The sequence below is a fragment of the Lytechinus variegatus genome, chromosome 6 (genome assembly GCF_018143015.1).
Source record: "Lytechinus variegatus isolate NC3 chromosome 6, Lvar_3.0, whole genome shotgun sequence".
In the NCBI taxonomy this organism is placed as follows: Eukaryota; Metazoa; Echinodermata; class Echinoidea; order Temnopleuroida; family Toxopneustidae; genus Lytechinus; species Lytechinus variegatus.
Window position 1 is genome coordinate 32,536,632 of NC_054745.1, and position 144,179 is coordinate 32,680,810.

A 144,179-nucleotide genomic window follows, 5' to 3' on the forward strand; every position below is an offset into this window, starting at 1 on the left:
GCTCTCCTGGGTGTGGAGTAAGTTCATTCAAAGATTCAATGACTAGGGTAATATGCAAACAAAAAAGTGTTTTTACAGTGTATTAAGCACTATCATTATGATTACTTTTTGTTTATTGTTAAATTCCTTATTATGAATGTTCTCAGTAATATGAAAGTTCATTATAACAATGATTAGCATAGTAAGATATGAATAACGCTTAATTGATCAATATATATAGCCACACGATCAAACATTGATACAATTAATACCATTATGAATATCATTTCTTCTTTCTAAATTCCTCATTACATACATTCTCAATAATATGAACATTCATTACAGCGATACTGTGCACAGCAGCATTCGAATTAAAGTTTACAGCCATGCGATCAAATACTGACAAAATTAATCGTAGCATTATGATATTTTTTTCTTTCTGTTAACTCCTAATGATGTACATGTACATTCTCAGTATAAATATGAATGGTCAAATCAACGATGATTTGCACGGTGAGAGTTGACTAAAATTTATTCATTGATATATATACAACCTTACAATCAAACAGCTACCTTAAAGTTACCTTGATGGCCACACGTTTCTAGGGAGACATACAGTGCGACACAGAAAAAATGAGACCGGGATTCCTATGTCTTTTTAAATCAAAGGCAAATTAATTATGATATTTCATTTGAATCATCATAAAATTGAATTATCTCTCTATATTTTGAAACCTAATGAGATGAACAATTCATGCATTAACGAGCACGACAAGTTTGAAATTTTCATGTCAAAACCAGGTTGTGCAGAAAAAATGGACAAGATTGGTTCGTGATACGATCGTGCTTATAGCATTTCTTTTGTATTCTTCGTTAAGATTCTCTCACTGATCCCTGAAATGAGAGTGGATTCAGATTAACATGCGAGTTTCTGGGCAAATCACTTCTGACATGCATCAGTATTTATTGCTTGTAATCTGACATGCGCGAAAGATTTGCTGAGGTGTTGGTCTCATATCAAAGATTACATTCCTCTCTTACCATAAATACCAAATTCACAGTAAATACATATTCAATAATTGTGAAATCTGTCCCTGAAAATGGGTCTCCTTTTGTGGGACACACTGTATACATGTACAATAGAAAGTATGGTGTTGGAAGGTTAACAAGGCTCCATAGGACTCATAACACAACTGGATCTCCTCTGACAGTCTCACCTGCATTACACAATTCAATATAGCAGGAGTGCTGACTTTGAAAACTACTACAAAATAATTATTCACAAAGAGCACCATTCATATAATGATACAATACGACGTTCATTGACCCTAAATGACATTTTACCTTGACCATTAACCTAAGACTTGTCAGTGGTACTTGATTACCCCTATGTCCACAATCCATTAACTGTATCCCTAAACTTTGAAAGTTATGACAGCAATTTGATAATTACCTCCAACATGGCCAAAGTTCACCGACCTTAAAGACCTTTGACATTGGTCATGTGACCCGAAACTCGCACAGGATGTTCAGTAATACTTGATTACCGTACTCTTATGACCAATGTTAATGAATTAGACCGATACCATTTCAGAGTTATGATGTTAATTCAACAAATACCCCCAACATGGCCAAAGTTCTTTGATCTTAAATGACCTTTTACCTTATTCATGTGACCTGAAGCTGGGACAGGAAGTTTAATGATACCTCATCATTCCTATGTCCAAGTTTTATGAATCAGATTGATAAACTTTTAAAGTTATGATGGTAATTAAATAGATACCCCCAACTTGGCCAAAGTTCATTGACCCTAAATGACCTTTGACCTTAGTTATGTGACCTGAAACTCGCACAGAATGTTTAGTGATACTTGATAACACTTATGTCTAACTTTCATGAATCAGATCTATAAAGTTTGAAAGTTATGATGGTAATTCAACAAATACCCACAACTTTTCCAAAGTTCATTGACCTTAAATGACCTGATATATTATGTATTAATCTACTTCATTTCATATTTGAACAATAATTTACTTGGGTGCCCTCTCAGCAATATGCTGTTATCACTTGGTGTCATATGCATAAAATCAAGACAAGTATACACACATGATAATGTTTATACAATAATAAATATATACATGTATGATTAAAATTCATACAGAATATACAGGTATGTACAAATATTACAAGTTCAGAGTTCTTAAAGTATACATAATGACTACGAATTTTCACAGGTAAAATTGAAAATGACATAAGCCTGATATTATTTGTTTTCAGCTCATTTTTTTCTAGGTTGAACCTTATTTACAGGTATGTGATTGTGGCAAGTTCCCCCAAGTCTGCGCAGTCCCCCTTCTCTGCGCACACGCGTATCTGCACGATTCTAATAAAAGAACATACACAACGAACAGAGACGTAACACATGCAATACATAGACGGATATTCATTAAAAAATCGGATCCAAAATGGTGAAAAAATAATGAATTTTGGGCATTTCTTGTGATGGCCTCAAATGCAGCTTTTCTCATCAAAATACCCGATTCGGGTGCAAAGTGAATGGGTGCGCAGACATGGGGTCCATTTTTTTTTCAATCTGAAAATGACTGCCCAAAGTTGTTTCAGAGAAAATCCTATATTTTTTTTTCAAATTTTCCCTCTTTCTCTTCTTCACCCCCCCCTTCTATTCTCTTTCTCCCCTTTCCCCTTTTCTCAGTCCGGGCTCCCAGTTTTCTATTTCTTTTATCAGCCTCATATTACCTTTTGCTTCCGATTTGAAAGATAGTTTTCGAAAAGTTTTTGTGATACAGTGCCGGCCGCGGGAAACGTCACAGTGCCCCGAGGATAGACGCGGGCGGTTCCCTAGGGCACTCATTTTCTAGGAGAGCGGACGCGGGCGTCTTCCCGCGTCCGCTCCCCTCAAATGCCCGCTACGGGCTACCGCGTCCGCCCTAGGGGGCACTGTGACGATTCCCGCGGCCGGCACTGTATGAGATATCTGGTACACTTACTCATGAGAATATAAGGAACATTATCATCTGAAAGATTTTGTGAAATGAAAAGAAATTAATGTTAAATCTGAACTGAAATTGTTAGGTGCGCAGACTTGGGAACCACCATCATGCACGTACATAATAACCTGATCAATACTTTTTCATGACCTTACATTATTACATATACATGTAATTTGTAGCACTTACAAACATTGCATTATGCACTTTGTTAAGGGTGCATATTATTATCAAAGGCATTCGTTGAATGTGAAGGTCTCGCAAGCACTGCAAATATCTCACGGAGATAATCATATCTGACTAATACCTTTTAGGATCATGCATTATTGATATAGAGTACCAAAAGCGACATCATCAACTTTAATTTTTTGGTATTTTACTATTTTGATATAATGTTCGGTTAAGCATAATGAAATTAATGTACCTCTACAACCCAAATTTGGTGGGAATCGGTCCATGCGGGCCTTAGATATGAATACGTAATTAGCCCCATTGAAGTCAATATATTAATATTGGCCTGAATCCTAACATTTAGAACCACGCCAATAATACATTGACTTCAATGGGACTAATTACATATATGTATTCATGAGGTCTTATTTAAAACCCCATAGACCGATTACCACCAAATTTGCATTGTACAAGTATTTCATCATGGTCTTTTGAAATATGGTATCGAAAATGCTAAAATTCCCCCCAAAAAATTGTTGATGTCATGTTGATTTCATCATTTCAGTACTCTATTGTGACAAGGGGTGGACACCTTTTACTCTATCTTGCTATCTATCTTATCCTGAAGCGACTGCATCTGATGCTTTAGTTCCTGCATGCTGTTCATGGTCTCCAGTTGTTCTATCTTCCAGTCTATTGCATTCTCGGAGAGCATTATCAGTTTGTTCCTTATATCGCTGATATTTTCGGCCATGTCTTCGATCTTCTTCTCCGGTGTTTTTGTGAACTGCACACTTCCCTGAAATGGCAAAGTATAATAACAGAAACCATTATCATTACAATCGATACAACATGATGATAATGGTACGTGTAATGGTCTAATATCAATTGTACACTTAATTGTAATGGCAAAGCATCATTTTTCAATCAGTATTATTTATGATAATGGTACTGTATGTGTAAAGTGCCACTTGGTCTACTATGATAATGGAATGTGTAATGGTAAACTCCCACTTGATCTATAACTGTTTCCCTCTGATGGCGAAGGATGATTACAGAAACCATTATTAATTACAATCGATACAACATGGCCATGGTATGTGTAATGGTAAATTGCCATTCGGTTTTCACCAATTGGTCTACTATTATAATGGTATGTGTAATGGTAAAATGCTACTTGGTTTACACCCGCTTTCGCCACTTTCTTTCATGTACAATTCCCTGTATGGCAAAGTATAAAATCATAACAATTCCTGTCATATGATGATAATAGGATGTGTAATGGTAAACCGCCACGTAGTCTACACCCATTAAGTCTACTTTCCTTTTGTATACTTCCCTGTAATGGCAAAGAATATTTACAGAAACCATCATCATTACAGTCGATACAATATGATAATGGTATGGGTAATGGTAAGTTGCAATTGGTTTCCACCAATTAGTCTACTATGATAATGGTATGTGTAATGGTAAACTACCACTTGTTCCAAACCCATGTTGTCTACTTTCCTTTTCTACACTTCCCTGTAATGGCAAAGGATAAGTACAGAAACCATTATCATTACAATTGATACAATATGACGATGGAATGCGTAATGGTAAAATTGGCATTTGGTTTCCACCAATACTTTAATAATAGCATGTTTAATGATAACTTGCCACTTGGTCTACACTCATTCTGTCCACTGTTTATTTGTTCTAACTGCACATGGTCTTATCCTTGTTTATCTACAACCAGTACGTCTACTAACCATTTAGTCTAATTGTCAGTTAGCCCATTTGCCCTTTTGTCTAATTTCAAGTAAGGATATACCCATTTTGACTAATAGCCATTGTTGGGGCATCGTGGACTAGTGGTTATAACTCTCGTCTTTCAATACAGGGGACGTGGGTTCGATTCCTAGTCATGGCATGTATTCCTTCAGCAAGAAGTTCAGCCATATTGCGCTGCACTCAACCCAGGTGAGGTGGATGGGTATCCGGTAAAAAGAAATTCCTTGAATGATTGAGCCCTTATAAGTAGCCAAGCTAGAGCCGGGTTAGTAATAATGGAGCGCAAGCTGGGAGAACAGTTTTCAGAACTGAATTGGCTCCCCTGGGTAAATAAACATACCATTATCATTATTTGGTTTAACACCATTTAGTAGTATATATGATAAGATGAACTCCATGACTCAAATTTTCAATTGAAAAAGTTACCTATAATAGTAAACTTATATGCAACGGGCCAAGGTGGTGGATGGCATGAGGGCAATTCCATAAAATATTTCCGCCCGACCCGCTATACATGGGACCTTCATGAAATTTTTGTCTTTGTTTTCTTGTTCTTTTGAAAAGCTGTAATGTTCTCAAAGCACCATGACTTGGTCAGTTTATGCGGTGAAGTAATGCTTGAGAAAAAATGGGGATCGGATGTACAAAAAAGTTGAACATTTTCTGGAATTGCCCATAAGAGAGAAAAAAATGCTTCACCGTTTTCTCCAGTTCTTCAAGGAAGGCGACGAGCTGATCGTGGATCTCTTTATAACCAATGGCTTTGTAGTACAGCTTGTGCATGGGTGAGATCTCAGTTCGGATGCTCTTCACCTCGTCTCGTAGGACACTGTGCTTCCAAAGCAAGATCACCGAGTTGTCCTGCACATCCAGGATCCCTTTGGCCTAGAGTGGGATGATAATATGATGGGCGAAGGTATCAAAAACGGTCGTATGAAATATCCACACATGGAGGTCAAACAATCCCTTACTTACATCTATAAACCTTACCTAAGTCCATCCTAATCAAAACTTGATTTGAATAAAAAGAGAAAAATTCAACAAGCATAACACTGAGAATTTCATCAAAATCGGATGTAAAATAAGAAAGTTATGGCATTTTAAAGTTTCGCTTATTTTCAGCAAAATAGTTATATGAACGAGCCAGTTACATCCGAATGAGAGAGTGGATGACATCACTCACCCACTTTTTCTTTTGTATTTTATTACATGAAATATTCGAATTTTCTCGTCATTGTCCTGTGAAACAAAGTTTTATTTTGCCCTGAACACGTGGAAATTTAACATTTTGTGTTTCAGGCAAGGAGGTCCTAATCGTCAAATTCGTAAAAATTGAAATATTGTATAATTCAAACAATAACAATCAAAAGAAATAGTGAGTGAGTGACATCATCGACTCTCTCATTTGGATGTAACTGGCTCGTTCATATAACCATTTTGTTGAAAATAATCGAAACTTTGAAATGTCATAACTTTCTTATTTTACATCCGATTTTGATGAAATTTTCAGCATTGTGCTTGCCTGATTTTTCTCTATTGATTCAAATCAACATTTTTCTGAGGTGGACTTGACCTTTAACTTATTAAAAAGGCCCTGTCACATTTTTCCTTGCAAGCCTTGCGGGTGAGTTGCAAATGATTGCCCGCTACTCACCAGCAACACAGTTTTGAGCATGTTCAAAACTTTTCCGCGTGCAAATTAGACTTGCGTGCACTTCTCTCGGCAACTGCGAGAGATGCGTGCGAGACACTGTCAATGCGGGCGACCTGCGAGTGACAGGGCCTTCATTTTAATTCCAATCATCAGGATTCAAAACCAAAATCCTTCAACTTAAATCTTCAGACAAATTAGCAGAGGAGCAAATGCTGTGTTCCAAACATATACATACAAGCATTTATGTTGAATAACATAATTTTAAAAAATGTGAAAAGAAATACTTAGTGCACCCTCTACTCTGTCGACACTACCCCTGTTAAACAGAATTAGTCTTCTTTGCCCCATATTTTGGAAGTTAAATTTCTGATTGATAGACAACTGTACCAAACAGACCTTTGACGTGCATGATCCAAAGGGGAACTGACTTTATCACCAAAAAGGGGCCTTTATAACACAAAACTAGCACAAATACAACTTGTCATTAAGCGAGATGAATATGCTGAGCATAAGTAACAATCAGAGACTTAAAACTGAATATTGAGAACACTTTTCTTGAATAAAGGTTTGCACAGAAAACTAGCCCACCCCCATTTTGAAGTTTGTCTGCAAAAGGCCAGTTAAAAATAGGATTGCTGGTTTGATATACACGGGAGAAAAACCTGAGTCAAATGAAATAAAAATAAAAATGTTTTTACCTCCAGCGTGCGTTTGTACATGTTGGCCTTCTTCTGGATAATCTCAACGTCGTACACAGCTAAAGCAGTCTGAAACATAAAGAAAACACTATGAATATATAATAATTCCACTTCAAACTTTTCAATTTAAAATAAGGAGTATACGACCACGTACCATAAATCAACATTGAATAGAAAATGGGCTCATCTGAAACAGTAACTGTAATTATTCCTCTGCAAACTTGCATAGTTGAATAAAATACAAGATACAACAGTTTCTATGACACCATTATTTGGACTTCTTGGAAGATTGCAAAGCGTACATCAAACGTTCGAGTAATAATAATAATAAATATAATAATTAATGGACATTTATATAGCGCTTTATCAATCTACGACTGTTCAAAGCGCTTCACAATTATTATTACCCGGTCGCTGGATTCATAGCATTCCAAGCAGCCTGTTAGGCGCAAACTTGCTAAACCAACCACAATGACGGTTGTTTCCTACCGGTACACAATTAGCACCTGGGTGAGAGTGGCAAAGTGTGGATTGGCGCCTTGCCAAGGGGCGCTAGGCCATGGTGGGATTCGAACACACGACCCTCTGATTACAAGGCGAGAGTCAGAACCGCTACACCACGGCGCTTCCACGCCCAGCTTCGAACTTTTTTCAGTTTTCTTTGCTATTTGAAGCTCTCACTGATATTTTTTTTTTCTTCTTTTAAAGTGATTGGTTAACATTGGTTTCACTTTTAAAAAATCTGAGCTCGAAGGTCACACTTGTCACCTGTGTCTGTGATATGTTACAAAAATGATGCCCAGAAGAAATTGAGTTCTAAAATGATTATTAAGTGCTTCAAAAATTAAAATATAAAGTGACTGGAAACACCATCTTGATTTCATACCATACACTTATGTGTACTATTTAGGTCTCTATAAGACGCCTATTTACAAAATTGGGGTTTGCCTTGTAGTTTTAGCTTTTCATGCCCAATAATGGTTGTTTCAGGGTTTATTAGTTCTAATACATGCACTTGTACACATGTTTCATCTTGGTTTGATTTTTTTTTAATCGGCTGCTAACAAAGTTAAACAATACCTTTAATCAAGTACCAACCAAATATATCGGTTATTGCTGATCAGCTTTGAAAAGTTATATACCATTTGAAAGCTAAGGATATGCTTTTCGAGTTCACTAATAATCTAGAAATTCAATTTTTGCAACTTTATAATATTTAAAAAAAAACCCATAAAACCCCATCTATTTTGCTAAGAGGACAATGTATTGCAGGGACTAAGGCTAATCATTCCGAGGTGTTAAATTTATTTATTAGTGGCCTAAACGTGGAGTAGTGTGTGTGCGCTTTGTAAGTAAAAAAGGGGCACTATTTATAAAATGATAAACACATACAGTTGAGGCTAAAAGAAAAAAAAAAAAAAACATAGGCCTGTATTCAAAAGTCGGGTTTAACTTAAACTCAGGTTTAAAGTTGTGCTTTAAGTATGGATAGCCAATTGTTGTAAAAATAACTAACAGTAGAGATGAAAACATGATTACTAACGAAATATATCATATCATCTCAAATTTAGGAAATAAATGTTATATTTCAAAATTCAAAATTGCCACCATATGCCCTTTTGTGAAAATTATCTGTCCTCATTCAAATTGCACATAATACAATAAGGGCCCATGGCGGCCATTTTACATTTCAGAATGCAGCATTTATCACCTTAAATGCACCAGATATGATATACCTCGTTAGGAACCATGATTTTAGACAATGTTTCACTCTTACATCACAATTATATGCAATACTTCTGTCAAGCAAAGCCAAATTCTGTCAAAATTATATGTCCCAAATTTACAATGTACTTAACACTTTTAGGACCTATGGCAGCCAATTTGAATTTCAAAGTGCAGCATTTATAAACTCCATGACCAATATGTGATGTATTTATTCATAAATCATGTTTACGACAATATTTTTACTCATACATCACAGTTACATGCATTTTATGAATCTCACTCTTGTAAAATACCAGGTGAGGTAAATGGGTACCGGTAGGAAGTAATTCCTTAAAAAGCTGTGTGCGCTATGAACGCCTAGCTTAGCGGGTTAATATAGGAGCGCCTTGAGCACCTAACAAGGTGGATATGTGTGCAATATAAATACCCTATATTATTATTAAAAAGTAGAATCGCTATACGCATGTAACATAATTCAGTCAGGGCTTGTATCAGCTTTTCTGAATGTCAAAATGCAATATTTATCTCTTTAATGGCAGAAGAAATGCTGTTTCATAAAAATCACGTTATTGAATAATGTTTTATCACACAACAGGATTTTATGGATTTCATACTGAAGGTCAAGTAAATCATAATTCTTAGAAAATTACATGCACCCATTTGCATTTATGGATTTCATACTGATGGTCAAGTAAATCCAAATTCTTAGAAAATTACATTCCCCTATATTATTAAAAAGTAGAATCACTACACGCATGTAACGTAATTCAGTCAGGGCTTGTATCAGCTATTTTGAATGTCAAAATACAATATCTATCTCTTAAATGGCAGAAGAAATGCTATATTTCATAAAAATCAAATAATGTTTTATCATACAATAGGATTTTATGGATTTCATACTGATGGTCAAGTAAATCCAAATTCTTAGAAAAGTACGTGTACATGTCCCCATTTACATTGTAGATGATACTGTTAGGGCCTATGGGGGCCATTTTGAATTTCACAATATAGCATTTATCTCATGCATGACAAAAGAAACGATATGTTTCGTTAGAAAATATGTTTTCATACATTATTTTACTCGGTGATCACAATTACATGCATTTTATAGTTCTTACTTTTGTGAAAATTAATTTCTTCAATCGCATTGCTGGACATTATGTATAATGGGCCTGTGGTGGCCATTTTGAATGTCAAAATACAGCATTTATCTCAAAGATTGCATTTATATTTCGCTAAAAATTATGTTTATAGCCAGTATTCCACTGCTTATCTTAATACTAGTAATATGCATTTCAGTACTCACGTTTGTGAATTTATTTTGTCCCCATTAACATACATACATCAGACTGTCAGGGCATTAGTAGGGTTTTTTAATATCAAAATGCATAACATACATGACATAAAAAATGATACATTTCGTTAGTAATCATGCTTTCATCCACTATTTCACTAAAACTCACAATTACTTGCATTTAGTGCTCACTTTTGTGAAATTTATAGAATACAGGGGTCAATGGCGGCCATTTTAAATATCTAGACAAAAGATTTTGGTCAAAAATCGTTTTTTTTTCAGAGTACATGTATTTCGCTCCTGCAACACAAATACATACATTTTATAACCAATGTGGGGCAATTTTATTGGTTAATTTTTATTTTTATGGTTAATTTGCATATTTTGGCTGCCATATTGGATTTTGCTAATTTGCGGAAAATGCTCAAGGTTACACGAGTGGCATCATTCGGATTCGTAATCAGCACCCTCGAATTGACAAGAAACCATAAAAAATATTGTATATATGAAAAAACAAGGTTTGGTCAATTTCCTATGGGGCCTATCCTGGACTATATTCACCATTGATGAATCAGGAAAGAGCACAGTAAACATAAAAAACATACAACTTAAGAAAAAAAATGGCACTTGGCTTCCCATGATTTTAGCACATGTAAGACCATGGTCTAAGTTAAACCTGACTTCAGAATACGGGCCATGGAATTCAGTGAAATTTGTTCGCTTGCCTAACATCGCAAAATTTACTATATCTTTTTTTCAGGAGTTTCTGCATTTATTGTAAAGTCAAAATAAATTTACAATACATAAACATAATAGCAGTATGACATTAAAGTACATTGTAATGTGACAAATTTATAGCAGTGGGATAACAAAATTTAGACATGAATATAATTTAAGGATAAGACAAAGTAGGTAAAACAAATGCAGTAGCAAACTATATAAGCAAAATAAATGCTTGAATAATAGCAGCCAAAAGGGAGAAGAGGCTACATGGAAACCAATTATATTCTATAGGTCTGGAAGAAAATCTTACGTCACAAATCATCAGAAAAGGAGAAAGAAGAAAAATAAAGAAACGAAGTGTGCGTGTGTGTGCAAGTGGGTGAACGTGCAGGTGTGATACTTAAGAATACTTCGATAAAGATATTTTTTAATGAAGCTTTAAAAGAAAAGAAAGATGCAGTGAGTTTAATATCATTGGGCGAATCATTCCAGATGTCTGGGCCGTGATGTCTGATCGTTTTGTGTGCTGATATTGTTATCGGGTTTGTAAGGTGGATGTTGGATGAGTGGCGTGTAGGATATGAATGAATGTTGCTGTTGTAAACAAAAATATCTTGAAAGGGTGTAGGTATATATTTAGTTGAGAACTTGTACATGAAAATTGCAGTTTGGAAAGTATGAATTCGTGAATTTTTAATGTTTTAAGGTTCCGAAAAATAGGATCAGTATGTGCTAAGAATTGCGAGTGGGAACAAATGCGCAGAGCTTTCTTTTGGAGGTGGAGAATTGAGTCTTTTTTCGTTTTGTTGCTATTACCCCACAATATGTTGCAATATGATATATGTGGCAAAATAAAAGAATTGTACAACATAAATAGTGATCTTTGGGAAAGACAATATTTCAGTTTGAATAGTATGCCAATACCTCTGGCAACAAGTGTGCTATTATAACGAATGTGGCTATTCCAAGTTAAATTGTGATAAACGTGATATCAAGAGTTAGACTTCTTACCAGCAGGTTCGTGACGAGTATGGGCATGAAGATAATAAATAAGAAAAAGATGATGTGTGTAGAGGCTGGGTAGAAGACTATGTTTGTAAAGTCGATGGAAGCCACAGGCTGGTACAGGTAGTCCAGGGAATGAAAGACCGTGTCAAAGTTGAGCTCTCCTGTAGCCATACTCAGTATTATGGCTATGGAGTTCCCCATTGTGTGGAAAGCATCCTGGCAAATGTATTATTGAAAATTAATATACAATTCAATCAAGTTAATAATAATGATAATAATAATCATAAAATCAATAATATGCAGTATTTACATAGAGCTTGAGAGTAAAGAAAATAATTGCAGCAAACAATTTTTTAATGAGAAAGCTTTTAAAATTGAGGCTTATTACCTCGATACTGTCATAGATCTAGTTCTGGTAATTGAAATTAACTATATCTTTGTGGAATCATGAAATCTCAGCTCAAAACGGATAATTATGAAGATGACTAACACAGAAAAGCACATGTGGGACGGTTTATAAATATTGCTTGGAAAAATACCCAACGTTTTATGGAATTCTGTGCTTATTTTGCTCATATCTCAGCAATTACATATTTTCTCCCAGAGCCAATTGCACATATTTTTTATTCATACATTCAAATACTTGGGTGGTAATTTTATTGTATTCTGTTCAAACTCATTTAGATATCATTACCACAACGGGTATTTAACTTTCATAATAATAATATGCAACATTTATGTAGCGCTTAATACAAGTGCTGCATACTATTATCTTGGGCTGGTTTAGCATGACTACTTTTATACGGCGATTGAGCATTCGATGGATTTCTTTCTACTATTTTACTACACCAGGGTAGGGAGTGGCAAATAAATGCCTTGCCAAGTGATGCGAGTGTTGAATTGGGATACGAATCTCAGACCTTGTGGTTCAAAGTCCGGAGACTTATCCACTGAGCCATAATAACACCAACACTAAAAGGTCAACTCTGAACTTGAAATCATCCATTGTGTGAAGCATGCCAGGATCAGATGACCGGGGTAATAATAATTGCAACGAAAAGCATATAAAACAAAGTGTAATAAGCACTATATAAATGTAACTGTTATTATTATTCACCAATTTCCATTCATGTTGGCAGAAGGAAGGACGTTTACTCCTGCCGAAATTGTTCATTTTTTCGTAGCACATGCTTGAGGTAAATCCGTCAAGCTAAAATCAACGTGCATGTGCAACCTTCTAAAAAAAGGGGTTTTCATAAATATTTACCTGGTTCAAGAGAAGAATGCAGAAAACAACAGCAAAGGCAAAGATGAAAATACCAACCACAGAGATGAACTTCAGAATGGTTGATAGAACCTCTGTTTAGTGGCAGAAGAAACAAAAAGGCATATAAGGGACATTCATCTATGCGGGGCCCTCGCTACGGAATTCCCTCCCACGAGAGACCTGTATTAGCAAGTGTGTCTAAAGATTTAAGATTAAACTAATGACTTAATACCTATTTGACTCCTTTTCTCAATGTTTTCTGTGTCCCTCTGTTATGTTGTTTGCTCCCCTTTCACTTGTGCACCTTGAGCATTTCTAACGAGAAGGATATACATTTAGTGCCTAATAAATTGCATTTATCATTATAATTAGGATTATACCCAAAAGGGCTGTACAGCAAGGTTATCATGAAAAAGAAGAGCTCAAATTGGTTTCTAAAAATATCATAATCTTTCCTCTAAATTCATAATAGTTACTGCAGGTATGTTTCATTCCACTATTCAACAGTCCAATTCAGGGACCGATTTTATAAAGTCTTGTTAGAATAACAAACGCACAATTAATATAACAAATTTACTACGAGCCAGTCAGATTAAAGGATTTCAGTAGCTTTGAACTGTTATTGCAAATTTGTTATTATCACAGGTATTATGAAACAGGCCCCAGGACAAACTCATGTATGGCCCAATTCCACAGATAGGATACCTCTGAAGGACCGAAAATTGGCAAGCTCTTACAGCAGTCTCCAAGATCACTGAAATTTGTCATCTCTGTGGAATGGCTCCGAAGAACCCATCAGAGAACTATGAAGTACTTATTGATACTTCTTGTCTTATGCCCCCATTCCACAGAGGGGAGACCTTTGAATGACATTCAAAAGACCCAAAATTGGCAAGGTCCTACAGCAGTCTTCAAGATCACTGAAATTTGTCATCTCTGTGGAATGGTTCAGAAAGACCCCTCAAAGAACTCAGAAAGATTATTTGATACTTCTTGACTATTGGACTTTTAGAGAACTTTTATCCAACAATTGATCTTTCAGAATTCTTTCCATGGATTTTGCCTGGTCTTTCAATGATCTTTCAATGATCTCCCATGAGTTTTACAGTAATCTCCGCAAAAATCTTTAGAGATTGTCGAAAGATCGTGGAAAGACTAGTAAGAACTTCGAAAGTTCATAGAAAGACTACTGAAACACCACCAAAATATAATTTTCCTGAAAGACTGTTTTGAAGCGTTTCAAAAAGTTTGGAACTCACATGGACCACGAAGACCATTGAAAGATCCATCAAGAATTGTGATAAACCTCGGAGATTCATCCATAGGGTTTACGAAACGGTTACAAAACTGATACATAACAGCAAATTGTATCCATTCTACACCACTTTGCTCACTGGGGTGTAACATGCTTTTTCCAGGGCTGTCACGCTTTCAAGCTTTGCTTTTGTAATGACCCTTGCCACCATCCTATTTCTTGTGTAACATAAAATGCCACTTAAATTGTTAATGTATGATACATTTGATGATTTATATAGAAAAATGATTTGTTCATCATCTTTACGTCAAATTCTAGATAAGTATTTTCTTGTTGAGATTTCTGTTATGAAAAATGTTGCAAAATACAATAAATTAAATACTAATTGGTAATTTGAAGAGAAAAACACCTTACCGAGGAACATGAAGATATATAAACCAACCAATGGGGTGGTCTGCAGGAAAATGATAAAATTGAACCAGGTCAGAAACACTGCGAATGCACCCAGCTGCCATTGCCAATCCTGAAAAAAAGGAAAATAAATAAAGCAATTAGGCTGATATACACGAGTTGTGAAGCAGCAAATTTCGCTAAATAACAGGATTCCCAGCTTTTTAAGAAAACAAAATTCCCTGATTTCTTTCCCTGATGAAGTTTAGAAATTCCCTGATAATTATTTAAGTTGTTGCACTGAATTACATGAACTGTCAGTATAAAAACAATCATTTAAAAGTAATTAGTACCACCATTACCAGTCATTCAACGGATGATGTTTTGATAATTATGCAACAAAGTGTAATAGGGTCTGACTGACTACCGTGCTTTTGACTTTTGGGCTAATCAATATTCACTGATTTTTCGCTCATTTAAGGCATTTTCCCCTGATATGAGGTATTCTATATCAAATTCCCTGATTTTTCCCTGACGCGAAAAAAGTAAAATAATTTTCCTTGATTTACCTGATGGGCTAGGAACCCTGTAATAAGCAAGTAGCTCATGAGAAACCTTTCTCTCGACCTTTCCCATTTTGAATAAGGATAAGCAAATCACTTTTAAACTGAAATTTTAACATTAAAAATCCTCTTGGTTCGGTGCCCGATCAGAGTAGAATATCTGCATGGTTTCTTATCTTCCTTTTAATATAAAAATTATTCAATTGTTGTCTGTGGTTTCTGATATCCAACTGCTGAATTTGTAAAATGAGAGCTCAAAGAACCCCCGTTTAAAGAAATATGAATACAAATACAGGAGAGGGCACCATATACAAAGCAATCAAAATTTTTAACTTCACCATTTGGAAAAAATATTGGCCACTTCATATTTGTAAGATTTTAATGTTAGATCCATATTCTTGCCCCTTTACCAATAGCAGGCTTTAAGAAAGAAGTTCTGATCAGTTTTATAAACTTGATCCCATCGCCATATGTCTTAAAAATGAAGTACTGACGTATTAGAACTTGACCCAATAGCCATACGTTTTAAGAATGAGATACTGACATGTATAAAAAGGACCCCATAGCCATAGGTCTTAGAAATGAAGTTCTGACCATATTACACTTCATGCCATAGCCAGCTGTCTAATAATAAACAAGTACTGACCGGTTTGAACTCGACCCCATGGCCATATGTCTTCATAAAAAGCTACATGGACGCCGTTCTGTAAACACGCTTTTTCTGACAGCTCAGGGCTGGTGCAAATTACTATTAATTTCACACTCTAATCTCTGCCTTATCTGGATTAACTTTATGGATATACACTCAATTATCTCATTTATCAACAAGACAGAAGTACTAACTGTTTTTGTGTGAAATTTTACTGTATTTCTTCAAATTAAGTTCTACCAACGAGCTTGAATTTCAGCTTCAGCATGCCGTATGATACACGAGCGAAGCAACCGCAGAATCCACATGCACCAGCTCCGCATACTGCCCCGCCCGACCAAACCACCCACAATGAACTTAAAGCAGAAGTCATGAAATTGTCTAATGTTCTCTGCAAGAAAATTGACGCCATCCATATCAAAATTTCAGATATTGAAACATCACTGAAAGATACTAGTGACCGTGCCTTGAATATCGAGCAACACGTAATCCCTATGCTACGAAACGAGCAAAAAGCTGAGGTGGCAGCGTTGGAGAAAAATTCTGATGGTGGAAATCTATCAACGTAAGGGCAACCTGCTATTCTATGGAGTGGAGCAAACAAGGGAAGAAAATGTCTACGAGAAACGAGGATTTGGGCCTATCTAGAGAAGAAGCTGCGGGTATCATGATCATCAACGCTCATCGACTTCCACGGAGAGCGCGAAACACCGATGGATCACCAGCACGCGACCGAGGACCGGAGCCCATTATCGCTAAATTCGCTATCATGAGGGATCGCCAGCGCATTCTCGACACTTACATAGCACGCAACAAAAACGCGACTGATGGCGACGATCTAACGACAAGTCAAGGTGCATCCGGCGGATCAACGCGAAGGAGGATCTCTGTGAGGACCGACCTACCACCGAGCATGAAATTCCATCGTGGGAAATTAGCTAGTATCGCATATCGCCTTCGCAAGGAAAACAACATGTCTATACGAAGATATTTGTACTAGGCACTGATGTCATTCTCAAGTTTAAGGGGAAAAAATGAGCGAGAATGGAAAATATACAACGATGAGTAAATTCAATTCGCGACTTGAGAATCAGTGAATTCGATTGGAAGTCTTCTTCGATCCACTATACTAGGCGTGATTAGGAACTACACAAAAAAGACATCAAAAGTAAGAAATCTATAATTCACATTCCTTCGTTTTAATGTACATGAGTTATCCCTCGATAGATATTGTCTGTAAGAGATGTCCAGAATTCTGTACCTAAATTAGACAAATGATTTGTAACGATTTCAGAGTCAAAATTCCTCATTTGGTACAGGGTCCATTTTTAATTGCCCTATTTTAAACATAAATTCCTGCATGATAGGGATCTCATATAATTGCGTCTCCGATACATTACACATTTCGTCAACTCTGCTTTCTATGCATTTTTCTCTTTATTTCCTCCCATTTTAAATCAAACCATTCATTGATTATTTTTCAGATGTATTGCAAAAATCTTAATTGCACTCAGACGACATTATCATTAGTTCTGTTTTTATGAATAGGTTACAATTTACAGCACGTGAATATGTCGAATTCCTATAAATCATCTATTATTTGCACTTTGAAATGTGCAGTACCACATGGATCTATTTTGGATCCCTTGTTATTTTTGATATAGATGAATGACATTGTGAATGCATTTAGAAAATTAACCTTTGTTTTATTTGCAGATGATACAAATGTATTCTATTCACACAAAGACTTAAATATACTTGTTCCAACACTTAATTTAGAATCGAAGACATTATCAATGTGGTTTAGAGCTAATAAGCTCTCTTTAAATATAAGCTAAACAAATTTTATGTAGTTTCAACACATTCAGATTAAACACAAGTTTCTTAACAAAATTTTTTATAGATGATGTCCCCATCACTGAAAAACAAGAAACCACATTTTTAGGTGTTTTGATTGATTCAAAGTTGACTTGGAACAGTCACATTCGCACACAGTCACATTCGCAATATTTGTACGTTGACATCCAGAGGGATTGAGATCTTAAATAGATTGAAATATTCCATCTCAAAAAAATCATTATTTATGCTTTACAATTCATTCATCTTATCCCACTTATCTTATTGCAACATTGTTTTGGGGTATAGAAGTAAGTCGAAATAGAAACGATCATGTATTGACTCATTATTATCTGCTCATTCATCTCTTGACAATGATCGTATGAACAACATCTCCGACGACGCTGATAAAGACAATCAAAATCAAGATCCCATCAAATCTCCTACCTATGTACCCAGTGAAGATGTCAATAACCCCTTTCATTCACTCTTAGAGGACAATGGAGATGATCTACAAGGTCCCAATCAGATCAACTATCTGACTACAGAAAAAAGCATCAGAAGGAATGTCTACGATTAAAGCACATCGAAGAAAACAAGGAGAGAATGAAAGCCAACACACTAATTATCGGTGACCCAATGCTAAAACCAATCAAACCATCAAACATGTCCAGTTCCATAAAGGTCATCTGTAAAACTATTAGTTGAGCTAAGATTAATGACCTTTTTGATCCAACAGAATCCCTTGCTAAAAATCATAATGTAAAAGAAGTAATCCTCATTATTGGTGGTAATAACATTCCTATCAACGACGCTATGTGCATTGCAACGAAGGTAGAATCTTTGGGTTCACAAATACTTGCGAAATGCCCAACGGTTACCACAATTACCATCAGCTCTATCATAAATAGAAGGCTAAATCAACGTGAAAGTATGGAAAACGTTAACCTTGCAAATAGTCTTGTACTTAAGGTAGCTGAAAATAATGGTTGGAATTACATCAACAACGAGAATATTGATGAGTCAAATCATTTAAGTATCGATGGAGTGAATCTAAATGCGAGAGGTGCTTCTGTATTTGCCGGAAATCTGTCTCAGCATGTCAATGGAATCTCATCTTCAGATATAACAGTACCACTGAAAAGCACCTATGTTAAAACTTCTACTTCTAATCCTATCTCAAATACTACTACCATTCGTCAACCTAATTACACTGATATTGCTGCGATCGGAAACCCTCTGTCCAGTAACGATCGGATGCGTTCTAGGACACCACCGTTGCCTAATGTGTCGCGCCCACCTGAGTTTGACAAGCGATCCACCGAACCATGGCAACGCACACAACGCTCTATGCAACATAATGGCGAATACTCTGGGTGCTACTTCTGCGGTGAAAGAAACCATAAGGAAGAAAATTGCCGCTTCGGTCAAGAAATGGAATGCTTTAACTGTCATAAACTTGGACATAAAGCTAAATTATGTAGATGGAATAACACACAGAACATCGGCCAAGATGACATTGTCGATCAAAGTTTAGAATCCCAAGAGACAAGTACACTTAATATTTGATCTGACTCTTACAAAAATGAGTATGATCGTTGTGCTGTTCTCTTAAATCGAACTAAAGGATTGCAAATCGCCCATGTAAATGCCTGCAGCTTGTTTGATAAAATGGATGTACTGAAATTTTTAATCAATAAACTTAATCTTGATGTATTTTGCATAACTGAAACTTGCATGGTTGATTCCGTTTATTGCGAACATTTCAATTTTGATAGATGGGTACTCCATATTCCGCAGTGACCGCTCTGACGGTCGCCGTGGAGGGGGTATGTGTATTTTCGCCCCCCCCCCAAAAAAAAAAAAATCATTGTCAATCGACGAACGAAAAGATTTAAATGATTGTACTGTTGAAAGTGTTTGGGTGAACTTAAAAGCACATCATCTGAAAAAATACTTGTAATTATGTTGTTTATACAGACCTCAAGATGCAAATAATTATTTTGAAAGAATGATCGATACATTAGAAAAGGCTTCATCTGAATCGAAAGAAATTTTAATACTTGGAGATCTAAATATTGACTATCCTATATGATATCAATGACAGTGTTAACCCTATTAATCTCATTGACGATCTTTTTGCTCTTACTCAAGTGATAGACAAACCTACTCGGGTGACGTTTTCATCATCCAAATGTATCGATCACATCTTTTCCTCCATGCCTGAAAATCTTGTCATTAGTAATGTTGCCAAAATAAGTGTAGGTGATTATCATCTTTTATCTACTTGTATTAGTTTTAAGTCTACCATTAATGAACACAAAACCAAACCTTCTCGTAATTATAAACACTTCGATGAAGAAAAATTTATTTCAACCATTCAACATTCGGATGTTCTTAGTAAAAAGGAATATCAGAGTCAATCTGTAACTGATGCATGGAACGAATGGAAGGTTGAATTTATCAATATTTGTAATGAGTATGCTCCTATCAAGACAATTCGCGTAAAGAATAAAACATGCCTTTGGATCACACCTGATATTGTGAAGATGATTTATAAAAGAGATTACTTAAAAATAAATCTAATTTACAATATTCTAATTGAATTAATAAAGAATATCGTATAATGAGAAATCGTATTACCGATCTCATTAGAAAATTTTTAATCTAATTATATCACGCATAAATATAAGTCAGACTCACAAACACTTGGAAAATAATTGCAAAAAGTTACAAATAAAAATGTTAACTCAGAAAGTTGTAATATTGACTGCAATGTTATAAATGATTATTCCACTAAAATATGGAAATAAATATATGTAAGAGTTTGATAATTCATACGTTCTAGATTGGAAACACCCCAAATATATTCGAACTTTTGAAATTGAACAAATTAAATCTAAAAAAATACTAAACTATTTGAGTCGTCTTGATACTAGCAGTCATCTCGACATACTGGATTTCGTTACTAAGTTACTGAGACTTGCTGTTCCCTATATATATGAATCTCTATGTTCTATTCTTAATACTAGTCTGTTCACAGGTGACATACCCTGTGATTTGAAGATTGCCCCTGTATACAAGGGCAAGCGGAACAAAGATGACATTACAAACTATCGCCCTATATCTGTAGTATGCCACGTATCTAAAATGATAGAAAAAGAAGTTCAATTGCCGGTATTAAACTATCTTTAAGAGAACGATATGATCAATGTCGATCAATATGCATTTCTCCCTCACCATTCTACTATCGCCTGCCGTCACAGGGTAATTGATGATTTTCACGAGGCTCTTAACAATAAAGAAATAATTTGCTCATGCTTTCTTGACATTTCTAAATGTTTCAACTGTGTTAATCATGAATTACTCTTGCTTAAACTAGAGAATGGTATTTATGTCAAAGAATTAAAATGGATTTCTAACTATATTAGTGAAAGAAAACATCTTGTTTCTTCAAAGGGTAAAAACTCCTCTATAAAAGAATTACCAATAGGGGTACCACAGGGCAGTGTACTTGCTCCTGTTCTATTTTTATTATTTATTAATGATATATCAGAAGGCCTTAATAATGTTGTATGTTCTATCTTTGCTGATGATGTAGTTATCTATGTTACTGGCGATAATACAGTGCGTATCAAAAAAAGTTTACACTTAGAACAAATCTCGTAAAATTATATATTTGTAATATCCTGACGATTTTTCCACATTTTAGCATTGGTACAGATCCATTTAAGCAAATGACGGTATAACTGTCGAAAAATATTTCCGCTTGAGTGAGCACCACTTACTTTTGAAAAGTTGGTAAAAAATGATTTGCGCAAAACTTTGAAATAGTTATGCGAATGAAAGTAGTCCTTAATCATATAAAGGAACAAGTGGGAATTAGTTAGTAAAATTTATTTTAATTTTACCTTTTTAAACTTGTTTCCTTGCCCAAACACTTCGAAGAGTGCATTGCGCCCCACCCCACTCCCCCAACCACCGAGTCAACCCTGACGATGTTTGCTTTACACTGAGCTGTGATTTACATGAAATGGCTTAGGCTTGATTTTCATTTTGTTAATCATTGCCAAGCTTGGGAAAAGTGTGGAGAAACAAGTATTAAATGAAAAATCAAATGTAAACCAACTTTAAATGATAAAAACTTAGTGAAAAATGCTGGAGATGTCTGACATAAACTTTTGTTCAGATTCAGTTATGTCCTCAGATCCAGCTGGCACAAAAAGGGTGAAGGTTGTGCTTACTAAGTGTTCAAATTTGGGTGGCAAAATTTTTACAAATGCTTGAATGTACCCGTTTTATGTCATTTGGCTAAAAGTGCTAGGGAAATTTATGAGAAGTGCTTCGCAGGGTAAGTTTGATTCCACCCTTTCCCCTTGACACAGCGTGAAAACAAGCATTTCTGCGCAAACAGATTTCTGCCAGCTTTACAAAAATGGACAGTGCTCACTCAAGTTTAACATTCTGTCAAAATTTTTACTGTCATTGGATAGATGAGACCCAAACCCATAATTATATGTGAAAAAATTACCCACATGTTGTATATTTGTTAATTCCCATGGCTTTTTCAAAGTGTAAACGTTTTTTTGATACGCACTGTATACAAAATGTTTAATCTAAATTTACAAAATACGGTAAACACACTAGACAACTGGTATAAGAGAAATCGTCTTCAGATAAATGTTAGTAAAACGAAGAAAATGTTAATTTCCACAAAGTCAACAGAATGTCTTAATATCTATATTGATAATGAACTCATAGAGCAAGTTCATTCTATCAGGTATTTGGGTATTATTATACATGAAAATTTAAAGTGGAATGACTATTTAAGACACTTATGCAAATCAACTGCTTACAAGATCTATACCTAGGCAAATTAGCAAAATTTTTAAACAAAACTTTACTTAATACCTTATATATATCGTCTATACAACCATGCATTGATTATGGTGTCTCAGTATGGGGCAACTGACCCAGCAAACTGATATTACCCTTATCGAGACTCCAAAAAAGAGCTGCTCGCCATGAAACCTCTATGATTACAATACAAATTCAGATCTTCACTTTAATAATGAACAAACATTCCTGGCAAACGAATGATGATCGCCGTGATTGTTTTCTATCAACCCTAATGTACCAATGTGTTCACGGTCTCGCCCCATCCCGATTATGTAATGAAATAGAAATGTACTTCGACTGACATGGACTGAAAACTCGTAATGTTAACTCCCTTAATGTTGTACCACCGAAACCTACTATCCAACTCTTTTGTCAATTTTTCAAATATGCCGGTGCCAAAGTATGGAATAAATTACCCTCAAATTTCCGAAATGCTCAATCCTTAGATGTATCTAAGTCTCCATACAAAAAATCTAAATCTAATATGTAATAATAGCCCCATCCCTGAACTTATATATTTTCAGTAATTTACATTACAATTTTATTCTGTCTGTCATTATTCACAACTTTCAGCCCCTGCTTTTTTGCAATTGTTTATATACTGTAGTTGATAAGGTTATACGTATACATACCCTTCTTTCATGTAGGCCTATCTATTTTTTTACCATTAATAATAAGGTGATTAATAGTGTTTCCATCTTTTTGTATTACGCTGATATTTTTATGTCTTACCCTTTTTTTCGATATATGCTATTATTATATGCCTATTATTGTCATTACCATTTATCATGTTTTTTATACACCAGGACCAAGATGCAACACAGTAATTTTATCTCTGACCTTGTGAACCTGTTTAAATATGCGTGAATAAATAAATACATTTATCGAATTCTATTTATAACCTATTACGGTTCCCGTGTAGCCCTCCCTCATGGCTGCTATTGTTTCAGACAGTTACCTGCTTATTATAGCTGGCCCCTGCATTTTTACCCACTTTACTATTTTACATGCTTCATTTATGTATTTTTCATCCTTATACATTATTTATATTTTCGATTGTCACACAAAATATACTCATTTATGTCATTGTTATTTTATCAATATCTTTTCACTTGTTATTGATTTATGAACAAAATGCAGAAATTCCTGCAAAAATAATAATAACAAGGATTGACCGGTTTAAACTTGACCAAATGGCCATATGTCGTAATAAACAAGTACTGACCGGTTTGAACATGACCCCATGGGCATATGTCCATTCACCAAGGCCAGGTATGACGAAGAGGATGATGAAAGTAAGAAGGGCCATCTCTCGAACAATGCTGGCTAATCCACGGATGGAGTCCAACTTTGATTGTCTGTGGATCCACACACGGTAAGTCTGTATGCACGAATAATTACTACATTACATGCCATTATATTAGCGTGTTTAATTAATAAAATATTAAATTTTTCCAATAATAAATAATTTCTAATATTTAATGAGTAAAAATGTTTTATAATTGAAATGTGTAATATTTTAAATGTTCATTGACTCAAAAAAGTCTTACCAAAATTATGACTGGGCTGATTCAGAGTTACTGAGTACTGTGAGACACCAAGGTCCCCCTTCTGATCTGAGCCTGTTGGCTGTTGGCTGTTGGCGTGACCGTGCCATACTTTGGCATGAACATTCATAAAGACATGAACAACATACAAATCGTATTCATGAAGACAATTCATTGTTGACGTCTTTGCAACTTTGCAATTTTATTGATAGATTTTCACAAACCCCCCAAAACAAAATTTTCTTTTTTTTTGTTTCCCGACTCGTTTATGATTTTTTTTCAATTGGATATTTTCAATTGAGGTCTCTATAGACCATTCAAAAAACAAAATTTACCGCTAAATCGATAAAGAAAAAAACATGAAAATTTATTATTTTTAACTTCCAATATCTTGAACACATTTTATTTGTCCGCTCCAAAAAATTGCACGGAACAGTAAGGGAATCCTCTAAGCCTTATTAAACTGGTCAACAAATTCGTCACTATCCCGTCGCGCGAATTTTTTTGATTGCTTAGCACGCTGACTTTTTTACTTTCAAGTCTTTGGCATCTTTTGAGACCAAATTAACAGCACCGGTTACGTGGTTATGAAATTACGCAACATCTTGCTAAAAAGCGTGATTGTGTGTACAAAGTCAATGCAAATTCTGTTTAACAACCAAGAATCATAAATTTGTAATTATTTTTACTTTTGTTTGTTAAAATGGATTTTGAGAATGCTATTTATGATCGCAAAAGGGTCCCCAACAAAGTTCACAGGAAGAAAAAACAAACAAATACATAATAAAAAAAATAATAAATCACATAAGAAATTAGTTATATTTTTTCAATTTATTTTAGATATTTGTTAGAAATGTTAACATATATACCCTCACAAAAATAGCTTTTTACTAGCTATATAAATTGAGTTAAAGGCAAAAACATAAAAATAAGAAAAAATTCATACGCTTATTAGCATAATTAATCAATTAAAAATATTAACAGTTATTTTTGGGGGGAAATTTTACTATACAGTCTTGAATTTTACATCTGGCTCTACACGTATACAAATTTTCGCGGCGATCGCGCAGTCAGCGGCAGATATCTGAGAGGGGGGGGGGGGGTCCAAAACCACCTGCACCATGTATATGCTGGTGTGAAATAGCTCAGTGAAAATAGGGTTAATAAGCCAAATATTTAAAAATTCAAATGATTAATAATTGAAACACCCTTGTGAAAAGAAAGAAAGATAATTTTCTTACTAATTCTATGAAGTAGATGAGGGTGAGCCCGATGATGATCCAGGTACCGATTTGACCAAAGAAAACAAGAGCCGACGGATTCATGTTGTCGAGCCACTTGGTGCGCCCATCAGCTAACCACGTATAGTTGGTGCCATCTTCGTTTGTTTCTATGTAGAACGACGGAGGAATGACCAAGCTATGTCCGGTAACCAGGATCACCAAGGTCAACCGGAGGAACAAACTGATCCAGTATTTGAGCCGCGTTGAGTTGTACTTGTAGCGAAACATCAGGCGCACGACTGGGTGATTCAGGAGCATTTTACTATCGTCATTCTGGATCTAAAAAGAGGATACAAATAATAATGATGACGACGACACTGATTGATGATGATGAAAATAAAAATTGTTTTGTCAATCCACGATATATTAAACATGAGGATCTGATTATCTCGTTCACTTTTCAGTGGCAAACTTTATATTACACCGGCTTTAGCTTCAGCTGCTTGAAGGCGCTTGGTGCATTCAAGAAATCAATCTTGCTGGTTACTCTTTTCTCTCACCTGGGTTCAGTGCAGCACAATGGGACCAACTTCCTGCTGAGGAAATCATATCATGGCTGGGATTTGAACCAATGACCCTCTGTTTCACAGGCGAGAGTCAGAACCACTAGACCATAACGCTACAATATATACATGGAAATCTTGCATTCGTCGTCGCAACCAAAAATAAATTTGAAAAAATATCTGTTAATAAAACAAGATTACATTACATGTGTAAATTTTTTATTTCCTTTTTGGGTGTTTTTTTATAATCCATATGAACAAATGGATAAAAACGTCACATTTCCCTTGTAGAATTATTTAGGCAGTATTAACTTATCCCCAGTATTTCCCTGTCCCACTACTGCCAATCCTGTTTATGATATCAACCAATCATTTAAAGCTTCTCTTGCGTAAGACCTGCAAAATATGAACAGCCCATAAGGGTAAATCTTGTTACATACCATGAGCCTTAATGGATGATTCTGAGATCTGTAGACGGGGTCGGTCACATATATTACGGCGTTCTCTTTCAATCTCCCATCACTGTAGAAATTGGAGTTCTTTTCTACAAACAAAAGGAAAATATCAATTTTAGCCAAAATCATATCCCCATAAATGGTAGCAAATAAAATTTCTAAATAAAGCATACAACATATTCAATATACAGTGCGTCCTCATAAAAAGAAACCGAGATTAAGCGATGATTTATCATAACTTAATCACAAATACAATAGACAAATGACCTACCAATATAAAGCTTAGAATCTCTTCTTTCATCTGGTATTACTTAAATTATTCCACACTCACGCATGAGTGAGCAAAAACAATTTGAAGAAAGGATACCAAAAACTCATTTGGCGGGGTATCTGAATTTCAAAAAGATAATTACATGCCTAAAAAGTACAATATCTGCTCTTTTATTTGATACCTTAATCACAAAAAATGGTCAGGAAGTAAACAAGTTATGTTCCCTCGAAACAATGCTTGTATTTCCATAATTTCGTTAAATAGACGTGTTTTCACCGGTTTCCCACAGAAGCTATCGCATGGTTAACAAACAGTGTAGTAAAATCACGCGAAATCGTCATTACGCAAACATGTAATAAAATGAGGTCACCACAGTGAATCGATAACAGCGAGAGCGCTGCACATTGCCAGCGGTTCACGGAGATTTGCACGCAAACCTATGAGAAACGAGCGAGAGCGAACGATTCCACGAGCTCTTCCCCCTTCTTTCCCTTCCTGGCGATTTGTCCCAAAACAAAAGGATTTCTGCAAAGTACGATACTTTGTTTTTCAACTTTATTAGCATTCGATCTATCCGCGCCGATTTTTTTTTACCGTGGCATTTTGTTATAAATTACCAAAAGAACCTGTACATCAGTTTTGCCGAGCTGAATAAAACGACTGATAGGCGTTTTTGACAGCCGTCATTCACGTAAACTTTTGTATCCGATATGTAAACTTTCATTCTACACGTAGTTTACTGATCAATATGCACACAACTTCGTACTTGAAGGTTTGTTATAGTATTAATATTCATAGGTGATAGCAACGGTGAACATAAGATTGACATGTACAATAAAAACCAGTAAAAAACTATTTAAAAATGATGAGTCCTTGATGCAGTTCACCGACACAGTGAAGGATCAGGATCGTCAATTACAAAACAGATGAACATGATGAAATTATAAAACTTACATGACTTGTCCAATATCGCATGAAACATTAATATCCCTTATTTTTCCTTTGGCTTATGACTGTTAAGTGCAGAAAAGGGGGAAACGGTGAATAATTTGGTACTGGCTGTATGGTCCCGTGGTCAGTTAGCATGCATGTTTGTAGGCCTACATTCACAATGATCACGTTGATGGTCAGAGAACAATTTCCCTCATTCATCTCAATTCTCTCTTATCATGCTTATCATTACATGTATCATGTGTATACCAGGGAGATGGGGTTTGGTGTGTGCATGAACGTGTGCATACAAGGAAAGATAGCCGAGGTATAGGCATTAGTTTGTGTGTAAGTTCATTGGGCATGTTGGGTCGTCTCTTCGGTCAAGAGCGTGGGTGCTGTGTGCATCATTGCACGGTGCAAGCTTGTGTGTCAAATACGCGCGAAACGACTAATAACAGGCTACAAAAATCACTCGACCATGCTGCCGCTATGCGAATTCGGTGTGCGAAGATTACGTAACTTTCACCGAAATTAACGCTACACCGTAATGACGATTTCTCGTTATTTTACTACACTGACAAAAGACCAACAAACGTAGAGGGCAGCAACACACAAGCGTGTTGCTCTAAGGAAGGTCAACTCAATACGCGCATGCAGCATAGATGCGCGCACATTTTATCATTCATGCCAACGAAATCAAACGCCGATCAAATACAAGTGATAATCACGAAAATAGTATGAAAGGTTATGACTACAATGATATCAAAGATAACATAAAGAATACCTAAAGACTATACTTTTATAAACATAGATTGATATTTAAAACTTTCCAAATATAAGTTTTAGAAACTAAACTCATTACCAAACCGGTGATTGTTGTTATCAGCGTTTTCAACAGACGGCTGTATTAGGTGATTTGCGCCGAGACCATTTTGTGACCACTCGCAAAGCATTTTGGGATTGAATATGACCACCTTTTTTTCTCTGAGCTCTTCGCTGAACCCTGCATCACTCTATGCTTAAGCTAGGCACATGTATGTTCCGTCTTCTGCTTAGATCTCAACCTTTAGTCTAGCACTGGTACTTGTTCTGCTAGGCGGAACAGGACGTGGCGACCAACCTGTCGATAAGCATTTATCTGCAGCCCATAGAGGCTGTGACTCATTTATTTATTTACCGTATTTATTTGTATATGGTCTATATATAAATAAAGAACCGGCAGCAATGCCAACAATGGATATTAAAAAAACTGAATAACGTATTACTCATTTTTAGCATTTTCCCAAAACTTCTACATTTAGATTTACATTCCAATCATTAATAAGTGAAGTCTACATCTAACTTAGATCTTGATCATGTTGATCGATAGACCCACGTCTAAGATCTAACCTTTTCAGTCGAATTAGACAAAAGCTTTGAACATACATCTGTTTGTCGAATCTAGATATCTAGATCTCAGGCGCGCCGGAACACTTTCAGTTTTGAGGGGGCAAAATCCCGAAGGGGTACAATATTTTTGACAGCGTGAGATACCGAAGCGATCGAGCAGGAGAGGGTTTGGACCCCCACGGTAAGGACTTTGTGTAAGAATGAAGTATAAAAGTTGCGTTTCTAAGAGCATTCAAAAATAAATTTCTTGAGAATTAAACGTAGAATTCACTATACAAAGGACTATACTCAAAATTTATAAGAACCTATGAAATACGCGCAATAAGTTTCATAAATTGTAACTGGAGGAAAAAGAAATATGACAAGCTTAATTGTATAAAAATTTAAAACTTTTCTGTAAATCATTAAAGTTTAAACATAACTCGATTGATGTGTTTCCCTTTGCATGTTTTGTATGGCTGGGAAGCACTTTTGGATGACTTCTTCAAAATCTTCTTTCTTTACATATTTTCTGGGGAAAATGTGACCATAACTAGGGAATGATAAATATCAAATTCCAAGAAATATTAATCTGTAAATAGTAATGAACTGATTAACGAACTACCGCAGTTCATAATGTAGATTATGTAACATTATTTAATAATAATAATAATATAGAACATTTTGAAAGCGCCAAATCCACATTGATTATGTGCTCAAGGCGCTGAAAAATACTTGGTATATTATTATTACCCAGGCTGTAGCTGAGCGGCCATATAGGCGCTAAAGCATGCAATGAATAAATCCTACCGGGTACCCATTCAGCTCACCTGGGTCGAGTGCAGCACAATGTGGATACATTTCTTGCTGAAGGAAATTACGCCATGGAAAACAATTACATTCTGATAGCGGATGTGGTTGAGCCCCCATTTTTTTCCAAAACCGTGTACAAAAACGTAAAAGTAACCATAATATTATGATTGTGATTTTTTTGCTTGGTCAGCTCCCCCACTTTTTGCTCAGCCCCCCCCCCCCCCACTTTGAAAACCGTTCCGCGGCCCCTGGACAGGGCAGGAAGTGGACAGTTGATAGTCGAGTATTTTTTGTTTAAATGAAAAAGACAGTAAACCAGAAAAGGTTGAAGAGTTGAAGAGGCTTGAGTAGTTGATGAATGGATTCTCCTGCTCTGCACTCCATTCGCCGACTCAAGCTAGCATCTTCTCATTTGTCCAATAATCCAACTACTGAAGCCTCTTTAACTTTTTATGTTTAACAGTCATTTTCAGTACTACACACAAAAATATTACTCTAGGACCTACTCTCAATCTTCCAATTTCTCGCCTATCAATTTTACTTATTCGGAAGAAGTAAAATGATAGGCGAGAAAATGGAAGATTGAGAGTAGGTCCTATTATGACTGCCTCGAGATGTTATGATTTCTGGGCTTGAAAAATATGACAGATTCCATTATGTTGCTCGAGTAACTAGCGTTCACGCGCGTTAGTGACTTCGGGTCCGGTCTGAGCGTTTCTGGGCGACCGCGTGTTTGTTAGCCGACACAGCAAGCATGCATTGGTGAACCACTTTCAATTTGTCATTCGGTTAAGTCTGAAATGTATTCATTAAAATGTTAAACGCTATCACACTGTAATAAGATGGAAAAGGGGCTTCTCAAAGGTGTTTCACATAGGGACATGTTCGTCAAAAGACGTGAGGCTTACTATGGTATGTAATTGCCCCGTCAGGGGCGATTTTTTTTTTCATTTTTGACAATGTAAATGACAATTTTTAGGCAGAAAATTGTCTTCATCGTTTACTTTTGTCCTGAAATAATTTATCATTTTTCTGCTTTGGGGGGGGGGGGAGCAAAATCTCGTTTTGCCCCCCCCCAAAAAAAAAAAATTACTTGGGGGTTGGGCAAATGCCCCCCCCCCCCCCCCCCCCCCGCTTCCGGCGCCCTTGCTAGATCTAGCAGTAGGATACTACGACTTGTTGGTAGGAGATATGCAAAAAGAAAACAAAAAATAGCTAAAAACAGACGGATTTCACCTGTCTATATTTAGGACGCCTAGACCTATCTCAATTCAGAATTGGTCCATGCAAGCCCCGATGCTCGGTTTGGTCCAATAAGGCCAGCCTGCATGGGCTAGGTGGTTAAGATTTTTTTAGTCCGTAGGCCTCACAGGGTAAATTCCTAGATCTAAATTATATGGTTGACAAGTTACCGTTAGACCTAACGTTAGAGATGAAATCCTTAGAATTCACTTTAGAAATGCATAAAATCACGACAAGCTCAGTCACTTTGCTCTTCCGCTTTCGAATTTCTCAAAAAAATGTTAAGTTTACGCGTTCTGTCGGCCAAGCCCGAGCCAAGCCAGGCCCAGAAATATTAACAATTTTCAATCATGTAAAAGTCTTTAAAACATTGCATGATTGCAGAGAATCAATGGTCAATTAAGATATGGATGCTGCCTGTCGAATCAAATTCTGCCCCAATCAAGAAACTAAAATGTAATCTACTCCCCAGCCCTATCCTAGGCTAGCTAGGGCTAGGCCTATCCTAACTTACTGGGTTAGGTCTAACGGTTAGTAACCCAGAACGATGATGGCACTCTCTGCCAAACGATTTAACATTGCAATAAGTTTGCCTCAATTGGCCGATTTTTCTTAGAAATTATTAAAGAAAAGCCAAAAAAATGCGGATAGGTGGCCGTTTATTTAAGCTTTAATTTGGCTTTCCGTTTAGAAGTTTGGCTGCTTGATCGACCTTCGACGCAGCCTGCCTGTGCAGCTGCAGCGCAGCTTGCAGCCAATGCATCCGATAGCATGGGGGGGGGGGTCGCCGTCCATAGTCTCCGACTCGAAGTTGAAATTTAGAACCGGATTTCGGGGATACAGCACCTTTATTTCAGATTTATAGACTTAAAAGTAAAATGACATTTAAAATTTGAAATCTAACCTTGAACAATCATTGTTGATAAACATCGGCCCTGAAGCCATTGCACTTCATCAGCCCAGGCAAATTAGACGTCATTGTCTATGTTGCTGGAAGATCTATGACGAGTCGCCTGGAGCCCCAGCGCATCATCAACGATACTAGCTAGCTACGCGACCGGCCAGACGCGGCGCACCCAGGCCAGAAAAATGACCTCGATTATTTCGGTGGTTGTCTATGCATTTATTAGTGGTGCAGCGAAATTTAGCAGAAGAAATTAACAGAGCAAAGGTGTCCTCGTCATAGACTTGATATTCCAAAATGAGGAAAGATGTCAAAATCATGATTATTTAAGCTAGATATTTTCTTCAAAAATAATAGTTATCTTAATATTATTACCCAGAATTACCAATCCAAAAGTTTTTTAATTAAAAAATATTTAAAATTAACAAATGAAAAAAATCAACTCTACAAAGTTCCCCCAAACCCACCTTATTTTTTAGAGTGGTCACAAAATTCGAGTGGAGTTGACCTTCCTTAGAGCATCACGCTTGTGTGTTGCTGCCCTCTACGTTCGTTGCAAAAGAATGTATGGCTGATCATGAACAAAACGGAGTGTCAAGTGAGTTTGAACGCTAGCTTGTCGAATCTATACATAAACAGTGCTATTTGAAAAGTATTAATATCATTTATCTTAAATATTTTCAGACGATAAAAAAGAGGGTCTGTATGTGAAAGATATGCAGATTTTGAACAAATTCTAACCGCTTTCTTTTGCAATAAAAGTATGTGATTAAGCGTTGTCTTGCAGCTATTCTCCCCAATGAGGTTACAGTAGTGAATATATGGTAAAATCAATGTATTATATATCATCACAAGATATTTCTCTGGTAAGATTTTTTGTAGTCTACATAGTATTCAAATTCCCTTAGCTACAGAGGAAGACACGTTGCTTATGTGCGGAGTCCATGTTAAATGCCTGTCTATTGTGATACAAAGGAATTTTCCTTTTTTTTTTATCTAAAGGCACATTATCAATTTTTTATCTTGTGTAAAATTTTCATTTCTATGAGATGATTGAAAATGCATATATGAGTTTTACTTATGTTAAGAGATATGTATATTAAAAATAACAAAGGTCCCAGAATAGAACCTTGCGGGACGCCGCAAATACAGGAGATTTAATATCATTGATAAAAACGTATTGTTGCCTATCGGAAAGATAACTCTTAATCCATGACCAAGCAATGCCCCTTATCCCGTAATAATACAACTTGTTAAGTAAAATACCATTGGTATCGAAAGCTTTACTTAGGTCCATAGATAAAGCAATGGTGTGATTTTTTTTGGAAGTGAGTTTACAACCTTGTCCAGCAATTTGGTTATTGCGAAATCGGTAGAGAATTTTTTTCTGAATCCAAACTGGGCTAGTGTAATAATCTTAATAAATGACAAAAAGGAATCCAATCTTTTGTAAACAATTCTTTCTAATATTTTGATATGCATGGTAAGAGGGAAATATGCAGAAAATTTGTATCTTGAGTAGAATCATTTTTTTATAAATCGGGATTACTTTGGCTATTTTCAATAGCTCAGGAAAGCATCCAGTTGACAGTGATAAGTTAAAAATATGTTCCAATGGAGAAACAATGCATGCTACAGTTTGCTTTAACAGTTTTGTACTAATACCATCATAGCCTGTTGACTTCTTTGATGTTAAAGCTTACACTATTTCAATCATTTCATGTCGGTCTGTGGGAGTAAAAAACATTGTATTTTGATTTGGCTGGGAAAGATATTGTTTAAAATTTGTATTGTCACTAACTATCTTGTAAGCTAAATTGGGACCGATGTTTGTAAAGAAGCGGTTGAATGACTTTGCGATTTCAGCCGGTTGAGATATTTCTTCATTGTCTATCTTAAGACTGTCGCTGTTGCTATATGGTTTGCTTTTGTTAATCAATTTGTGTATAACTTTCCACGTGGCATTTAAATTTCCTTCTGCATCTGTTTATTCCTTAGAATAATAATCTTTTTTAGATGAGCGGATTACACTGTTAAGAGTATTGTGATATTTTTTAAAATACTTTTTAAGGCTCTGTTCAGACGGTTTAGAAATATACGATTTATAAAGTTTATTGCGTTTTTTAATTCAACGTATAATTCCTCGAGTGATCCATGGGTTTATTTTATCATTTTTGCGTTGTTTTCTTTGAACAAGTGGTATATTTTTATGATAATAATGAGTTAGTTTGTCAATAAAGTATTTGTAAGCTCTTTTAACTTCATGCTGAACCATAATTTCATGACATTCTTCTCTTTCTAAGTCTTCAATCAAGGCCGAAATAGTATTTAAATTTTCTTTTCTATATTTTCTTCTATGATTATTATCATTAAAAGAATTGGAAAATATGTTATCAATTATTGTCGCTGACATTGGAGTTATACTAGTAGGTATATTTATACATGGAAAAAAATCATATGAAAATAATGTATTTAAAAATGTATCTATGTTATTATCACTGGCATCATGATTTCCGATTAAATGTGACGTGCTTTGTATGTGATTTGACGATTCAATATTGAAATCGCCCATTATGTAAATATTTTTATTTTCTCGTGAAATTTTATTCAATTCACTATCTAAGTTTTCAAGAAAGTTGTTAATATTACTACCTGGGGGTCTGTATAATGTTCCTATGACTACATTTTTTCCAACTTTAATATCTATTTCAATGAATAAACTTTCTTTATCTTTAAAATGAATATCTGTTCTAAGTTCATATTTGATATTTGAATTAATATACATTGCCACCCCTCCTCCTCTTGTTTTCCTCCTATCAATGTGTATCATGTGATAATTTGGTAAATTATAGATATTTGGAGAATTTGACTTCAGCCAGGTTTCCGAAATACCAAAGACTGAAAAAGAATAATTGTTCTGGAATTGAAATGTAGTAAACTAAAGTTATTATTAACATCAACATTGCCATCGTTATTGTCGTTTAACTGTTTAATTCAAAGGCTGATATAAATTCCAGTGAAGTATAATATTTGCAACTTTTGCATCATTTCGACTATGAATAGAGTCAATTTTATCCAAATGTGAGGTCATTTAAATACCATAATATAATAGAATGGACCAAGCAGGAAAGTGATAAGGGAAAAAGGGAATGGGGAGTGCAGAGGGGTGCAGGACGAAGGAAAACATCTTTCAAAAAAATATGCTAACTTTGCCATTAACATTACGCACGTACAATGTGGTCTCAATTATACATGTCTATTTCCTACACATGGGACATAAAATATATTTCAACATAAGGAATTTAGCAGCTATGCATAACTTTTTGTTTTTCATTTGTAACAAAAACTATTCACCTTATTCGAATCTATCTATGGTGACAAATATAATAAATTTGATATAACTTTACTAGTTATCAATTCACTTCTATTACAAACAAATATATAAAATAAGCAGGTTATACCCGTTAATATGGAATAAGAAAACGTGGTATACCTGTACGACTATAATGTACACAATAGCAATAATTAAGTGTCTTAGATTTTTATGATAAACAAAGATAATAATCATGCAAATTCATAGTAAGAAACTGAAATTTATGATGGTTATTACATTGTGTAAATGTAAGGTTGAAAATTAAGAAAGAATTATCTTTAAAAAATAAAACGGGGGAAACGGAAAATGTAGTCAGATTAGCAATAATTCTCAAACTACTGCAAACATCAAGTTACATCTGTGAAAATACATAATGATTGAGTATGACATCACATACGAAGGTAGAATGAGACACTGTAAAAAGTTTTCATTTGAAAGCATTCAGATCAAGCGTGGGAAAAGGTAACGAGTAATAGTGTAATGCACCGATCATGCCGATCTGAATGAATGTCTAGTCATAAAAGTTCTTCTGCTGCACAGAATAATTACATCTGTAAAGTTTAGATGTGAGGTTCATAGAATGTGCATGGTACACTTTTTTCTAACTAGTACACTTATGCAGAAAAAAGGTTGAGGTATGAAAAAATGCATTGAGAATGTACATGCAGCAATGCATAGTAAAGGTTCACTCCGGGTTCACCTTAATAATTATTACATAATCCACGATAAGTGTGTCTGACCATGGACATGGGCATACACCGAGAACAAGAATCATCTTTAGATTCGGTTCTCTACTTTGATAACAACCCAATGGAGTGTAGGCCTACTTAAAGACGAGAATGCCGCGTGGGTACACTGTATACTAAATGTTGTTTGTTCGAAATAAGTCAAGTGTACAGCTTCTGCCCAGCGGTACTGTTTGAAATGTATTCAATATTTTTGCTATCACTTTTACAAATATATATATATATATATATATATATATATATATATAGCTGAGGAAACAAATATATAATGTGGCATCTGGAAATTCCAACAAATTACACCGTATACACTGCAAAGGTGTTTTTAATGATAAGCTCATATCTGTGAGAGAATGAAATGTTTAATTAATATGTTTTTAGGCAGACTTCATGAGGACTGACATTAGCAGAATGTACATAAAACTAAAGATTTGTGATCTTGTCCGTAATAGGTGGTATCCATACTGATTACCACTATGCTAGAAGAAAAAGTGTCTACCATGCATAGATGTATTAGTCATGTACCATTATGGAACCCTATCTGAAGACGATCTGATTTACAGGGTATACTTCTTTACTATTTTAAGAGGCTATTTTCCTGAATTAAATGTAAGTATTTATAAACCTAATGAGGGTATTCCATCTTACATAAATTTATTGTATTTTTGTTTGAGCAATAAAACCAAAGTTTCAAAATTTGTTAATACCCGCCAAAACAAGTCTTCGTAATCAATGTTGGAATATTTAGCGTTAAATTCGAATGTGCACGTTCGAAATGAGGCAGAATAAACTGTTTTGTACAAGTGCTTCTGAAATCAATAAAAAAAATTAAGGAAACCTTAATCAGACAACAAACAAAGCACATATCACAGTGAACAATTTTATACTTTTTCTTATCAGCTATAAATGCATTTTTGTGACAACGATTCCGACGTCTTTCAAAGTTCAACTTGAAAAAAAAATCAAGAAAATTAAAGTACATGATAAACGTACATATCGTGAGATGAGATCCTTCAATGAGCAGAATAAGAGAAACATTAATTGAATAGTGACACAGTTTTCGAGTGACTTGACATGTAAAGTTGTAGAGCTTGGCATGGTAATATGAAGATCACCAGTGTACTGGAGTCACGATAAAAAGAAGTAGTACACGTTTAGCACAAAATATTGGTTGTGAATTGAAATATCACTGATGATATAATTGCATTCATCATTGATTGACGTGCTCGAATACAGACTGCCTTTATTGTATCAAAGTCTTACCTTTCTTAAGGAACATAAGTCATTATTTTTCTTGCTATACTTTATACTCTTCTATATGTATATATATATATATATATGTATATATATATATATATATATATACATACATATATATATTGATGTGTGTTTTTTCAGGTTAAGGGATATGAAAGGTCTAAGGTAATACATAAAGAGTATATAGTAATAATTGAAGATATGACTAGGAAGACCACTTGTTTGTAATAAATGGTGAAGAGCAGATCTCGGGAAAATGGACATTTCAAACGAACAATATTACAAAAAGTGAAGCCTCAATGAACGGGTATTATGGCACACCGTTATCACTAGCAGAAGTATTATTCAGTTTCAACGTTACAGGCTGACTAATCTTTCCATTGTAAATTTTGTTTCAAGTAATACCATAATGAGTGACTCCAATTTTTTTTATACATGTATTGACGCCTTTTCATTTTTGCATGACGTGCAGTTATCATTTTCACTAGAGCTGAATTTACAACTTCTAAGCATTTAATCTTGAAATTATATTTCAAATGTTTCATTTTCTTTTTGCACGATGCATCACAATACATAAGTTCGCACTGTTTAAGAATGGTGATAATGTATTTGTCATACATGTTTACTGCTAAGTTTATATGAAACACAAAAAAATAAATAAAAAAATGTCTGTCTGCACCATTTCATCATCACATCTGACTTTATTCGGATTGTTACTCACACAAAACTGAAGGGGATGCCTCCAGCTTGTCGCCATTTACCAGAGTAGAATCTGAGTTTTGTTCCTTTACTGTACAGTTCTTGAACTTGTTTGATCCATTTCTTTTTCTCTTCCAGATCTGTTGGTGTGAGGTCATCTGTCATGAAATATGTTTCATCTTTCAGGGTCTCGCGGGCACGACGCATGACATCTATTTTCTCTCTGTTAGACAGGAACTTCAAGAGGATGTGTCTTGGACGACCATCAACCTTCTTACCATCACGATGGGCTCTTTCTAATTTCGTTTTCACCTTAAATTTGGAGTGAAGAATCGACCATGGTGACGGGATCTTCGCGTTCCCCTTGAGGTGCTTCTGGGATGCCAATTATTTTAATATTATTTCTCCTGGAGAATCTTTCACTCTTATTTACTGCTACTTTATTGCGCTGGACTTCTAAGCGGAGCTCACCGATTTCCTTTTCCATGGTTTCCATTTTGCTCTTCATTCTATTTTGATTTTCCGTCATGTCATCCACTCGCTTACGCTCAAACTCAAACGATGCTTCCATCTTATCTTCCAATTGCTGCAACTTTCCGACGAAGCTATCCACTGCATTCTTTATCATCTTTTCGAATCTTGCCGTTGTTTTCGTAAAATAACATCCAAGGTAGTAGATAATCCAGCGTCGGCATGGGAAGTGTGCAAAGTAGAAGGCTGATCGGTCCCAGAAATGGCGCCACGCGCCATGGTGATGACGTCATCTTCCTGTAATTCTGCGTCACTTTTTCTGGGGTTGAGGCGGAGGCTGCACTTCTCACCGGGCTTGTAGGCCGTGTGTTAGACATGTTAGAGTTTGAAATTGGCGGGCTGTTACGTGTGGAAACGGATTGGCCCTTACGAGTAGATTGTACATACGTTTTTTGCTTTGTAGCAGCTTGTCTTTGAGGCCTTTTACCCTGTGGAGGATCCATATCTGATCTGAAAGTCACGGCTGTCACAATGCTGATGAAATAATTTAAACTTGATGGCTGTGAAGTCCCAAAATTTGAAAAAATTAGTGACGATTTAAGACCAACATTGAAATAAGTTGTTTCTATTCCATAGAGTCCTCTATCATGTTTTATATAATCACCAATTTGGAGCCCCCATTGAGGCAAAAGGCGGTTCCGATATACAGTCGTGCCACTTTACTCCCTTGAAACTAGTTAAAGAGGAAGAATAGGTTATGCCTTATCAGCTACATATACAGACGTGTTGGCAGAGGAAAGCCTTTCTCTTTCAGGGGGCTGTTAAAATCACCCGCTCTATGCATTATTGCCTTTTTTTAATGAAAAAATCACCATTTTGGAGCCCCCATTGAGGCAAAAGGCGGTTCTGATATACATATTTGCCACTTTTACGCCTTTGAAACTAGTTAAAGAGGAAAGAATAGGTTTTGCCTTATCAGCTACACATAAAGACGTGCTTGAAAAGGAAAGCCTACCCCCTTCAGGGTGTTGTTGAAATCATCGCATCCCTATTGCATTATTGCCTATTTAATGAAATATTCACCATTTTGGAGCCCCCATTGAGGCAAAAGGCGGTTCTGATATACATATTTGCCACTTTTACTCCTTTGAAACTAGTTAAAGAGGAAAGAATAGGTTTTGCCTTATCAGCTACACATAAAGACGTGCTTGAAAAGGAAAGCCTACCCCCTTCAAGGTGCTGTTGAAATCATCGCATCCCTATTGCATTTTTGCCTATTTATTGAAAAATAGAAAGATTAAATGGGAACAAACTTTGAAATTTAATGTTTATTTTCTGAGTAATTCGGAGGGAGAGATAACAGGAGATCCCGCCCGCGCATGCGCAGTCATCATTCAAAGCATCAAATATGACTCCTGATAAAAAAGCTAGAAAGATTAAACTAAGATGAGAACAAGTTAGAGCTAATATCGCCCTAGAGTAATGGGAGGGAGTGGGGGCCTGTAATCTCTCCCTCCGAATTACTCATAAAATAAATATTAAATTTCAAACTTTGTTCTCATTTAATCCTTCTATTTTATTTCGTAATTCTCCTGGAGAAATTACCCGAGATTTCAAAGCTCAGGAGGCATATTTAATACCAAAATTACACCAAGTCACAACCCTGGTGTGAACAAACATAATACCTCTATGCAACCGAGGATGAGGTACTGCCTAACAAGGAGGCTGAGAAGTCACTTTTCTGATCAAAAGCCTTATGGTAGGATTGTTGAAAAGTTTTCTCACTAGACCATCCAGCCTGTCTGAGAATAGCAGCGATGTGAACTTCTGACCACTCAGCTGCTGACACCGACGCAGCCCTCATGGAGTGCACCTTGCAGATATCAGTGTCTACCCCAGCTGCAGCTAGAGTAACTCGTATCCATCGGGAGATGGTTTGTTTACTTATCGGCCACCAATAGGAAACTTTAAATAATCATTAGGTAAACTCACCTCTTCAGCAGAAGTATTTACTTTGTTTTTTTTTCCAAGGTGCACCCTGCTTTGGGGGGCATTCTGCTCTGCAAGCCTGGGTTCTGCCACTGGTCTTGACCCTTGTTCTTGCGTCGTTTCCACTAGGGCTGCCCTAACAAGGGACCCTCTGGGTCGCCTGACCACAAATCATGTTGGGCTGACTGAGCCCATCCAGATTCACGAGTACTGGTTTTATTCCTGGCATATGGGTGATATGAGTGAGTCTTGAATTGCTTGTCCTTCATTTGGCCTCTGATCATCCCTACAGCTGCCTTTTGTTGCTCACTCAGGTCTTTCACTTGCTTAGCAAGATCATCTCCAAACAAGAACTTGCCCACTTGGGAAGATTTGTACAATGGTGTAAATTTCATATTCATATCAAGTCTGATAAATTACGATGATGATGAGGATGATGATAATAATGATCGATGACAAATCAGATGATGATAACGGTGATTATGATATTATATATACACAGATGGACAGACAGAAAATATATCAATATATTTATTGATACACAATAAAAACGCTGCACAAAATATCGCTGTATAAGATGTGCTGTATAATTTTTTGAACAGCACATGTTCAAGCTTTGATAAATATTTGTATAAAACACGGCGAATGGACCTGTTTAAGGTCCGTAGACAAAAGGGTTGTACAAGAATTGTACAAGAGTTGTACGAGATCGGCACATGACGTAAAGCGCATGCGTACGCGTGCGCAGTGGTCGGAAGATGGCGTTGAGTCTGATCGACTCGAAGAATGCTGCAGTGCACTGGAAAAATCGTGTTTAATCTCCCTTTTAGAAAATGGAAGATTTGGGTGTGACAAACCTGCTTCAGGATTGGGACTTCCCACATTTATTTCCAATCTTTTGAGGTAAATTTAGTGATTGATTTCGAGTGAATGTTCATGAATGATATCAATTGCCAATGCATTGTTACCGTTGTTGCAGTGCTTATATTGTGTGCATGTGCATGTGTAACTCTATATGATGGTGGTCGCCAAGTCTGCGCACCTAACGTCACGATCTGAGTTAAGATTTAATATGAATTTCTATTTATTTCACAAAATCTTATAGTTGATAATGTTCCTCAAATCATTATGAGTTATTATACCAAATATCTCATAAAATGTAAAAGAAATATATCATTTTCTTGGAAAAACCTCGGGCAGTCATTTTGAGATTGGAAAAAAAATGGTTCCCCATGTCTGTGCACCCATTCACTTTGCACGTGATTCGGAGATTTTGATGAGAAAGTCACAAGAAATGCCAAAATTTCATTATTTTTCCGCCATTGTGAGTCAGATTTTGCAATAAATATCTGTCTATGCATTAAAAGTTTGTGTTTGTTGCGTATTTTCTTTTACTAGAATTGCGCAGATACGCGTGTGCGCAGACTATTACCGTGTTTACGCTTAATGGGCATTTGAATCTGCTCGTGGTTCTCAACCGCGAGCTGTAACAACATGTAGACACAAACCAAAAGCCGATTCTGCATCGGCTTTTGGTTCTGAACCAAATGCTGATTAAGTGTAAACACAGTACATGGTACCTCGAGCGAAGTTCGTGCAGGCTCCTCACCACTTCATTACCACTACACTACGCTCCACCTACCCGAACTTCGAGACCGTGAACACGATCTGATATTCTGAGTGACAAAAGGTGGGATTTTATGATGGGCGGGGTATAAAATTCATGCAACATCACGATCTTTAAAAATAATCAAAACTTATACATGTATTCTTACTTTGCACAAAGTTTCACTTCTTTTCATGCTTCTATCAGTCTCAAAATTGGTGATTTAAATTAGAGCCAACATGAACTATGATGAATTTCCTCACATATAAATAATTCGCTGCTGATTTCAAAACATCGCATGCGGATGCGATATGCGCAAGGTACCGGGTCCGGTACAAGCTTGGACCAGGCCGGTCTAAAGCGCATTATGTAGCCTAGGCCTGGCTAGATCTAGGTCTAGTCAACTTAATTCAATTTTGTACATCTACATATGTGTATGTTAAACCCCATTAAAATCTAGGTTTAAGGCATGGTCACACCGCCCGAGCGTTGTTGGAGCGGTCGTGGAGAGGAAAGAAAAAAAATCATCACCGCTCACTCCCGTTCACCATTTTCGATTTCGATTGTTTTTATTTTGTTTTCGATTTTTGTTTTTGTTTATTTCCCAAATTTTTTGAGTGAAATTCGACCCCCTCTCCCTACCGCTCCATGACCGCTCCAACAACGCTCGCGCGGTGTGACCATCCCTTTAGGTCCAAACCTACATCTAAATCCCAGCCTAGCTAGGCCAATAGTCCTTTATTATAGGCCAGCCTAGTCTATAGCCTAGGCCTAGAGAGGACAGGCCTACATGCAAATAGTAACAGATCTAAACGTTACATTGTAGCTTCAAGAGGGGGGTTCTTGCTACGAGTTATTGCAGATGTATGTACAGTTTGTGAATGATCAGAAACTAATTTTGAATCTGAGATACAGGAATTAGGTTGACTTCATGTAAATGCCACACTGCACAAGGGAATTTTTTTATTGCGAATGTGTACAATTTATCCACTTACTCCATCAGTTCTCTTAGGAATAGTCAGATAACTTGTGTAATAATGGATATTGTTATTCTTGATCTTTTATTCATGTTTATCACCGTTTAATGTTGCAGAAGATGAGCACGAAGAATACACCTACTGGATGCAACATAACTCATCACCTAACAACATTATTGTTAATGTGACGAACCTTGGTACCGAAATATGAGTGACTAGAGGAAACCCGCGACTAAGCACAGCGGAAATTCTTGACAAGTATCTACAGCTTTTGGGAATGGTAAAATAACTTGATTACTACAATAGTGCAGTGGATTCGCATTTTGTACGCGCTATGGTACCTTTTTTTGTTTTTAGCGGTTCTAAATACCCATTATTATTATTATTATTATTGTTATTATTATGAAAAAAAATCATTTTAGATTTAATTGTTCGAAGTTGAACAAAGCATTTTTTGGATGGTTATGAATTTCCAAAATTATTCTCTTTCTTGCTTGAGAATACAGTGCAAGATTATAGGATCACTTGTTCTGCCCCGGCGACGATGGCGTTAAAAATTCATTTTCATCTTAGTTGTCATAATTCTATGATTGGTGGAAAAGTTGTTCTGGAGACCGATTTGAAAGATTAAGTTGGGATGTGTCTTCTTTCCATGAATACCAATCTTGGGCCTTGGGGGGATATTAATTTCCCCACCTATCCCCCTGGTTTAGGGTTTTTTTCATTCTCTTTTTTTTGTAATCTGCAACATTTGGCAATCAATGTGTATTGGCCAATCAGAACTTTCTATTGAGTATAAGTTGGGATTAACTTTTATTAGCTGTTAAGTGGTTCGTGACAAGGTGAGGAATTCCCATCGATTGCGCAGCCATGAAGTTATAGTTACAGTTTGGAAAGCATACCGTAGTTGATGTCAGTCAAGTATTATACCTGCACATATGTAATGTACATGCATGCCTGTAGTTCAATGCATACATGTACAGTTTTGCAAATACTAAGTATTGTTTCTCCAGTGGTTAATTACTCCAATAGTGATCAATATTTAAAGGAATGTGATAAATGGTTAGAAATAGAAAGGTCAATGTCAAAGCTCACTACACTTTACTTGATTTGTGCAGTGTGTGCATGTGACCTAGGGTATTTGGTACAAAGACTAATGAGTTTTAATTTTTTTTTTATTCAATGAGCAATATTTAACATGACTTTAATGACAATGTGATGTATGAAAACATTGTATGCTGGTAATTGTATTATGTGTGATACAGTTTATAAATACTTATTTCATTTTCAGATTGATCAAGACTTTGATTTAACGATTGAAGATGCAGCTCCTGGTGCCCTTTTTACAATGTGGCCAAAGTTGTGAAGATTAATCCAGGATATAGAAAGATCCTAGGGGCCGGAGTGGACCAGAAAATGTCGCAGAGTAAGTTTTACTCTTATACTCCATTCAAGCTTACAGTAGCAGTGCGAAGACTTTTACAAAGCTTCATCAATTGACATTAAAACTGCGAAAGATGATATTTCCTCTTCAGGTGTAAAAATAACAATGCTTCCAATTTAAAGTGAAATCAGTGTTCTTACGTACAACAAATCCTGTCCAACATAATTGTAATTGTTGATGGACCTCATCAAAACAAGCAACTGATATTCTACAGTAACATACACCACTTCAGAGTAATGATTTCTGATGTAGAACTAACACAGACCCCTTGTATTTTTACTATGTTGCACAAGCCATTAAAGAGAGATAATTGACTCTCAACGTACCAGCTGAATACTGTGCACAGCATTATTCACCATTATTGTGTAGCAGGAATTTCAAATGGGAACACTGACAAAACTTGAATAACTTTGTACTCAAGGCTTTTAATCAAACTTGGAGGGAAGCATGGTTATATGCAAATTTATTTAACATTTACCAAACATGAGGGTCATCTCGCTCAAGGTGGAAGGTGATGATGAGCATGGGTCAAAGTAAGAGGGATGATGTTCTTCAGAGTTTTGAAGGTCACCTCCAGTTCCACGCCTAAGGTCACAGGCAGGGGTAAATAAGCCTTTTGAATATAAAACGATTTTGTTGTATATTAATGGGTGATTCATATGTAATAATAATGGTATTTCAAAGACTGTTCGCAGCAAGAGCTGACTCGAACAGAACTTTTACATAAAAAACAGCATTAAACATAACTCTATCAAAATAGAATTATAAAAATACACAAAGCATAAAAAAATCTACTATCATTAATACTTTGGGGGTTAATATGAATCAACAGAATATTTTCAAATATAAGTAACTGCAGAGGTTTCAAATTTTGCTTAAGATAGAGTACATGTATACGAGAAAGCGGATTGGAAGGATTTATGATGTAAGTGAATTGGATTGGATAAATTTGACTTGAGGATATCGAGATTTTGAATTAGTGACGTATTCAGAGTAATAGGGGAGATGGAAGTGGGTAACAATGGGTAAATAATTAGAATAAAGTTTTATATACACAGAGTTTTGTATACTTATTTCGTTCTACTAAAACATTACAGATAGTCGCTTATTATTCAAATTCAGTAATAATAATAATAAGTCACATTGCATGGTGAGATAGAGAAAGAATTTGAGAGAATGATGGAGGAGGGAAAGAGAGAGAGAGAGAGAAAGATAAAGAGATAGATGGGGAGATAGAAAAGGAAGAAAGAGAGAGAGGGGGGGAGAGGAGATATGAAAATAAAAAAAACTTAGGAAGAGGTCATAATACAGATCATAACATATTGTCTTCTTTATCTAGGATTCATTCAATAAGCTTATTAGATATGGGATTGGACTTAGTTTGTACCTTTGCTGAAATTACCTTGGTGAATCCTTTTAGTACCTTCAATCCTTATAATTTCTGAATTATGTACTTGTACCCATTCCACTTGTAAGATCGAATCCCACTTACAGGCAAACACATTTAGTTTGAAAATGCTGAAATTTCCTCCTCACCTTCATCTATCTTTCCTATTTTCTTTGCTCCCATTTTTATTTTGTTTTCCCTTCCTTCACCGGTCACTTCTTTGCTCAAACCGTATTTTCATTTATACAGGTCAACATTGAAGAAAATTTGGCTTTCAGTGTACTTCCTGTGATTTTGATCAGCAGAACGCAAGGGGAGAGAGGCAAATGTGCCGTACTTCAAAGTCTTGAATCTTTCATCAATCTCCAATTAGTAAGTATTGATTATCATCTTACTTTTTCGAAGTTTTTATTTATTCATTTTTTGGCCAATTTAGGTTAAAGCTCTGATTATCCTGAAAAATATTAGAACGTTACTGTTGGCAATCTTAGAGAGCACTTAGGCTGACTCTAGCACATGCTCACTTGACCAAGGCAAGTGAAATATCAAAGTGCTAAGTTGCTTACCCAAAAAGGTAAAAAAAAATAATAATGTGGGCAAGTAAAATTTTGACCCCAACATTGAAATCTGTTTAGGGCAGCTATCTGACTGTATTTGTTCTATCTAATAATCCTGATACTAAATGAAGCATCTCGATTCTGTAGTGCAAACCATAACAACAGAATAAATGAATAAGTTCATACAATGACTTAGTGAATACCTATTCTGCATGTATGTCATGGTTGTTGCATGTCTATGCAAATCTGCACATCTTGCGAAGACTTGAAATCTCCTTAAATGCAGTTCTCCAAACTCATCAAAATACCTCCTATGGTTTTGCCTCAATAATGTAATGTGATTAACGCCAATTCATGTTATTTTTTTTAATTTGTGGGGAGGGGGGGGGGCAATATAAGTCCTTCTTAAAACGATGGTCCGGGCTGAAAATATTTATATCTTAATACAAAGAGTAGAATTCACTGAGCAAACTGCCCAAAATTTCATTAAATTGGATAACAATGTTATTGAATTTTAAAGTTTAGCAATATTTTGTGAAAATAGTTGTCATGTATATTCATTAAGTGGGCTAATGATGTCACATCTCCACTTGTTCTTTTGTATTTTATTATATGAAAATAGGTTTATTCAATTTTTTTTCCTGCAAGAACTAGAATAATTGGATTGATATCTCATTTAGTGCATTAGATATTGATTGCTGCAACTTATTTCACTATAAGGGAGACATATTATTCACACAAGTATGAAATAATGAACAAAATATGATTTTATGTAATAACATAAGAAAATGGAAAGTGCAGATGTGACATCCTCAGCCCACCAAATGAATATTCATGACGACTGTTTTCACAAAGTATTGCTAAAGTTTACACTTCAATAACTTTACTATTTGATATCCGATTTTGATGAAATTTTCGGCATTTTGTTCAGTGAATTCTACTCTATGCATTAAGACATGAATATTTTCTGCTCAGACCATCCCTTTAAAGATATTTGCTATCAATACCACAATTAAGAAAAATCTTAGCAGCATGATTTCCCACGCTGAAAATCGTAAGTTGACCAAATTCACTTGCCCATTTCATTATACAGGGTGGCCCAAAAAAGAATAGAACAATTTAGATCTTTAATTTCAGTGATATAGCCAAAATGCCATTGTATTGGAGATTTTTTTTTGTAGAATGATGTAATTGTCATGTTTTGTGAACCCTTGTCATGATTTTCTAAATATCATTTACCACCTAGTATTTCCCATTCCTGTATTACCTATCAACCCTGCTCTTAGTATGTAAGGTATAATACAGATTATCCAACTTGATGTCTGTGTGATTGGTCTTCTACCCCCTTCGATTCTGTTTTGCACTTTATGTAGGAAGGAGCATGAAGAAAAAGAAGATGAACAGGCATTGACAATGGCGCGTTCCATACTTTGGAGTGATTGCACAGTGGCACCCTAATTTCACCTTGACATCAAGTTGGTTTTAATAAAAGGAGAACCATGAGAGAAATTGATAAATGAAAGTTTGGCGAAAATCAAAGAATAACAGAGTTATAAGGCTTCAAAGTTTTAAATTTGTGACGTGACATGCGAGCAGCTCCCAATATGTCAATCATGTAATATAAATTCGATAAAATGCTTTTTTTTATGGTTTTCATGAAAATTAAATGGGTTTTCATCAGAAGCTTGTGTGAAATCATGTTTCTGATAACATTGAATCCACAGGTAAAATCATTTTCCAATTTCCCTCGAAAAAGCACTTGTATAGAATTTATATCGCATGAAATATGGGGAGCTGCTCGCATGTGAAGTCGAAAATTTAAAACTTTAAAACTTCATAACTCTTTCATTCTTTGGTGGATTTTCACCAACTTATATGCAATGTCAGGATGAACCTTGCCTTCAAACTTTATATTGGCAGCCTTACATTGACATTTACATACAGTATTTTAGGTTTTTTGAGCAAGTATATGAAAAAGGTGCTAATAAACAACTACTTCCCCTTCTTAACCCTAAACAGGGGGATGGGGGGTTAAATCAATCTTCCCCCAACATTTTCTGCGATCATTCCGCCGCGCGAGATATTTTGACCCCGCCACTCTCAAATTTACGATGCCCAGGTACGTTGTTCCGAAATTAGGAAACATTTCGTAAGTGTATGTCTGACAAAAAATTGTTCCAAAACGTGATTTCGTCCACAAAGTCAATGCAAATTGAGTTTTCTCATCTTATTCATAAAGCTACGATTTTTACTCTAAACAGCTGAAATCAACTGATTTCAGCATAATTATGCTACAAAAAGGTTGTGCTATAAATCTGGTGAAAAAAAAGGTTGAAAGACAAAGAAATTCCTAAAACATTGAAATACATAGAAATAGATTTCCAAACCGAAGTTTTTTTTCAATTGCGATTGTTAAGAATGCTACAAGGAATATTTTTACCAAAAATTAGCATTCTGGGAGCTTTATGTAGTGAATTAGGGCAAAAAATATGATTTATGCATAAATTATTTCATATAAAATAAAATCATTGTTTTGGAAATTATTACCATACATCCTTGTAGTTAACATCGTACACTACTAGCGCGCAAATTTTTGCGGCGCTCGCGTGATCGGCGAGAGGGGGGGGGGGCACTTCCATTCACAAGTGGATACCATACGCGACCATGGGGTCTCGAAAAGCACCCTAAACACGTAATTTCCATATTCTGAAAATGCACCCCTTTACAAGTATTGGCGTGTGAAACCCTACCCTTAACAAGTATTGAAACAAAATGATACTCTTGGCAAATATTCCCTGAAATGGGCCCCTAAAAAAGTACAGGAATGTTTTATTGTTATTGGTCCTTCGATCGTCTGTTTTACCTTATTTGGTTTAGTACGACCCCACTTTCTACACCTCACGCAAATCGGACTCTAAACATGAAGTGTTGGGGCAAAAAGGACATCCTTTATAAAACATTTTATTTTCGTTTTATCATCCCCGCAAATTTTACCCTAAACTCGTAATTTTCCTAGCGAAATAGATACCCTTTTTTCACTATTTTTGTGTTTTTGACACCCTTATCACGTTACGTACGTAACGTGTCCTATTGTGAAAAAGACATGCTTTTTATGTGTTTTTTGGTCGCGCGTAGTATACACTCATCAATGTAAGTGGCCTCCCGGGCACCCCCCCCCCGGCCCACATAACAGCCAAAAAAGCATGGTCTAGTTGTGGTTAAGAGGAGTGCTCGTTTGTTATTCTATTGATTACATGCAAATATTTTTAGGTCAAATAGCATTTTTTTATGACGGTTGGCGAATTTGAGGAGTTGTGTGAATATTTTCACCTTTTGGTGCAGAAGAACAGTTATTGTTATCTTTATTGTAAGAACTGTAAGTCCAGTACACAGCATCTTTCCAAATTTCATGCAAATACAAGATAGAATCTTCTAAGGGATGTCTGAAACATTCAGATGACAATCTTTATTCCAATTTGTTGTGCCAGGATAAATTTGACTCATTTCGCTACTTTCTCAATGCTAATTATGATGTTCCATCGTTGATTTTATTTAAATATTCAGCAACTGAACATTTGCTCAATACACTAAAACCGAAGGATCTTTTGTACCATAATTGGATACCACCCACTTATTTTTCATCCATTGCACACTTATTTCACTGTGGCCCGCAGTAATGCTGACCTTGGGTCTGTAATAGGACATATATTTCATATGTGCTTTGCTCATATAGTATTCAGTGGCTTAACCCTAAAAAGACGGGGGGGGGGGGCTGGTTCAGCCCCCCCCCCTCGACATTTTTTTCGTAATAAAGCCCCCGTGTAAGGGTCTTTGACCGCGTCGTTCACCGACTTTTTACATTCAAGTCTCGCGCAACTATTGAGCCCAAATTTCCGACCCCCGGATACGCGGTTCCGAAATAACGCATTTTGTAAGTGCATGTAGACCCAAAATTGCACAAAAACGTGAATTTGTGTGCAAATCCAATGCAAATAGAGTTTTTAGCCAACTGTATCATTATTTTTCCTTTTACTGATTGAAATTTATTAATTTCCATCTTATTTATGGTCCAAATAAAGTCCCCGACAATTTCAATTGAGAAACAATAAAAACAAAAAGTAAAAAAACAAAGAAATACATAAAAAAATTAGAAAACAATAAAATACATAAAATAAATTAAATGTGATTTTGAATTTGTTTTTTTTTACATTTAATCAGATTCATATAAAGTGTCTGTGTACCAAAAATTTGCATTTTAGGGGCATTATTTAGTAAATTAAAACTAAATTTTGATTCTACGCTTAAATAAGCTAATTAGCAATGACATTGTTCGCAGAAAATGATCTTGTAATTTTGTAGATTATGCCATGGGTTACGCGCGTGCCAAGTTTTGTTGCAATCGCGATCATAAGAGGGGCTTAATCAGCCCCCCCAGTCTTCTTAGGCATCGAAATAGCCCAGTCTATTTGGGGTTGAAATAGATTTAATGTTTATGGGTCTTGTTATTTGCAATGTTTCATGAAAATGTAATGACAACATTTTTGTCTAAAGTTATCATGCCAATATTCAATGAAATTTTCATTTATTTATGTATCAAATAGCTAATAGAAATATGAAAAATATGTGTTTTTTCACTGTTGGAAATTAGTTATCAGAGTAATTCTGAAATAAATTTTCTGCATACTTAAGATCACTACAAGGATCCCCATCTTTTTAGGATAACGTTAATCTTTTGCATTTGTGAAAGCACACAGGCGTCTAATTTTCTTGTAAAAAAAGGTGGGGGGGGGAATAGATTAAATTACTGTTACCGAAACAAGGGATAAGAAATTTACTGCTTTTTAAAAATATATATTGATAACAAGAGGGCAGCAAATACATCAAAGATAAGTTTTGGACATTTCTTCATATTTTGTACACATTTCACAATTTTCTACTTTTCCCCGTGCAGAATTGAATCTACCCGTTCGTGTTCCGATATAGTATGTCAGAGTCTTCCACAGTGTTACAGAGTGTTTTGAAGTGATACCTTGTAAAAAAAGGTTTTGGGAGCATTGCCTCCTATATATGTAATGTAAAACATGCATACTTTACTGTGCAGGTGTGAAATGCAAGAATAAATATCTTGAATGAACCTGAAAGCATAAAAGTTTTATTTGATTGTCAGAATACACTTGTCGAACATTTTTTTTTATTGAATGTGGGATGATTGAATTTGTTCTCTAATGTACATCTCCTTCGCCTTCTTCCTCTTCTCCTTTGCCTTCTTCTTCTTTGCCTCCTTCTTCTTCTTTTATACAATTTTATTTTTTTATAGTTTTTTATACAACCATAGTTTATACAGTTGCAAAAAAATTAATCAGAATTGCATACAAATCTTTTTACAACCCGCTGTATAAAACATAATTTGTATAAAAATTTTATACAACCTTCTGTTTTAATTTTGAACAATCGAGGGTTCTATAATTTTCAAACAACAGTTGTAAGGTTCATATAGTAAACAGCGGTTGTATAAAATTTCATATAAGTTGTATAATTTTGTTTTACTGTGTAGATATACAGATAGAATAACATATTAAACAGATTTAATAGATATATAGATATTAGATAGACAGACAAATAAACAGACATAATTATTCGAACAGATCAATAGATTGAAAGATAAAAAGATAGACATACATATTTAAACAGATAGATGGGTAGTCGGATAGATACCTAGATGGATCGGAGGATATGTAAAATATAGGTGGATAGATTGATAAAAGATGGATATATATATAGAAACATACACAATAAATCGAAAAATATAAATATTTATTAGATTGAAAGATAAATGGATAGATACAGATATACATATTCAAACAGACAGATATAAGATAGATAGATAGATAGAACATAGATAGAAAACAGATAGATAGAGAGACAGACAGACATACAGATAGATAAATAGAAAGAAAGATACATCATGTAGGTAGGTAGATAGATAGATAGATAGATAGAAAATACACAGACAGAGAGACATATAGATAGGTATAGAAAGATAGACATATTCAAACTAATATATATTAGACAGAGAGATAGATAGACAAATAGATGGATAGATGGATAGAAAGATAGATAGATTTATAACATAGATAGCGGATAGATAGACGGATATGATTAGATATAACATGAAAAAAGTAATTATAATCTGTTTTATTTTGCAATATTTTAACTATTATTCATTGGAATTCTTATAAATGATCGTGCGCAAGATATTATAAAAAAAAAAATAAAATCACGTTCACCCTCGGACTCGAACCCCTGCACGCATGACTGCATGAGATGCAAGTCTGACGCCTTACCGATTGAGCTACAATATTTCCCTTGGACTTTACACGTATGCAAAATAAGAGAATCTCAAATCCAATTTTGCAAGTGAAATACGGGCATTATCCTGGCATCTGATCGAAAAATGAAGGAACATTTGCGAAAGAGTAGAATCTCAGCGACATCATACTAAGAGGTCGGGAATAACTGACAAGAGAAAAATGGAGATATAGCTCACGAAAAAGAGGAATGTAGAATCTAGTTAAACACTAAAGTCATGTCCCATGGAGATTGCACGCAAAATGAGTAAAAATGACATGCCTTTATTATTTGCAATTTTTCAGGATGATCCGTTTAATAAAATGAAAAATAAAGGCAATAACTCAAAATTAATCAAACCTAAGCTACAACATATTCAAAATTGGGCAAAAATTGACCAATATTCACAGAGTTAGAGGCCAAATTTTCATAACTATTATGACGTCAAAACACGCAAAATGGATATTTTGACTTCCGACGCCATTTTGATGACCTCATAATACACGTTAGGGTCCAATGAGACATAAAACCATATGTATAATTCATACTCTATCGAAATATTAAAAGAAAATTGGGGGTCCACGTTCGTTCTGAAGAGCTACAGTGAAGTTTTAATAGGCATGTTTTTGTCCATATAGAGCCTATGGAAAGAGCTCCCGCGCACGCGTGCTGCAAGCTTTAATGGATGCTCATTTCCTCATTAATGATCGTAGAGAGCTGATCAAGGTATAGATTTGATCAGAATTATATCAATAATAGATACGTATAGAAAAAAAACAGTTACGCACGAAAACGCGCGCACATACTTGCGCGCGCAAAATGTTGAAATGCTTAAAATGACCTGAAACGTACCCAAAATTAATTATAGGCGATTTTGAGCATTTTTTTTTAGTTTTGACGCGGGCGTACGCGCGCGTCAAAACCTTAGACCTTTGCTTGACCTCTGATAATATGGACAGTTGACCTTTCAACTAAAGTTTATTTGATGTAAATATGATTGATTATTGATGATCCGTTATGTTGACATGATCAAATAAAGAATTTTACTAAATGACGCAAGTCAAAAAATCAATCGCAAGTCCCAAATACGCGCTGTTGATTGGTTGAAAATCAAGTTGCGCATGATTTTTAGAGTTGCGATTGATTGCAACTTTTTCTGCAACGGGATCCAGATGACCTTGAAAAGCTTAGTACAGCGTGTCTATAATAGACTTTATAAATGACGAGAGATTCAGTGAAATTGATGCAGCCGATTTGGAAAAAAGTCGCTGACAAAACATAGCCTGTGCGAAAATAAATAAGGAAAATTCTCACAAAATTAAGAGGGGATCTGTCAAAGACAGACAGTGGCGTAGGTACGGGGGGGGGGGGGCTAGGGGCACGTGCCCCCAAGAGATTTGGTGTGCCCCCCACCCCCAGATGCTCCCTAAAACAATTGGCGGAGCAAATAAAAAAGAGAAAGACAAAAGAAAAAAATAAGAGGAGGAAGACGAGTGAATAAAATAATGTTAGGGGAAGACTTAACAAAAAAACTTTCATGTTACTATAATATTGGCGCTTCGCACCCGAATTGCCTGTTCGATGAGATTCATATCTTGTTTGGAAGTCAATATACAAAACATATTTCAGCTCGGACATCGAGCTTTTATCATTTTTTTTTCATTTACAAATTTAAGTGCTCTATAAAATGTCGGTTTTATGGTCTACATATTAACATTTTAACCTCACGCTGCGTGGTCGCATTATTTGATTTGCCAGGTACATATTGTCTTCGTGTATTCCATAAAGTTCTCAAAATATCAATTTTCATGCAGATGTGATAATGAAACATAGGCCTATAAGTTACCGCTGCGCGCTCGCATTTTGATTGGTGAGTACTTTACATATCAATTCTATAACCAAAAATCTCCCCTTTTCTTACATTTCATTAAATAAATTCAGCCCGCGATTTGCACTCGCATTAATTGTTTAAACTGTACTTACCATTGTAATGCGTATTTATAGTTACAAAATGCTTAAAATCTCAAATTTTCAAGCCTTAAAGGTCAAGTCCACCTCAGAAAAATGTTGATTTGAATCAACAGAGGAAAATCAGACAAGCACAATGCTGAAAAAATTCATCAAAATCGGATGTAAAATAACAAAGTTATGACATTTCAAAGTTTCGATTATTTTCAACAAAATAGTTATATGAACGAGCCAGTTACATCCAAATGAGAGAGTCGATGATGTCACTCACTCACTATTTCTTTTTTTTTTTTTGTTTTTGTTGGGGTGGGCTTGTCCTTTAAAAACGACAACTTTCACGCTGTCATTACGCATTAGATTAACAAATAATTTTTTTTTCATGAATTCCTAGTAACTAAATTTGGTCTTTTCGAATGGAATATCGACAGGCTTAGGAATAATAAGAAGATAATCATCATTTTCATGATGACAAAATGTCCTAAGAATATACCGGTCCTTTGTTGTAATAATTTTTCAAAAATATCAGCTGGCCCTTCAGGCTCACACCATTCATTAAGTGCTTGAAATAGGCCTTTTTAGATCAGAATATTAAATATTTTCAGCTCGCGCTAGCATTATTAATGTTAATGATTAAACAAATGTATTCAGAATGCCCAGATTATATCATAGGTCTAAATCTAAAACATGCGCGATAGCCTGCGTAATCTTTATTTATAATGCATGTGCTTAAAATATCCAGTTTCAATAAGAATGTCAATAATTGTCTGCTCGTGCTTCACGGTCGCATTATTAATGATACACAATTAACCATATCATATTCATGATTTAAAAAATATGAATAGAAAGTCCCGTTTGGGGTCTAAAATCTAATTTTTCTTCCGCTCGTGCTTTGTGCTCGCATCGATTACAAAAAGCGCTTAGAATGACAATTTTTTTAGGTCGGACTGTCAACAATTTTTAGCTTGCGCTTCGCGTTCCCATTATTGAAATATGTATCATCTTCGTGGGTAAGTGTAAACAGTCCTTTAAATGTCCCTTTTCGATCATGCTAGAACACTTATTAAAAATTCTTCTCGTGCTTGGCATTCTCAGTAATTATCTAGTTACATACGACTCTTGTTCAGGATCACAAACAGTGCCCAGAATGTTAAATTTTCAGGACCAAATACTTATATGAAAGTTAAAAAAAAAGAACGAAAAAAAAAAAATCGCTCGCGCTTCGCGCTCGCACTATTTATATAGGGCCTATGAGGTTATTTCATATTTATGTTATTTTATAAGAATAAAGCTAAGAAATGACTGATCCGGAAAAATATAGGCGAAGATGATTTCGGGCCCCATCCCCTATTGGCGAAAGTCGGATCCACCCTTGTGACCATACACACACAGAAAGAATGGTGCCCCTCTGAAAAAGCAAGGACCCCCGGTGCCCCCCAGGAAAAAATCCTAGCTACGCCACTGAAGACAGACCACCTAAAAAATGCAGATTTCGACTTAAAATCTCAATCAAATGAACTTCTTATCCCCTATAAATAGTACCACATTGTAAGAAATTTATTTGTCTTTCATATGACACTACTTTTGTGGCAATTGAATGTTTCTGCCAAAATCTATGTATGAAAATTCAAATATTCTGAAAATTTGGCGGCCATTTGAAAAAAAGGGGCCTCACAGGTTAATCTTAAGGATACAGCTTGGTTACTTAAAAAATTCATATTCAGCGTAAAAAAACTGGTCTAGAAGCACTATATGAAAATTTCTAGTTTTCCGTGTGGCACCTTGCTCAATTATAACCGGTACTATTAACCCTAGTGAAGTGAGCCTCGAGCAGATCATGGATTTTCCAAAAGGGAAAAAGAGTCTTCACTCTCGGATGAATCTTACCTGAGGTCGGCGAGCTTTGCATCCAATCCGAAAACCAGTCTTCAAGAAGTTCATAGTCGACTTTGATCTTTTCCGATGTTGTGTCGTCCGTGTTTTCATCAGTCACTTTTGTGATGCATTTATCAAGGACAAAACGGCACACACCTGAAATAAAAAAAGACGACGTTACCAAATTCTCAATCTTTTCAAAATGGTTCAAGCATTGACATTCACCATGTGAATAGTCGTGATTTGTTTTGTGTAATCGATGTAATAAAATGAAAGAAGTTTAGATGAATGCATAAAGGCAAACACATGTAGTAGAGTTGAAATTAGTACAGTAGCATTTCTTGAACACAATTTCTGGAGAGAGAGAAACATTCAGATGGGACTGGGAGAAAAAAAAGAAGGTTGATTGTAATAATGGTGATGATGTCGAGGATGGTGGTGGTGATGATGATGATGGTAGTGATGATGATAGTGACATTGGTGATGATGATGATGATAATAATATAACATTCATAGAACACAGAAACTATTCCATAAAGTATATATTCTACTGCGCTTTATGGGACTCCTAAATTGCTTGACATCAATTAAATAGATATGTTTTGAGCTTTGATTAAAAGTTGTTTACGGAGGGTGCTTTCCTAACTTCCAGGAGTCAGGTATTCAAGAGCTTGGGGGCTACACAAGCAAATGCTCAATCACCTGGCGTTACTTTTGTTTAGAAGGATGGAATTTGTAAAAGCAGAGGATCCGTTGAACTGCGGATATTGCGACCATGATTACTGGTTTATATCTCAATAATTCTGTAATGTATGATGTTGATGATGATTATGATGGCGATGATGTTTGTAAGAAGGGTGGTGATGAAGATGGCGGTCATGATAATGAAGATTGTGGTGATGATGGTGGTGGTGATGATGGTGGTGGTAATGATGATAATATTGATGAGGATGATGATGACAATGGTGATGATGATTGTAATAAACGTGAAGTGAAGATGACGGCCATGATAATGATGATGGTGGTGGTGATGATAATATTTTTGATGATGAGGATGATGATGATAAGAATGGTGATGATGATAAGAATGGTGATGATGATAAGAATGGTGATGATGAAGATGACGGTCATGATAATGGTGGTGGTGATGATAATACTGGTGATGATGAAGATGACGATCATAATAATGGTGGTATGGTGATGATGATAATATTGATGATGATGATGCTGCTGATGACAATGTGACTTACCCGGCATAGTTGTGATGAGTTCCCTCATGGGGGTAGTTTTGTTTGCTCCTTTGCCAGTAGAGTGAGTCATCAGATCCCGCCATTTCTCTTGTGATAACAGAGTTACAGCAACCATTCTATCGAACCAAAAACACAATCATTCAAATTCATTATTTATCAGGAAGCGTTGTGGTGTGTTAATAACATTACCATCCTAACGGAGCTTTTAATAGTAGCTAATCACGGATAGCATGGTCCAAGCAATTACTTCTCTTCATATCACACCCGAGAACTCAATTTTGATTGGGTAGTGAGTCATGTTACCATGGCAATGGGATTACCAGCCAATCAAAATCTTGTTTACATGGCAGAATTTAAGTGCTACTTACTCATGACCATTTCGGATCGCATGGTCCAAGCAATTCCTCCCCTTCATGTCACACTCAAAGAACTTGATTTGATCCTGACCCTGCTCAAGTAGCATCTCCACAATTAGAACATTCCCTACTTTACAAGCATACATCAATGGGGTCATCTGCATAAGGTCAAAGGTCAGCAAGGTCATTACAAATGGTACAAGTTGGGGGTAAGATAATTATTTAACAATCATTTCATGAGTATGGAAGCAGACTTCAAACAAATGTCTTACTTTATAGGCGTTACATAAACAGGGTAACTTGTATGAGGTCAAAGTTAATGCAAATTGTGAGTATTTGAAGATGCAAGTAGTTGGTGTTATTTCTTGGCTAATTAGTTCTCAGCCAATCAGATAAATTGGTTTCAGTACATATACATGAACACTCAGTGAAAATTACTATTTGTTCATTGAAATGCTCTTTGATTTTTTTAAATTTTATTTCAATTAAAAGAGAAAAATCCAACAAGCATAACACTGAAAATTTCATCAAAATCTGATGTAAAATAAGAAAGTTATAAAATATTTAGCTTTCACTTAATTTAACAAAACAGTCATATGCACATCCTGGTAGGTGTGCAAATGATGTGATCGGTAGAAATTGAAATATTGTACAATTCAATCAATAAAAATAAAAGAAAAAAAATAATAGTGAAGGACATCACTGAATCTCTTATTAGCATGTCACTGCATTGTGCATATACTAAGCGAAATTTAAAATGTCATAACTTTATTTTACATCCAATTTTGATGAAATTTTCAGCATTAGGCTTGTTTGATTCTTCTCTTTTGATTCAAAACAACATTCATCTGGGGTAGAATTGACATTTAAGTGATGATAATTAAAAATGACTTACTTCGTTGTTGTCCTGGATCGTCACAAGTGACTTGTCAGTCTTTAGGAAAAGCTTGGTGGTTAGTTTATGACCTCCTTTGATGGAAAGATGAAGCGGTGTTTGTCCTGAACTATTCCTAATCAATCAAAGAAAAGAATCATTGAATGACTTGTCTGTCTTTAGAATAAGTTCATTGGTGAGTCAATTACTCATTTTGAAAGCAAGATAAAGAAGTGTTTGTCCTAAACTATTCCTAATCAATCAAAGAAAAGAATCATTGAATTGACTTGTCTCTCTGAAAAATAAATAAGTTTACTACCCATTTTGAAAGCAAAAAGATGTGTTTGTCATAAACTATTCCTAATCAATGAAAGAAAAGAATCATTCTGATGCATGGCTTGTCTATCTCTAGAAGAAGGTGGGCAGTTATTAGTTTATGAGCCCTTCTAAAATACCCGATGAAGTGGTGTTTGTTGTGAAATATTCCTAATCAATCAGCGTGACTTGTCTATCTTTAGAAGAAGCTGGACGGTTATTAGTTTATGAGCCCTTCTAAAAGCAATATGAAGTGGTGTTTGTTCTAAAACATTCCTAATCAATCAAAGAAAACAATCATTGTGATGAGTGACTTGTCTTTGTAGAGAATAAGTTAAGTGGTGAGAAACATCTTCAGGTAAGACATAAACAGTCAACTCATTAGTACAGTCAGTAAAACTCTTAGTAAGGTTCTCAGAATGCATGCTGGATTAAGCATAGTTTTAGATGCAATCTGCATAAATGGGTCAAAACTAGTCTACAGGTACAAAATTCGCATAGTGCACAATACAAAGTGTGAAGCAGTAAGACTAGACTCACTACATGTATGTACTGTGGCTGCCTCTTATTCGACAGACAGAAAGTTTAGGGTCTACAGTACTCTTTACTCCAGAAATGGTGTAATTAGCTAGAGTGTCCAATTTGAGTCTACGCTTGGTGACAAGTCCAAAACTACATATTTAAAGTCATTTCCGTGAATGCGGCCTACAAATTTGAAAATACATGTAACCCTATATTACTTTTCACAGAGTCTGATATCATCCTCATCCATGATCTTCAGGATAGCTTTTGCAGTGTCTAAATGGCCCCCTAGGGCAATGAGGTGCATGATACTGTTGCTTTTGGGATCTTTCAGATGGAGAGAACGCCTGTACCTTGATGCAAACTCCAACAGACTCCTACATAAGAATGAAAAAAATAATGAATGTAACAGTAAACTGCTGATTCCTCTATTGCCATCATGTCCACTCATCATATGGTCTACCTTCATTTAGTCTTATTCCGTCCATCACCATTTCGTCTAACAACCAATTGGTCCAATAATCACATTATTTAATCACCAATTAGTCTATGACTATTTTGGTGGACCAGGACAGCATCGGAATCTCTTGACTCTGGACAACGACATATTTGCAATTGTTTGTCCGGTGCAAATCTCCGGATGATCTGCTTCCCCAGGCCACCAACTTTTCATAAAAGCGTTTCAGCTCTCCATTGTGATTTTAATTGCATTTTCAAAGGAATTGATACACTGCAGAGCCTTTTTCCCGCAGTAAATGCGAAAACTACCTATTATACAATGGTCTAACCTGGCACTTGGTCGACTTAAATTATAAGATCATGGCCAAATCCGCTTGGTCTACCATTAATTTGGTCCAATAAACAAATGGTTCAGCTATCACACCGTGTAACACTCACTTGGTCTAAAAATCAGTAAGTCCATAACCAAGATGGAAGCCAGATAATTTGAATCATGAACAATTCATACAATCATGACAATAATATATAAAAAAGTAGGGTTAGATCTAGTGGGTTTTATAAGAAATAAGTATAGAGGCTACAATGTTAAACAAAATAGTAAATGGGCAACATGGCAAAATGGATTTAGACCAAATGTGACCAGCGACCCCAAACCCACCAATAAGTCGCCAGGGAAGGTTCTCTGTAAATAGCCAAAATAATAAATTCGTCTTCAAAAAGCCAAAATTAAAATAAATATCTTATCTGGAGGAGTATTTCTTCTTCATTATGCTGTAAAAATTCCAAATTCCACAAAGTTTGTGCAGACTGTCTGGAAGTTAAACTTCTCATGCTTAGGTGAACACATCTTCAAACGTTGTTTTCTCCTTATTTTCTGAAGCTCTCTCTTTGTTTCTTCTGCATTCAAGCAAGTGTTTCAGTTGGTTATTGCGGATTAATTTTGACAAGTTATACATGTATATCATTCTAAAGCTTTATATGGCTGTGCTTTTTCAAACTAAATTAATATCTCAAAATTCATTTTTGGCGACTTACTGTTGGTTTTGGGTTGGATGGTCACAAATTGAAAAAGGAAAGTAGAAAAACTGGATTTAATTCAATACTCACTCTGTCTGTCCCTTTTCTGCACAGCGAAGGATACTCTTCTCCATCTCCATAGATTCACATCCGATACTGAGGTCATCAAACCGGTTCAGCAATTCCTTGGATTGTTAAAGTTGAAACAAAGAGTTGTTTCAAAACAATGTATTCTTCTCCAACGCAGGAATTAAGATGTGGGTCATATCTACAGTTAATTTAAAGAAACTTACTTGGTTTCAAATCATTTCATCTATATAATTTGCTTCTACAAACCCTTTGCTGTCAACTTATACCAAATTTAGTCTACACAAATGAGGAATGGCCAACCTTAACCCTGGATTTAATACTATACCCTATCCTAAACCTTAACCTAATACAAAACCCTATTGCAATCCTAACCCTAATCCTTTATCTTAGACGAAATAAAGCCCGGAGCAATTGTCTGCGGAAAAAATGTCTTTTCACCTGATATAAAAAAAGACAGAGGTAAAAACGCCACAGGATTATCTTCACAACATAATTAATAAATTAATACACTAGACATACCTGAAGCACCAAAGAAAGATTTTTTTCGACCGAGATCCATTTGGTGAGTTCAATCAGGATGGACGAATCATTGATGTGTTTGAGAAGGACAACCAGGCTATCGCTAGATCCTTTCAAAGCAGTGAACTTCAGCAGAGATGGAGACCCGTCATCTTCGTAGTCCTTTAAATTAAGTTTCACCACCATGTCATGTCTGAAAAATAAAATATAAATGATAATATTAACAATAACAGCATATGCATTGTAACCACTTCAGTTCCAAAAAAACTGTTCTCCCTGCAATTTTTATATACGTGTATCTCTCTCTCTCTATATATATATACACGCACATACATATACAAGTACATACACATACATACATATACACATGGTCATGCGTCATGAGCTCGCCCCCCCCCCAAAAAAAAATAGGGTGGTGCTGTTACACACTTTGGCTTCGTGCTATAGTAATTCTTAGTTATTTTCAAAACCATAGAGCATATTCCCACAAATTTAGTATCATTTTAAAGCTGACTTAATAAGGCAATAGCCTAGAAAGTTTCATTACTGTAGACTTTATAGAACTTGAGTTATAGCTCTCAAAAGTCAGGACACCAGAGGTGATGAGGGGTGGTGCCGGAAGCGGCGCCGCCTGTACAAAGTCAATGGGAAAACGCAATTTTTGGTGCAATTTTGGGGAAAACATCAATATTTTTGTCAAAACTTGGCCTAAACCTACAAACTTGGTATAAAATTAAAGCTTACATGCTCTACCTTACTGTCTAATTATTGAAAAGTAGGTTTGGCCATGTCATAGACCTGTGTGATAAGGTTGAAACATAAATATGTGATAAATTTGCAATGTCTTAATTTTGACATTCCTTCCAGATTGACACATATTTGAATGACAGTTATTGTTAGCACTAAACTTGCATCAAATACAAAAAAACAATCCTACAATCCTGAGGGGATGAAAATACTGCAATTATTAAGGCAAATCATCCAAATTATTAACTGACAAAGGTCAATGACCTTCAAACATCCAGAAAATGTGTTACGAATTTGAGGTTTGGCATTATTTTCTTAAAAGCACCAAGTTTGCACATCTTCACTGATGTCTTATTACACATTCATGTATACATATTTCACTAAATACACAAACCGACATTAAACAATAAGTGTCTGTGTGAAATGGTCAAATGGACATAACCTACCTCAAATGCTATCATACCAAAGGACTGCAAACTATATTTTGGCTTTGAACTCATCAAAGCCCGCCATGGCTTTAAACTGTCAAACACAGACTATGTGGATATAATGTTGGCAATTGCAATTCAGAAACTTCTTTCATGAAGCTGTAGTCATATAAATTCATGTATGTTGTACATACAGCATCTGCAAACTTGTTTCAGTCTTTACTCTTGAACCTATAGACATTGTCTCTTGCATGACATCATCACTTGTAATAAGAGGCTCGGTAAGCAAATTGTGTAACTTACATTTCAATTGTTACTTTTTCTTTAAATTGTTTATGTACCTACATGAACCATCAATTCCTTTTAAATATTAATAACTTATACAATTTTGATGTACAAGGCAAAGAAAACCCAACAAATGTTGATACTGCAAGCATTATAACACCTGATATACAGTATACGATTCCTGAAAAGCACGATTTTTGGGGGCTAAAGTCGGGGTCAATTTTCAGATCATTAATTGAACATGAACCTTACACAATTATATATTGTTAGAAAGGTCTGAATATGTTCTGTCATAATGTAGCATTATGTTAGTCATAGAGGGACTATACAAACTTTTATGACAAAAATCATGAGATTAAAAACAATATCAAAATTTCCCTATTCAAGTCCATGTAAAACTGTTGCCTTACACCTAATGCTTTTGAGTGCACATTTGGATTCCTTGTGCAATTCCTTTCAGAAAATGTATACTTTTGCTATCATAGGGTGTATACTTTGTCAGATTTAATGCTTTTAAACTTGAAAGTGCATCGCGACAGCAAAAATCACCATGTAACGCAAAAGGGGGCGACCTCATGACGCATGACCACATACATCTATCCACGATCACATTCTCGGTCTTGCAGTAACTATGGCCACAAACATAGCATGGATGGAGGATGAAAGCGGTCTGCCAGGCGACTCAATTGTGCCGAGTGAAGAAGCTTCTAAATAAGAAGACAACTCGTCAAACTGTCACGGTGAATGCGTCGACCGTAACCCACTCCACACAAGGAGGAAGCGGCGGAGACGTCCGCAAACTTGGCCCACATAGAGGGCAGTCTATCAGATAGACTGTTTGAGCTCGACCGATGGCATGGGGGCGGGCAGTTTGGTGTGAATTCGCAGACCAGGCAGGGTGGGTGTGCCCATGAAACAAGTATAGGAAGGCCGACAAGAAAAGCTTGTGGCTTGAAACAAGCCTGAACGCACGTACACAGACGACAATCTAATGAGATATAAGGCTGTTACTTTTTCCCGAAGTGATGCTTACCCGACCGGGAAAGACTCAGGGAACAAGCTGTGCATGTCAACGGGAGGGGTATCTCGCATATAAATAGCCGATTTCCTTCGGGTGTTCGGTGCGGATGCAGACAAGTAGGTTAATCATAACCATAACGCGCCGGGCAGTAAAGGCATAGCGATTACTAAGTATTGGAGAACTATTAATTGCCGTGACATTCAGCTCCGATATTCGTGCTCATAAGCTCGGCAGAGTTACGAGAGAGTGAGCCATACCGCTGATTGGTAATGGTGCTAGTATCGGAGTCGCCCTCTCTACAGCGCCGATCGCTGGAGAATGGGTGTCTATGCTAGCCCTGACACTAACCGTACAAGGAAGAGTAGGAGTCAAAATTAAAGACAGGGCACCCTTACTTTCATATAGAACGTGAGGTTCATGCCAAATGCTGATGGTTCCGTCACCTGGGCGGACGGTCCGCGTTCGTGATAGGTTGCCCTCTCGAAAACATCCCAAGTTCTTACGAGAGAAAGAAGGCATGCGGTGTGTAAGAAATTCTTACGTCCAATCTATGGGCCCGCCTAGGGGGTAGAATATAGAGAGTTACCGCTGAAAGAGCCGTCGCCATAACGATGCCCGGTCAAACTCTGAAGCTCGATGTAGAGGGTGAATTCCGAAAATCGGTAGTACCTGCATATTAATAGGAGAAAACCCATGCAGGTAAACGGGTCGGAAATTCAGAAAACTCGCCGACGGCTCCCCAGAGTGCGGGCTGGCGGGAGAAATCTCAATCAGCTCAATGCCCGACACCAACAATTAGACCGACAGAAAGCAGCAAAAGCGGCTGCAGCGTCAAACCAGCAAAATTCGGGGGCTTGTCAACTTGCTGGGTGAGACCCATACGTCGGCAGCACCTGTACATATCGGGAGATCACCCGTGCGGGCGAAAGGGCCGGCAATTTCATAGAAAAGGCCTGTGGCTGGTGTGAGATAAGCCTGGTCGTCGCGAAGCGGCGGTCTAAAATGACGGAGGACACGAGAATAAGAACCCGTCATGTTGGAGCTTGAGTGCCGTATGTCGGAAGCACCTGCATAGAAACGGGGGTCACCGTGTAGATGAGCGGGCCGGCGTTTCAATAAAGGCCTGGCGTGAGGAGGCAGGTGTCTGCTTGAACCGCACGGTGCTTAGCCACGCTGCTGAAGCTGATAGGAAGCGTGCGGGAAAAATTACCCGCACTGTTCGTGGGCGTGTGAAGCAGAATGAGAGTAACAACGCCAGACCGACAATTATCAGGAGTCTGGTGACATAAAGGGGGCGATGCCCGTATGTCGATAACCCCTGCGTATTAGCCGGAATCATGAATTTGCAGGCGACTCTCCGAGGTGTGAGATGGCTAATGTCTGCTTGACCTGCCCGGTGCTTGACACGGCAGTTTTAGCTGACGGGAGCATGAGGATAAAAATCCGTGATGCTTGAGGCGTTCTGGTGTAACATGAAAGTTACGACGCCTGGCCATCGGCACAAGAATCAGAAAGACAGGTCTGCCCGCGAAGCAGCGTTAGCGACCTAGAATTTTTTTTTCTTCTACTTCTATGCGGGCCCCGCCGGGGGGGGGGGGCACAAGAGATATGGGGACGTGATATCTCGCATGAGAAAAGTCACCCGAATCTGATCAAGCCGTTCGGGCACATGATCGCAATTCCACGGTTCCACCTTTTAGGGCACGTGGACGCGATTCCAAGGTTCCAACCTGATCAGATAATCGTGAGTTTTACGGGGTCGAGCTCACGTGTCTCTAGCGACTAGGGGCTGATAGTCCTTTGCTAATGCTCACTGACGGAGTCTGACAAAGCATCGAGCCTAGTCTGTGCCGGGAAAATTTTCCCACGATCTTGACGCGGACTTGTCGGACCCGATAGCCGGTGGGTCAAGCAGCCCGTGAGGAGTTGAGGTTTTCTCTACGAGTACAACACTCCCCAAAATAAGTTCAGGTACCGTCAAGGGAGCCTTGGCTATAACCTTTCAGGTACGTGGCCGCAGCGCCACGGTTCGACCCTTTATAGATCCCGTCACAAAGGGTCTCACTCTCTTGCCCTCATACTCAGCGCCGCTGATCGCGGGAACAAAAATACAATGTCTGGTTTTTTCCCAGCACCAGGTTTGGAGTCATCAAGGGATGAGTCGAAGAAAGAACAAAAGGAGGGGCGAAAACTGAGAGGGGCGGAGGGGTGGGTGGGCAAGAAAGGTGACAAAACAAGGTCCCTTTCAGAAATTTTTAGTAATAAAATTCATTACTCAGGTAATTAACAAACCGGACCAACTTCTTCTGAGTTTGAAAACAAAATTAAGATGCTCAAGTGAGATAGAATTTTTTTTCAGTTAATTACACGAGACATGACGTTAATTGAATAAAAACAGAAAACGTCTAATTCCAAGACGAAGAGCAGGATCAGAAAAAAAAGGTTTTTTGGACAAGAAGTCGAAAAAGAAACAAGTAATAGGAGCTGATCTGTTAGAAGAAGTAAAAAACCTACTTTCCTTAAACTGTAAAGCCGAATACTAATTAACAAAAAACGCTAATTAAAAGAACAGGAGGGCTTCCCAAAATATCTAAGAGATTTTTTTAAAGACAATAAGTAAAAAAGAATTAAATACAAAATAATTCATTGAAATTAATTAATAATTAAACAATTAAGTAATTAGTCAATTAATTAATCAAAGAAGAAAAGATTGATTGAAAAACAAGAGGAACAATCAACCAACTCAAAACAAGAACAACAACAAAGTTGAAAACAAGTTTGAGAACAAACAAGGACGACGCACCTACCTGTCCAACATAGCCTAAACTGTGGAGAGGGGAAGAAAATCAATTCAATTCAAGACAAGGCAAATGGGCAAATCAAGAATAATAAAGAAAAAAAGAAGCATCGGACCAATGCCCGCGGCACGCAGGAGAGCGCGGAGATGCGGGGAAGAGAAACGAATCAGACGGTTCGGAACTCACAGTGTTAATTTTAAGAAAACGTAAAAAAATAACACGAAGGCTCCGCGCAGAGAGATATAAAAGGAAATCAATTTAACGCCGAAAGGCAAAGGTTTGAAATAAGGAATAAATGCAAAGATATACATGCCAAAAAGGACACTTTATAAATGCAAAAATAGGAGTGTAATTAGCTAACGTCTGATTACGGCGGCAGGCGAAAGCAAAAGAGGAAATGGACTCCAATTTGCGTGATGATCTTGGGATAGTGCGTGCTTAGGGACATGCTGCGCGCGCGCAGGAAAAATTGTGTACTTTTGTTCGGCGTGCAAGTTAATCGTAATGAACTAGCAAATCAAATGAATATATCCCAGTTATTAAAAGTAAATTATGTATTCACAAGGTCATATCTTGGGGCCTCATGAACTGATTCCCACCAAATTTGGATTGTGGATTTTCTCATCATGCTCTACCAAAGTATAGTATCTAAAACGCTGAAATGCTAAAAGTGAAAACTGATTACATCACACGTCGGTACTTTCAGCTAGGCGCTCAAGCATGCAAGGAATTTCTTCCTACCGGGTTCCCATTCACCTCACATAGGTTGAGTGCAGCACATTGTAGGTATAGTTTCTTGGAGAAGGAAAACATACCTTGGTTTGGAATCGAAGCCACGTCCATAAGATTAAAAGCTAGGCGAGGGTCATGACCACTAGACTAAGACACACCCACATATACAGGGAAAACCAATATTCATAATAAAACAAGTAGGCATCTAGAATATACATTAGTTTTCTTTAGTATGAGAACATATACCGAAATGAAACAATGTTCTTCATTAATGTTAAGGTACCCATCATAAGCGTTTATCCGTCTGTCATATCCGAACATTTTGGTCAAAATATTGATGATGATATTTTTTTAGAGAAAATGAAAGAACAAATCCTACTCTATACATTGTTAACTTTCTATTCAGCAATTTATTATTGTTTATGAGATATGTGAGCATTTTCAAGGCAATGGCACACTAATCTTTGAAGAAATGCACAAATCAGATTGGAAACGTGTACTGTAGCAGAGCAAACAACAGTTTAGCGCATTTAATGAGCAAACATGCGGTCAGCAAGCATTGCTATCTGCATGCATTGACTTTGCAGGTGAAAGAATGGTACAACAGTTTGCGAGTATCGAAAATGCAATCAGCACTGTTGTATTCCCAATGACCTTTTTGTACTGGGGAAATTTACCGTAAACCACTTAAATTGAAAATACAAGCAAGTACTTGATTTGTGATATTTTCTCCTATTCTTGGTATTGTGTAAAATTAACATATCAATGTCAAGCAAATGTCTATTTTTTCCAACTTTGTATCTTTCTGGCAATGAAAATATCGTAAGACTGGGGACAAAGATGCGGATACTAGAGTAAATTATTAATTCAATTTTGCCTAAAATGGGTTTGCACTTTCTGATCTGTGATACGACGGTGCGGATGTACTATGTAATTCTTATTTAGCAAACACACATACCTTTGATACATAATGCATATTTCTTCTGTGACTTCGGCATGATTTCCCCTGCAGGCATAGTGCAACGGGGTCAATCCTTTTGAGTTCTTCGTGTAGAGGAGTGGAGGGCAAAGGTCGTGGAGCATATGGAGGATATCAAGGTGTCCCTGTTTGCAGGCCGTGTGCATGATGGTAGATCCGTAGCGAGACTTGACGTGGAGCAGATAATTGACAGAGGCACCATCTTCCTGATTCTGTGGACTTACTGAAAATCGTAATCGATAAAGAAGAGAAATATATGTAATAAATTGTGATATAAAGCAAGAAAAAAGGCTACAAACCATGCGATAAGACTGCACTTTAAGTTACTGCACTGCAGGAATTGCCGTAATAATCATCGCTTGCGCTCCCAAACAGAACAAAATGGCTGCATCCATTTATGGGGATTGCAGTGTTTCGAGCTGATAAATTCAAGCACAAAAAAAAATCCTGCTCAGTAATATTACTTTCATAGTTCTACTCAATGTGTATTTATAGCTTGGAAAAATTGCATCATGCAAAATTTAAAAGATAGATCAAGATGAGAAAATAAAAGTCTGAAAGTGCCTGATATTTTCAGTCTTGGGAAACACCGAAATATTCTATATTTTTTCTTTATTTTAGAGGTCCACTGGTCTGGAAGAAACTGCAATAGGTGACTGGTACCCTTAGGCAAGCACGGGCGAACCATCCGCTTCGACTCGAGCCTATTATAAATATCCATATTTTACTATTTTAGAGTATGAAAATGAATAGAAAATTAATGATTGTTGCCAATTTGAGGAAGAAAAGCAGATTAATCTTGACCCCATGAAAGCAGTGTATCTTTAGAAATTGAAAACGTACCATGTAGCATACAGTATTTGATTAGCTTCTCACTACCTGTCTTGATAACCTCGTGCAGAACCGTCTTCTGATAGATGTTCTTAGCTAACAATATCTGCAAATTTTCAAGGAAAAAGTATTGCATTATACTTATTTGGACTAAATTCTGATCAGGAGAGAGTTTCAACAACACTTTCGTCTGACAACTTTCCTTGATTTTGATTGGCTAATACAGGACTTGTCAGATAAAATGTCCCACAAGAGCTTTCATGAAACGATCCCACAGCAACTCAATATAGGTAAATTTGGACTTACAACGGATTGATAGAATGACTTTTTTTAATTCCCCCGAAAAATCAGCTGATATTGTTTCCTATATCCTTAAGAGCAAGTATGCCCAATATCACATGAAAATAAGAGCAAAATATTAGATTTTCTTACAAAAACACTTTGGCCCGTCTCACAGTGGGCCGGGGCAAAACAAAAATGCGCCAAAATTCATTTTGGGCAATTTCAGATTATTTTATTTTTGTTATGCCCAGCTGAAAGACAACACTTTGAAGAATACTTCAGCAAAATATTTCATTCCGGAATTTGCATAAAGGTTGTTAATTTCCTTCCTCAAATCGTGGCTCCCACATAATCCTGATACATATTTTTTCGTGTGAAAGGGTTCAAAGTAGATAAAAGACACCTTTCGGGAGGTTTATAGGATAATTATTCCTCAAAATAGGCTGAAAATCCATGTTTTTTGCATTTACATTAGAAACGCTTAGATTTCCGTCTGAATTCTATAAGCATTATTTTTCCCGATGTCTTAGCTTTAAGTGTATACCAAATTTAGCTGCCCGTTTTTGCCCGTTGTCATGTTAGGGCCGATTTTACTTAACACAACACACCAAAATCCTGTTAAAAACGGTCATTTTTATACCGCGCAGTCATCGTAGCGCACCGTATGAATGTACATTGCACGGCGAGGACGATTCCCCTTCCTTTCCATGAAAATGGCATGAATTCCGGGCATACTGTAAACAAAATAAAGGTTGCTAACACAAATAAGGGCTATACCCACAACTTTTCTTGAGTTAAAACTTACTTGTAGAATAATTTCAGCCAAAAAAACCCTCCTCCTAGTGATACATTCGTGGTGTTATATATTCTGCGTTTTACGCAAGTCAACGCAGTTGATAAGGCACGGTTAATATTTTTTCAGATTTTTAAAAAAAATAAATCTAATTAATGATCATTTTGATGCCATGAAGATATTTTCGGCATCTCATACACACTTTTTATGCATGTGAGAAGCATACTTATAAACCAACATTCACTCCGGTCAATCTTAAAGTAGCACATAAAATAAAATTTATGTACTACACATTGTTTAGCGTAATTTGTCTCTTCACAGATAGGTTTTAAGTAGCCAAACAAAATTTGGTATCAAGGTGACGTCATATCGGCTTTAGATTATGTTCAGTCGATTCTACGCCCAAAATTACCCATAATCAACATGTTAAAGTAAAAATCTAACACGAAATATTAGTTTGGCGGACTTTCAACTCATTTTGGCCCACTATGCTTTGATGCTTGTTACCGAGGATACAAAACCAATGAGTTCAAATAGTTGTTTGGATCATTGTATATACACAGTGGGCTCATTAATAGGTAACCTTAACCTGATAGCCAAAACTGGGTAAAAAGACGTCTTATTGACGTCATTTCACATGTAACACGTAATATTGACGTCGTAAAAAGACGTCTTGAGGACGAGTATTTGCACCGACATTGGTCATCATATTGACGTCGTAAAATGACGTGATAAGGAAGTCTTAAAAGTCGACTTCGACTTCTAAATGACGTCTTTACGCCGCATTCCTGACCAGTATTGGACGTTAGAATGACGTGATTATGACGTCATTAATAGTTGACTACGACGTCTTTATGACGTCTTTAGAACGTCTTTATAATGTATTTATGACCAGTATAAAACGTCATTTGGACATGATTTTAAAGTCTTTAATAGTCGATTACGCTGTCTTAATGACGTAATTTTTACTTATTATGGCGTGATAATGATTTGCATATGACATTGTACATAAAAACACAACTCGAACGTACATTTAACCTTGCTTATTTCATAATATAAAATTAAAGAACTCGAATAATGGGTTAACTATTGCAAGATTGACTGTAGGTCCAAAACTCTTCAAGTACAGACAAAACACGAACACACATACACACACAACGACAAATCAAATACACATTTTAATTATGAACTCAGTTTCAAACATTTTATTAATAAATGCAAGAAATTGCATAACAAGGAAAAAACTCACATTTCGATAATAAAACATTTATTTCCATTAAAAATACAGTGTATGGTGTATTCTTGTAAATACAACATACAATAAGTTGGATTTTACATGGGTGCGGATTGCTTTCCAAAAGTTTGACAAGCTAAAAAAAGGGGTAATGGAATTCGCTTTCAGAATTGGCACCCCCTGTTATACCCACAAATGTAATAATCGCCCACAAATGTAATAACGCCCACAAATGTAATAACACTTTACCCACAAATGTAATAACGCCCACAAATGTAATAACACTTTACCCACAAATGTAATAACAATTTACCCACAAATGTAATAACGCCCATAAATGTAATAACAGTTTACCCACAAATGTAATAATGACTTTACCTACAAATGTAATAAATTTGAAGTGATTTTTGGCGAATTCGTTCTAAACTAATATCCTATAGTAATGCGTTCATATAGCACAAAAGTTCAAAGTCTTTTTTTCCAGACCTGGTTAATGAAATATTACAGTACAAGTCCAAGTCTTTTTCCAGACCCTTTTTTTCAAAATTATAATATACGTCCAAAGTCTTTTTACCAGACCCGGTCGTTTCAAAAGTTATAATATACGTCGGTGAGGGGTAAAGACAACACTCTAAGCCCAAGCATTTTAAGTGGGTTTAATTTTGAAGATTGGTCTCAGCTGTCATTTTTTCCAATATTTCTTTATCTTTTAAATAACCGGGTCCAGACGAAAGACTAAGGTCAAACATCGTTCGTATCACCAGCTGTCAGGAAAGAAATTTAGTTATAGAATGCTTCAGATAAAGTTTATAACATGTGTTAAACATTTTTTACTTTATCCAGGTTAGGGAAGTCTTATAAACAAGCAGGTACATGTGTTTTAAATACTTTAAAAGCAAGCATTGGAAACGCTTGAACCCCCCCCCCCTCTTAAGAGTACAAGTGTACCAAGTGTCATATGTTATACACGTGTTAGAAATATTTCTTATTAGGCGAAGCATTTTCATACAGGTGTCGTAAATAACCAAAAGTGATCTGGCATTGATGAGAGTAGATGTATAGATACACAGGAAGTGTCTTTTATTAAGAATGTGTTGCTTTATGCACTCATCTGCTACTGATTTTTTTTTATTACTTTATAGAAATTGTACAGTCAGTCCTAGTAACGGTAGGGTATATTAGGAGGTCAATTTTAGTAATTAAGGGAGAACCACCTAAGCCAGAATAGACTACAGATGTTCGTGTAGGCAGTCTAAGTTTAAACTGAGGGACTACGTCGGTGACGAGATAACGGCCCCAGTTGCCGCCTGTTCTCCAACGACATAACTTGTCAAAAATCATGTCATCATTGGGGGCTCGATCTCGTCCTCTAATTCGTTGAAGCCACATCTCTCTTATCTGGGGGCTTCTCATCGAGGGGTAACACAGTCTGCGGAGGCCGAGGCAGAGTGGAAGAGACATCGCAACCTGCGGAGGCCAGGAACTGGACCGACCACCAGGGCCGAGTGGGGCATGTCAGACCAGGTAGGATGATGGGGGCTCACATCAACGATTACCGTTAAGTTAAGTTGAATTTTGTTATCCATAATCCACATTTATGTATATTTTCTTGTACAATCATTGTTAAAGAAATCACAATAAATATTAAAAAGGTTTGATTAAATCTTTCATAACTGTAATCCTCAGTTTTTACGTATTCCTTATTTGGTGTCAAGCAGCACAAGATAAATAATAAAAAAAAATCACTTCCCACGTGACACCAGCATTCCAGCAATCAAGCGATCGAAGGTGAAAAAGATACAGAGGTTGATTTTGAAGATGGTGATCTTTGTGACAGCGATCTTTGTCCATGCCAAAAAAAATTCATTCTGTGCTCTTGCATTTCATTCTCTGCAAAAGTGAAACAGTGCAAACTTTGATGATTATTGTATAGGTCTAGATCTAGATCTCTTGAGTCGATAAATAATGTGACTCAAGCCATGCCTTACTTCACCACCACATTTACAAGGCGTATGAATAGAAGATGAAGTAAGTCATGAGTCACATTATTCATCGACTTAATTAAGAAATCTCGATCTATTTAGACCTAGTCTATACAAAAATTATCAAAGTTTGCACTGCTTCACTTTTGCAGAGAGTAAAATGCAAGAACACAAAGTGAAACAAATTACCTTCGACCCTTTTTTCACTGCATATCAATCCTCCCGTTATCCTCAAAATTAGTGATTTAGAGTCAGTATCTAAATCCTCATACGTATTATTCACGGCTAATTTAAAAAAAACTTTATAAGTATGCGCCGGGGGCGAGATAAAAAAAGGGGGGCCTTGGAGCGGGCTATTGTAAAATAGAGGGTCCTCGGAATGGGCTTCGGAACTACAGATGTTTGTGAAAACGGGGGTCCTTGGAACGGGTCGCCTGCGTGTGAGTGGGTATGCATCCCCAGGGCTCGAATTAAGAATTTAAAGGGGCAAGGCCATTTTTTAAAAGGGCACTTAAGGGAAAGGGCAGGCAGTTTTCACTTTATGGGACATCCAAGGCCACCATAAAAAGGGAATCAATAATGAATGCACTTTTCAATGGGGCACATGCACTGGATTACCGCAGGGCACCAAGGCCACAGCAAAGAAGAGCAGTTGTTTTGGCCTTAAGTCTACAAATATTTGAAAGGGCATCAAGGCCATTTCTGAGGGCATCTAAGGCCATGGCCTTGGATGGACTTGGATTAATTCGAGCCCTGCACAAACGCCGGGTGCGCTAGCGCAGAGGCGATGGTCGGACAGCGTTCTGAGTCCGCTTTTCACCAAAATTGCGGCTCATTGAAGCAGATCAATGCGGCCGGAACGGCGTAACGAAAAATATGCGAAGCTTTGGAGCGGATTTGTTTTTTCTCGATAAGAAGAAAATGTTATGATTTGGAGCGGCTTTCTTTGTTCTTTTTCTCAATAAGACAAAGATGCTATGCCTTGAAACAGAAATGTGAGTGTAAAAATGGTGGTCCCCACTGCGGCACATACCCAACACGCATTATATACTGAGTGCCCCCCCCCCTTCACGGTTGTAGAGTAAGAAATGAAGCTTTTATCTATTGTTGATGTCTTTTGTAGGGATAATTTTTACAAGAAATATGCATTGTCCCCACATTTGCCACTTGGAGTATCCGAACAAGTTCATTGACTTGAGGTTTGGGTAGATTGAGCGTAGTGTAGCGGTAGTGAAGTGGAGCCTGCACGAACATCACTTGAGGTAGTCAAAACCCACTCACACGTATTGCAAGGTAAGTATTAGTACTAACTCGCCTTGGGCCAAGCCCAAGGCGAGAAAAGGGCACTGCGTAGAGCACCACCAGTACCACCCTGAGTCATGACTGAGTGACCACGTCCACACTATACAAATTAGAAAATAGGATCTAAAATAATACATAAACCTCTTTTTCAGATCAAATCCAAGAAGTCAAAGGAATATATTTGTTCAAAGTCCAAGGCATCATCAGACGTTGTCAGCCCCATAACTCTAGGGTTCGACTTCGCGTACCGCACGTTACGCTGGCACGCACAACGCCGCAGGTTTAAGGGTTCATTACATGCCACCGCGCACAGAAAAATCAAGCCATAGAAGTCGTGTGTTGTGGGCATCAGAAGTAAGATACCAGCACGCGCGACCCACTAGTTAGAAATCCACTGCCAGACGCGGTTCATTGTGCATGGTTAGTATACTAACCTTGCAATACGTGTGAGTCCCGCAGGTTGAAATAACTTCATCAGTGATTAGCTAATTTATACATGGATTCTTTACTTAATTGATGATAAGTATTAGTATAAATGCTTACCCTGAAGTGTCTTGACATGTCAAAAAAGGGTAGTCAATTGAGCAGAAATTATAACGTGCGTGAATCCAGCAAACTCATTTCAGTAACGGTTGCATTTTCAAATACACGATCACGTGTGCGCGCTGACGATCGGGCGCATGTGCACACAGCTCTTAGCGACTAGTCTTCACTCGACACATGTTTTGGTTGTAGTGTCAAACGTCCGTTTTCGACAAGAACCTACAGAACCTATAACTGCTAAAGAAAACATGTAGGGAACATTTTGAAAACTTATGTGTTGTATATATAAATGATGTCATAATGACGTCATATAATCAGGTTATATAAAATCCTAAAAATACTCGTCGTTGATTTGTCAATAAATGACGTCATAATCACGTCATATTCTGGTCATGCAAAACTGTACATTTAATTGTCATTGACTGGTCAATTAATGACGTCATAATTTTGTCATAATCTGGGCATATAAAAATGCAAGATAAACTTGTCGTTAAAAGTGGTCATAATGACGTCATAAAGACGTCGTATTTCTGACGTACGACCAGTATGACAAGATTACGACGTCTTTAAGACGTCATTGCGACCTGGCGCCGTTGCAGAAAGAGTTGCGATCAAACGCAATTCAAAAAATCTTGCGCAACTCCAATTTCAGCCAATGAAGCACCCTTATTCGGGACTTGTGCTTGATATTTTGACTTGCGTTTAAACGCAACTCTTTCTGCAACAGGCCCCATGTCTGCTATCAGGGTAGTAACAGTTGATGATTTTGCTCCGTCATGTCCTTGTGGGGAAAGCGCATTCCTATTATATGTTTCTCAATATACTCGCTGATTTAAGCTTAGTTGATGACGAAATCTGTGTGAACCATGGTTATAAACCACTAATTCAAAACCACCTTTGACGAATTCGAGCCTCCACGTCAATTATGTCAGTGGAAAAGCGTGTATGGGGGGGGGGTGCCGAGGAACATTGCTTCAATTTAGTGGTGACCCTTGTCCTTTCTTACCTTCTGCATATCATATCCTTTACGCTGACAGTCCGAAAGGAACCGCTGAGCGTACTCTACGTTGCCTTTCTTCAGGATTATGTAGAGGGGGGTGTTCTTGGCGGCGTTGACAGTGAGTGGCGTGGCTCCATGCTTCAGAAGCAAGAGGGCGCTCTCAAACTGTCCGTAGTGGCAGAGGATATTTAGAAGGGTTGAATTGACTCCTCCGAACTTGACTGGTTGCTGTGTAGAGGAAACAGAATGAAAAGAGGTTTATTTCTTTCACAAGTCTAGCTCGCACTTTTATGATCTAAGCTACATATCAAAAACAGCAATATGCAGCCTAACGTAATACTATCCGCAATTAAAGAAATATTCGGTTGCCAACACACATTTTGGTACAAGCTCATATAAAGTTGCATGTAGTAAACCCCGCCCCCACTCAGTGTTAACTAGGGTACGCCTATGCTCGTTCACTCCCTTTAAAAGCATCCCCCTATCGAAGGTCTGCCAAAATTTCTTAACCCCCCTTTCGAGGGCTTTTCGTGGGCTTTTTCTACCTTGGAGAGCCCCCTAAATCCGGAACACTGCTCAATGTATACCCCCTATCTCAGGTGAGCTCTCATTCCAACAAAAGGTCCGTACCTTACTTTTCAAAATGAAATCATCCTGAATGATGAGCTTTCAAAACTAGCAGGAATTTCAGAAATTCGATCCCGGGACTTGATCAAATTTTCTATGTTATTCAAGATAATTTATAACCCCCTTTTAAAATTTCTTAGGAGCTAAAGATAGAGATAAAAAACCATCCCCTTTTTAAAGAAATCTCCGGGTGAAAATAGAAATACACCCCCTTTTTTACAATTCGCGGGCCGGACTTGTCCCGCGAAAAAGTACCCCTTTACCGGACATTTTGGGAACACGCATGCGTTCCTTCCGACCGTGGAGTAGAGGAGGGCGGAGTTAAACATAGTGATCCAAGTTAAAAGCACAGGAACAGTAAATATATGTAAATCGATGAAATAATCATTGCACACTCTAAATAGGCAATGCATAAAAAAACAACAACAAAATAACTGTTCAGAATACAAAAAGGCAAATTTTCTTTGAAATTTTGCTTTCAACATTCATTTTGACCCATGTTTTTTTAGCAATTTTTTTAAAGTATGAAAATGAATACAAATTTAATAATTTTTGCCAAGTTAGGGAACAAAGGTAGATAAATCTTGGCAATGCCATCAATACGTACATCCACGAGAATCTTCGGATGTGAGAGTAGAGCTCTGACCAACATCTTCTGACCGTCAAATTTACATGCTACCTGGAGAGGAGTCTGACCTTGATTGTCCTTGACATTCACCTGTACCTCATTAGCAACCAACAGGTTGACCAACTGAGCTTGATCCCTTCTCTGTTGTCCAATAATAATGATGATGATAATAATAATCATTGTAATAATAAGAATGATTTCATATCTTCAAATTGACAATGGGAATGACACCAAATCAGTTTTTGCATTTAAACTGGCAAACCGGTTTCATAAAAACTTAAACAAAATTTAACGTGCTGAACCAAGGGGTAGTGATAAAGAAAAATCCCTGCTCTGTCTACACCCGCTTCATCTACTTTCTGTTTGGTCTACAACTGGTTCATCTGCCATTTAGCCCATTTACAACTTAATCTAATTTCCGGGTGAGTGTTTCATAAAGTTGTTCGTATTAAAGTTAAGAGCGACTTTAAGAACGACTGGTGATCCCTTCTTCCCGCCCTAAACCATCGCCAATGAACATTTTGGTGCATATGATTCAGCACAAAAAAAGGATCACCAGTCGTTCTTTAAGTCATTCTTAACTTACTTACAGCTTTATGAAACGGGCCCCGGTAGGGCCTTTATAGCGAATAGGCATGAGTGCGATTGCGCGAGATTTCGCATGAGGTGAAAGAAAGAGACACTCTATTCATCTCGGCTAACGCCTCGTTGAATAGAGCATCTTTCTTTCACCGAATACGAAATCTCGCAACATTGCAAGAATAAAAATATTTGCTATTTGTGTTGTACAACCTTAGAGATGTATACTAATTACGCTAGAGTGCGGAGTCGCAATAGGCGCGCGTACTTAACGTCTGTGATTGCGCGGAAGACGGTCGGCCATTGCTCGATAGGTCTAGATTTGCAAAAGTACCCGGATATACCCATAGCTCGTACGTTGTAACGCTGTGAAAAGGGATGCTGTCTCCGGCTTTTATCTTGAAGAATTTAGGAATCAAACCTAATTACAATTGAAAATATGAATGACAAATTGCATCTTAATAAACTACTAGTGTGATCACATGAGGATTATGTTATTAATTTGTCTTTTTATCTGGATTCTCGGGATGAAATTCTCTATACAGTGCATTTACGATTACCTGCAACATGCCTATTATATAGATAATAACATATAGATAATAACAGATAAGTAGAAAAAATAAAACATACAACATTAAAAGTAAATTTTGACAATCATTTCAAAAGACAGTGAATTAGCCCATCTTCTCTGGACTTCCCTATCTTTGGCTTTAATGATACACTGTTAGAAAATTTATCCTTATAATAAAATAAGTTCCTGCAGCAGAGTCTCGAGAACACCTGTAATCTTACCGAATTGCTTAATCCTACAGGAAATTGGTATTTGATGTATGGAATCTTACAAATTTCCTTGAATAAAACACCCTTTTCCCCCTTTTTAAACAGACCTGTTCTGTTCAATTGCAGAAAAATTCTTGTTTTATGAATTTACAGAATGATTCTGCCATTGCTTTCTACAAAATCTTTGTTTATTTTCTGTAAAATCACGGTTTTTTTAACAGTGTATATCATCCTTTGGCACATTACTTCGTCCACATGATTCCGTGTTCTCATGACCAATTTGTTTATGATGGATATAATTTTGATTCATTTCAACACTATTCGTTTCACTTCACTTCAATTCATTTTCATTCAAACATATATCGGATAGGCCCTTACATTTTTACAGATGAACATTCTTACATTATATCCTTAAAAATCCAGTAGGCCAGGCCTATAAAATTGAGCATAAATGGCCAACTACATGTAACTTGCATTAATTTGTATTAAGTATATACTAGTTTTTTTTAAATGTACAATAATTTGTATAAGTGTTTTGATCTTTGATTACTATTTTATTAGCAAGTACAGAGTATTTAAAGGGCATCTTTTTAATTTTTCGTCATGGTGAGCCTCCCGTTACACCATTAATGGTAGAACTATATTGGGTTTTCAGTGCACTAGTTAATTTTAATATCTAGACTGTCTTTTTTATTGTTCATTTTTTTTCTTTTAATACCCTTCTCTCTAAGTTAGAATCAGTTTATTTTATTCGCGTTTTATAGGGGGTGGGGTGTAATTAAAGTGACATACGCACCCAAAGAAATTCACAATAAAAATAAAAGTTTACAAGTACAGGGGAATCCAAGGGACCCCTCCCTGACAGGTATCACTTAAGGTTAAATTAGGATCACTCAATAGCCGACAATAATTGTAATATCTTATTCCAAGTATTTATCAGTTTTACAATAGGCATATTATTGCTGAATATGTTTGGTTTGTGTACTCACAATTTTGCGAAACTTCAGTTTTATTTTAAGTTTTATTAAGTTTGCAATAGACGTATCTCTTCCAGGATATTATTCTCAGTTGATTTCATAAACTCAGTTGTAATAATAATAATATTCTTTGTATACAAATTATAATTATATCCAACTCCCGCTCTGTTTCTTCTCCTCTCCTCCTTCCTATCTCTTCTTAATTATTATTCGATCCTTGATTTGTTCACATAATTTGTCCAATCAAAGGATCATAAACACCAGCGATATGTCAACAGAGTATTTTAGCCGATCATCATATTATTTCAGCTTGGCGGGGGGGGGGGGGGGGGTGGTCAAGTCTAGATTTTCCAGAAAATCAAAGAGAAACTCTTTTATGCTGCGTTAAACAGCATTGTAATTTGTTTATCATGTAATTTGCAAGGCAATACTATAACTTCCCCCATTAGGCCTCCTGACAACTGCATACGCGTTATTTATATACAAATGTTGCTGTCAACAAACTTTTCCACATTGATTTGCACGTAAGAAAGTAGTTAAAATGATCGGATGGTTGCCAACATTGGAAATCTAAATCATATAACTTATAGATTCATCAATGAACTGGACCAATGCGTAAATCATTTTCAAATATTATCAATAAAAAGTAATTTTTGATGAATCACGAGTTATTGTGATGACGGTTACATCGACGCTTAAACCAATGGGAAAAGGGAGTTATGCCCTATTCTGATTTCTATATGTCGATCTAGTATATGGAAAAGATATAACATTATTATAAAAGAAACAAATGAAGAAATAATTTATCAGCATCATGGTTATGCCTAGGCATTTCACGCTTTCGCGCTCATATGTCATCATTTTGTTCCGTTTCTGTGCTATCACTGTACATGCCCCATAGGTACTGTACGCGCATGGCAGGCTTCGAAGACCTATCGAGTAATGGCGGCCTGTCTCCGCATAATCACAGCGATTTGACGAAGTACGCCTTCTAGCGTTGCTAGTATGTAGGTCTGTGTGTACAACCCCTCGGAATTTAGCGAAGATATGAAAAAAAAAATTCCTGCAGTAATCTATAAAAAGGGAGCAAAAACATTGAAAGCGAAAACAACATCCCACAAGCGCACTGGTTTATTATCAACACTCGGGTAGCGGGCGCTTTCGAAATCACTTGGGTTTTGGATTTGAGGCGATTTTTTTTTATTTCGATGCGATTTTTTTTTCTAACGGTGTCTTCAATTGGACAAACACGATGGGAAAGTAAAATGTACTGGACTACTGTTTTAACATAACAAATAAGCAAATCGGTCATGTGGCTGAACAATCTTAGAATACATCCGGAATTCTAATGTGTCTTATACGAGGACTCCGAGTCGGAACTTGCCATATCTGCCTCATCGATATTACATCGTCATTCCCATATGCAGACATGCCTGCATGCAATGGCCCCAAGGCGGGACCCGAACGCGGTCGGACACGACGTGCATCAGTAGCATGGAGCAAGCTAACGTGAGTCAAGCCGAGTTAGAACCCACGTTACAGTGCCAGTCAGTCCGCAGCTCGTCCGAAAGTATTTATTCAGCGTTATTCATAGCCAGCCATCCGTGGTTTAATGCATATACAGTGTATAACGTAATTAGACCAAAAGCTTCGGTCTCTGTTATGTTCGTTGTTCAGCTGTCACCAAATGCAATTACCGAAGTTCTAGCTTGATCTGTACAGGGACTCAATGGCCATATGTTTATGTATTAAGTTCCAATAAACAGGGAGGTGAAGTTGCGCGACAGCCGAAGTAATTAGTCACTATTTTTCCCCTTTTATGTTGATTTTTACCATTTTAGGACAAAACGAAATGATAATCTCTATTTTGGTACACTTTTCTTCATATATTTTTATGAAATAAAGACAAAAATCGATGAGCCCCGTCTGAGGGATTTTGCATTGTTAATCCTTTAATGGTGGCTGCACGATAGCGAGCCGTCTGTGTACGAGGAGAAATAAAAATGTTAAACTCCTCGAAACAGAGGACGATCTTTCCGATCGGTGTTTTAAAATTTTGCTCTTAATTATTGTCAATTTCTCATAAAATTGGTCTCATTTTATAGATAAAAGGCCATATCGTGTTTTAAGTAACTGGAAACCTACAAAAATTCCCTACCTAAATTCTCGAGACATTGCATTAGGTGATGTCCTTGATTGATCTTCTTTTTGCTCGAGTGCGAAACGTATACGTTGAGCTGAACGGGGGTCTCTCTCTCTCCTATCTTTCCGAAACTAAGAAACAGTCCCTCGATCGGACACAGTTATTTAGACACAGGACATATAATGCTATGACAACCAAAGTAACTTCTCGTCAGCATCAGTAAAAATGTGAATAGGATTTTAAAACTAATACTAAAACCGATCTAAAATTAATCTTAGAGCGATTTTAAAATTGATTTTAAAAATCAATTTTAAATCAATTTAAAATCGTAATTGCACCTGTTCTGGTTATTCCATCAACCCCTCTTTTTCTTCCTCTTCATAACCACTCTGTCACTTTCAGACAATTATAATTATAAAGTTGATTTTAAAATCGTATTTTAAGTCGATTTTAATAACTCAAACATATTTATTTAAATGTTATTCTTTCTTTGTTCTTTCCTTCCTTGGCTCCTATCTTTCTTTCTTTCTTTCTTCCTTCCTTCGGCTTCTATCTTTCTTTAATTCTTTCTTTAACTTTCTTTCTTTCTTTATTGCTGCTCAGCGTGACATTTCAATCAAACTTTGCAGCCCACCAGCACATGCAATTATTTTCATTCTCTTTCACAGTTTCCCTTTTTCGGGGCCAATTTTCTTCGTTCAAAATTTAAAACAAATTAACATAATACAATAATTTAATTCCGAAAGGCCTACTACAGGCAGAGCTGCTCTTACGTAATATCACAGCTGATGTTTACGGTCTTACCCTCGGGCATGCACCTGCCGAGGAGAAACGTTACATAAGAGGGATTATCGGGCGATTCAGGGTTGATATCGCTTGGGAATGAAACATTTTGGTTCCTCCAACGAGGATTTTGTTATCGGGGTATAGGACCGTAGCAAAGCCATGAGCTGGTGCGGCGAATCTACAACGACGGTTTGACGTAATGACTCACACAAAAAGGCATGTGTGGGACAATGTATTAATATTGCTTGGAAAAAACATTTGACACATTTCCTTGCTTATTTTGCTAATTTCACAGCAAATTACAATTTTTTTTCCCAGAGCCATTTTGTATGTATTTTTTTATATGTACAAACACTTGGGTGGTCATTCAATTGGATTCTGTATTTATCTTTAACTATTTAATTGTGCTATAGCTTTTATCGATCAACTTTGACAAGTTACACATAATTTTTAAAGCTTCGAATTATTCTGTATCATGTGGATAACTGCTGATCCTCAAATATGGGGGGGGGGTTAGTAGGTTTCACGGTACACCATGTATCTTTCTTGGGCAAATGTTGGTCCTGGGTAGAGGGGGGGGGGGGGGGGGCAAAGACATGATGAGATGATAAATTCTTTTTTTTTAAACTCAATAAACAATTGAAAATTAATTTTGGGTGACTTTTTGGGGGGTTTGGAGTGGCTGGTCTCAAATGGAACTTGTCTCGACTTACCTGCCCTAGCCGAACTTCGTCTCTGACGGCAAGGTGTATCGGTCTCTTCCCTCCTGCTCCCCTCACATTAAGATCTAAAACAAAGAGAGGTAACATAAACATGGATGTTTTTGCTTTCTACGATACCCCTGCCACCCCTCCCTGTGAATATCAGTAGCGCATCTAATTTTGTCTGAAAGAGAGCAGCAATAGACATTCGCCTTTGATCAATGAACAGGCAGAGTCCTACAACACCGTTGGAGTAAACTAAACTAACTAACTAAACTAAACAAGTTCACAACACACCCAGGCCCGTATTCCGAACTCGGGTTTAAAGGGATGATCCGGGCTGAAAATATGTGTATTTCGATACATAAAGTAGAATTCATTGAGCAAAATGCCGAAAATTACATCAAAATCGGATAACAAATAATAAAGTTATTGAAGTTTAAAGTCTAGCAATATTTTGTGAAAACATTCGTCATGAATATTCATTAGGTGGGCTGATGATGTCACATCTCCACTTTCCGTTTTCTTATGTTATTACATAAAATCATATTTTTCATTATTTTATACTTGTGTGAATAATATGTCTTCCTTATAATGAAATAAGTTGCAGCACTAAATCAGTTGTCAATCCAATTTTTCTAGTTCTTGGAGGAAAAAAATGAATAAACCTAATCTCCTATAATAAAATACAAAAGAACAAGTGGGGATGTGACATCATCAGCCAACCTAATGAATATTCACGACGACTGTTTTTTCAAAACATTTCTAAACTTTAAAATTCAATAACTTTGTTATTTGTTATCCGATTTCAATGAAATTTTCGTCATTTTGCTCAGTGAATTATACTCTATTTATCAAACTATAAATACTTTCAGCCCAGACCATCCCTTTAAATTAAACCCTGGTTTAGAGGAGAGTTAAACATTTGGAACAAGATAGCTTGTGTGAAATCAGAAAAATCACAGAAGCTGATCAACGAAGGTTTGAGAAATGTGGGACAAATAATGAGAAAGTTATGGGGCGATTCCATACGTGTCGTACGGGGCATTTTGACAACAATTTCTAGTTTTCTAGCCGAATGCTTGAGCAATAAAATATTCTCTTTTGTCAATGAATGATAAAGCTATAGTCAGTGGTCATGTGAAAAACTGATAACCAACACACACAAAAAAAATGATTATAGGTGAGTTATAGATAAAAATGTTGTGTGTCGTGCAGAAATGTCCCGTACGACACGCAACGTTTTAGGCTCAAAGTCACCTATGGACTACATATTTTTGTTGGTTGTCTGTTTTTTTCCATGTCTACCCAGTAGTGCTTTAATATTGCCACTATTAAGCAAATTAAAGTTCTTCGTTTGTTTGGACAGCAGGTTGAAAAATGTGAATTGGCTTAATTTTCTAGCATGGAATCGCCCCATGGGAGATCCATACGTGTCGTACGGGACATTTAGAGAACATTTGACAGTTTTTTGGCAAGAAAAAAAAATCCATTAACTAAAGGTAATCATCAAGTACTGGAGAGTGTTAGGAAAACCAAGACTTAATTAACATGACTTCCGTTCACATCCTGTATAATACAGATTTAAAATAGTAATGTGTCGTACGGACGCCGAAAAAGTGGCTTTTTTAGAAACCTCAAGTTTATACTTTAAAGTCTGTACGTGAGTTGGACAGATAATTTCCTTACACTGTAAAAAATATTGGGCAAAATTTTTAACCAGCACGAGGGTAATTATGTATCCAACCAATTTGGGGAAGTATTTTACCCTATGCGGGAAGCATATTGTCCAGTAAGGTTAAAAAATAAGCAGAAATTACTTTAGAATGAGCAAAATTTTCATCACACTGGATATATGATAATGCCCAAAAGAAATGCCCATTGTTGGTTGGATGCATAATTACCATCATGGAGCAATTTTACCCAATATTTTTAAGAGTGTAGAAACTGAACTCAAATTGACATTCAATTACCAATGAACAAACACATATATGAAAGAAAGCAAAATAAACATTCATGAATAAATAAAGCAAATTACAATTATCGATAATATTGTGGCTTACGAGACACGCAAAGTGTGTCGTACGGAACATCTCTAAATTGAAGCCAGACTTTCTTACGCTATGTCTCTTTGACTTCTTCAATCACTTTATTTGGCCGATGTTAATGATAATCCTTTCAAACTAAAAACATTCATTATGTGAGAAACCGTTATTGGCTGCTGAATATTTCTGTCAATATATCATAAACAAAATAATGTGTCGTAAGGGACACTTGTGTGTCGTACGGGACACTTGTGTGTTGAACAGGCACTTGCGGTTGTAATGCAGAGCCTGTATAAAACAATGAACTTTTTATCAATTAGAAGGGAAGCATTGCCCCTAAATGCTTCTTTTTTTTAATGAAAAGCCTTTTTAATAAGTAGTCATTCAGGACAATATAATTAAGTAACCTCAATATACACAATCGGGAGCATTATTATATCATTTTCTCATGATGGGAAATGTTCAATGGTTCACACTATTTTTACGAGATGAAAAACTTGAGGTTTTGAGTAAAGTTATATTTTAGTGAATTAATTGATGATTTCCAATACCCTATTAGGGCAATAAATGAATGGGACTGTTTGCGTAAATTCTGGGGCTAAAATGTTATGATTTTCATATAGAATGTATATATACATGATATATGTCACAACTGTCACTTGTAATTCCACAAATTATTTAGTTTTGGTCTAAAGAAATGCGATTCTACTTTTTCAAACTTTTCTGCATTTCACAAAACCACATGGTTTGTCTTATTTTCCAGATGTTTTTTACAACTTGAAAAGGTAAGGAGCTTCAATACTGTATATAAATCAATTAGTGATCATCAAGGGAAGTATAAATGGATGATTGTTATGTAAATAGTTTTTTTTGCATCTTATAATCATTTCACATTAGCATGCAAGAGGAAGTCATCTTCCAGGCTAGGGTGAATCAATTATAAAGATTTCCTTCTCATGCTCAATGACAAAGAATTAACCTGCTTTGACCAGTGAAAATCACCAGTTTAGCTGAAGGAAGTCACAAAAGAATACGCCTACATGAAGTCAATTAAAATGGTTAGAATCACATATTTCATGTTCTATGGAGATGGCAAAAAGTACTTGTTCAGTTCACTTTATGTCAAATCAATTACTTAAATTAAAATAGGCCGACTATTTATAATTTCTGAATCCAAATCCTGCAATTAAATGCAGTATATATTGTGTGTCGTACTGGACAACTTTTAATAGGACAATTATGGAAAAATGAAGGGAGGTGATTTGACCCTTATGGGATAAATCGATCACTCATGGGTCCAAAAAAAGGAGAAACTGATATTGTGAAATTGCATCATCAAAAAAGAAATTGTAGGAAAAAAATTGCATTTTCATGTGTCGTATGGGACATTGCTAAAAATAGGTTCGGAAAAATCAGGGCTGCCCCTATTATGGATCATGAAAATGTTGTAGATATTTATTTGGAACATTCAATGATATATTATTCTATTGACCTGCAATATTTTCAATCTTCTCTCGCTTTGCCAGTAATCGTTTCAGGCAGTGTTTGTAATAGACTATTTAATTAGCAAAATTATTGAAAATTCTATTGTTTCCCCCAAACAAAACTATATCTAAATTCACTTTTGGTGAAAACTTATAATTTTCATAGAATTTAGGTATCATAGCAAAATATTACACTATTATAACTTATTGAAAGCATGTTGAAATTTATGATATTTTTGAAGTTCTAGTGTTGAATCGCCCTTATGAGCATTTGAATATTGCAATCACTAATGTTATGGAGATCTTCAACTTAAGATATGTGATGTCACTTGTGAACAATTTCCCCCATTACCTTGGAATATATTTCACTTGAACTGCATGTTTTGTTACATATAGGAGCGCATGTAATACAGATTTTTAAAGAATACATCGTGGATAAAGAGTTTGTATCACCAAAGGAAAAAACAAAAAGAGACATTTTGAGGGTATTTTATGGCCAATCAAAGGGAAAATTGTTCACTTCACATGGGACATCACGCGTCCTTGTCGCGTTGCCAATGGGAGGCTCTCCATAGCATTTGTGATTGCAGTATTCAAATGCGCATAACTTTCTCATTATTTGTCCGATTTTTCTCAAATTTTCTTTGTTCTTATTCTTTGATTTTTTTTGTTTCGACACAAGCCTACTTGTTCTGGAGGTTCATTCCCCTTTAACTATGGTCCTGGACAGCCAATAGTGGCACAAATCTGTATAAGTACAATTTCAAGTTATTAACGCACATGAAACTCAAATCATTCTTAACTGCGTGGAATGACAACTGAAATATCTTTCCTCATTATGCAAGCAAATGGAAACAAACTAGCTACCTTAAGAAATATACGATGTGTAGTGACCAGACTAATTTCTTAATTTTTCTGTTTGATTTTTCTATTTTTGTTCCACCATACGACCAATTCGGGTGTGGTAATTTTATCAGACCACGAAACCTAATCACTTTTTGGTCACGTGGGTCTCGTGTCACCCCACCAAGGAAAATAGTCCTCCCCTTTATTATTTCTAAAAGATGTATTGTTGGACATATATGCATGAATATCTATATATGTATTACACATTATGTCGATTTAACTTTATATTCACTAGCATATCATATTTTGATGCATTAAAATGTGACGTCATGAATATTTAAATGCGGAGATATATTAGGCAAGCCCGGTAGCAGAGCAGTGACATTCCCGACCTTTCGTTGAAGAACGCCAACGCTTATTTGCAACGGTTGTTGATTTTGGAAGAGACTTTTCGGCCCGTCGTCATGGTCGTAAAACTCTGTCCTGCATGCCAATTGTGTGAAATGAGATTTTTTTGTTTCGCATCTGCAACGGAAACATTCAATCTGCGTTTCGTGTGCAAAATTCTGGTAACAGCGAAATATCCAATCTAGGACGACTTTCCAAAGTCACATTTGGTTCCTCAAAGAGCTCGAGAGGCCGCCCGGGGATGCCCACTTCCATTGAAGAGTGGATACCAGGCGCGCCCGAGCGTAAAAAGGGAAAAAAGTTGGCAAGTACGTTACGTATAGGCCTATGTAACGTTATAAGGGTTACAAAAACGATGTTTAAAATACTGAAAAGGAGGATTTGTTTTCAATACTTGTATGGATTCACAAGCTAAATAATTGTTAAGAGGTGCATTTTCATAATCTGGAAAAGCCCTGTTTCCATTGTTTAAGGTGCTTTTCGAAACAGCATGGTCGTGCCTGGTATCCACTCATCAATGGAAGTGGTCCCCCGGGAATTCGAATCTAATCCTCATTTCTGGGGAAAGTAAAACATAATGCCCATTTATTGTGTGCTAGAGGCATATCGTTTGTGTAGGAGTAAACAAAAGGCTGGTACGTGTTCAGACCTTTTAAATGTATAAAGAGCCGGGTGTAAGACTAGATAGTACCGGGGTATTCTCTCATAAGTGGTGCGCTGGCCGGTGTGTGCGAGGTTTATTTTGTATCCCTTAAAATCACACCCTTTATGGTGTTTATGGCTTAGGTCTGCTCCCGAGTCTTCTCAAATTTGCAACCCTAAATGGCGTAGATCTATTCATATTTGGAACCCTCAATGGCGTAATCTTCATAACCAAATTAGCAACCCTAAATGGCGTGAAGAGAGAGAAAAAAGGGCTACCCTAAACGGCGATTTACCAGCGAATGGTGCTAAAAAGCAACCCTCTTTGCCAAAGACGTCGACGACGCCTGAGTGCCTGAAACGGGAGCCTTTTCGACGCTTTTTCTTGACCCCCGGGTCCTGGATTATTCAGGCTCCCATTTGCTCGCGTACATCAAGCTAAGTAGGCGTTGCAAAATTTACTACATAGTGAAGGTTCTATCATACAATATGAACTATATGACTATATGAACTCAAAGTATAGAATTATCCCTCGTGCAAGTCTATTTCACCTCGGCATTTGGCCTTGAGGTAAATAAAACTGCACTCGGGATAATTTTATGTTTGTTGTACCTAGTAAAGTATATTATACAATAGATTGTACACTAGTATGCAATATACCCTACCTGCCCCATGATGGATGAGCATCTCAACCCAAGGTATTAAGACCTTCATACAGGCATAGTGGATAATACTGTTACCCCTCCCATCTTTGGTGGCTATCTCATTTGAGATCTGTTCCGGGGTGAGGTTCGCGAGGAGACGTTTGGCTTTCTCTATATCAGGTGACTTGAAGTTCACTAACTGGATACAAAATGAGAGGACTTTTTAATATTTTTTACTAAAGAATTTGTTGCTTTAAAATAAAATCAAAATATACATAAATAATAGCAGCAATATAATAATCATAAACATGAGTATAAAATGAGAGGATTTTGTAAAAAAGAAGTTTTCAAAAACTGTTATTAATTCCACCACGCCGAAGCCACTTTGAATATTTCAATCTCCGGGTTTCAACGATGGAAAGTTACAAATGCATAATTTCTATAACAAATTTACTCTCAGCCAATGAGATGATTTCAGTAGCATACTGTAACTGTTATTCTAAATTTGTTTTTGTAACAAGTTTTATGAAACGGACCAATGTCTTTCTGATTTTGATGTTAATTGATCCCACCTAATAATCATATCTGATACACATCTAAAAACCCAATTATACACACCCTTACTGTACACACAAAAAGCTACATCCTTATCGAGGATGTAGCCTTAAAATACATTCTCATTAAAACAATTAATTATTTCCTTTCCTTTTTAAAAATAAATATTTTTTTTATAAAAAAAATCATCTTATATTGAAAATATATGTGAGGTAACACGTTTCAGTCTTCAAGGCACTTCTGTTTTTAATATCTAAAACATTATACCTTACGAAGGGAGTTCCCCTGATTGTAAAAAAGGAATTTTCTCTAAGATTTCCAGTTACCGTATTTTCTTGTCATTACTACATCACGAGTATCTTTTTATGATGGATACCAGTGCATTTCCAATGTTCATATCATTATTATCACTGTAATGTACCATAAGAAGGGAGTTACCTCATTGTAAAAATATGTGAAGGGGTTTCCCTCATTGAAAGAATAGAAATGTCTTACAAAGTGAGTTCCCTTCGTTGTAAAAAAATGGAATGCACCTTAAGAACGGAGTTCCCCTCATTGTAAGAAAGAAATGTACTCTAAGATTTCAATTTACGGTATTTTCTTCTCTTTTCTGCGTCACGATTATCTTTTTATGATGGATACCAGTGCATTTCCAATGTTCATATCATTATTGTAAGAATAACACGTACAGTAAGAAGGAAGTTCCCCCTCATTGTAAAGATTTGTGGAGTTTCCCTCATAAAAAAGAAAGAATGTGCCTTACAAATTGAGTTCCCTTCATTGTAAAAATATGAAAGGAACCTTATAGATCAAGTCCGTCCAAAAAATTGTTGATTTGAATCTATAGAGAAAAATCGAACAGCATAAAGCTGAAAATCTCATCAAAATCCGACGTAAAATAAGAAAGATATGACATTATAAAGTTTCGCGTATTTTTAAAAAATAGTTAAATGCACAACTTAGTCACTTGCAAATGAGAGAATCAATGATGTCCCTCACTCACTATTTCTTTTTTATTTGTTTGAACAATACAATATTCTAATTTTGACAGATTTTACAAAAAGGACCAACTTGACTAAACATAAAATGTTAAACAATGATGAGAAAATTAGAATATTTCATATTTCATATAATATAATACAAAATAAATGGTGAGTGTGTGATGTCATAGTTCCATCATTTGCAAACCAACCATGATGTGCTTATTATCGTTTTGTGCAATTAAGTGAAACTTAAAAATGTCATAACTTTCTTATTTTACATCTGATTTTTATGAAATTTTCGCTTTTTATTAAAATAAACTTTTTTGTAGGGGTGGACTTGTCCCTTGAGAAGGGAGTTCACCTCATTGTAAGAATGGAATGAACTTTAATAAAAGACTTCCCCTTATTGTAAGAAGGAATGTACCTTAAGAAGCGAGTTCTCACGGACTCTCCTGGCCAAGCTTATAAACCTTGCTCTCCCGTCGGGCATCTTGGGCTCCGATTCCGACTGAGAACTGTCCGACTCTGTTTCGCTCCCGGAATCTTTGTCAGTGAAAGGGTGCGAGGGAGCACCCCTGCCTTCCTCTTCCTCATCACTGGAGTCCGTTGAGGAATCCTTTCGTTGACTCGGGTTCCACACTGCATGGCTTTGGAACCGCAGTGGGTACCGCTTCATCATATTCTCGTAATTCCTTTGTTTGGTTTAAAGTGAAAGAAAAATAGATGAGAAAATATGAAATAATTGAATTCAATTAAATTCTATTTGGTAATACAAGGCCAGTCGGGAATACAGCAACTCACTATAATAAGAATAAAATGACCAAATCCATTAGAAAGATTCATAAGTGGCTAATATAACAGAAATTACCAATTAGGTGATTTCCCCCCAGTCATGGCAGGGAAATCAACATCCTTCTAAATAAAACACTCTCATAAAAATCAGACATCTCTGGCTCTGCAAGGTGACTGGGAAATGTAATTAGAGTCTAGATCTACCAGTATTGCAGTCAGACTCAGAGCAGAGTCGAATAGAGCTGAGCAAACGCATCCGACTTTAGAGACAAAAAAGGTTGTTAATAGTTATCATCACCCATATCAGATATCTGAGCTGGTATTTTACAAAACCGTATTGCCCTAAATTTTCTCAACTTCGGAAAGGGATAGGAATATTTGTATATTGCTCGGTCTCTGTGTGCGTATTGACTTTGCATGCAGAGACGACGCAGACTATACCTTTGAATTTTCTCTCGTCTCACAAACCAGCAAACGGGCATTTGAGATTGCGTAAAGGGGACGGAATGGCATTAGACTAAGTGAGGGTAGATTATGTGGTGAGTTAGTTGGCAGTGGACGAATTGGCAATATACCATTGCAGTGTAGGGTGAAGACATAAAGGATTGACAAAATATGCTTGAAATTTTGAACAGGTTGGACAGATTTCACAGTGACGTACGATGTTATTTTAATTGTTATTGTTTTGGTTTTGACGATTTTTCGTTGTATTTTTCATATTAAAAACCTTTTTGGTCTGAAAATTGTAATTCTCAGCGATATCTGCATGTTTTCTGTCACAGGAAAAACTGGGGAATTTATTTAAAGCGTTTTCTCCAGTTCTTCAAGATAGGGGACTAGCTGATCATAAATCTCCTCGTATCTAATGGCTTTGTAGTAAAGTTTGTGCATCGGAGATAACTCTTGTTTGACAGTTTTCACTTGATATCGGGTAACAGTATACTTCCAAGGTAGAACAGCATGGTTACACCTCGTAATTCCGAAGCTTCGTAATTCCAAAGGTTCTTTATTCCGAAGGTTCGTAATTCCAAAACACGTAAATTGCCTATACCTCGATGTTCCTTAATCCGAAAACGAAAAATGGTTCGTTAATCCGAACACTTGTGGCGTTATTCCGACGGTTCGTTATTCCGAAGGTTCGATAATCCGAAAACGAAATAAGGTTCGTTTTTCCTAAGGTTCGTTAATCCGAAAACGAAATAAGGTTCGTTGTTCCGAAGCCTCGTTAATCCGAAAACGAAATAAGGTTCGTTAATCCGAAAACGAAATAAGGTTCGTTGTTCCGAAGGTTCGTTAATCCGAAAACGAAATAAGGTTCGTTAATCCAAAAACAAAATAAGGTTCGTAAATCCGAAAAATGAAAACCGGGAAAGCAGAGGCATGGGGGGGACACTGTTGCCGTTCAATTGTTACGAGGATGGGAAGGCAAGGACGGCCGAACGAATTTTCGTTTGGGGGGTAAAGCCAAAAAATGAAACTCATACATCCAAATGGGCACTTTGGTAATATTTTCACCTTAAGATTATCATCTGCTTGAAGTCATTGTGTGTTTGATAGTGATTAAGTAAAGAAAAACTTTTTTGAAGTGACTTCTTATTATGGCAAAATGTATATTTAGGCTTTATTTTTCGGGAGAGAGTGTATTGAGCGAGCGGCTTGGTAAAACATATTCAAAGCTGAAGTTGTAAAACGTTTTGGGGGTCAATTATTCTTAAAATGGCATTATTGCGAGGTGTTACGATCTTGAATCACAAGCTAAAACTTTAGGGTATTTCAATAAAACATGAAAATAATTTTTTAACAATCCGAGCAGATTTCTGCTGTCATTAAAAAGATATGCATCTAACTAAAGAATTAGCACGAGCGCAAAACGCGAGCTTAAACAAATTGACCAGAAAAGGAACCTGTTAAATAAAGCATTTAGTGACCTCTTTAGGATGCATATTTCATCAATCGAATGAGAGCGCGAAGCGCAAGCTGAAAATTTGCAATATTCCAGCCTGAAAACTTAACTTAACTTGTATACTTAAAAAAGAGTATTTTACTTCGAAAAAGAAAAGAAAAACGGCATATTTATATTTGAAAAACGGAACTTTCCCATTTTGGAAAATATTAATTTCCCTGTATTTTTTATTTACTTTTTGGGGTGCAAGTGCCCCCTGCCTCCCTCCCAGCGGATCCAACATTCGTTAAATACGGGGGTGGGGGTAAAAAAAATTCAGCCAAATTTTCCTCGATCGCCAGCTTAAAGTTGATTTTTGTTTGTTTCTTTGAAAGGGTAGTCCTAACAGTCAATAATTAGCTTTATACTTATAAATTAAAGTAAATATGGAATAACATGATTGAATTATGCGAGCGCGAGCTATATATTTTTTATAGAATGATGGGCAATATGCTTGTGATCTTCAAAACGAGATGCCTATGTAACTAAATTTAGATAATAACTGCGAGCAAGAAGCGCGAATATAAGTTTTAAATATATAAGCTCTGACCTGATCTAAAGGGGACATTTTAAGAACGTTTTGCAGTTAGCCATGAAGACGATGCGTGTTTCAACCAGTGGCGGCGGAACGTATTTTCCCTTTTTTTTTGGGGGGGGGGAGGGGGACAAAGCCAAAAAAGGGGCCAATAAGGGCAATTTGGTGCAAACGGATAGTTTCACCATTAGATTATCATCTGTGTAAAGAGGTTGTGTGTTTTGTAGTAATTGAATTGAGCAAAAGTTTTAAAGTGATCACTGATTGATAAGTTATACGTTTCACTTCTGCGAGCTTAGCGAGCAAGTGGTTTGGGGGGAAAATCAAATCTGAAGATGTAAAATTCGCCTTTTTGGTCAATTACTGTGAAAAGGGCATCCTTGTGAGATGTTGCGAGCGAATCACGTGCCCAAACTTTTGGAAATTGCATGTAGGCCCAGAATGAGAAAAATGATTATAATGATATAGATATTTACCCAGGGAAGCCACTTCAGTTCTGAAAACTGATCTCCCAGTTATTATTATTTTTTTAAAACAAGAATGCTTAGAATGTCCAGTTTTTAGGTTGGAAAATCAGAAAATTTTGGCTCACGTTTCTCGCTCGCATCAAGTATTGTTTATTGAGGAACTCATTCTATTCCTGGTTACAAAAAAGTAAGGTTGGAATATCTCAAATTTTAAGCTTGCGGTTCTTGCTCTCATTATTTAGTTCGTGAGATATATACTATTCATGAGTCACTAAATGCAGTCCTGAAAAGATTACTTTAAGGTCAGTATATAAACAAATCACAGCTCGCCCTCGAGTTAATTCCTTAGAAAGATACACATCTTTCTCACGCATACAAAAATGCTCAGGATGTTTAAGTTTACGTCTTGTTGCATGAAATGTCTACTAGTTTGAGCTTGCGATTCGCGCTTTCAACATCTCACAAGGATCATTATTAGTATTATTTTTATCACCAGCAGAAGCTGTTATTAAGAATGACATCCCCCCAATACGAATGCTATTATCTAGAGGTTACTCGAACGCGACCAACACACTTGATCCCTTGCATCTTTAAACTATTTGCTTAGGCAGCAATTGCTCAGATAAAATTGAAATTGGCCTATGCTTGATCAAGGCGCCTATTCTTAATGAAATACATGCTTTTGGCCACAACACACGCATGTACCATCCATCGTTATTACTATCGTTGCATAATATCGTGTAATCTTGAAATGACAACACCGTTTTTGTTACCAAAATGAATAATTTTCATTTTCGGAAATACGAACCTTATTTGATTTTCGGATTAACGAACCTTATTTCGCTTTCGGATTGACGAACCTTCAGAATTACGAACCTCATTTCGTTTTCGGATTAACGAACCTTCGGAATTACGAAGCTTCGGAATTACGAATGTATGAGGAACAGCATGAATATCAAGAACGTTCTTTGCCTACACGCTGGGATAACATTACGGTACACTAGCTATTAACACAAATCAGTCAAATTGACTACATCAGTAGACAACTGGGTGCAACTGCAGGGGCGGATCCAGCCTACGCCAACAGGGGGGGGGGGGGTGTTACACCCACAAATGTAATAATCGCCCACAAATGTGATAACGCCCACAAATGTAATAACACTTTACCAACAAATGTAATAACACTTTACCCACAAATGTAATAATTTTTGATCGCCCACAAATGTAAATAACACTGTACCCACAAATGTAATAATGCACTTTACCCACAAATGTTATAATGACTTTACCCACAAATGTAATGAATTTGAAGTGATTTTTGGCGAATTCGTTCTAAACTAATATCCTATAGTAATGCGTTCATATAGCACAAAAGTCCAAAGTATTTTTTTCAGACCCGGTCGTTTAAAAAATTATAATAAAGACAACACTCTAATCCCAAGTATTTTAAGTGGGTTTAATTTTGAAGATTGGTCTCAGCTGTCATTTTTTTTTCAATATTTCTTTATCTTTTAAATAACCGGGTCCAGACGAAAGACTAAGCATAATACTCGTGTAATTCCACAAGAATAAGACTATGAGTCTTTTGTTTTTAGGATTGTTTAAATCATTTTAAATCATCGGGTCAGGAATAAAGACAACGCTCTAAGCATGTGCTTTTCTACATGCATGGTCTTAATTTGGAGGAATGTTGGTTCTAAGATTCGTTGTTGGGGGTTGAGTTTTATTGAATTTTTATTCCTGAAATAATTGTGTCTGGAGGAAAGTCGATCTTCGACAACCGGTCTTTATGTTGTTCCACAGTAATTAGATTATTGGGTATTAGTTTTAGAATATTTGTAAAAACTATTTTATTTTTCAAATAGTAACCAAGTCTGGAGAAAGATGTCTGCTTTACCCACGCGTTATTACAATGTTTTGTAGGGGTAAAAAGACATATTTTTACTGGGTGAAACTTTGGAAATTTGGTGTTAGATTTGAAGTTTTTCAGTTACTTTTTTAATAGCCGGGTCTGGAGGAAAGATTACGTTTTACAACTCGTGTTATTCCAAGAGAATAAGAATATATAAGGTCTTATGTTAGAAGATTTTTTTTGTAACCGTTTTAGGTCTGGAATAAAGACAACACTCTAAACCTCTTTTAAAACAGGTTCTTAGGTTGAAGGTTTGTTTGGTCTTAGACTTTGATTTTTTTTAATTCTTGCTATTAGCATTTTTTTTAAAGAAAAAAAAAGGTCGGGCTGAAAGACTACGCTATATCTAACATTAATAAGATTATGGGGTATTTATACTGTTGTAAACTGTTATTCATAACATTTAAATAACAGGTAACCGGGTCTGGAGAAAAGACTACGCTTGATTCTCAATTTACTCTTAGTGCATATATTCACAATATACACCGTATAAGTTGAAACAACAACAAAGACATTGATTCCACCAGTTTTAATTAACTGGGTCTGGAGAAAAGACTAAGCTCGATTCCCATTTTTTCCACAGGAATATCATTATCGTATCTTAGTTTGGACTTATATTTTAAATTTTGAAATAACTGGCTCTGGAAAAAAGACTTTGGATTTATATTATAATTTTTGAAACAACCGGGTCTGGTAAAAAGATTTCGGACTTACATGTATATGACAATTTTTGAAACAACCGGGTTTGGAAAAAAAGACTTTGCACTTTTTTGCTATATGAACGCATTACTATAGGATTTTAGTTTAGAACGGATTCGCCTAAAATCCCTTCAAATTTATTACATTTGTGGGTAAGGTCATTATTACATTTGTGGGTAAAGTGTTATTACATTTGTGGGTGTAACGGGGGGGGGGGGCGGATATACTAAAATATAAATTCTTGATTAAATGTTTACCATTGCAAGCCCAAGAATTTAACTCCTCGTGGGGGGTGGGGCTTGTTTTGACCAGAATAGGACCGGTTAGGACCTCGATTAGGACATCGATCCCCCTTTTTGGCTGGGGCCGGGAAAAAAACAGCCACCAGCTTTGCTCAGCATAAGTGAAACAATCACAAAACAACTTTATGTAGATAATATTCTAATGGTGAGAATATCCGCTTGCACCAAAATGCACATCTTGACATAAAGACGCCCTTTTGGCTTCCCCCCCCCCAAAAAAAAAAAACTACGTTCTGCAGGCCCTGCTTTCCCGTCCTCATAACAATTGAACAGCAACAGTGTTTTAGCCCCCCCCCCCCCCCTCCATCACGCTTGCCTTTCCTGTTTTCCCGGCTTTGCCACTGACAGATTATTTAATTTATCGGGTCGTGTGGTCCAGTGGTTAGAGCATTGGACTCATAATCCCAAGGTTGTAACTTCGAATCCAAACTCTGCCATTATCTCCACTTTGATAAAAAAAACCCGAGAGTGATATCTGTCGTCTGTAACGTCAGCCACTATGACTGATTAACCTAGACGTAAAACGTTTTACAGATAATTGGTTATATGCCAGCCTGGCGTTTACCAGCAAAAAATGCTGTCCTACCGAGTTCCTACGGGAGTTACCACAAACAGAAACAGAAACGATTCGGAATTACGAACCATCGTAATTACAAAAGCATTCATTCGTAATTCCGAAGCTTCGTATTTCCGAAGGTTCGGTTATTCCGAAGGTTCGTAATTCCGAAGGTTCGTTGATCTGAAAACGAAATGAGGTTCGTAATTCCGAAGGTTCGTTGATCCAAAAACGAAATGAGGTTCGCAATTCCGAAGGTTCGTTAATCTGAAAATTTAATTAATTCATTTAGGTCACAAAAACAGTGTTGTCATGACAAGATAACACGATATTATGCAATAATAGTAAAAACGATTGATTATGCATGTGTGTGTTGTGGCCAAAGCATGTATTGCATTAAGAATCGGCTTAATTTCGATTTTATCTGAGCAACTGCTGCCTAAGCAAATGGTTTAAGGATGCAGGGAATAAGTTTGTTGGTCGCGTAACCTCCAGATAATAGGATTTGTATTGGAGGGGATGTCATTTTTAATAACAGCTTCTGCTGGTAATAAAACAATATTAATGATGATCATAATAATCCAAAGGATGATGATAATAAAAATGGTAATAAAGAATATAAATGTGAATAATATTTTATTGATCGTTACGCCTCGTGTTGACAATGTTAATGACGATAAAAGTCATAACAGCTTAACGTTCAGTGTTCTTTTTTAAATCATAATTCATGTGAAATTTAAAAATGGAATGCATTTAAATTCGTATCCATCGAACAGTGGGTCTATGTGTGTGTATGTTGCGTGAGGGATGTTCATAAGATTATGAGTGTTGTGTGTTCGTGCATATCAGGGTCGAAGCCATGATTTTCTATGAGGGGGTTCCGAATAAAAAAAAGAGTGAACCCTTTGTAGTTCACTATCAGTTCCGTTACCTCCCGGAGTTGATCCAGCTCAATGTGGGGGGTGGGGGATTTTCCCTACATTTTCCCCGATAAAAACGATTCGTGTATCGCAAGAAACAAATCAATGCAAGTGTGAAGATCGAATTGATCATTAAGGACTTTTAAATATTATGAAGAGGATAATTTCTTGTTACTAAAAATTGAGACTTATAATGTCAAAACTGAAGATTTTCATCCGCATGACGTCGTTGTGTGTTTTGTAGTAATTAAGTTGAGCAAAGCCATTTTGAGGTGATTTCTGAATGATAACATATATATTTACGAAAAAAAATCATATCTGAGATTGTGGCTCTAATTCCTTTAAAAAAGGACATCCTTGTAAGATGTTGAAAGCGCGAATCGCGAGCTCAAACTATGAGAACATTTCATGTAACAAGACGTGAACTTCAACATTCAACTTCCGGGGTAGAAATAATAATAGATGGGAGAACAGAACTGAAGTGGCTTCCCTTGGTTAATAATATTTATATCATTTTTATAATAATAATCATTTTAGGCCTACATGAAATTTCCAAAGGTTGGAGCACGAGATTCGCTTGCAACATCTAACAACGAAGCCCTTTTCACAGTAATTGACCAAAAACTTCAGATTTATTATTCCTCCAAACCGCTTGCTCACTACGCTCGCAAAAATAAAACCTAAATATATATCTTATCAATCAGAGATAACTTAAAAAAAAACTTTGCTCAACTTAATTACCACAACATACACAACCTCTTTACACAGATACTCTCACCAAAATGCCCCTTTTGACATGTAACTGCCTTTTTATGGCTCTGCCCCCAACCAAAAGTAAAATACGTTCCGCCGCCCCTGGTTGAAACATGCATCGTCTTCATGGCTAACTGCAAAAAGTCCTTAACATGTCCCTTTTAGATCAGGTCAGAGCTTATATCTAAAATTTCTGTTCGCGCTTCTTGCTCGCAGTTATTCTCTAGTTACATAGGCATCTTGTTTTGAAGATCACAAACATGTTGCCCATCATATTAAAAAAAAGCTCGCGCTTCGCGCTCGCATTATTTAAAAAGGACAAAAGGACTTATGATTTTGTTACATATTTACTTCATTTCATAATAAAGCAAATTATTGACTGTTAGGACTACCCTTTCAAAGAAACAAATAAAAATCAGCTTTCAGCTGCCGATCGGGGAAAATATGGGTGCAAAGTTTTTGCCCCCCCCCCCCTTTTGGCAAAAGTTGGATCCGCCGGGATCCAACTATTTTTTCCAAAATGGGAAATTCCCTTTTTTTTAATGTGCCGTTTTCGAAATAAAATACTCTTTTTAAAGTATACATTTTTTATTAGTTTTCAGGATTAGGATAGAATATTACAAATTTTCAGCTCGCGCTTCGCACTCTCAATTATTTGATTGGTGATTATGTATCTTAAAGAGGTCACTAAATGATTTATTTAACAGGTTCCTTTTCTGGTCAGTATATTTAAGCTCGCGTTTTGCGCTCGTGTTAATTCTTTAGTTACATGCACATCTTTTTAATGACAGCAGAAACCTGCTCGGGTTTTTTTTTCATTTCTTATTGAAATACCCTATAGTTTTAGCTTATGATTCACGCTCGCAATACCTCACAATAATGACATTTTAAGAACAATTGACCCCCCAAAAAACGAGTTTTAAAACTTTTTCCAAGCCGCTCGATCATTTTACTCTCTCGCGAAAAATAAAGCCTAAATATACACCTTTCCATAATCAGAAGTCACTTTAAAAAGGCCTTTCTCTACTTAATAACTATATAAAACACACAATGACTTCACGCATATGATAATCTTAAGGTGAATATAATCACCAAAGTGTAAATTTTGACGTATGAGTTTCTTTTTGGCTTTGCCCCCCAAACGAAAATTGATTCGGCCGCCCTTGCATTCCCATCCTCATAACAATTGAAGAGAAACGATGTCCACCCCCCCCCCATTGCCTCTGCCTCTGCTTTCCCGGTTTTCAATTTTTCGGATTAACGAACCTTATTTTGTTTTCGGATTACCGAACCTTCGGAACAACGAACATTATTTCGTTTTCGGAATATCGAACCTTCGGAACAACGAACCTTATTTCGTTTTCGGATTATCGAACCTTCGGAATAACGCTACAAAAATATTCGGATCAACGAACCCTTTTTCGTTTTCGGATTAACGAACATCGAGGTACAGGCAATTTACGTGTTTCGGTATTACAAACATTCGGAATAAAGAATCTTCGGAATTACGAAGTGTAACCATTACAAATCTTCGGAATAGCGAACATTCGGAATATTCGAACCTTCTGAATAACGAAAGTAACTCAAAGTTTTGTGACTGTAGAATAAAGGACGTTTACTTATTTGGTCAAGCTGTTCTATTATCGGTAATCTTTAACTTCTTATGGTGTCTCCTTGGGTTGTTAAAGGGGAAGTTCACCCTGAAAAAAACTTTCTTGTAAAAATAGCAGAAAAAATAGTAAAAAATATTGGTCAAGGTTTGAGGAAAATCCGTTAAAGAGTAAGAAAGTTATTAGAGTTCAAAGTTTTGGATTTGTGACGTCATAAACGAGCAGCTGTCCCATGTGTTATGTAATATAAAATGCATAAATTTCAAATTTTGTATGGTTCCTGATGACTTAATTTTGTTTTCTTTTCATGATCGGGTGTGAAACGATTTGTCTATTGATATACAGAAGTTACAGTGAAAACCATTTTCAATTTTCTGAGAAAATGATATTTCATTGTTTTTTTACCATTCGCTATGTAGGAATGCTGCTCGCATATGACGTCACAAATCAAATAATTGAAATTCTAATAACTTTTTAATTATTTGATGAATTTTTCTCAAACCTTCGGCAATATTTTTCATTAATTTTTCTGCTATTTTTACAATAAAATGTTTGTCAGGGTGAACTTCCCCTTTAATATCTTTGACTGGTAAGCATTAAGTACACAGAACACTGGCAAGTGATCAGAGATTTCTGATAAAAACAGGCCAGAACGAGAATGGGAGAATGGCATTTGATATTCTTTACAAAAAAAAAAACATCCTCAGAAAATCAAATATTCAGGAATATATATATACATATATATATATATATATATATATATATATATATATATATATATATATATATATATATATATATATATATATATATATATATATATATATATGTATCCGTGGATGTATATATATACATATAATGAAAAAGATGTTTGTAAAATTCAATATCAATTTAACATCCAACCACCATTGCCCTTTCCACGAAGAATCATATCACGCGCGTTTTTCACAATTAAGTATTGGTACTTAGTGAATTTTTTTCGCGAAGATTTTATAAAATTCTGTATGACTTAATAATAAGTGGATGGGTGACTAATACAAATTTAAAGTATCCATGCAATCGTCCCCGAATGGTTTGGCGTCACATATGCTTTCATTCTCCGAAGCCCTACTTACGAAAGTGATTACACGGACCTAAATACAACAGGCAGGCAAAAGATATCCATTCGCGCCAACCCATTTTCAACTATTAAATTAGATATTGCTGATTGACAAAAATGAATGAATATGATTGATAATCTAACACTGATTCTAGGGAGAGTAAGTACTGAACTTCTTTTTTTTCAAAAGTTGGAAGATATATCATCACTTTGGAAGTATTTTCTTTTACTGGCGGACGACGTAGGGTCATTTTAGTCTCTCAAGTGATGAATTCTGTCATGCCAGGTGTAGTCTTCATAAATGCCAATTTATTTTTAAAATGAGCCTGTAAAGATACCCTTTCTGGTCAGATATGAAATGTCACACATAATCCTATCTACTGGTAGTAAGCATGAGCCTTCGAATGGCATCCCTTTTTCATGATTTTGTTTAAAGTGCCACTTTTACACACGAGTCTATGGGTATCAAAGGCCTAGTTCATTTCCCATAGAAACCGACCTGGCGCGTTTAATCTCCAGAGATTTAGGAGCGCCGTCATATTCAACTATTATTACTACTAGTCTGACGAATATTGCAGCCTAACAAGAGAAAGCTTTCCTGATTGTGGGATAAAGAGTGCTTTCCCATTAAGGCAAGCTGTTATATCATTGGTAGTCTTTCATTATGTCTGCTTTGGTTGTTAACATTTGATTGGTAAGCATTAAAGGACAAGTCCAGCCCAACAAAAACTTGATTTGAATAAAAAGAGAAAAAAATCAACAAGCATAACACTGAAAATCTAATCAAAATCGGATCTAAAATAAGAAAGTTAAGGCATTTTAAAGTTTTGCTTATTTTTAACAAAAAAGTTATATGAACGAGCCAGTTAGACCAAATGGGAGAGTTGATGACATCACTCACTCATTATTTCTTTTGTATTTTGTTATATGAAATATGAAATATTTTTATTTATTCGTCATTGTCATGTGAAATGAAGTTTCATTCCTCCCTGAACACGTGGAATTCCATTATTTTAACATATTGTGCTTCATGCAAGAAGGTCCTAATCGTCAAATTCGTAAAAATTGAAATATTGTATAATTCAAACAATAAAAAAACCAACAAAAAAAAATAGTGAGTGAGTGATATAACTGACTCTCTCATTTGGATGTAACTGGCTCGTTTATATAACTAATTTGTTGAAAATAAGCAAAACTTTGAAATGGCATAACTTTCTTATTTTACATCCGATTTTGATGAAATTTTCAGCATTGTGCTTATCTGATTTTTCTCTATTGATTCAAATCAACATTTTTTGAGGTGGACCTGACCTTTAAGAACACATAATACGAGCAGATGATCAGAGATTCTTGAGTAAAACGGGCCAAATCGAGGCCTAATATTCCTTACAGAAATATTATCTAATCATAAAGGTTAGTGGTTACTTATTCTGGTTCGCTTATCAATTGTAACATAAATGCATTCGAATAACAAATATTTTGATATCGGACTGAGTGCAGAACTGTTATTGATTTTTTTTTTATCATTCACAAATTACATAAAATAGATATTAAAAAGGGAACTTGGGCATCGCACTCACAGTGTTTATTTACACTGTAAAACAAATATTGGGTAATTTTTGGCCACCACGAGGGTAATTATATGACGATCCAGTTAAGGGCAGTATTTTAAACGATGCGGAAGCATGTTGTCCAGTAAGGTTAAAAATAAACAGCAATTACTTCAGAATGGGCAACATTTTCATAATACTGAATAATTAAAATTGCTCAATGAATGTAGGCTTTAAAAGATATCCCATCTTGTTTGGAAGAGTAAATATAAGATGTACATAACAAAATTAGTCTTTTGTTGGCACCACCCACAAAAAAAAATCAGTGTTTAGTGACCCTCATTGGCACAAGCTTTGTCCGCCTCTGGATGGTACAACCATAAAGGGGTACATGAATAACAGGAAACAGACCAACATATCGGTAGGCAACATTAGATAAACTACATAGATAAATTAGCAAGAAAATAAGTTGACCTTTTCATTGTAAATCGACTGAACATCAACCCTTTCTCAGCATTAGTACAATTATTTCACAACCCCTTCCTTACCTGTTTTGGATTAAACTTGCCGTAACACGGTGAAGCTCCAGAATTTTGAGTAGAGATTAGATTTCCTGTATTTTTTTCCGTAGACAACCTAATAATTAGATGACGAATGTGAACTTGGCAGATGATGCAAATAGTATGTTGTTAAAGTATATCTTCGAAAGCATTTACCCGAAGAGTTTTGGAGAAATCCATCTGACCTCCATACAGGATAACAATATCCTCCTCGCAGTTCAATTCAATTTCAAGCTGCCCCTAACAGTTCTTAAGAACGCAACATCATTAGGTTTAACAGTGTGTTCGAATGCTCCCGCGGGGCTTAAACTGATTGAATCTACTTGAAAACACTTGAATATATACAGGACATTTCTTCCAAGTCACTCTAGCGAAATATTTTATCAACCAATCAAAATAAACGAACCAATTATTTTACCAGATAAAGACATGTTATACCACGGCAGTAAATTCACGCCCCCTTTTTTAATAAGAATTAATGACTAATATAACGTTGCGGATTGATGCGCATTAATACATGTTTAGGTATTAACAGTATAATTGGTGATCAGTATTCTCCATAAAAGAATAAAGGGGTTTTTCCCCTACACCAAACACAGACACAAACACACACACCATCACCACCCCTCCGCCACGTTGCCAAGGGGATAGACCTCACAGGCAGCCGTACACAAGTTTGTATTACAAGGAGATGGAGAAATTACCAATTGTTTATTCAGATAAATGTTAGTCAGAGACTTACATCCAAATACAAATTATTAGTTCATTCTCATGCACCCTACCCATTTTGATTAAAGGTCAAGTCCACTTCAGAAAAATGTTGATTTGAATCAATAGAGAAAAATCAGACAAGCACAATGCTGAAAACTTCATCAAAATGGGATACAAAATAAGAAAGTTATGACATTTCACAGTTTTGCTTATTTTCAACAAACTAGTTATATGAACGAGCCAGTTACATCCAAATGAGAGAGTCGATGATGTCACTCACTTTTTTAGGACCTCACTTCATTTTACATGACAATGACGAGAAAATAAAAATATTTCATATAATAAATACAAGAGAAATAGTGAGTGAGTGATGTCATCAACTCTCTCATTTGGATGTAACTGGCTCGTTCATATAACTAATCTGTTGAAAATAAGCAAAACTTTAAAATGCCATAACTGTCTTATTTTACATCCGATTTTGGTGAAATTTTCAGTGTTTCAGTGTAAAGACGAATTGTTATCATCATTACGATGATGATTCAAGATTTTCGTGTGAGAAGGCCCCTAGATATGCAACTTTCTGAGGCCCAAACAGTCGGTGCTTCAACACTCACGGGAATCGTATTTTGCTTATTTCTCAGCAATTACACAATTTCTTCCGGAATCCTTTGGCACATATTTTTTATTCATACAAACAGACACTTGGCTGGTCATTATATTAGATTCTGTAAAAAGTCATTTTGAGATCGTTACCAAGACTGGAGTTTATCTTTAACACTTTGTCTATTCATGGAGCTATAGCTCCATGGTCTATTTTTCATTGAGTCCAAAGTCCCTAATTGGTATTTTTTTTTTAAATATAACTTGAGCTCAGATTTTATTTTAATTTCCATTTGGGTTAATGGCGCGAGCCAGGGCCTCCTGACATCTGAGCTGAATTATATATTCACGAGGAGCGTCTTATTAATGAATATACATGAGTCATGATATTACCGGTCACCTAGTCATACTAGTAAACCAATGAAAAGTCAAATTTGTTTCGTCCGGGGTTCGGAATACTATATAGTAGTCCACTATTCAATTCAATTCAATTCAATCATGGTTTATTTCGTATAAAAAAACAATACATGTTACAAAACCAGAAGGCTGAAATTAACATGTTTACAATAAAACGTTCACAGGTCACGGATAACAACAAACAATTACAATTCACGATGTACAAAGATAATAAATAAATTTCAAAAAGCAAGTGTACATAAAAATTCATTAAATATAATAAAATAGAACGAAAAAGGAAATACAATATTAAAAAGTGAGGAATATTAGACAATTAAAAATTCAAATATCAATTGGATTGAAATGGAGACTCAAACAATGGCAAACATTTGAGTTGATTTCAAGATGTGAAAAGAAGAAATTATTTAGAATTTAGTAAGTCAATGAAATATGGTATTGCACTTTTTTCTAAAGCGATCTGTTTTGCATTTTAACTGAGCAAAGTATGGAACACTCCTTAATGAGATTGAGACATATTTCCTTTTTGGTATCCAGTTATTACAGTGAGGGTTTTTTTAAAAGAGATTTAGCAAACTCCAAACACAGTCTTTTTCGTCTTCTTTCAAGACATTCTAATCCACATTTTGTTAATGCATTTTCATAATCTATAAAATCTGAGCCAAGAATTATTTTGCAAACTCTTTTTTGCATTTTTTCTAAGTCTTTAACCTGTTTAGCAGTTAGTGCTCCATTAAAAACCGGTACACAATACTCCAAAATTGGACGAATATATCCAATGTAAATTTGAACAAGGTCTGACATAGGGAGTTTATATTGTTTGACAAGTATGAACATATGCAATTTTCTGTTACACCTTTTTATAATATCTGAAATTTGTTTATCCCATTTTAAGTTTGACTGAATATAAACACCAAGTATTTTAACAGTTTCTGAATATTGCAGAGAAGTGTCACCAATATGCAAAAGATTACTATTCTGCAGGGGATTCATTTAATTGCGGGACAGTTAAGGGTATATAACCAGCAAAATGCTACAAGTACTACTACTACTACTACTACTACTAGTACTGGCCGTAACAGAACCATTACCACCCCGAAACTTCCTGGGAGATACTGGTCAGCCGCTGGTAAGACTCGAGTTAAGGGGAAGCAACTCAACTCCAGAATTCCCTCACTGCGCAGCGGAGATCGATAATCGACGCATAGTGGAATCGCATGAAAAATTACATTTATTCCATATCCTGTGGGTAGATTTACAAAACATCTCGTCCTTTCTGTGCAGATTTAATTTCATCGACTTGCAAATCCTTAAATTGGTGAATATTCTAGAGGCATATTCAATGCCTTTGATAATTCGTCGTCACTCTTCGCCAAGAATCCACGGATCGCCATTGAAGATGAGCTCATGAATATTCAATATAACGGTATAGCAGCCCGCGCTCTCATTGCATGATTTTCACCGACCAGGTTTTGGTCGGAATATTGGTAAAAACAATAAAAACAAAAGAAAGTCGGTGAAATTCGGCTCAGATGTCAAGGGGACCTGTCTCGCGGCGCTCTGCATCGCTATATGCCTTGCTTCGTCATGTTCGCTCGGAAAGCAGCCGACATAGCCTCGACAAGAGGCTACCCCCAGTAGGCTTTTATACCATAAAATATATTTTCCCCCTTTTTATTCATTTTTTATCCAAATATTATCTTATCTATATGATGGCTTTTTGTCATCAATTTTTTAAAAATGAAAATGAGCTCTACAAGTCTGAGACCTAGTAACAACACAATCCTGGAAAATCCCTGGAAATTCTTCCTGCAACAACTCTATCTCCAGCCAAGTCGTTACCTAACAAGAAATCAACACCTTCCATGGGTAATTCTGGAACGACACCAACAGTCACAGGACCACTAACTAAGTCACACCTTAAGTCGACCTTATACAAAGGAACCGACCTGAAATTTGGGCCAATACCTTGAATTAAGACTTTACTTTGGCATTCTCTGAACTCTCCGCAGGAAGAGCCAAATCCCCTGGCACCATCAGGGACTGTGCAGCCCCTGTATCCCTAAGGATCACCACTGACCTACCAGCAGCAGCAGTCGAACAAGGGGATACTTCAGCATCATACAAAAAACTTCTCAAGGTTTCATCAACCTGCTTGACTTTATCAGCAAATACCAGAGAAACATTATCAACATCTCGATTGGGCTCTGATGGGACAAACTCGATCGAGGGAACACTTGTTTGCTTGACAAAACCCATGTCTTTCTTAACTTTGGTTGGCGTTCCAACCAATTTCCAACATGATTCTTTCAAATGTCCCGGTTTATGACAATGAGTACAAATTTTGGAACTACGACTCTCAGACCTTTTGGTTGATTCTGTGCCCCCACTAGCATGATTCTTGTTAGTGTCTCTGTCCTTGCTACTCTTGTTTGAATGCTCCCCAGGGAGTGGAGAAGGTGCATACATTGTATGCGAGCATGCAAGGATCCGATGACCGGAGTAATAATATGTTTGTAAAGCGCTTAGAGACGTCGTTCCGATGCATTAAACGCTATATAAATGCGGAATGTCATTATTATTATTATTGCTAGCATATTCTCCCTCACTAGGTTTATTGTGGGATTCAAATGACCCTTTACCTTTCTTTTTCCCATAATTCTTGAAAGGAGGCCTATCTCCATTACCCTTATGTGTGACCTCTAATTCATCAGCTACTATGCTTTACTGACTTCAGTAACTCTATGGTCATCTAAGTGAGAGTTAATGCCAAAAGGAAGACTCTTTTTGAATTCTTTTAGGAGGACAATTTCCCTAAGGTGAACAAAATCTTTGTCAACTTTCAGTGATCTATGCCACTTGTCGAACATCATTTCTTGTTCCATAGCAAATTCAACATAAGTCTGGCCTCATTGTATTTGCATGTTCCTAAATTTATGTCTGTACGCTTCTGTTACCAACACATATGCATTGAGAATTGTTTCTTTTACTGTAGCATAGTCACATGATTGCATTTCAGAGAGCGAAGAATAGACTTTTGCAGCCTTTCAAACAAAAATCACTTTGGAGGAGAAGTGTCCAGTATTCCTCGGGCCAAATTAGTCTCTTGGTCACTTTTTCAATGACACAAAATATGCATCAACTCCCTCTTCATCAAATATCGGCACAAGGCGAATGTTCTTCGCCACGTCAAAGCCTTGGGGAGATTTACCTTTAGCGGAGTTAGTATTTGCATGAGTAACTCCATTTCTTTTAACTTTAACTGGTAATCCAATGTCATTTTCTCCTTTTCAATTTTTTCTCTCATTTTCATTTCCTCCTTTTCAAGGTTTTCTTTCCTTTTCATTTCCTCCTTTTCAAGGTTTTTTTTTTCATTTTAATTTCCATTTCGAATTTTGCAAGTTGAATCTGAGTATCATCTAAAACAATGACAGAAGTTTCAGACTCCTCTGTATGCTTTATGTGACTAGCAAACAAGTCAATTATCGCTGCCTTCTTTAAACCCGGGGCTAGAGATACACCCAAATGATCACAAACTATTATCAAACTATCTTTCTTCAGTGACTTCAAATGATCATATGACAATTCTCTCATTGCAAAAAATTCTTCAACATCAAATGTAGCCATGGTGGAATATACATAAATACAAGCAAGTAATAACACAGTACAGTATATTCTAGAACTTTCCAAAAAATTCAAAAATGGCTTTTGTTTCAAATTGACTTTCGTCTCAAATTGGGGTTCGATTTTAAATTGGCTCTCTTTGAAAATTGGCTTTCGTTTACCAGACAAGCCCCCGAAATTATTTTTTTACGATACTGCAACAAATAACAATGAAATGTTTTTTAGTGTTGAAGTTGAATTTCATTTTTCATTACAGGAAATTAATTATACATTTACAAATCATAAATTGAGAATGGTCTTACGTCTCTTGAGATTGCGATAATAATCCAAATGATAGTATCCAGATAAGAGTCCACAACGATGGCGATGATGAAACTGATGTTGAAGCACGATGAATAACAAGAGTCACTCTAACGAGTTGAAATGTCCATGAAGACGATTTTGATGATGATTAACAGTCAATTTCAGCAATCCATGGGTTGAAAAACGTTTATTGAACAGGTTGATGTTGATGATCTCGATGAGAACTGATAATTCCTCTCTCCAAATAACTGCAAACAGTTCATTGATGGTGGATAAATAATTCCACAGAAGATAAATATTCCAGGTGGAAATGTACTCTGCTCTGACCAAAAGCCTGGCGTGAAACGCTGAGTTCTGATCTGATATGATCTGATGAGGTGATCTGGTATGATATAATGATGTCCTTGAAGAAACCGTCAGTTATATATGCACATTTCAACTATTCTAGATCATTCTAGTATTCACTATTCTAGAGACTTCGATTATTGTCTGATGAAGAACATTCTACTCATTTCTAGAGCAGTCCAGAAGACTCTCGAATAACCTCAGTTAACATGTCAATAGCAGAGTAATCCTACTGTCCTTTTCACTGCAGGCTGGTTATTATGTAGCAATCTTTTGCCTGCTTTTCCCTATTCAGAAATAACAATAATCCTTGGCCTTTGAATAAGCAGAGACCTGTATAACAAAAGCTTTTACAAAGACATTTTGGAATGTTCTTTAGAAGATCACTAAATAAATGAATGTAATTGCTCTTACAAGAACACTCATTTCTTTTATTAATTATCAAGTTTTAGGTCAAGGTGAAGTTACATCTTAGATGTCAGATTTTGGCATTAACTGCTGACCTTAGAATGAATCCTCTTTAGGTTTGGGCCAGGATCCATTTCGCGTGTATTTTTTAATGTCCATCCATACTTTTGTACTGAAGAGGCTTTTGGAGTCTTATTTGAATTTGAAAGTGTTTTCTCAATATTCTTTTCTAACTCAATGTGTTCAATGATGGGTAGGCATCAGTTCGCCTTAAAAGACGATGGTGTAGCGCTAGGTCTTACATTCTCGAGAGTGACTGTAGAGCTCCACTATAGAGTGGCAGTCTCGAGAGCAAATCTGTACAGGAGGAGAATGGCGCTGAGACAGGTTTATATACAGATTCTGCCCTAGCCATCCTCCTAGGTCTTTGGTCTGCCATTTTAGCATTCCGATTATTTTCTGACGTCTTGAGCCCTGTACTTAGTGGCTCTTCATAGAAATGCGACTATCATCTACATCTTCATAAGTGTTAGTGTCTATGCCGGCAAGCCTTATGTCACATTTGCAGGTGTCTTTATAACGGAGTGTGATCTACCGATGGGGGTGAGACCAATGACACAGTCCATCTTACCTTGGCGAATCCAAGAATGAATTCGCCAAGGTTTACTCCGGCGAACATGCCCCAACCACTTGAGGTGCCTTTGGCTAAGGAGCGAGAATAAACTTGGGATGCCAGCACTTACGCTGAAGGGCGTCTGTATTTTTCACTTTGTCCTCAGATTCAATGTGCATGATACGTCCGAGTCAGCTGACATGGAAGGTGTTTAGCAGCTTTACTTGGTCGGCGTAAGTTTTCCAGTACTTACTCCCGTTCAGGAGCTTGGCCATGACTGTCAAAGATTTTACTATCCAGGGAGCCGTTTCATAAAGCTGTTCGTAAGTTAGAGTGATTATAAGAACGACTGGTGATTCTTTCTTGCGGTAAATCATATCAACCATTGGTGATTATTTAGCATGTAAGAAAGGTTCACCAATCGTTCCTTAAAGGAGAATGAAACCATTGGAACAAGATAGCTTGTGTGAAAACAGAAAAATCAAAGAAACGGATCAAAAAAAGTTTGAGAAAAATCGGACAAATAATGAGAAAGTTATGAGCATTTGAATATTGCGATCACTCTTGCTATGGAGATAGCAAATTGACAATGCGATAAAGATGTGTGATGTCACTGATGAACAACTCTCCCCAATACTTTAGTATATATTTCACTTGAATTGCCTCTTTTATCACATCTATCCATAGATCATGTGTTCTTTCTACATGAGGGCATGTAATACATATTTTTTTAAGAATACATAATGGATAAAGAGTTTGTATCATCGTAAGAAAAAGCAAAAAGAGACATTTTGATGGTATTTTATAGTCCACCAACGGGAAAGTTGTTCATCAGTGACATCACACATCCTTGTCGCATTGCCAATGGGAGGATCTCCATAGCATTAGTGATTGCAATATTTAAATGCTCATAACTTTCTCATTATTTGTCCGATTTTTCTCAAACTTTCTTTATTCTTATTCTTTGATTTTACTGTTTCTACACAAGCCTATTTGTTCCAAAGGTTTCATTCCCCTTTAAGTTGCTCTTAACTTTAATGAAACACCCACCTGGTGGGTGTTCCATAAAGCTGTTCGTAAGTTAAGAGCGACTTTATGAACGACTGGTGATCCTTTCTTACATGCTAAACCATCGTCGTTACATGGTGCATATCATTTGCCAAGAGAAAGGACCATCAGTCGTTCTTTAAGACGCTCTTATCAAACGAACAGGTGCTTATATACTTGTCCAGTGAAAGGGAGCTATAAACATAATAGTCGATCCAAGGTAGGTGAGGAGTCCACCACAACCAAACGAGTGCGTGTTGTTGATATAGATATCTGGAGGACAGTCAGTGTCTTGAGTCGGTCAGGATTTTTGTCTCACAGGCTGATGGGTGATCCAAACCCCTTTAATGCAACAGACAAGCAGCTGTTGTGTATGACTAGGTCTACTCCGACTTCTTGAGAGGCAGGGGCGACATCGTTTCCGTACAACATTTCACAAATGAGAACCATCCTGAAAATGGACAGTCTTGGGGGCCTATCTTCTGCAGGAGGCTAAATAGTGCACTCCTGCTGACCAAATCGATGGATCTTGTCAGGAGGGATAGTCCCAAAAACAAAATATAATTATCAATGAATTTAATAAGTTAACTAATTTTTTGAAAAAATACGGAAAAATTAGTTTTTTTATTCAAAAAATACTTTAAGGTCCTTTTATTATAAAAGTATGGTTGGACAGAACTAATAAAACGATTAGAACTCCCGAAATCATAGCCCAAACCTTGAATGGTTTCATTCTAACGTAAGCGGTTAATGACAAAATCTGTCAACCATCTGACCATCTTATACATGACTTGACCTCGAACTAAAAATGGGGTGATTAAAAGAAATGAATCATTCTCACTGAAATCCCCTTACATGAGCTCCCATACATAATAGTAACCTTACTAGGGAGAGTACTTCTTCAAGGTTTAATAGTCTCGGGAAATATATTTTTTTAGTATGGCGTTTAGCGGCCATGTTGGATTATTTTGACCGGGAGATGATCCTATATTGCAAAATTATTGACAGAAATGGAATCAACATACCAAATAACTCACGAAAAGAGGGATTATTCATGATTTTGGGACAAAAACTTAAGAATCAATAAAAGAAATTCTTACTGAAATCCCTTTACAGCTCTTACACGTATAAGCCCCGGAAAGTAGTTTTTCAAGATGGCGGTTGGCAGCCATCTTGAATTTGATATGAAGATTATCATTTATGCAAAATTACCGCATGAATTGAATCAACATACCAAATGGCTCAGGAATAAAGTTATTATTCATGATTCTGGGGCAAAGGGTTCAAAAGTTGATATTTTAAGATGGCGTCATATGGCGGCCATCTTGGGTTTGACCTGAAGATGTCAAAAGAGTACATTACATTGCAAAATTACCGCATGATTGAATCAACATACCAAATGGCTCAGGAATGAAGTTATTATTCATGATTCTGGGGCAAAGGGTTCAAAAGTTTTTCAAGATGGCATCTGGCGGCCATTTTGGATTTATGCAAATTAGCGAAATTGTCCAAACGGCAACTTTGGCAACCAAGCGGAATTTGTTCTAGGACCCCATATGAACACGAATCAAGAAACAAACTTCATCGGAAAGAACATTGTCAAATCGACTATAACCAACAGACAAACAAACATGCATGGGCATTTCAAACCACGACTAAAACCATGCTCACAGAACCATCACTACATAAAACAATAAATCAAAAATGAAGAAGCAGGGGTTTTATTTGAATAGATTTTCATCTCAATTGACACAACAGACAAAATAATCATGTTCTTTATTAAAATACCCTTCATTATTATTTCTGCTGGTTTTGTAGCTTTTCAATACAAAAACTCATCTTATACCTGTGAATGCTGCTCAGTGTTTGATGGTATAATCATAACAAGTATGGTATCAATTTAAGGAAAATTAGATGATCTTTGAATGATATGAAATATGCATTGTGTAAAATTGGGAATTGGGAAAAATTAATTGCCAAGTTCATATTTCAAAACTTGTTTATAGGGTTTATATAGATATTCATCCATATAGAGATCAGCAACATTGAACGAATAACAATAATATTCGTGCAATTTTATAGTAACGTTTTAAGCACTGACAATAAACTGTAACCTATAATTAATTTCATACTTATTTGATACATATACATTACTTTTTTCATTTATTTACAAGTTGCGGTGTCAAATTGTTAGGTGTTCCTTGATGTTAGATGATGTTATCAAAATATTTTTTTATTTCATTTTCTGTCATCTTTAGCTGCTCTGATTTCCAATATGACTCTTTTGTTGCACTAGATTAAATTATGAATTATATCTCCGTTTTTATTCTTCTTTAGTTTAGGGTGATGGCAGGGGGTGCCTTACTTAGAATCAGTCGTGACGCACTAACGGCTTACAAAAATGCCCCCTGGCTGGTTATCATTATTGTTATTTTTTTGATGGGGCTTTCAAAAGCCGTTGAATAGTTGTTTAAAGTTTAAAGTCAATTTATCGATACTATTCTCCTGACTCAAATGAACACACTGCTGAGACCCACATTGTAAAGTAAAAATGCTGCACTAAAGATTGCTATTCACGCTCACTCACGCATGGAATTTGATAATTCATGAAATTTGCTCTAACAATTTAAATTGATAATGAATGACCATTTATTCATCACGACACTATCAAGTTTGCAAGTTCCATGAGACTCGCCTTTCAAAAACTGAAAAAAACCGAAAGACTAATTCATGCCCAACCTAATTTTCATATCCTTTGTTTAAGTGGGTAGTGCTCACTGAAACATGAATAGTTTTCCAACATTTTGATGTCATATGAACGATGATTTTATTGGCTTTTCATATAGAGAAGTGTTTTCCCCAAAAGTGATATACTTTTCATTTGGCAGCCATTCCAAAAGTGTATATATATATATATATTTTTTTTTTGGGGGGGGGACGCACTGTACATTTCCTTGTATTTTCCCTTGTATTTTCTAATATTTATTTATAGGTAACGGTCTCAAATTGTAAAACTCCATGTCCCTTTATATAAGATAATATTATCAATGTTTTTTTCTGTCATCTTAAACTGCTCCAATTTCCGATATGATTATTTTGTTGCACTAGCCTAAACTATGTATTATATCTCCGTTTGTATTCTTGTTTAGTTTAGGGTGCTGGCAGTGGGTGTCTTAAATAGAATCAAGCTTGTCGCGCTAACAGCTTCATAAAATACCCCCTGGCTGGTTATCATTATTATTATTGTCTTTTCCGGTGGGTCTTTTAAAACCGCTCAATAGTCGTTTAAAGTTTAAAGTCAATTTATCAATAATTGAATGTTGTTGTATAGGTTTTAAATTTGAAGCTTTTGGGGAGCTTTTGAGTGATGTCTTTTCGATTTTTGTTGACTGTTGGCAGCTTGAATGAACCTGTTTTTTTTTCACTTAACCTTGGTGAAGATTTCGATATTGATTCCCCTAAAATGGTCTAAGTTCGTTGACCCTAAATGACCTTTGACTTTAACAATGTGACCTGAAACTCAAGCAGCATGTTCAGTAATACTTGATTACCCTTATGACCAAGTTTAATGAACTAGGTCCATATACTTGTTAAGTTATGATGACATTTCAAAATTTAAACTTGGTTAAGATTTCGATATTGACGACGCCGCCGTCGCCGTCGTCGGAAAAGCGGCGCCTATAGTCTCGCTCTGTATTTTTCACTTTGTCCTGCGATTTAATGTGCATGATACGTCCGAGTCAGCTGACATGGAAGGTGTTTAGCCGCTTTACCTGGTCGACGTACGTTTTTCAGGACTTACTTCCGTTCAGGAGCTTGGCCATGACTGTCACAGATTTTACTATCCTGGGAGCCGTTTTATAAAGCTGTTCGTAAGTTAAGAGTGACTATAAGAACGACTGGTGATTCTTTCTTGCGGTAAATGATATCAACCATTGGTGATTATTTAGCATGTAAGAAAGGTTCACCAAACGTTCCTTAAGTTGCTTTTAACTTTAATGAAACATGGTGGGTGTTTCATAAAGCTGTTCGTAAGTTAAGAACGACTGGTGATCCTTTCTTACATGCTAAATCATCGTCTATGGTGCATATCATTTACTAAGAGTAAGGATCACCAGTCGTTCTTTAAGTCGCTCTAATCATACGAATAGGTGCTTAATATATACTTGTCCAGTGAAAGGGAGCTAGAGACATAATAGTCGATCCAAGATAGGTGAGGAGTCCACCACAACCAAACGTGTGCGTGTTGTTGATATAGATATCTGGAGGACCGTCAGTGTCTTGTGTCGATCAGGATTTCAGGCCTGATGGGTGATCCAAACCCCTTACATGCAAAAGACAAGCAGCTGTCGTGTATGACTAGGTTTTGTATTCCCACTTCTTGAGAGGCAGGGGCGACATCGTTTCCGTACAACATTCCACAAATGAGAACCATCCTGACCGTGGAACAGTCTTGGAGGCCTATCTTCTGCAGGAGGCTAAAGAGTGCACTCCTGCTGACCAAATCGATTGATCTTGTCAGGAGGAATAGTCCAAAAGTCCAATAATAATTATAAATGAATCTAATACGTTAACTAATTTTTTTGAAGAAATACGGATAAATCAGTTTTTTATTCAAATAATACTTTAAAGTCGTATCATTAGAAGAGTATGGTTTGGCAGAACTAATAAAACGATTAGAACTCCCGAAATCATAGCCCAAACCTTGAATGGTTTCATTCTAACGTAAGCAGTTAATGACAAAATCTACACACCCCAAATCCCCTAAACAGAGGTATTACTAGTCATTCTTGGGCAAAGGGATCAAAAGTCAATTTTCAATATTGCATCTGGCGGCCATCTTGGATTTGACCTGAAGATGAGCTTTTTGTTGCAAAAATGATAGAAGTCGGTTCTACACACCTCTAAACCCCTAAAAAGAGTCATTACCCATCATTTTGGGAAACGGGGTTCAAAAGTTAGGTTTCCAAGATGCCATCTGGCGGCCATTTTGGATTTAGGCGAAATTGCCCAAACGGCACCGTTGGCAACCAAGCTGAATTTGTTCTAGGACCCCATATGAACACGAATAAAAAAAAACTTCATCAGAAAGAACATTTCTAGGTTCGAAAAATGTGAAATCGACTATAACAAACAAACATGCATGGGTCTTTCAAACCACGACTAAAACCATGCTCACAGATGCTCACAAATATCACAGAACCATCACTACATAAAACAATAAATAAAAAATGAAGAAGCAGGGATTTTATTTGAATGGATTTTCATCACAGACAAAATAATCATGTTCTTTATTAAAATACCCTTCATTATTATTTCTGCTGGTTTTGTAGCTTTTCAATACAAAAACTCATCTTATTCCTGTGAATGCTGCTCAGTGTTTGATGGTATAATCATAACAAGTATGGTATCAATTTAAGGAAAATTAGATGATCTTTGAATGATATCAAATATGCATTGTGTAAAATTGGGAATTGGGAGAAATTAATGGCCAAGTTCAGATTTCAAAACTTTTTTATGGGGTTTATGTAGACATTCATGCATATAGAGATCAGCAACATTGAAAGAATAACTGTAGTAGTAGTAGTAGTAAAATGGTATTTATTGGCAAAAACAACATATCGCAGCCCAAAGGCTGAATTACATGAAGTTTACAATTGTAATGTTAAAAAATTTGATTACACATCATTTTCACAATTCAATTACATAATAATATGAAATAACTACATCTTAAGACTAAATACAACTTTTAACAGACTAAAGGTTGAAAGGATGGCATAGAGAAAGAGAACAAGAGAGAAAGAAACATAGAAAGGAAGGAGAGAGAATGACATATGGGATAAGAGAAAGGAAAATTGGGAGAGAGGGAGAGATGTTTAGAAAAGGATAAATCATGGGGTAGAGAAGTGGGAATGAAAAGGCTTGAATGAGTTGGCAGAAGGTAAGGGAAATAAAAGAAAGAAACGAAGAAGAAACTGAATCATACATGTGTATATGTAGGAAAACGAAATATACCAAAAAATGTAATAATTGCACTTCATATATGTAAAACGTTTGCGTTATAATTCGAATTCACAATATCGAAATAACATAATGTCTCCCAAAGTAACATTAGAAGTACAGATAATATAATGGAGAACAGTTACAGATCAAAAATGAGTGTAAAGATAAAGAGATTGAGAGAGAGAGAGAGGGAGGGGGGGGGGGGGAGAGAGAGAGAAAAGGACAAAGCATAAGAATACAATTATAAATCAAGAAACAAAAGTGGACTTGGAATTTAATGGCCTGCTTGTCTAACTGGAAAACATATGAAGGTACACAAATAAATTTTGTAAATCATGCAAACATAAGATTGTAAGGTAAAAGGATTTTGAGAAGTATAAGACTAAGTCTAATAAATTGATTCGGTCAAGGAGAATAAAAAAAAAATAATTCCAGGGAAGGAAATTAAATACAGTATCATACAAAACAAAAGTAACAAACCACGTATTGATATTGTGTTTTTATCTCGGCATATGGTAAGCTAAAATTGAAGTACATTATTACTTTATTATATTTAAAAAATTGTTTTGCTTAAGTTTCATTTAGTAGATCGATAAGATAGGGCAGGGAACTATTACGATAGCGGTTTGTTTTGCATTTAAATTGTTGGAATTTGGGGGTGTTTCTTAACATCATGTAAACTTTCTTTTTAGGTGGTAACCAAGTGCGACAATGGGGGTTTTCTACCAGAGATTTGGCAAATTCGGCGCATAATTTTTTTCTTCTAGATTCCAAGGTATCAAGGTTACAAATTCGGCAAGCATCGGCATATGTAGTATACAATGATCCAAGCATAATTCTACAGACTCGTTTTTGAATTCGTTCGAGGTCAGTGACTTGTTTTTTAGTGAGAGATCCATTAAAAACGGGTACACAGTATTCCATGATTGGGCGAATATACCCCACATAAACTGTTTTCATATCAGATAAACAAAGGCCATATTGTTTTACCATCCTAAACATGTACAATTTCTGGTTACACTTTTTGAGAATTTCTGATATATGCAAATCCCACTTAAGACTAGATTGTATTGTAACACCAAGGATCTTCATTGACTGGACATTCTTAAGGACTGAGTCATTGATAGAGAGAATTGTCTCAACATTATCCGGAATATCCACTTGAAAAACTTTTGGTTTGAGCATTGGTTTTACGTAGAGGGCGACACCTCCACCTTTTCTACCCATTCTTGATTTTGTGAACATTTCGTAGCCAGGAATTTCCAATAATTCTGATGGTGTGTCTTGAGTAACCCATGTTTCAGTCAAAGCAAGGACATCAGCATCTAAATCATAGGCAACAGTTTCCAATTCATCAATTTTATTATTAATAGATCTGAGGTTACTAAGGAATACAGACGGGATATCGTAGGAAGTAAGATCACTTAGCAATTCCACTTTCTTAAAGCAGGGGTTCCTTTTACTTTTAATGTTTACTCGCTGATCTCGTTGCCGAAGTAGTACAGGTATAGGGTTACTTAGGTTCACTGTAGATTCTGATTCAGACTGCATTTGTTTTAGGGCAAAGTTAACCATCTTTGGGGGGATATTTCTTCCTTTTCCTTTGGTCCCCCGATGGGTTTTTCTCTTTCGAGCAATCCCAAGGTCATGAATTCGTTGCCATGTTTTATGATCTAATCGCGGAAGACACTCATGTCCGATTTTCCTAAAATGTGTGATACTATATGATATTCGTGTACCTTCAGTTGTGTAGTTGGGGATATGATATGTTCCTTTATCAGAATTCAAATTCTTATCGGTGGTGGTTACATTGGCGGGTCCAGGATTGGGGCTTATATCTCCACAAATCATGATATCTGTACAATTATATAGTAACGGTTTAAGCACTGACAATAAACTGTAACCTATAATTAATTTCCTACTTATTTGATACATATACATTACTTTTTTCATTTATCTACAAGTTACGGTGTTAAATTTTACATATCCATGTTCCTTTATGTCAGATAATGTTATCGATATATTTTCTTTTATTTATTTTCTGTCATCTTTAAATGCTCTGATTTCCAAAATGACTCTTTTGTTGCACTAGCTTGAATTATGTATTATATCTCCGTTTGTATTCTTCTTTAGTTTCGGGTGATGGCAGGGGGTGCCTTGCTTAGAATAAAGCGTGACGCGCTAACGGCATAAAAAAATGCCCCCTGGCTGGTTATCATTATTGGGGTTTTTTTGATGGGGCTTTCAAAAGCCGTTGAATAGTCGCTTTAAGTTTAAAGTCAATTTATCGATACTATTCTCTTGACTCCAATGAACACACTGCTGAGACTCACATTGTAAAGTAAAAATGCTGCATTAAAAATTGCTATTCACGCTCACTCACGCATGGATTTTGATAATTCATGAAATTTGCTCTAACAATTTAAATTGATAACGAATGACCATTTATTCATCACAACACCCTCAAGTTTGCAAGTTCCAAGAGACTCGTCTGTCAAAAACTGAAAGAAACCGAAAGCCTTATTCATCTGTTCATGCCCACCCTAATTTTCATACCCTTTGTTTAAGTGGGTAGTGCTCACTGAAGCATGAATAGTTTTCCAACATTTTGATGTCATATGAGAGATGATTTTATTGGCTTTTGATATATAGAAGTGTTTTCCCAAAGAGTGATATACTTTTCATTTGGCAGCCGTTTACAAAATGTATTTTTTGTGGGGGGAGGCACTGTTCATTTCCTTGTATTTTCTTATATTTATTTATAGGTTACGGTCTCAAATTGTACAACTCCATGTCCCTTTAAATTAGATAATGTTATCGATTTTTTTTTCTGTCATCTTGAACTGCTCCAATTTCCGATATGACTCTTTTGTTGTACTAGCTTTAATTATGTTTTATATCCGCGTTCGCATTCTTCTTAAGTGCAGGGTCTTGGCAGGGGATGTCTTGATAAGAATCAAGCTTGTCGCGCTAACAGCTTCATAAAATGTCCCCTGGCTGGTTATCATTATTATTATTATTATTGCTTTTTACGGTGGGGCTTTAAAAAGCCGCTCAATAGTCGTTTAAAGTAAATTTATCAATAATTGAATGTTGTTGTAGAGGGTTAGAATTTGAAGTTTTTTGGGGAGCTTTTGAGTGAAGTCTGTTCGATTTTTGTTGACGGTTGGCAGCTTGAATGAACCTGTTTTTTTTACTCTGTACTACGTGTTTCCAATGTTGTTTGCGTCTTATACGATGTGGCTGCCACAGATATGTCAGTGAATGTATTTTTTGTGGCGATATACAAATAAATAATTTCAAAATTGAAATGTTCGATGAAATTCTCATTAGATATATCGTCTAAGCCTGTAAATCCAAGACAAAATAATCGTCATACAATATACAAAATACGTTAATACATAATAATATGAAATTGATATGAGACCTCAGTCCTCTATATCGAGAATGATTTGAAAGCTCGGTTGCTTAGGCTCTTCGGAAGGTACTCACTTCAACGTAGAGTAATACATTCATTTGAATCTTCAGATGTGTAAAAATTCTTAAAGTACAAGGCGAAAAATAATATACCCTACCAGTTATTAGGTTCTTGGAAGCCGCCAATCGAATTCGTGGTTCCGAGTTTCTCTGTTCCATGGTCACGGAGCTTCCTAAAAAAAAGATGTTGCTGGTCCTCGTAGACTCTTACCGCTTTTATCAACTCATTGGTACAGGTCAGGCCCGGGCTAAATTAAAAAAAAAAACTTTGAGGCTAAAATAGCCCTCCCCATGCACAAGAAAACACCTAACCAACCAACAAAAAAACACACATGTATTTCAAACCAGGACTTAAACCATGTTATATTACAGAACCATCACTACATAAACCACAACAAACATTAAAAATGAAGAAGCAGGGGCTTTATTTGAAAGGATTTTCGTCTCAATTGACACAACAGACAAAAGAATAATGTTCTTTATTGACCCTTCATGACTATTTCTGCTGGTTGTGTAGCTTTTCAATACAGACCCCATCCGAAACATTTGAATCCTCCTCTTTCCCTGATGACACAATCAAAAGAAGTATGGTATCAACTTAATGAAAATTAAATTATCTTTTGAATAATATCAAATAGGCATTGTGTAAATTGGGAGTTTGGGGAGAAATTAATGGCCAAACATAGATTTCCATACTTTTTGAGGGGTTTATCAATATATTCATGCACATACAGATCAGCAATATTAAAACATAACAATGATATCCGTGTTTTTTTATATAGTTATGTTTTAATCAATGACAATAAACTGCAACTTATATTTAATTTCAAACTTATTTCATATACCTACATTACCTTCTTATTTATAACATTTATTTATGAGTTACAGTGTCAAATTGAACAACTCCATGTTCCTTTATGTCAGATAATGTTATCGAAATATTTTCTTTTATTTCATTTTCTGTCATCTTTAACTGCTCTGATTTCAAATATGACTATTTTGTTGCACTAGCTTAAGCTATGTATTATATCTCCTTTGTATTCTTCAGTTTATGGTGTTGTCAGTGGGTGTCTTACATAGAATCAAGCTTGTCGCGCTAACGGCTTCATGAAATACCCCTCTGGCTGGCTATCATCATTATTGTTATTGTATTTTTTGGTGGGGCGTTTAAAAGCCGTTCAATAGTCGTTTAAAGTTTAAAGTCAATTTATGAATAATTGAATGTTGTTGTATAGGGTTAGAATTTGAAGCTTTTGGGGAGCTTTTGAGTGATGTCTTTTCGATTTTCGTTCACGGTTGGCAGCTTGAATGAACCTGTTTTTTTTCTGTACTACGTGTTTCCATTTTTTTTTGCGTCTTATACGATGTGGCTGTCACAGATTTGTCAGTGAATGTATTTTTTGTGGCGATAAACAAATAAATAATTTCAAAATTGAAAAAAAAAATCGATTGGATTCTTATTAAATATCTCGTCTAAGCCTGTAAATTCAAGGCAAAATAATCATACAATATACAAAATACATTAATACAAAATAATATCAAATTGATATGAGACCTCGGTCCTGCATATCGATAATAATTTGAAAGCATGGTTGCTTAGGTGCTTCTGAAGGTACTCATCCATAGTAGAGTATTACATTCATTTGAAACTTCTGATGTGTAAAATTTCTGAAATATGAGACGAAAAATTATATACCCTATCAGTTATTAGGTTCTTGGAAGCCGCCAATCGAATCCTGGACTTAAAAAAAGCATTCAACACGGTTGATTTCGAATTGCTTATCCAAAAAATAAAGCAATATGGAATTGGGGATCACTCAATTGAATGGTTTACAAGTTACTTATATGGAAGATGCCAGAAAACATGTTAATGATCTGCCTTTAGTTCTTAGATATTGCAAAATAAGTATGTATGCAGATGACCCTATTTTATATTATGCAAGTAACAACTACTCTGATCTAGAAAACAAAATCAATGAAGATTTGCAAAATGTGAAACGATGGCTTGATCACAATAAGCTTAGTTTGAATATAAAAAAATGAATGTATTGTCCTAGGAACTAGAAATCGACTGAAACTGTTTAAAGATGAATTGCTAAACATTCGCAATTGATGTAACCCCCTAACAAGAGTTACCCGGTGTAAATATCTAGGAGTAATTTTAGATGAAAATTTGTCATAGGGAAAACACATTCAAAATGTACAGAAGAAATGTAGTAGCGGTTTGTTTATGCTAAAATCGATACGAAGTATGGTTGACAAGGATACCATGATTCTAGTCTATAACGCCCTGATTTCATCTCATTTGTCATATTGTGATATAGTATGGGGAAATTGCGGCAAATGTTTAAAAGATAGCCTCCAAAAGATTCAAAATCGGGCAGCACGCGTTATCAATAATACCGCCTGGGATTCATCCGGAAACGATAATCTAAATGAACTAAACTGGGATACACTTGAAAAGAAAAGGAATGAAAGTGTTGCAATAATGATGTTTAACATACTCAATAACTTCGCCCTTTCATATCTAAGCAATAGATTTTCCCTTAAAGAAAGATCACATAACACAAGAAGTGAGAATCTCAATTAGGAAATTATGCAAATAAAGTCTGAATCTGCAAAGCGCATGTTTATGTACAGAGGCGCCAGTATGTGGAACTCATTGCCCACTTATATTCAAGCAGCACAAACAAAACACAATTTCAAAACAGGTCTTAAGAGATTATCCGTGTGATATGGATTACAATGACTGTTTTTTCTGTTTAATTGTTTTTATAAAACATCAAAAGACAGTTTCTATTTTCTGTCCCGAGTACTTGTATTAATTTTTCAATTATTTCATATGTTTTGCTTTTATATGGCATCAGTATTAATCAAGCTTTGTAATTATTTTCAGTCCATATTTAGTTATCATAAATTTTCCAGTCATTTTTATATGTTTAGCTTTTATCATTGATAAATCATGACTTGTATTCATTATATTTTGCTCGGTTATCCATTATAGAAACATGTATTTACTTTGACATTTTACTTTACCATGTACATATCTACTGTTACCATGTATGCACCGCTTTGTTCCAATTTACAGATAGATATTTCATGTTGTAAGATATTGATGTTTTTGAGAATGGTATATAATTTCTTCGTCTTTTTCTTACTATCATTATTACTCTTTTTCTTCTTATTCTTCTTCTTTTCTTCTTCTGTTATCTTCTCTGTTGTCTTTTTCTTGTCCCTCTCACTTTTCCCTTCTTCTTCCTTTTTTTTCTTCTCCTTCCCTCCTCTTCACGTTTCAATGATTGCCTTGTAATATTCAATTGATGCTTAATTCTATTCCATATATATTGTTCGTTAAACAATGATTTTAAAATGTTTACTTTGTGAATGTTCGACACGGCCCCAATGGAAATCAGTCTGTGAACTGTTTTGGCTTTTTAACCGTGTATAAATAAAATAAATCTTATCTTATCTAATTTCGTGTTTCAGAATTTCTCTGTTCCATGGTTACGGAGCTTCCTAAAAAAGGATGTTGCTGGTCCTCGTAGACTGTTACCGCTTTTATCAACTCATTGGTCCAGGTCAGTACCTGGATAAATTATAAAATTTTGAGGCTAAAGTAGCCCTCCCCATGCACAAGAAAACACCTAACCAACAAACAAACATGCATGGGTATTTCAAATCATGTTATCTTACAGAGCCATCACTACATAAACCACAACAAAACATTAACAAGTGGAACGCCTCTGGCAGTCTCGCCTGCATTACGCAATGCGCTATAGCAGCATTGCTTCCTTTGAAAAAAACAGCTAATGAATAATTATTCACAGAAGAAAACATCAATAAGATAATAAATTATTATGTCCATTCAAACACAATGACTTTTGACCATAATCATGTGTCCTCAGGATTGTGCAAAACTACTATTCATACTTGATTACCCTTACATGTACGTCGATGTTACATATTAAAGCAAGTACCATAACTTCCTAAGTTATAAAGCCAATTCAACACATACTCCCAACAGGGCCAGGATTCATGGACCTTTAAATGACATTTGACCTTGGCCATGTTTCTGAAACACGCACAAGGTATTCAGGGATACATCGCTGCTCTTATGTCCAAGTTTCTTCAAACAAATACATAGAATTTTAGGTTACACTTCGTATTTCCGAAGCTTCGTAATTCCGAAGGTTCTTTATTCCGAAGGTTCGTAATTCCGAAACACGTAAATTGCCTATACCTCGATGTTCGTTAATCCGAAAAAGAAAAAGGGTTCGTTAATCCGAACATTTGTGGCGTAATTCCGACGATTCGTTATTCCGAAGGTTCGATAATCCGAAAACGAAATAAGGTTCGTTGTTCCGAAGGTTCGTTAATCCGAAAACGAAATAAGGTTCGTTGTTCCGAAGGTTCGTTAATCCGAAAACGAAAAAAGGTTCGTTATTCCGAAGGTTCGTTGATCCGAAAACGAAAAAAGGTTCGTTATTCCGAAGGTTCGTTGATCCGAAAACGAAATAAGGTTCGTTTTTCCGAAGGTTCGTTAATCCGAAAACGAAATAAGGTTCGTTAATCCGAAAACAAAATAAGGTTCGTTTTTCCGAAGGTTCGTTAATCCGAAAACGAAATAAGGTTCGTTAATCCGAAAACAAAATAAGGTTCGTTAATCCGAAAACAAAATAAGGTTCGTTAATCCGAAAAATGAAAAACCGGGAAAGCAGAGGCAAGGGGAGGGGGGCGGGGGACACTGTTGCCGTTCAATTATCATATGAGGATGGGAAGGCAAGGGCGGTCGAACGAATTTTCGTTGGGGGTAAAGCCAAAAAATGAAACTCATACGTCAAAATTGGGACTGTGGTGATATTTTCACCTTAAGATTATCATCTGCTTGAAGTCATTGTCTGTTTGATAGTGATTAAGTAGAGAATAACTTTTCTGAAGTGACTTCTTATTATGGCAAAATGTATATTTAGGCTTTATTTTTCGGGAGAGAGTATAATGAGCGAGCGGCTTGGTAAAACAAATTCAAAGGTGAAGTTGTATAACGTTTTCTGTGGTCAGTTATTCTTAAAATGGCATTATTGCGAGGTGTTGCGAGCGTGAATCACAAGCTAAACTTAAGGTTATTTCATTAAAAAATGAAAATTAGTTTTTTAAAAATCCGAGCAGATTTCTGCTGTCATTAAAAAGATGTGCATCTAACTAAAGAATTAACATGAGCGCAAAACGCGAGCTTAAACATACTGACCAGAAAAGGAACCTGTTAAAGAAAGCATTTAGTATCCTCTTCAGGACGCATACTTCACCAATCGAATGAGAGTGCGAAGCGCAAGCTGAAATTTTTCAATATTCCAGCCTGAAAACTTAACTTAACTTGTATGCTTTAAAAAGAGTATTTTATTTCGAAAAAACATGAAAAACGGCATATTTATTTTTGAAAAAGGAACTTTCCCATTTTGGAAAATATTAATTCCCCTGTTTTTTATTCCATTTTTGATGCCCCCTGCCTCCCTCCCGGCGGATCCAACTTTCGTCAAATAGAGGGGGGGGGGGATTTTTTTTAGCCATATTTTCCTTGATCGGCAGTTTAAAGTTGATTTTTGTTTGTTTCTTTGAAAGGGTAGTCCTAACAGTCAATAATTAGCTTTATCCTTATAAACTTGTTAATATGATGGGCAATATGTTTGTGATCTTCAAAGCGAGATGCCTATGTAACTAAATTTAGATAATAACTGCTAGCAAGAAGCGCGAACAGAATTTTTAAATATATAAGCTCTGATCTGATCTAAAGGGGACAGTTTTAGAACTTTTTGCAGTTAGCCATGAAGACGATGCGTGTTTTAGCCAATGGCGGCGGAACGTATTTTCTTTGGGGGGGGGGGCAAAGTAAAAAAAAGGGGGGCCAATAGGGGCAATTTGGTGCACTGCAAACGGATATTTTCACCATAAGATTATCATCTGTGTAAAGAGGTTGTGTGTTTTTGTAGTAACTAAATTGAGCACAATTTTTTAAGTGATCACTAAACATGCTAAAGTTTACGTTTCATTTCTGCGAGCGTAGAGAGCAAGCGGTTTGGAGGAAAAAGTCAAATCTGAAGATGTAAAATTCACCTTTTTGGTCAATACTGTGGAAAGGGCATCCTTGTGAGATGTTGCGAGCGAATCACGTGCTCAAACTTTTGGAAATTTCATGTGGGGCCTAGAATGATAATAATGATATAGATATTATTTACCCAGGGAAGCCACTCAGTTCTGAAAACTATTCTCCCAGCTATTATTTTTTTTTACAAGAATGCTATAGAATGTCCAGTTTTCAGGTTGGAAAATCGGAAAAATTTGGCTCACGTTTCTCTCTCGCATCAAGTATTGTTTATCGAGGAACTCATTCTATTCCTGGTTACAAAAAAAGAAGTATGAAATGTTCAGTTTTCAGGTTGGAATATCACAAATTTTAAGCTTGTGGTTCGCGCTCTCATTATTATATAGTTCGTGAGATATATATTCTATTCATGAGTCACTAAATGCAGTCCTTAAAAGATTACTTTCTGAAGCCTGTTGCATAAAACTTTTTACCTGAGAAAACTCTGGTAAAAACTGAAAACTAAGGTTAGTCTGATTTCCGCCAATTACTTTAGCACAGGGCAAAAACTCCTGTAAAAACAACCTGAGTTTTCTCAGGTAAAAAGTTTCATGCAACGGGCCCCAGGTCAGTATATAAACAAATTACAACTCGCCCTCGCATTAATTCTTAAAAAAGATACACATCTTTCTCACGATTACAAAAAATGCTCCGAATGCTCACTTCACGTCTTGTTACATGAAATGTCTACTAGTTTCAGCTTGCGATTCGCGCTTTCAACATCTTACAAGGATCATTATTAGGTGGTCTGTCATTTATGACAGATCACCTCTTAATTTCGTCAGAATTTTCTTATTTCTTTATTAGGTGGTCTGTCTATGACAGATCACCTCTTAATTTCGTCAGAATTTTCTTTATTTATTTATTTATTTATTTTTACGGATTTTTCTTGTCGCCAAGTTATCTCAAAATGGACTTGCTCAATTTCATTGAATTTCATGTCATCTATAGGATCTGTCATGGACACGTCAAAATAAGCTTTTCAAGGTCATCACGTCATGATGACGTCATCTAGGCGCCATTTTGTAAAATCACATTATCAATCACATCTCCATTATCAATTATCAAAAATCAATCAAATTTACATCACATCAACTTCAGGTCAAGGTTCATTAGGTCATGTCATCAGAGGTCACCTGAAGGTCACGACGCGCGCGTACGCGCGCGTCAAAATTTAAAAATGCTCAAAATTACTTTTTGACCAAACGAGAGTACGTTTTAGGTCATTCTAAGCATTTCAAAAATTTGCGCGCGCGCACGCATGCGTGCGCGTTTCCGCGCGTAACGCCTAAACGCAACACAAAATCACCGTTTTTTTTACATCATTTCATTGATAATAAAATTCTGAACAATTTGATACCTTGATCAACCTTCTACGACCATTAATAACGAAATTAACACCCGTTAAAGTTTGCAGCACGTGTGCGCGCGAGCTCTCACTATAGGCCATATATGGGCAAAAACATGCCTATTGAAAATTCACTGTAGCTCTTTAAATAATCCGTTGACCCCCAATTTTCTTTTCATATATCGATAGAGTATGAGTTGTAGATTTGATTTCATGTCATCAATGTCCCTAAATTATATTGTGACGTCATCAAAATGGCGCCTAAACTAAAAATTTCATTTTTTCAAAAATGACGTCATCAAATTTATGCAAATTTGGTTGTAACTTCTCGAATATATATCGTTTTTCGCCCAGATTTCGATATGTTGTAGTTTAGAATGTACTCTTTCTCCTCAGTAAACATAATTATTCGTTTTGAGAAACGCATCATTGCGTAAAACAGCGATGAAAAGAGGCATGTCATTTTTCCTCATTTTGCGTGTAATCTCTAAGGGACATGACTTTTTCTCAAAACCAGATTCGACATTCCTCTATTTCGTGAGCCATATCTCCATTTTTTCTTGTCAGTTTTCTTTAAGCTTTTAGTATGTTGTAGCTGAGATTCTAAGCTTTCGCAAGTGTGCCCTTTATTTTTTGATCAGATGCCGGGATCATGCCCGTATTTCACTTGCAAAATTGGACTTGTAATTCTCAAAATTGCTTACGTGTATTCTCTATGGGGAATATCGTGGCTTTGACTGCTTTCTAAAGGGCGCGGGTTCGAGTCCTGGGGTGAACAAGATGAATTTTTTTTTCACTTTTTTTTTTCTTTTTGCCACTTCTTACATGATCCTTTATGATAATTAAAAGGTATAAAAGTTTAAATTTAGCAAGATAAAACAGATTATAATTGCTTTTTTTCATATCACATGTATTTTGCGTGTAATCTCTATGGGACATGACTTTTTCTCAAAACTAGATTCGACATTCCTCTATTTCGTGAGCCATATCTCTATTGTTTCTTGTCAGTTTTCCCTGAGCTTTTAGTATGTTGTAGCTGAGATTCTAAGCTTTCGGAAGTGTGCCCTCTATTTTTTGATCAGATGCCGGGATCATGCCCGTATTTCGCTTGCAAAATTTGAATTGTAATTCTCAAACTTGCTTACGTGTATTCTCTATGGGGAATATCGTGGCTTTGACTGCTTTCTAAAGGGCGCGGGTTCGAGTCCTGGGGTGAACAAGATGAATTTTTTTTTTCACTTTTTTTTCTTTTTGCCGCTTCTTACATGATCCTTTATGATAATTTAAAGGTATAAAAGTTTAAATTTAGCAAGATAAAACAGATTATAATTACTTTTTTCATATCACATGTATTTTGCGTGTAATCTCTATGGGACATGACTTTTTCTCAAAACTAGATTCGACATTCCGCTATTTCGTAAGCCATATCTCCATTTTTTCTTGTCAGTTTTCCTTAAGCTTGTAGTATGTTGTAGCTGAGATTCTAAGCTTTCGGAAGTGTGCCCTTTATTTTTTGATCAGATGCCGGGATCATGCCCGTATTTCACTTGCAAAATTGGACTTGTAATTCTCAAAATTGCTTACGTGTATTCTCTATGGGGAATATCGTGGCTTTGACTGCTTTCTAAAGGGCGCGGGTTCGAGTCCTGGGGTGAACAAGATGATTTTTTTTTCACTTTTTTTTCTTTTTGCCACTTCTTACATCATCCTTTATGATAATTAAAAGGTATAAAAGTTGAAATTTAGCAAGATAAAACAGATTATAATTGCTTTTTTCATATCACATGTGTTTTGCGTGTAATCTCTATGGGACATAACTTTTTCTCAAAACTAGATTCGACATTCCTCTATTTCGTGAGCCATATCTCCATTGTTTCTTGTCGGTTTTCCCTGAGCTTTTAGTATGTTGTAGCTGAGATTCTAAGCTTTCGAAATGTGCCCTTCATTTTTTGATCAGATGCCGGGATCATGCCCGTATTTCGCTTGCAAAATTTGAATTGTAATTCTCAAACTTACGTGTAATCTCTATGGGGAATATGCTAGCTCAATGGATAACGCATTTGACGTGTTCGTCCGTATTGCTGACGTGTAGGTCCGTGTTGCTGACGTGGTGGTCCGTGTAGCTGACGTGTAGGTCCGTGTTGCTGACGTATTGGTCCGTGTTGACGACGTGCTCTGCCGGCATGATCCGTGTAGATCCGTGTGAAGCTGCCGTGTTCACAGTCATCTGGGGCAAAACTATCCCGGACCTCCCCGGATCATGCCGGCATTGCCGTGTTGATCCGTGAGGTATAATCATCTATCTTGTATGTATCTGTTTGAAGATGTATGTCTGACGATTGTCATCACCACATCAATAATCACATTTAGTAATGGTCAAAACTTATTCTTAGGATGTCTACGATCAAGATTATCAATGATGATATCTAAATGATTTATTTCATACATCAGACGGCACTGAATGACAAATCATGACAGACCACCTAATTCGTCCGCATGACGAATTAAATTCTAGTTAGTATTATTTTTATTTTTATTACCAGCACAAGCTGTTATTTAAAATGACATCCCCTCCAATACAAATCCTATTATCTAGAGTTTGCTCGCACGCTTCCAACACACTTGATCCCCTGCATCTTTAATTAAACCATTTGCTTATAGGCAGCAATTACTCAGATAAAATCGAAATTAGCCTATGCTTGATCAGGGCGCCATTCTTAATGAAATACATGCTTTGGCCCCAACACACGCATGTATCATCGATCGTTATTACTATCATTGCATAATATCGTGTAATCTTGTAATGACAACATCGTTTTTGTTACCAAAATGAATTATTTTCATTTTCGGAAATACGAACCTTATTTAATTTTCGGATTAACGAACCTTATTTCGTTTTCGGATTAACGAACCTTATTTCGTTTTCGGATTAACGAACCTTATTTCGTTTTCGGATTAACGAACCTTCGGAATTACGAACCTTATTTCTTTTTCGGATTAACGAACCTTCGGAATTACGAACCTTATTTTGTTTTCGGATTAACGAACCTTCGGAATTACGAACCTTATTTCGTTTTCGGATTAACGAACCTTCGGAATTACGAACCTTATTTCGTTTTCGGATTGACGAACCTTCGGAATTACGAGCCTTCGGAATTACGAACCTTCGGAAATACGAACCTTCGGAATAACCGAACTTTCGGAATTACGTAGCTTCGGAATTACGAATGTATGCGGAATTTTAAAGTTATGATGACAATTCCACAAATATCTCCAACATAACCCAAGTTTGTTGACCCTAATTGACCTTTGACCTTGGTTATGTGACCTGAAAGCAGCACAAGATGTTCAAGGATACTTCATTGCTCTAATGTCCAAGTTTCATGAATGAGATCAATAAAATATCAAAGTTATGATGACAATTCCTCAAATACCCCCAATATAGCCAAAGTTCGTTGACCCTAAGTGACCTTTGACCTTGGTAATGTGACCTGAAACTCGCACATGATATTTAGTGATACACTATTACCCTTATGTCTATTAAAGTATTTTGAACTTGGTTTGTATACTTTTGAAGTTATGACAACATTTCAAAAACTTAACCTTGGTTAAGATTTCGATATTGATTCTCCCATCATGGTCTAAGTTCATTTACCCTAAATGACATTTAACCTTGATCATGTGACCTGAAACTCAGGCAGGATATTCAGTAATACTTGATTATACTCATTTCTAAGCTTCATGAACTAGGGCCATATACTTTTTAAGTTATGATGACATTTCAAAATTTAACCTTGGCTAAGATTTCAATGTTGACGACGCCGCCGTCGCACAGTGGGCCAGAATGAGTTGAAAGTGCGCCAAAATTATATTCCGTGTTATATTTTTACTTAAGCATGTCGTTTATAAGTAATTTTGGGCGTAGAATCGACTGAACATAATTTAAAGCCGATATGACGTCACCTTGATACCAAATTTTGGTTGGTTACTTAAAATATCTATGAAAAGACAAATTACGCTAAGCTAATTGTGTAGTATATAAACTTTGTGTTATATGCTACTTTAAAATTGGCCAGAGTGAATGTTGGTTTATGACTAAAAAGTGTTTATGAGATGCCGAAAATAATTTTCATTGCATCAAAATATTAAAAAAAAATGAAAACTGAAAAATATTAACCTTGCCTTATCAAGCTGTGTTGTTGACTAGTGTAAAACGCAGAGTATATAACACCACGAATGTATCACTATAAGGAGGGTTTGGGGCTGAAATTATTCTGCAAGTAAGTTTTATCCCTGGAAGAGTTTTAGATATAGCTCTTATCTGCCTTAGCAACCTTTATTTTGTTTATATTATGCCCGGAATTCATGCCATTTTCATGGAATGGAAGGGGAAACGTCCTCGAGGTGCAAAAGCGAACGGCGATGTACCCCCATGCGATGCGCTTCGATGACTGCGCAGTACAAAAATGACAGTTTTTAACAGGTTTTTAGGGTGTTGTGTCAAGTAAAATCGGCTCTAACATAAAAACGGGCAGCTAAATTTGGTATCGACTTAAAGCTTAGACATCGGGAAAAATTATGCTTATAGAATTTAGACAGAAATCCACGGAAATCTAAACTATTCTATTGAAAATACAAAAAAACATGGATTTTCACCCTATTTCGAAGAAAAATCATCCTATAAACCTCTTAAAATGTGTCTTTTATCTACTTTGAACACTTTCACCCGAAAAAAAAGGGATATATCAGGATTATGTGGGAGTCATTTCAGATTCCTACATGAAAAACATCCTGTAAAATGGCCTGTTTTCATCTAAGATGTCATATACGCGACATTTCGCAAAATGTCACATTTTACGTTTTGGGGTAGGAAATTAACAACCTATATGCAAATTCCGGAATGAAATATTTTACTGAAATATTCTTGAAAGTATTGTCTTTCAGCTGGGCATGACAAAAACTAAAAATCTGAAATCGCCAAAAATGACTTTTGGCGCACTTTTGTTTCGCCCCGGCCCACTGTGCGTCGTCGGAAAAGCGGCGCCTATAATCTCGCTCTGCTATGCAGGCAAGACAAAAATGAAGAAGCAGGGGCTTTATTTAGAAGGATTGTCGTCTCAATTGACACAGCAGACAAAAAATCTCTTACCAGTAATACTCTGGAATGGACAAGGAAAATGTCTCTAGTTTTTTTTTATTTCCGTGGGGCGGCAAATGCAACCACGGTTCTTGGACATGATAATATATAAAATATTATGGGTGAATACATGCAACATGTTGCCATCGCTAAATTCTGCTCCTGACCTCAAAATTAAGATAATAATAAGCAAAATCGTACCATTGATTCGACTGGAAATTCCGACCATCCCACAAGTAACCGGTTCAAATGGAATTTTGCAACGGATGATTTGTGTCCAACATGCAAGGTTAAGGAAAATGTACATGCTTTTATTGACTGTGAAGTAAACAAATCCTTTTTTTTTTAATAAATCAAAATTATTTTGCGAGAGGTTTACAGTGTAAAAGTGGACGTAAACATCAAACAATTACTTGAAGTTGAAAGTGGTAGTAAAACAAATATCTTTGTTAACTATTGCGTTTTGGTGAATATATAAAGTTATTTTGGATAGGAACAAATCAGGAATTGAAAAAAAAAGATTTTTTTTTTGAAACATGTATTTATAAAAGAAATTAAAAACACGGATAGAAATGTACAATATTGCTAGTAAAATGACCAAAGAAAAAGATGAACTTCCCAAAGGCTTGTAACGATTCGTGTAAGAACAACCTATGTATTTAAACGTAGATATGATTTTGTAATTATTGTAATAATACTTACATTTTTCATGATTTATGATTAATTGTGTAACCTTTGATTTGAATGCGATTTACTCTGTAACCCCTAATTTTGATATGCATAAATCCTCTAAATAGACGCAAAAAGAAATGAATGAACGTACGGGTATGCGGTGAAATGAAATTACCAGCAATTATCTCCGATTATTTCATAAATGAAAAAGGCAAATTAATAACCGTTGTCAATGTCAAACTGGGAAAATAGATGGTGATCCTGGTTGAGTCGAGATGGATGTTTTTCTTTCTAGGTTTGTAATGTAGCATGCAGCGGTGACGATGTTATGGAAAGCAATTTGTGAAAGGAAACTTAGGCTAGCGTCAATCACGAGCGATTGTTTAGACGGACAATCAAGGCATACGTACTAGTAGCAAATGTACAATATACGTAACTTCTCGTCCATTCACATATGTAAATTGAGTGTTTATATACATATTTTCTCAGCGTACAGACATTTCCCATTTTGTATTACTTTAACATCACGGAACGCGCATTCCAAAGCTTCAACGCCTTATCGATTTTCTGACCGGCCAATCACGTTTTGCTTTCAAACTACGGACGAGTGACTTTCGTTCAACCTATCGTTTTTATTTCAATGCCTGGCTTGATCGCAACCGTTTCTGTGAAAATATCTTTGTCTGCACTTGTTTTGTGATCTCGGGGAGTCAACTTCGTGATTGCACGTGAACTTTATGACACAGTCGCCCAACCTCGTGGTTTTACTATACTTGAACCATATCTTTGATTATTATATTTGGAGTTACATGTTTAAGTTAATGGATTAAAAAAAATCTGGAATCACTTTATTCACTGACCTTTAATTGTCAGTTTTAAACAGAAATGAGATTATGTCTTTCGGGATTTGTGCAATAACCTTGGACTTGACATTAGCATACTAGTAAAGATTAAAAGCGAGTTACTAAAAGAGCTCGAAGATATTCAAGCTTCGTGCCGCGATCCGTGTAGCACCCTCAGCGACTCCCACGCTAAGTTTCATGATTGTGGAATCTTTTCTCTGATCTGAACTGCAGTGGACAAAGTTGAAGCCAGGTCGAGGCACCTGTGTCGATGAGTAAATCAATAATTAATAATTCATATGACATATTTTTTTTAGAACTTCCCCTTTTTAAAATCAAATTCTACGCTAATTTCATGTCCGAATGTATTTAGTCCACACCCTCTACAATGGCTGCCGTCGTAAAAGGGGATATCCGGACTTTTTCGCATTTCCAACGTGCATTTACAAACGACGCAAAATTCCTGTGTAAATGTAAAATAAATCACACAGAAGAGCTGAAAGGTTTTTGTAGAAAGTTGTTTGACCGGACTGTATCGGTATCTCCGACAACGACATATTTGCTATTGTTCGTCCGGTTCAAATCTTCAGATGACCTGCTGACCCAGTCCTCCGTCTTTCGACCAAAGCCCATCAGCTCTCTATTGTGGTTTACTTGCATCTTCAAAGGAATCGATTCGTGGAAAAGATTGTCCCCGTAGTAGAAGCGAAAACTCTCTATTTAGGCAAAGTGGTGTAAATCTGTGTCGTCATGGTATTAAAATTAGGAGGAAGGGGGGGGGGGGACAATATCGTTTCTGCAATGCAGGGCAGCAATGGTGCCCGTCAACGTCTTAAAAATTCTGCGCTAATTTCATGTCCGAATGTATTTAGTCCACACCCTCGACAATGGCTGCCGTCGTAAAAGGGGATATCTGGACTTTTTCGCATTTACAACGTGCATTTACAAACGACGTGTAAATGTAAGTTAAATCACACAGAAGAGCTCAAAGGGTTTTGTCGAAAGATGTTTGACCGGGACTGTATCGGTATCTCCTGACAACGACATATTTGCTATTGTTCGTCCGGTTCAAATCTTCAGATGACCTGCTGACCCAGTCCTCCGTCTTTCGACCAAAGCCCATCAGCTCTCTATTGTGGTTTACTTGCATTTTCAAAGGAATCGATTCGTGGTAAAGATTGTCCCCGTAGTAAAAGCGAAAACTCTCTATTTAGGCAGAGTGGCGTAAATCTGTGTCGTCATGGTATTAAAATTAGGAGGGGGGGGGGGAACGATATCGGTTCTACAATGCAGGGCAGCAATGGTGCCCGCCAACGTCTTGAAAATTCTACGCTAATTTCATGTCTAAATGTATTTAGTCCACACCCTCGACAATGGCTGCCGTCGTAAAAGGGGATATCCGGACTTTTTCGCATTTACAACGTGCATTTACAAACGACGCAAAATTCCTGTGTAAATGTAAGTTAAATCACACAGAAGAGCTCAAAGGGTTTTGTCGAATTTTTTTTACCAGGACTGTATCGGTATCTCCTGACAACGACATATTTGCTATTGTTCATCCGGTTCAAATCTTCAGATGACCTGCTGACCCAGTCCTCCGTCTTTCGACCAAAGCCCATCAGCTCTCTATTGTGGTTTACTTGCATTTTCAAAGGAATCGATTCGTGGTAAAGATTGTCCCCGTAGTAGAAGCGAAAACTCTCTATTTAGGCAAAGTGGCGTAAATCTGTGTCGTCATGGTATTAAAATTAGGAGGAAGGGGGGGGGGGACAATATCGGTTCTGCAATGCAGGGCAGCAATGTTGCCCGCCAACGTCTTGAAAATTCTACGCTAATTTCATGTCCGAATGTATTTAGTCCACACCCTCGACAATGGCTGCCGTCGTAAAAGGGGATATCCGGACTTTTTCGCATTTACAACGTGCATTTACAAACGACGCAAAATTCCTGTGTAAATGTAAGTTAAATCACACAGAAGAGCTCAAAGGGTTTTGTCAAAAGTTGTTTGACCGGGACTGTATCGGTATCTCCTGACAACGACATATTTGCTATTGTTCGTCCGGTTGAAATCTTCAGATGACCTGCTGACGCAGTCCTTCGTCTTTCGATCAAAGCCCATCAGCTCTCTATTCTGGTTTACTTGCATTTTCAAAGGAATCGATTCGTGGTAAAGATTGTCCCCGTAGTAGAGCGAAAACTCTCTATTTAGGCAAAGTGGCGTAAATCTGTGTCGTCATGGTATTAAAATTAGGAGGAAGGGGGGGGGGTGACAATATCGGTTCTGCAATGCAGGGCAGCAATGGTGCCCGCCAACGCTTGAAAATTCTACGCTAATTCCATGTCCGAATGTATTAAGTCCACCCTCGACAATGGCTGCCGTCGTAAAAGGGGATATCCGGACTTTTTCGCATTTACAAACGACGCAAAATTCCTGTGTAAATGTAAGTTAAATCACACAGAAGAGCTCAAAGGGTTTTGTCGAAAGTTGTTTGACCGGGACTGTATCGGTATCTCCTGACAACGACATATTTGCTATTGTTCGTCCGGTTGAAATCTTCAGATGACCTGCTGACGCAGTCCTTCGTCTTTCGATCAAAGCCCATCAGCTCTCTATTCTGGTTTACTTGCATTTTCAAAGAAATCGATGCGTGGTAAAGATTGTCCCCGTAGTAAAAGCGAAAACTCTCTATTTAGGCATAGTGGCGTAAATCCGTGTCCTCATGGTATTCAAATTAGGAGGAAGGGGAGGGGGCAATATCGTTTCTGCAATGCAGGGCAGCAATGGTGCCCGCCAACGTCTTGAAAAAATACTTTGATTTTGCAAAGTCGATTTTACGTCCGTTGGTCCAACGGAGAATGTTGCCCACCAACGTAAAAGACCACATTATCTATGAAAAACTTTACTTTTGGTTTACGTTTGTTGGTCTAAAGCTTCTTTGACAGCCTTAAATTTCTCTAGTCCATGCTTGTTTCTGTGGAAGAATTATGCAAGAGCAGTGGTAAAGTGGTTCTGACTCTCGCCTTGTACACAGAGGGTCGTGTGTTTGAATCCCGCCGCGGTCTAGCGCCCTTTGGCAAGGCGTTAATCCACAATTTGCCACTCTCGACCCAGGTGCTAAATAGGTACCCGGTAGGATGCGAAAGTTATATGTTTGAATTTGCCAGCACCATTATAAGGCTATGATGAATGCAAGAAAAGCTGCCCAGGGAGCATTCTAAAATGCCAATATCTATCCTCTTTCTCTTTCAAGCTCCTCTACCTTTATCTAGCATCTCTCTCTCTCTCCCTCCCCTCTCTCTGTTATCTTCTTTTTCTTCCCTCCTCTCTATATTCTAAACACCAAATAGGAGAAGAAAAAAAAACGTAAAAAAACGCCGTAAGGAGACAAAATCTTCCAACTTTCAATCAACTCATTATCAGACGACAGGAAATCTTAGAATAGAAGACATATAGGCCTATACAATATTACATGCAAATAAATATGATTATCTAAATTATACTTTTGTATCGAACTGAACAAGCTGCTCCAGATAAAGATTGGCTACAAATAGAAGAATGAATGAAATAATTAGATAAATAAATGAAAAATAAACAAATAAATAAAATGAAGAAGATCGACTAAACACAGGTTTAACACTCTTCTATTTTGAACAATATGTTTTCTCGGATTAAGATGACAACGCCTAATTTTGGAGACGCATTGTCGTTTTATTCATCATGATTGATAGCAATCACTCAAAGGAATATGATTTATATGATTTCTTTTCATGTTTTGACGAAATTTGTTATTATTCTTCTCAGTGAGGTCTTTTGTGTAATTCCTGAATAAAAACATTCTAGGTGAAGTTAATCACTATGCCCACTAAATTGGCAAGTAATTACTAATTAACCAATCACATTACAGTATAGCTTATTTACGAGTGAACTCAGGAAAAGCATCTCAAGTGTAGAAAATTTATAGTTTATTATTGTTCACAAAGCCTCGATTTGATAAAGGACACTGCTCCTGTCGGTTATGTACCAGTTGATTATGAAAGTGTGAAAGTTGTCCAATTCTCTACTCCAATCATTCGTATCTCAATAATTGTGCTACCAGTTAGCAAACAAATATTTTGTTTTATTTGACTTTATTTCCATATTAAAATTAACATAAGTATACAGTACTCATGGACATGTATGCCTATAGCCAGGTTTTATTACATTACACAACAATAAGCACATATGTTATGACAATGATTAAATTAATAGCACTTTACATAGAATATAAATTGTACTTGGAAAATTTTCTCTTTTTGAAATTAAATTAAAATCATTTTCTTTAAATTAAAATTCGGCATAAGATTTGTGGTCACAGCCGATGATGACGTCATTAAGATTTGGATTGTTTTTATCTGTTTTGTTTTAAAGTGAAGCCCGAAATAGAATGGAATTTAGATTTTGATATATTAAATCCACTTTTTGCAACTTGGATCGTTCAGACTTTATAGCTTGAACGGTTTATATGATAATGATAATAATAACTTAAACTTATATAGCGCTTTTCATGAAATCATTTCAAAGCGCTTTACTATGTAAAACATTCAAAATATACACATTAGAAATCATTAAACTAAGAGAGAAAAAATAATATCAAATGCTTTTATAATTTACTTATCGAAGCGGTTCGCAGAACGTGCGTCTGGCGTAGAGGTCTGTAGGACCGCTCGGCATTCGGCCACTGCATCTACGAGCGATCAGTAGCGAGTAATAACCCGCAAAAATATTTCAAAGTGGCTAGGAAAGTGTAATTTAGTTTCAAGTGGGGTTGGGTCCATATTTATCCATTCTGGGAAAATTAAAGTATTTATTTTTAATTGATTTTAAATAGCAAACTTAACATAATGAACCATGGGAATATAACCCCCAAAACAGAAAAAAAAATCTGGCTTTTTTTATTCAGAAATAACAATTTCATTACATACAGCTGAAATAAGAATTCCAGTTGGGAGAATGTAAACATATTGATTAGTGAGAAAATGATTGCCATCATAATTTAATTCCCAACACAAAAGACAATTCAACATTGAATGTATCTTATTAAAAGAAGAGCTATCATTTTCAGAAAACATTTGCGTTATCTTACGAAGCACATTCTATTATCATATTTATTTAACATTTTACCGTTATTATAAATATTATTTTCTATAGGAGCCTACTTTAATACATTGATACATTCAAATATTCATTTTTCTAAACATTTTCGTCTTAATTGGATACATCATGTAAGAACTTGAAAGTATGTCTTAATATACAAGTATTTGACAGTTTCACTCGTTACAATAGCCATGTTTATGATCATGACGTACTACACACAATATGTTACAACTTTTTGACACCATTATAAAGAATAGAAAAACAATATCCGATAAGATACTGTTCATTAACTCCAACGGTTATTCTCGATTTATGAGAGTTAAGAAAAGATTGAAATTACATGATTTGCATGAAACACACGAATAGAAAATATATAAATATAATACTTTTCTTTAATGAAACTGAAAACCGGGCATATCTGACAGCTTATCTATTCTAATTTTAACTACTACACATGCACGTAATTTTATCTCTACAGTTGGTATTCGCCACGATAAAACGTATTTACAAATAGCACCATGAAGTTTTGTTCTTTTCCTTCTTTGGCAAGAAGCATGAGAAGAATGAGCAAGACTAGGCAATATAATAATTGCGATAAAATAAATAGCGAGCGGATGACGTGATCGGTTCAAGTAAGGAACACGATGTTTTCATGCCTGTTCCGCGATTACTATCGTAAATTGTAGTAGTTAGTTATGTATTGTGTTGATCATGTTTATTAGGGCCTGTATCATCGATGGCAAGTTTGTTCTATACCTCGTCCACTCTATAACTACTATATAGATTGGAAGCCATTCTAACAGATTATGGTCAGAGATCAATACAATGTTGGATCAAACGTTTCAATCGAATAAGATTGAATTCTAAATCGGATTAGAAATTTCAATCCAACTTTGGATTGGTCCCTGATAGCAATTCTTGTGCACTCTCTAATTTCCGTAGATTGAAAGTCAATCTAACAGTTTGTGGTCAGGGACCAATTCAATGTTGGATCGAACTTTTCAATCGAATAAGACTGAATACTAATTCCATAGGATTGGATAACGTGAATGCAGCTTTGGAGTCGTCCCTGATCGCAATCTTTTTCATTGTAAGAAAGTTAGAGATGCAATTTAGCCTACATGAAGCTATGATTACTATTATGAAACACTACTACAACAACCCCTGCTGATATTGCAAAATTTTCGAGATCTATTGCTACTTCTAATACTACTTCTACCATTACTACTGCTACTTCTACTACTAATACTACTACTACTTCTTCTGCTGCTACTAGTACAACTATTGCTACTACTACTACTACTACTACTACTACTACTACCACCACCACTATCGTTACTGCTGTACGTTTACTGTGTGTTTTAGATGATAATTAATACGCCAACCCGCTGATATTCTTTCTAGAATGGACAAAAAAGAATTATTTACAATCAATTATTTCATTTCCCCGAAAATATAAGATTATAACACATTGCCAGTATGGACTCCCTAAGCACCACTCTACGGAATTAGCTACTGTTGATTTATAAAACAGAATTTCTAATGCTATCTCTCGTAAACAGTTTGCTGTTGCTTT

The 144,179-nt window shown here is 36.2% G+C and overlaps 1 protein-coding gene across 1 annotated transcript; it reads right to left on the bottom strand.

Annotated features, from left to right (window-relative positions):
* Window positions 1-3,367: 3,367 nt before the first annotated feature.
* On the bottom strand, window positions 3,368-106,123 carry LOC121417388 (transient receptor potential cation channel subfamily A member 1 homolog). The gene is made up of 25 exons (XM_041611078.1): window positions 105,778-106,123; window positions 92,517-92,784; window positions 90,576-90,753; window positions 84,498-84,571; window positions 78,499-78,660; window positions 77,271-77,492; window positions 70,141-70,234; window positions 69,277-69,520; window positions 62,308-62,500; window positions 61,789-61,883; window positions 60,441-60,599; window positions 59,407-59,521; window positions 58,524-58,669; window positions 58,156-58,271; window positions 56,918-57,061; window positions 45,252-45,386; window positions 26,669-26,772; window positions 25,684-26,004; window positions 24,121-24,276; window positions 14,973-15,081; window positions 13,304-13,395; window positions 12,040-12,252; window positions 7,284-7,352; window positions 5,631-5,816; window positions 3,368-3,957 (listed from the first exon to the last, which is right to left on the bottom strand). Exons 2-25 carry the CDS (start codon window positions 92,769-92,771, stop codon window positions 3,754-3,756), a joined length of 3,786 nt encoding a protein of 1,261 aa, XP_041467012.1. The 5' UTR covers window positions 92,772-92,784; window positions 105,778-106,123; the 3' UTR covers window positions 3,368-3,753.
* Between the last annotated feature and the right edge of the window lie 38,056 nt (window positions 106,124-144,179).

Bases quoted from the DNA above. Each gene is read 5' to 3' on its own strand.
- LOC121417388 (XM_041611078.1), bottom strand. From the start codon at position 92,771: ATGATGAAGCGGTACCCACTGCGGTTCCAAAGCCATGCAGTGTGGAAC. The intron at 78,661-84,497 runs GTAAGTCGAGAC...ATTGGACAACAG, and splicing joins ACGAAGTTCGGCTAGGGCAG to AGAAGGGATCAAGCTCAGTT. The intron at 5,817-7,283 runs GTAAAAACATTT...ATCCCACTCTAG, and splicing joins TGTACAAACGCACGCTGGAG to GCCAAAGGGATCCTGGATGT.